Genomic DNA, 142935 nt, shown 5'->3' with positions numbered 1-142935 from the left:
CTTTCGGCAGGCGTGGCCTCGTTCATTCGGGCTTCGATTGGCTCGCCTGATCCCGCAGGAGTCGCGGCGACGCGGGCTTGCTCAGCGCGGTGGATGCGATTGATGAGTGGCTGCTTCTGCCTTTCTCTCTCCACACTTTTTTTTAGCCATAGCTATGGTTACCACGTCTCTCTCCGCCTCCCTCCACCTACCAAGAAGGCGGCTTCCCATTGGCTGTCTGTCACCAAGGTTGTTAGTCATTGGCCGCTGGTGAGACCGGGCGCTCCCCCTTTCCCTGTCTCCCGGGTCTCTTGAGGAGCCCAGGAAGAAGGCTCCGCTGGTGCCGCCGGGTCAGGGACTGCCGGGACCAGGCTGCGGCAGTCGTTAGCGGGTCATGTCGGCCGCCCAGGGATGGGACAGGAACCGCCGGAGGGGAGGAGGAGCGGCCGGCGGTGGCGGCGGAGGTAGCGGGGCCGGCGGGGGCAGTGGGGGCAGCGGGGGTCGGGGGACTGGCCAGCTCAACCGCTTCGTGCAACTCTCCGGGCGGCCGCACCTGCCAGGTGAGTTGTGGGACTGGGTCGTGACAGCTTGCGGGTGCGGCGGGAAGGTGACTGCTGCCTTGTCTTTTCTCCCTGGCTTTCTTTTCCTTGGGAGAAGGAAAGGGAGGCCCCACGCATAGCAAAGAGACTGGGAATCAAAGAAAAGGAAAGGTGTCTTTGAGGTCAGGGAGGGAACCGGAGCACAACGAAGAAAAGTATTTTTGCTCTGTTGAAAGCTTTCTGCGGACAGTTATGCTTCCTTCCAAAAGAGAGACCCACTGTCTCGTTGACATTCCCAAATGTTTCGCTTACTCGCTTCCCAGTCTCTTCCCTTTCCGCAGTTCGATCTTGTGGAAGAAAGACTTTGGCGCCTAGCCGTGGAAAATGATGTCAAAAAGAGTGTTAAATTAAGGGAAAAAGACGGAAGAGCATTACAAGGAGTGACTTTGTCACACACACACACACACACACACACACACACACTACAGAAAAGCACCCATGTAAGAGTTAGGTATTCTGAAACGGAAGAAAGGAGTATGTGTGTGTATGGGGTGTGGGGGGGTTGTTGTCTAGGGAGCGTATGGGAAAGAACCAAGAGGATTAGGGAAAACTAGTTGAATTCTTAATATTTTGGAATGTCCAGTGATAGAACGAATAATAGTGTGTAGATTTTAAAGGAGGAAAACGACAATCAAGACTATACATAGTGACAAAATTTTGCTTTGTCTATGCCATAAGAACAACTGAGAATTGGAAAAATGTACCCAATGTAATAATTTCTCATTCTGGCCTGCAGCACCCTACCTTTGAATTGAAACGTTTAAAAAAAAACAAAACCAGATCAAGTTATTACATGTATGTAGATAGGTTTAAAGAGGTATATTTGTAAGTGAATATTCAGGATAATAGTAGGAAGTTAGGGAATTAAATAAGCACAAAACGTCAAATGTTATATTGGGCAAGCTTATTTTTACCATGAAGAGAACTGTTAGGAATAATGTTGTCTTTAATCATTCACCATATTTTTTGTGAATCATGTTGAAGTTTATTATATCTATGATGTGTTTCTTTTGCTGATGGGTTTTGAGAACATGGTGGTTTTTCAGTTGTTTGTTACTGTGCCTTGTACTTCGGTGTAGTCAAAAATTATTTGACTAATTCGAAGATAACAAAGGGAATTTCACACATTTCAAGAGACAGTTGCCTATGTTTGTGATAGTGTTATTGATGTGTGCTAGAAATGTACATTATTCCATTTCTCTGTGCAATTAAAATTAAATTGACGCACTTGTTAATAGTCAAATATATAATATACCAGGAGTTGAACTTGAAGTGATGTATCAGATTGGGCATCCAGAATTGCCACATATGTAATTTTTAACATGGAAAAGAAAAAAGGAGAAATCTTTTTACTTATTTCAAATTAATAACAAAACCTGGATTTTGAGCGTTTTAGCTTAGAAGATCAATATCTTCTCAGGGCAAGGACTATTACCAGTTTGCCCTCTACTACTGCAATCTGTAGTTCTACAGTCATGGATTAATTATTATACAGTTTATTTAAAGTGGGCATCAGGTCTCTTAGAACATGGTTGGTGCACTTCCTCACTGCCACCACCTGAGGGCAGTGGAAGCCATGATTTCAGATAAGGCCTTAGGTGTGGAGCTATTTCTGCATTCCCTTAGCACACAAGGCCAAGAACAGCTATTTGTCCAGAGGTAAAGATAAAACGTGCCTAAACTGTGAAAATTAGTGAAGTGGGGTCATCAGTCTCTTCTTTCTGCTTGCTTTACCCTAGCTGACACCTCATTCCTCCTTCCCTATGGCCGTTTTTTCTTCATTCTCAAAATTGGGAAATACCTGATCTCTCAATATATACTTTGAAATTCTTTCATACTAATACTTTATTCTCCAAGGTATTACATTTTCAACCTTCTTATTTTTTCTTTGTATTCTATTTTGAGGTATTTCTAAGCATTTTAGGTGGTGGGGAAGAGTAGGAATGTCTAGGCCTGTTTTATGGCCGACGCTGGAGGTATATAGCTTTTTGCTTTAAGTTACTGTAGGTAACTTTCAGTCTCCTTTAATTTTTAGTCCCATTTTCCATTTCTCATCCTTTTCTACCAAGACTTCTACGCATTGGAAGAACCCATTTTCTTCCTTTCTGCATCTTTACCCTATATCCAGCTCTCCAGGAAACAAAACAACATGGTCTTCCTGGAGTGTACTAACTCCTTTTCAGTGATAACATCTTTATGCATCGAATTATGCAAACCTGAAACTTGGGTACCCTTGCTAAGATTTTCTTTTCCCTTGCATTTCAGGTGTAATTTCTCAAGTGCCATGTTGCCGTCATCCTTCATTTTAAGTCTCCCACAGTAGATTTCTAAGCAATCTCCCTGCTTCTACTCTTGCCTTCCAATTCATACAGCACACCAGTATCTTGAGAGGGATAAATATATATACATATTTATACACATACATACATACATACATACATATTATTTATGTGTATATACAGTTATACACATACGAATACATCACACTCATATACATGTATAATTGAAAATTCCAAGTATGTTTGCGTTATGTATAAGATGCTGGTGTCTAGTGAATTTGATCAATTCATTTGAAGGTTTAGTTCCTATAGCCCCACTAACTGGACAAGCAGATAAAAATAAAATCAAATTTTTTAACACGTAAAGTTGTGTAGACGCTGCATCCATTGTGGAAGCACAAATAATATTTTGTGAAACTGAGCACCCTCCTTGCCTTTCTGCTCCTATATAAAATACGGTGGTGATTATGTATTTGCCCCATAGACTAGGAAATTCATAGCTTCTTAGTCCTGGATAATTAAAAATCTCTATGTACTCAGAAAAGAACAGGGAGCAGTGCTTTTTGTAGAATAGTATGCAGAGAGTGAGGAAGCTCAGGAGCAAGGAAATCATGGGGCACTTGAATCCATGTTCCTATTATAATTTAATTGTGTGAGTTTGATTAAATGAAATATATTAGTTGAGAAAACAGTTAAAACATCATGGCCAACATAAGAACTGGAATACTAGCAAAGAGGAGGAAAAATATAACAATTTGTAAAGCTGTGAAATATAATAATACCGAAGTAATAAGTAATGTATAAGATTCAAATGGTACAAAATAACATATGGTAAAAGGCAAGTTTTCTTTCTACATTCGACCTTAGCTAATTGGCTTCCTTCCCTAGAAATAAGCAATGATAAATTTCCTGTGTATTTTCCGGAATGGGTGTGCGCACACACACACACACACACACACACACACACTGGTCTAGGTAGAAAGACTAAGATTTCTTTGTTTGGATGGGCATTTAAAATATTAACAGTCTTGCCAATACAGATAGTGATACAATGAATGTGCCTGTATGTATAGAATTTTGCACATTAGTCTTAGTCTGTCTTTTTTAGTTGTAGATGGACGCGATACCTTTATTTTATGTATTTCTTTATTTTTATGTGGTGCTGAGGATGGAACCCAGTGCCTTATACTTGCTAGGCAAGTGCTCTACCACTGAGCTACAACCCCAGCCCTGAGTCTATCTTTAGGATAAATTCCTAGAAGTACAATTGCTGGGTCAGAAGAGAGTACTTTGATAAGATACCATCAAATTGCCCTCCATAGAGGTTGTGCCAGTTTGTGTTCCACAGTCAGTTTTAAGAACATTGGTGGCTTCCTTGTTCCCTTGATAATGGAGTGGTTGTTGAACCTTTTCTTTCTTTCTTCTTCCTTTTTTTTTTTTTTAATAAACCAGTTTAATAGTTTTCTTATCCATCTTTTCAATGAGTATAAAAGCCATATTTGCCTTTATTTATAATGTCTCTTTATATTTTTTTGTCCATTTTTCTTTTTTTTGTTTTAAGTGGAAATTTTACTTATTGATGGATTGAAATGAGGTCTTGCTGTGTTGCCCAGGCTGGTCTTCAACTCATGGGCTCAGGTGATCTTCTGCCTTAGCTTCCTGAATAGTTGGTACTGCAACCATGTGCCACCATGCCCAGCTTTCTGTTCATTTTTTTTTTTTTTCTGAAATGCTTTCTGTTGTTTACAGGAACTCTTAGGTTTTAAGGAAATTAATTCTTCTTAGTTTTTAATATGTGTTGCAGATATTTTACATGAGTTTTTCATTTGTCTTTTAACCCTGTTTGTGTATGTTTTCAGCAGAAACTTGAGAATGTAATTAAATTTATCAATGTTTTTCACTTTTTAAAGTGTTGCATCATAAGAAAGATCTTCCCCATTCCAATATTATTTCTAAAAATTAAAATGAATATTCTTGTTTTTTCTCAGATATCTACCCTGTTATCACAGTATCCTATATTAAATGATCTCACTTTTTCCTACTCATTTGAAATCTTGTCTATAGGGAGACTTTATTCCTATTATTGAACTTTATTCTACTTCTCAGAGTTCTAGTTCTAGAAGTTTTTCTTATTTTCCTTTTTTTTTTTTTTTTTTTTTTTTTTGCCGTGCTGGGGATTGAATAGTTTTTCTTATTTTCCAGTAAAACTTAGACTTAGGTAATCATGCCCCCCGCATCCTGATTTTTCTTTTTTTCCTTGAGATGGTGTCTCACTATGTTGCTCAGGCTGGACTGGTGTTGTTCTTGGGCTTAAATAATCTTCCTGCCTTAGCTTCCTAAGTACTGGAACCACAGGCATAAGTCTACACCTGGTTACTCTGTGGATATTTTGTTGATAGTGCATTATGTTTATAGATTGATTCAGAAATAGTTAATATTGTTTTGAGGTTCAAGTTCAGGGACAGGGTATATGTTCATTTCTTTCTCTTCAAGTCTTCTTTTGCATCCCTTAATAACTTTTTTTTTTAATGAGGCATCTTGTTAGGTTGCCCAGGCTGGTCTGAAACCCCCGGACTCAAGTGTTCCTTTTGCTTCAGCCTCCCGAGTGCTGGGAGTACAGCCATGTGCCACTATCCCTCTTTCCTCAGTAACATTTAAGGTTTTGTGAGTTTTCCTCCACATATTTATACATGTATTCTTTGATACTTGATCATTTTTGTTCTTCTTATTTGTTTTTTTGTCTTTTTTTTTTTTTTTTTTTTGGTACTTGGCATTGAATTTAGGGGTGCTGCAGCCCCAAGCTACCCTCCCAGCACTTGTGTGTGTGTGTGTGTGTGTGTGTGGGGGAGAGAGAGAGAGAGAGAGAGAGAGAGAGAGAGAGAGAGAGAGAGAGAGAGAGAGAGAGAGAGAGTGTTGCTGAGGATGGCCTTGAACTAGGGATCCTCAGGTCTGTGGAATCACTGGGATTACAGGCATGGTACCACACCCAGCCTTTTCCTTGTTGTTATTGTGAGTGGAATTTCTACTTCTGTTACCGTTTATATGATTCTTGGAATATGGGAAAGCTACCAATTTCTTTTTTTATCTTTTTTTTCAAGGCTACCAATGTCTGAGTATTAATTTTATACTGTTGGAATTCTGATATTATGTGTAACGGTTTCCGAGCTGTTTTTCTAAATAAAAACAATGGCAGTTAAATAATCATATCATATCAAATAATAATTAATCTTTCCAGTTTTTATATTTATTTCCTTCTTTTGTCAAATTGATTTGGCTATTTCATTTCAAAAATATTAAATAAGATACTAGTAGACTTTTTTTCCTGACTTCTGTAGGATGCTTTTACTGCTTTCATGTTAAGATTAGATCTAGATCTACCTTTGAATTGAAGTGCTTGTATTTTTATCATGTTAAAAGTATTCAACCGGGGGCTAGGGACATAGCTCAGGTGGTAGAGTGATTGCTTAGCATGCACAAGAACGTGGGTTCAATCCCCAGCACCACCACAAAAAAAAAAAAAAAAAAGTATTCAACCGTTATTTTATTTTATTTATTTATTTATTTTTGCGGTGCTGGAGATTGAACCCAGGACCTTGTGCTTATGAGGCAAGCACTCTACTGACTGAGCTATCTCCCCAGCCCCCCAACCGTTATTTAAAAGTTTTCTTTTTTTTAAATGGAATTTTTCCAATGCCTTTTCACAATTTATGGGAATTATTGTGTAATTTTTTTCCTTTTTTTTTTGCATTGAATTGTTCTAAGGGATTTATTGTTACTGAACTATATCCTTGCATTCCTGAATGAACTGCATTGTCACAGTGTATTACTATTTTAAATGTGCTGCTGGGTTCCCTTTGCTAAACTGAGAAATTTTACGTCACTCCTTGTAACCTAAATTGCTATTTTTAGTTTTCTTTTATTTTTGTTGGATTATGCTGTTTTCATGGAAATTATTTCAGAGCTTTCTTTTTCTGTGTTTTTTCACCCCCTCTCTGGTTAAATGTTTTTAAAGTTAAAGGTTTGGTTAAAGTCCCTTTGTAATCGTTTGACCCTTGTGTTTTTTGTGGGAGGCAGTAGTAGCTGTTGGATAATTATATCTACTTCTATGATAATTTAGCTGCTTACAATTTTTAAGTTTGGGAGAGTCTTTGATAATTCATAGTATCCTAGAAAATTATCCATTTCATCCAAATTTTCAAAACTGTGTGAAGTTGAGCAAGGTATTCTTTTATGATTTTAAAAAAATTGCAGGGCTGGGGTTGTGGCTCAGTGGGAGAGCACTTGCCTAGCATGTGTGAGGCACTGGTTTGATTCTCAGCACTGCATGTAAATAAAAAATAAAGGTTCACTGACAACTAAAAAAAAAATTTCATATGTCTGTGATTATTATTATCACTTCTTATTTTACATATGTGAGGCTTGACCTTTTTATAATCAGATTTTAGATTTTTAAAATTTGGTTCTATTTTTTCTCTTAGTAACACTTTTCTTTCATTGTTTTAAATCCTTCCTTTAGTTTTTTATAGGTTTATTTTGTGGTGGTTTTCCTTTGTGGTACTAGGGATCTAACCAGGGTCTCATGCATACGAGGCAAGTACTCTACCACCAAACTGTGTCCCCAGTCCTCATAGTGGTTTTTGATTTGTGTTTTTCTTGTGGCTAATGATATTAAGCATCTTGATATTAACCACTTGCTGGCTGTTTGTAAGTGTGGATGATTTCCTTGTTGGAAAAATGTCCATTCAGATCCTGTGCCAATTTTTAATTAGGTTGTTTTGTTGTTACAAGAGTTCTTTATATATTCAGGTACAGGTCCCTTGTCATGTATATAATTTGTAAATATTTTCTTCCATTCTGCGGTTCTTTTTCTTAATTGTGTCCTTTGAAGCACAAAGGAGTTTAATTTTGATGAAGTCTAGTATAGCATTGCATTTTTTTGTTGCTCATATTTTTGGTGTCCTAGGAGTCCTTTGCCAAATACAAGGTCACAAAGACTTATCCGTATGTTTTTCTCTAAGAGTTTTATAGTTTTGCTGTTACATTTATGTCTTTGATCCATTTTGAATTAGCTTTTATATTTGGCATGATGTGTAAGGTTATCCCAATTGCCTATCTAATTGTTCCAGCAAAAGATCTTCTTTCTTTTCCCTTCTAATGGTCTTGCCACCCTTGTGAAAAATCAGTTGACCTTAAAAGCATGAGTTTACTTCTGGACTCTTGATTGTATTCCATTGTTCTATATGTGTACTTGTGTGCCTGTACCATGCTGCCTCAATTATTATTGCTTTGTAGTAAGTTTTAAAATTAGGAATTATGAATCTTACTATTTTATTCTTCTTTTAAAGCATCATTTTAGCTATTATGAGTACTTTGAATTCCCCATAAATTTAAGAATCATCTTGTTATATTATACAAAGAAATCAGTTGAGTTCCTGATAGGAATTGCATTGGATCTTTAGATCTATTTGGAAAATATTGCCATTTTGATCATGAACATGAGATATTTCTCCATTTATGAAGATATTCTTTAATTTCTTTCAACAGCATTTTCTATTTTCAGAGTCTGTTGATATTTTGCTTGCTTTTTTCAATCTTACTGTCCATGTCCCTTACTATTTTCAAAAGTGTATGCACTTCTTTTGTGTTACTTCCAATAAAGATTTCATTTCTGTATTGATTGAATTTTTCTCTTTCTTTTCCTTTCTGCTCTCTGACTGCTTATATTCACCACCACCACCACCCCTTTTTTTTTTCTTTTGGCAGGGAAGCCTGGGAATGAACCCAGTTGTGTCTTACCTCTGAGCTGCACCCCCAAACCCCTTTTATTTTGAGACAGGATCTCACTAAGTTGCTTAGGGTCTCATTAAGTTGCTGAGACTGGCCTCGAACTTGTGATCCTCCTTCCTTAGCCTGGGTCTCTGGGATTACAGGCATGCCTAATTTCTTTCTCTTGTCTATCTTCCTTGTGTTAGAATCTCTTACTAACTCTTGAGGTGTTATTAATTTTGGTAAAGCTTACTGTCTCCCACTTCCTACCACCACTACTATAAAAGGAATATAAACTCATTACTAAATCTGAAAAATATAGAAAAACTGAAACCAGGGGAAATTATCCATAGTATATCAACATGTTGATATTTTATTTTCCTTTAATTCTTTATTAGTGAATTACTGAATACCATATAAATAATTGCATATCACAATAGGAGCTTGAGATTCTCTTAAAACTGTTCAATACATAACGAGGCTTGTTTATGTTTTCTGTTATTTTATTGATGGAATCTTTCTCCTCAAGTTTTCAGTATGTATGATCTTTTGTTTTTTCTTCTAGTTGATAACCTATTTTACTTCTCTCTTCATAGACAAGCTTTCAGACAGAACAGACTTTGTCGGTTGCTTTAATTTCTTTGATATCTTCTCTTCAACAAAGAAGATCATAGGCTTACTTGAAGTCTCATCTTTCCACTCAGGTGCTCTTCTTTAATCCAGTAGATGCCTCTTGTCTTCATCCCAACCAATTTCTCTAGAATTTGATTTTATCTACTTCCTTTTCTGGACCCTGGGATCACACTGTAATTAGACAAAATTCCCACTTATAAAGAGCTCTTAGGTATCTTTTTGTTAATTGTGTGGGTTTAATTTAATTATATTAATTATTATTATTATTGTTATTATTATTTTGGTACTGGGGATTGAACCCGGGAGTGCTCAACCTTTGAACCATATCCCCAGCCCTTTTTATTTTTATTTTGACACAGGATCTCATTAAGTTGCTGAGGGCCTCACTATGTTAAACTTGTGATCCTCCTGCCTCAGCCTCCTGAGCTGCTGGGATTACAGTCTTGCATCACTGCTCCTAGCTGCTGCTTCTTTTTTTTTTAACTTAAAAAAATTTTTTTTAAGTTGTAGATGAACACAGTACCTTTATTTATTTGTGTGGTGCTGAGGATCAAACCCAGTGCCCCACACATGCCAGGCAAGCGCTCTACCACTGAGCCACAACCCCAACCCTGCACCTAGCTTCTTAGTTATCTTTTTATCTCTTCAACTTCCCATTCATTTTCCTTTATCTGCCTCTTCATAATGGAATCCAACAGTGTATCTGTTTCATTTGTTTGTTTTTCCTTCTTACTCTTTTATTTTCCCTGAATGATATCATTAATATCCTGATAATGCCCAAATATGTTTCCAACTCATATTTCTCTTCTGGCTTGTTGGCCAATGAATGGCCACTACATATTTCCACCAAAAGACTGATAAGTACTTAAATCCAGTATGTCCAGAAAACAATTTTGTGTTTCCTGTCAAACCTGTTCTTCCTCTGCTTCTTATTCCTGACTAATGTTTTAATGGCTACATCATCAATTTAGTGAGTCAAACCAGAAACCTGGGAATCATATTAGATTCCTTTCTTTTACTCACGTCTTATCCAGCTTAGTCAAAAAGATTTGTTGATTTTTTCCTCCTTTCCCTAACTCTTTTCTTTGTCCCTTTCTATCTTTCCAACCTTATCATTTATGTTTTTGTTTCCTGCCGTACTGGGGATTGAGCCCAGGATCTTGCACATACTAGACAAGCACTTACCACTGAGCTACATCCCCAGTCCTTTTATTTTACCTGGAGACAGGATCTAGCTATTTCCAAGGTTGGCCTCAAACTTGGAATTCTTCCAAGTAGTTGGAGTTACAGGTGTGCCACTATAACTGGCTTATGTCTTTCATTTTATATTTCATCTACATAGAAGAATTTGCAATTAGAGTGCCATCCTCCTAATTGTCTTCCAAGATTCACCCACAAGTCCTTTCAATTTATACAGCATATTTTGTCATTTCTCTTTTAATACAAGTAGTTTATTGAGTAGTTACTGAAGCTCTATTTTGAGGTATTTTATAAGCATTAACTTATTTAATCCTCATTATTTTGTGAAGTAAATAACTTTTACCTTTTTATGAAGAGAAAACTGAGACTTAGAGAAGCTCCCTAACTTGCTCAAACTTAGCTCTGTAGCTAATAGATGTCAGATTTAGGATTCACACCCAGTCCACTAGACGTTAAAGCCCATGCTAGGAGCTGGGGAGTAGCTTAGTGGTAGAGCACTTGCCTAGCATGCACAAGGCCCTGGGTTCAATTCCTGCCACTGCAAAAAGAAAAAGAAAGAAAGAAAACCCACAGTATTCTGCCTCTTCTTTAGGCCTTCACTTTGTTTTGTTTATAAAAAGGATCATAGTATGGAGCTGGGGCTATAGCTCAGTTGGTAGAGTGCTTGCCTTGAAGCACAAGACCCTGGGTTCAATCCCTAGCACCACAAAAAGATTACGGTACTTACCCTGAATTACAATTATTTTTGGGGGGCTTATCTGCTTACTAGTTATATGTTCTTTAAAGCAAAAAATAATGTCTTCCTTTCTGTGAATACCACATAACTTGTGGCAAACTTTTATTAAATATTAATTGGATGAGTTAGTAATTGTTAATGTCTACAGTTATCCTTGAAAGAGAATGCAGCTTAAGTTATTTTACATTACATAAATCTATTTTATTTCTTACCTTGGAATTTAGTACATACAGTGTTTACATGGCTTTTCCAAATACTCTCAAAATTTTTGAAGTGCAATTTTAGGGACTGAGGGTATTACTCAATGGTAGAACTTGTGCTTAGAGTGTGTGAGGCCCTGAGTTCAATCTCTAGCACTAAGAAAAGTAAAAGTACAATTTTATGTTGCATATTATCATAAATTGTTGTGCCATCCTTCCATCTTGCCTTGATTTTATTTCCTCCTGCTTTTTCAGAAAATTTACATTATAATTACTTTCTTGTTCAATATTTTCAACCTCTTTCTCTCCACTGAATTTTTCCTGTAGCATTTGAGCTTGCTTGAGTTTTTCCTCCTCTGATCTCTTTTGTACAGCCAAATTCATGAAAGCATTGCCTAGAATTGCTGTCTTCATTTGTCATACCCTCTGCATTACTTGTGTGTGTCACAGATAACTTATGTGTGTCAAATCAAGTGGATGTTTTAATATCTCCATCTGACTTGATCTCTTTTTACTATGTAACATCCTTTCCCCCTGGCTTCCCTGGTATCAGGTCTGGTTTTCTTTTTATATGTCTGACCTCACATCCTTGGTCTTCTTTTAGCTCTTGCTCTTCTACAAGACTTTTATGCATTAAGAGTTCTCAGATCTTGGACCTATGTCCCTACTATTCTCTTTACAGCTTATTTGAGGTGTTCTCTTCCAAATCCATAATTTAAAATTTCATTCATATACCATGTCCCTTTTAAAATTCTGCCAAAATCTCTCTTAAGTGCCATGTACTTATACCCCTTGTGTTCAGTTGGTCTGAAACTGAAATTTGTGATCTTTCTTTATTGTAATATTTATTGTGATATTTATTGTCATATTTCTTTATTGTAAAGGTGTGTGGTCCATTGATATCTCTCTTGCTTTTCTTGATCCAGGGCCTTGTACTTGCAAGGCAAGTACTCTACCAACTGAGCTATATCCCCAGCCCTGATTTACATTTTTAAAAACTTCCTCTGGCTGCTAGATGGTGAATGGATTGTAGCAAATGATGAAGATGAAGCATGGAGGCCATTTAGGAGACTTGTGGGATTCTAAAAAGATGGTGGTGGTTTGGACTAAGATACAATGTATAGGTGGTGAGAAGTGGTTGAATATGAAATATATTTTGAAAGTAACATTAGCAGAATTTTCCGTGAAATATGAATGAGAAGAATCACAATGACTCCCAAGGTTTGTCTTGAGCAATTAGATGGGTGATAGTGTCCTTATATGAGATGGCAATGACTGAATAGAACAGGATTATGGGAGTAAGTCAAGATTTTTGTTTTAGTTTTGTTAAGCTTGAGATGCCTACTTGACCTCCAAGTAGAGGATACCAGTAGCAATTTTCATATAACCCAGACTCAAGGGAAATGTGGAAGCTTGAATATAAAATCTGATATTATTAGCATCCAGATGATATTTTAAACTGTTGGACTGGATGAGATCATCAAGGGTGATTTTTTAAAAATTATGCATAAAACTATAACTCTTGAAATTGAGAAGGACATGAGAAGCAAGCAAAAGACTTCAGTAAGACAGGAGAAAGGCCCAGACTCCTTGGTTTCATAGATGCTGAGAGAAGAAAGTATTTCAGGAAAGATGGAGAAGTCACTTTGTCAGATATGCCTGAAAACTTGAGGAAGATAAAGTTCTAAAATGGTGGACTCTATTACTAATAGGTCAGTACTGTAGGTTATTACTGTAGGCTTTTATAGATTTACTCAGATACATTAACTATTTATAGCATAGGAAAATATATTCAGATTTTCAAAATGACAACTGACAAAATAATTTTGAATTTAGAAATGCAGCCTAATTTTTTTTTTTTTTTTTTTTTTTTTTTTTGCAGTGCTGGGGATCGAACCCAGGGCCTTGTGCATGCAAGGCAAGCACTCTACTGACTGAGCTATCTCCCCAGCCCCCAGCCTAATTTTTAATAGCCTGTATACCTTGTTTTTGTTGGCGTTGGGAATTGAACCCAGGCTTCATGCATGCCAAGCAAGTGCTTTACTACTGAGCCACATCCCCAGCTCTTTTAAATTTTTATTTTGAGACAGGGTCTTGCTAAATTGCCCAGGCTGACCTCCTGCATGCCTGGCCTCCCTCTTCTTTTTTTTTTTTTTTTTTTTTTTTTTAATTTTTTTGGTACCAGGGCATTTTGAACCCAAAGGCATTAACCTCTGAGCAACATCCCCAGCCCTTTTTATTTTTTACTTTGAGACAGGGTCTTGCTAAGATGCTTAAGGATTTGCTAAGTTGCTGAGGCAGACTTTGAACTTGCTTCTCCTGCCTCAGCCTCCTGGGCCGCTGGTATTCCAGATGTGTGCCTCTGTGCCCAGCCTCCTTCATCTATTTTTAAGGCCACCTCCCCTCCTTTTAAAAAATGACTTTAGTGGTTTTAAAACCTTAGTATCTTTAGTCTTTACCTTGTACACTGGGCAACTTGTAAAACTTAAAGGTAATGTTCTTTTAAATATGTAAATATGACTTCCTGTTATTGAATTCATCCTGTTTACCCCCTAAAATTTTTTTCATCAGTTTTTTAAAACTGAAAGACATTATGTAAACATGGTAAAATCATATAGTATGTAAGGGGGGATGTGTCTGTTCCATCTGAGATCCCTTGTTCTCTAGTCTTTGTCCCCAGAAGTATCATCTGTTAGAGTTTCTGGTCTATCTTTACAAAACTATAATTTATATATGTATTCATATGCATGTGTTACCTTTATTTTTAAACAAATTAGAGTACCTTAGGTATTCTTTCTATATCGTTTTTTTAAACTTAAAAATGTATTTTGGGAATTGTTCTGCATTAGCACATTTATAATTATCTCATTCTTCATGGCTGAAAGTATTGTGTTATATGGATGTACTATAATTTACCAGCCACTCAGTTGATAGATATTTAGATTATTTCTTGTTTCTGCTATTTAAAAATATCACTGCAATGCATGGTGATAAATACTGACAACTTGCCCTTTAATATCTGTGTTTTAAAAGTGTATTTCAGATTATAGAACTTTAAAACATATTTATCCCTTTGTTTTACTCAACTTTCTCATCCAGCTTGTCTTTTAGTTCTTATGTTTGTGTGGTTCTAAAGTCCTTGTACAGTAGTTGCACTCTGCTGCCTTCTTCTCTGTTCCCTTTTCTTTTTTCTTATTCTTTTCTTTTCTTTTTTGATGCCTGGGATTGAACAGGGCCCTTTACCACTGAGCTACATGCCCAGTCTTTCTTTTGTTTTGAAATAAGTTCTCATTAAGTTGATGGGAGTCTCACCAAGTTGTTAAGGCTGGCCTTGAACTTAGAAACAGGGTCTTGCTGAGTTGCTTAGGGCCTTACTCAGTTGTTGAGGCTGGCTTTGAACTCAGGATCTTCCTGCCTCAGCCTCCCCAGTAACTGGGATTACAGGTATAGACTACTGAGCCCAGCTTCTTTCCTTTTGTATTCTCTATTCCTCTTTAAATTTGCTTCAGGCTTTATCTAAGATATGAACATCGAATTGTCTGTAAGACTACAGAGTAAAGAAAGAGAAGCATGAGATTATAATAATCTTTGGAGTTGAATGATGCTATTTCTTGAGTTGTTTCCCTTTTTACACACAGTAGCTCCTTGCCATATGGTTTCATTAACAAACTGTCAGCTCAATTAATTTGAACCAGATGTGTAATTGATCAAATGCTAACCACAAATATCTTGGTGTCACATAAAACAAATTACTTAAAAACATGTACAAACTTGAATATGAAATTTCGAATGTATATACTGAACTTGATATGTTAGAGTGAGAGAAAGTATATTTAGCTTTTACACACACACATATGAAACATAGAAAATAATTCAGGAATGTAGCTTATTAAAATTACATTAAAAATGTGGGGGGTTCCAGGTATGGTGGCACACAACCTGCAATCTTAGTGACCTGAGAGTTAGAGCCCAGAGGACTGAAGTTTGAAGCCAGCTTTGTAACTTAGTGATACTCTGTCTCAAAAAATAAAATGGGTTGGAGATGTGGCTCAGTGGTTAAGCACCACTGGGTTCAATACCCTGTACCAAAAACAAAAAAATCTTTTTGGAGTTGCTGGAAATGGTGGAAAAAATTTTTTGGACATAAATTGTGATTTTAAGTCAAACTTGCCTGTGAATTTATAGAAAAAACACTTAAATGCTGCAATGTAAGTATGAAATGTTATCTTTTGAAATTCTTACTTGAGAGTAAATGATAGATATTTCTTTTTCTTCTTCTCCTTCTCCTCCTTCTCCTCCTTCTCCTTCGTCTTCTCCTTCTTCTTCTTCTCCTTCTCCTCCTTCTCCTTCTCCTTCTTTCTTCTTTCTTCTTCTTCTTTTTGTAGTGGGTGGGAATAGAGTGTTAATATGTTGCCCAGACTGACCTAGAACGTAAGATCCTCCTGCCTCAACCTCCTGTGTAGCTAGGATTACAGGTATAGGCCACTGCACCCAGCTGAAAAAATAGTATTACCTGAATGTAATACTCCATTTAGATGACTTCCTAGAAATCACGTCTAGTTTGGTGGTTTTCATATATTTTTTTCTTTTTTGCAGTACTGGGGATTGAACCCAGGTCACTGTACCACTGACCTACATCTACAGTCCTTTTTATTCATTTATTCTTTGAGGGTTTCACTGAGTTGCCCAGATTGACTTCCTCGCTGAAGTAGCTGGAATTACAGTTGTGTATTATAGTGCACGGCATCATATTTGACATATTTTTAGTTTTACATTGAAGATATTCTGACTCTTTGCTTTTTTCATAACAGAATTATTATGAATTCTGCTTATTTTTCAATAATTACACCTTTTAAAGTTTTTAAAATATCAGAAGTTAAAAATTTGTTTTTGGGCTGTGGAGATAGCTCAGCTGGTAAAGTGCTTGCTTCGCCAAGCACAAGGCCCTGGGTTCAATCCTCAGCACCCAAAAAAAAAAAAAAAAAAAAAAATTGCTATTAAATAGTGACTATTTCATTGCTTTTCACAGGATTTAATCCTGGACAAGTTCTCATTGCCTTTGGTCAGGTCTAGGGTATTCTCTTGTAAAGTATTGCATTTCCCAGCAGAAAATGGTGACCTGAAAGAAGAGAAAGTGAGTTCATAAAGAACATTTGTGACTTCACTTTCAACATTAGTTACTTTTCTAGTTTCAATTTTAATAGCTGCATAAGTAATAAATAATACTTTTAGATACAATCATTTATCAGTTGGAATTTGCAGATTTTCTTCTACTTAGTAGTTGCACTTGCAGAAATAGGGAGTTGGATCCAGTGACTCTAGAGAGGTAGGCATGTCTGCTATTCTTTAAAGGAGGGAGGTTGCAAAATTTTGGTTCAAAAGACATTGTCATAATATATAAATTTAAAAATCTGGATTTCCTATTTAGTATTCTACACCTATACTCACTGAGCACCTAGTCTTTTTTTCAAGGTTGTTTTCAGAGAGAAAGGTGATCCTCTGGATACTCAAGTACCCAGAAGCAACAAAAGACCAGATAATGTATTCTGAACCCCTGAGTGGGTTATTAGTATAAGTTTTTGTTTCCATATGAGTACCAAATATATAGTCATTACTAAAGAGACTGGCTAATTTTCTAGCAGGTTTACTCTGTACTCATTTTATTTTTTTATATGAAGTTTTGCTGGAGATAAAAAGGTAAGAAAATCAGAGACTGGGGATGTAGCTCAGTGGTAGAGCATATGCTTATTATGTATAGGGCTCGAGGACTGAAAACAACCCAAACCAAAATGGATTCTATGGCTAAAGTCTATATTTCAAGGTAAGCACATTTTCACAGATGCATAGAGAGTACAAATGCAGGCAGATGTTTTATTTTAAAATCTTACAAATACAGTAAAAAATGTTTTAGAATAAACGGTTATCTTTTATTTTCCCCTTTTCTAAAACTTTTTTGAGTCATAAAGTGTTAAAATTGTAAAAGACCTTAGAAGTAATTTTGTCAGATCTTCCATCCAGTGTGATAAATCTTTCTATAAAAGCCCTAATCTTTTTTTTAACTTCTATTTTAAAGAGGTTTACTTATTTCAACCTTTAAGAATAACAGCTACCCACTATTTTGTAGAGAGGGCTGTCAGATTTTTTGTAGGCTCTAATTATTACAAAGGGTTGCCCTAAATTCAACTCTAACTTATATATGTTCCTCCTCATTGTATTTTCTGATGTATAATGAAATGTCTATTCCTACTTCCACAATAACACTGAGAGTCTAAATTCTCTTATTACTACTACTACTACTACTACTACTACTACTACTTTGTACCAGGGATTGAACCCAGGGACACTTAACCACTAAGCCACATCCCTAGCCCTGTTTAGATTTTGAGACAGGGTCTTGATGAGTTGCTGAGGCTGGCCTTGATCTTGCAATCCTCCTGCCTCAGCCTCCCAAGCTGGTAGGATTACTGGTGTGAGCCACTGTGCCATCTTTTTGTTTTTTTAAACCTGAGGTCTGTCAGTTCAAAGAGTTCAATGAGTTCAGTGAGTTCATGATGTTCTTCATAAACTCATTGTAGCATATGTAAAAATTTGTGAATATATATGCATTTTTCTACAAAGAGAGACAATGATAGATGTATATATGTGATATATATATATGTGTGTTTTTTTCCCCCAGTTTCAACAGAACCTAATACTACCCTCCCAAAAGTTAATATGCCAGTCCTATGGGGTGGACCTGGCAAACTGTTTTTTGTTTTTATTTTATTTATTATTTAAAATAAGCTCTCAACAAGTTAGCTAATCTCATGTCTTAGAAACATTGCAAATAGGTAGTTATAAGGATCTTGGCATATTTGTGATTCCTTTAAGGATTGTAGAATTTTTAGAGCTGTGGCGACTATCTAGTACACATATGATTCATGAACCATATACAGTTAATTCTTCCTAACAAAAGATTAAACTGGGCCAAAGGGTGGAGTTTTTATTTCAAAATGTATTTCAAAGCCTTGGCAGTCATTCATAAACATTAAGAATGTGATGACACTATTTTAAATCAGAGTGCTCTGAGGAATTTAATGTTTATTAGATTCAGATTTAATATTTTAATCTAGCACAGGTTTATGAATTATAATACTTTCTGATTAATATATATATAAATATGTAAAGGTTCAGCTTATTTCTACAGAAGAGTCTAGCTGAGAATTCAGGCATTTGTAGAGATGAGTAGTTTCAATATCACATCTGCCTGTGCCTCTTCGCTCCCCCAAAGACAAAAACTCCTCAACTAATGAGACTAATTTTTTAGTAAAGGGATATTTGAATAACAAATATAAATCAAAATGATAAAGAATAATTTAAGATTCAAAGATATCTCTCAATATGCTATGATTGCTTCATATGTGTAGAAGGAAAGAAGTCCTATGACAGGCCTACATTTTTCCACAAAAATCAAGTAGTGTTGGAGGAGGCGAGAGAATGAAGTGAAGAAAGCAAGACTGCAGCATAGCAGGGGAAAGGTTCAGTCAGCTGTGACTGAGAATGTTCATGAACAACAGAGATAACAAGCAACAGAGAAAGGGAGAACCAGCAGTTTCCATTCGTTTATCCATTTATTCCTCTCTTAATAAAATTATTTGAGGTAGTTTATAAATAGATGCATAAAATAGAATGTTTAAAATAAATATCTATAGTGTGTGGCTAAAGATAGAAGAGAGAGCATGTCTGATGGGGCAAATAAATAGTCACTTTGCCTTAGTAACTTCTGAAAGTTCTATTTCCTGTGTTTGTGTTAGGGAAGTACCAGAGAAGAGAGTTAGTAGTCAACAGCTATTCACATCCTAGCTAGAAGATTTATAAAGGCATTAGAATGCATGTTCAAGCTACCACGACAGTTGTTCTTAATCCATTTCTTAACTCCTAAAAACCCAAGGGATGGGGAATATTACCATTATTCTATTAGTTACAATGATTTATTATGGTTTTGGTTTTTAATGAGGCAGTGATATAGTATAATGGGGATAATACTAGAATTTTAGAAGGGAAGAGCAACTTCTTTGGGGTGTTGAGACTACACCTTTATTATTGAGACTCTCTGCCTTAACATATATATATATATATATATTCATTCATTCATTCATTTAACAAGTATTAAGTGCCTCTATTAGACATATCTTTTCAGTGCCCCAAATTGCATTGACTAAGAGTGTTATTGTATAGTAGTTAAGAGTTCAAAGTGCATGGGTTTGAATTCCAAATTTTTCATTTGCTACTTAAGTGTGCAAAATGTTTTAATCTCATTGTGCCTTAGTTTCCTAACAGTGTCTTTCTCATAAAACTAACAGTACTTCTAACAGTACTATAAAGGTATGCACTTGAGACTAATCAAATCAGAACACAGGGCGATTTAGCTTTATAATTTGTATTTTAGTTTGCACTTTTTTTGGGTAGGATTTTGTTTTAAAAAGGACTTTAGATGGAACTGTGGCCTCCTAAGGAAGACTCTACATGAAAGAAGCTCAACCCATATCTTAGTAAATAAGATATGGGTTCAGATTTTCTTGTGTTGAAAGGTGAAAGGTAGAAATTTAAAAATGAGTATATGTGTTAGGCATAGATACTCAATAAATGTTGATTCTTCTAAAATTCATTTATTCATTTATGCTATTTATTTAACAAGTGGGTCATGCTTACCCAAAATCTGCCATTATAAAATTTAAAAAAGATGCCTCTTCTCAGTAGACATTGTCCCATGGGTACATTGGGGAGTAAAGTGAAGGCTGGATTTTAGCCCCACTTAGACACTTAGCCTGGAGCTCTTATACAGGGAGCAATCAGTGCAACTCTGCAGAATTCTGAATATGTTCTTAATTTACTTCCCTTTTGAAATTCTTTATAGATGCTGGATTGTGTAGTCATACCACATGGCTAGCCTCCTAAGTGAGAATTCTTTGATCATGTTCTCTATCAATAGTTCAGTTATCATAATGTTTGTTTTAGATAAATCATTTTAAATGTAATCTATCTTATATCCACATCATTGCCTTTTAAATTCATTTTGGTTTTTATACGTTTTATTTTAAGATAATATAGGTTCTCATGAAGTTTTAAGAAATAATACTGAGAGATCCTTATATCCTTTATCCAGTTTCCCGGAATAATATCATCTTGTTAACATTATACATTAACTCAACTAGTAAATTGACATTGATACAGTCTACTGACCTAACTCAGATTTCATCAGTTTTACGTGCATGTCTTTGTGTGTGTTTGTGTTGAGTTCTGTACATTTTTTTCCTGTGTATTTGTGTGATCACCACATAGAGCAGTTCCATCACAAGGCTCCCTCGTGTTATCCTTTTATAGCCATAGCCACTTCTCTTGGCAAACTCTTGGTGACTATTGATCTTGTTCTCCGTCTGTATAATTATGTTATTTCAACGATGTTATATAAATAAAATCATGTGTAACCTTTTCATATTGACTTTTTTTCATTCAGTGTAATTTGCTTAAGAGCCATCCAAGTTGTTCAGATATCAGTAGTTTATAGAGTTAACACAGTTTGCTTAACCATTCATTCATGGAAGGTTGTTGGGGCTCTTTTCATGTTTTGGCTATTAGGAATAATGCTGTTGTGAACATTTGTATGCAGATTTTTGTGTGAACATAAATTTTCACTTCTCTGGGATAAGCCCAAGTGTGTAATCCCCGAATTGTGTGGTAAGCACACATTTAGTTTTGTAGGAAACTGCCATACCCTTTTTCAGAGTAGCTATATGCCATGTTATGTTTCTACCAGCAATGTTAACCCATCGGTTTCTTTTTGCTCACCAACATTTAATGTTACCACTATTAAAATTTTACCCATTCTGATGAATATATGGTACCTAATTAGTTCTGATGAAACTGTATTTGGCAAAAAGTAATTTTTCTGGTTTTTTAAACTCAGAATTAGCTGACTTTTGCATGTACCTTCATGGCCCTATAGAATGAGACATTTAGTGACTCAGGTCAATTGATTTAGAAATTGGCCCTCAATAGTGTAGTCCTTTTGAATACTAGCATCACTATCATCCATAAACCATATTCATTTTCACATTATTGTGTCCAAAGACACTGTTTTGTTTTGCATATAATAGGCACTCAATATACATTTATAGAATGAATTTATATTGAGGAATGGATAGACTCATCTGTGAACATAGCAGTTACTATAAGGATGTAATGAAGTCCAGCTATGTAGGAGGATGGTTACCAGATCAACCAGTTACAGGATTTTAGAAACTGAGAGAATGGGCCTTATAAGGCAAAAAGAAATAAAAATTTTTCCTTCTCTGTGTAGAGGCACCATTTACTTAGATCTTCAATTTCTCTGAGCAAGATTTTATAATTTTCAGTCAGGTGCAGTGGGGCATACCTTTAATCCCAGTGACTTTGGGAGGCTGAGGCAGGAGGATTGCAGGTTCAAGGCCAACCTCAGCAACTAAGCAAGCCTCTAAGCAACTCAGGGAGACCCTGTCTCAAAAAAAAAAAAAAAAAAAAAAGATAAAAAGGGATGTGGCTCAGTGGTTAAGTGCCCCTGGGTTCAATCCCTGGTACAAAAAAAAAAAAGATTTTGTAATTTTCAGTGTAGAGATCTTACACATTATTTGTTAAATTTATTCATAGGCATGATACTTTTTACTATTTGTAGCTTTTGATGGTATAAATAACACTTTAAAATTTTCATTTCATAATTATTTGTTGATAGTTTAGAGGAATATACTTTTATCTTTGGATATTAACTTTGTATCCAGAAACCTTCTAAATTTACTTCTTGGTTCTAATTGTAGATTCTTTTGGATTTTCTATTTAAGAAATGATGTCATCTGTAAATAATAATTTTACTTCCTTCTTTCTAATCTTTAGTCTTTCTATTTTTTTCCTTTTCTTGCCTTATAACCCTAGCCTGAATTTTCAGTACTCTTTTTGGAGAGAAGTGAACATTCTTGCCTGATTTCTGATCTCCAGTTATGAAAGTGTTCAGTATTTACTTTATAATGTCTGCTATAGGTTAATGATGTTTTTTCACCAGGTTGAAGAAATTTTTTTCTTAGTTTACTTAGTATTGAATTTTATCAGAAGCATTTTCTGTATCCATTGAGATTATCATATGGTTTTTCTCCTTATTCTCTTAATGCGTTGAATTACGTTGATTAATTTTTGAGTGTTAAATCAGTCTTACATTCTTGGAATAAATTTTATTTGCTCATGACATACTAACCTTTTTATGTAACTTCACTTTGATCTACTAATATTTTGTTTAGAATTTTTGTGCAAATGTTTATAAAGGATATTGACCTATAATTTTTAATGTTCTTATATCAGGGATATACTAGTCTCGTAAATGACTTTATTTATTCCTTGAAAATGTTTGTGTAAGATATGTATTGTATCTTCCTTAAATACTTTGAAGAGCTCACCACTGAAATGTTTTACACAATTCTAAAATTTATGTTTTTCTGGGTCTGGGGTTGTGACTCAGTGGTGGAGCACTTGTCTGGCACGTGTGAAGCACTGGGTTCAATCCTTGGCATCACATAAAAATAAATAAATAAAACAAAGGTGTCCATCTACAACTAAAAAAATTAAATAAAAATTAAAAAAATAAAATTTGTATTTTTCTACTAAAGCCTGTATCATCACTATCTACATTCTTTTCTGAATGCAAAGTCTTTAACATTCTTCTGCTTTCCCTTCTCAAAACCCCTCTTTATAATCCTACAATTATTTCTATTGATATCATCTGAATCAGAGTTTTGAATTTTAATACAAAGTTTTTTCTTTCTCCCTGCTCCACCTTATCTGTGCTTATTTAGACTTGAAGGTTTTTCTGCTTACTCTTTTCTTGTGCCTTGTTATTCTTGGATTATTTTTTTTATTTCATACATATCTGTATATCTATACCTGTATATCTATATATCTATATCTGTCCATATAGATATAGATATCTTTGAACTCTCCCAACCCCCACCATAGTACTGGGGACTGAACCTAGGAGCCTTCAGCCTCTGAACTACATCCCCAGCCCTTTATTATATTTTAAGACAAGTTCTCACTAAGTTACCCAGCCTGGTCTTGAACTTGTGATCCTTCTGCCTTAGTGCTCCCCGCCAACCCCGCCATGTAGTTGGGGTTACAAGTGTGTACCATTGTGTAATTTTTGAGTAATTCTGAGGGAAACAAACTTCTGTGTCCTTGCACATCCAAAATGTCTTTTTCTCCTATTGGTGAACAAGAGTTTGGGTAGGTTTAGAATTCTGGATTTAAAAGTATATCTCGTTGTCCCAGGATCATTTGTTGAAAAGATGATTAATTCCCCAATGAATAATCTTGTCACCCTTGTCAAAAAACAATAGATAAGTTGGGCATGATGGCCACACCTGTAATCTCAGCGGCTCAGGAAGCTGAGGCAGGAGGATTGCAAATTCAGAGCCAGCCTCAGCAATTTAGCAAGGCCCTAAGCAATTAAGTGAGATCCTGTCTCAAAATAAAAAGGGCTGGGGATGTAGCTCAGTGGTTAAGCACCCCTGGGTTGAAACCTCAGTAACAAACAAACAAACAAACCTCCCAAAAAAACAGTGAACTACGCCCGGTGCCCGTGGCACTCACCTGTAATTCCAGTGACTTGAGAGACTGAGGCAGAAATATTGCAAGTTTGAGGCCAGCTTGAGCAATTTAGTGAGCCCCTGTCTCTAAATAAAATACATAAAAGGGCTGAGGATGTGGTTCAGTGGTTGAATACCCCTGAGTTCAATCCCTAGTACCAAAAAAAAAAGCACTTGGAAATTTTGATAGAGTGTTCTGTTCTCTTTGGTATCTTTACTTTTTAAATACTTTCTACTTTTTCACATTTGGATTTTGGGTTTACACTCACTCATCCTTATTGGAGAGCCCTTGTTAGCCCTCCTGTGAATGTCACATCTATCTATTGTAATCAGTCCCCACTGATTGTAGGAATGGATGAGAGGGCACACTGAATATCTGATGAGATGAAGGGTACCAACTGCCAGTCTTCTTTAGCATAGCTGTCCTTTTTTCTGCCTAATTGTTAATATTCACATAGGGCTCTGTTCTGTCTCTGATCCAAGTGTTCATACTCCTTGTTCTTACCCGGAGAGTACTCCTGTTGTCTGTTGCTACTGTTCCCATCTGGGAGCAAATACCTCTATTCTACATCTCTTGGCTCAAACAGGTAAATGGTGGGAAGGGTTAATCTGCTGTGTAACTTCTGTGTTACCCTCAACTAGTTGTGCTGTAAATTTTGTAAATTGTTTCAATTTTTCCTGCCTTTTCCTACCTCTTCCGCCTCTGGGCTTAGTTTACCCTGGGACTTCTACCACTTGTCCTAACCTTTTACTCTGGGTGTGTCGGACTATAGTTTCCTCCTTTGGTCTGATTCTATCAGCTTTTCATCTTTTAGTGATTCCTCCTAGTATTAGTCTACCAAGGGCATTTCTTGCTTTCTTTTGATTATGGATTTTTTAAATGACTTTTGTGTTATTTATGAGATTGGGGGAAGCTGAGTTTGCTTGCATGTGCTCAATTACCATTTTGATCCACTCACTGACTCTGTATGTTGTCTTTATGGTGAAGTAAACTTACTAAAAGAAGAAAAACAATTTAAAAACTAGAAAAAAATAAAATATTCATGAAATCATTGAAGAAATTGTGTTTTTCATTTTGATGAAGATTGCAAGCAATAACTAATGAAGATTGGCAGTTTGAAACTAAGAATGAAGACATTAATGAACAAAAAGTTCAGACTAGGAATATATATGAAATTGAAAAGATGTGTTTCTGAAAAAATAAAAAAAAGAGTAAACACATGGTGTTAGTGCTATCCTGCTCTTTGTTGGTTTACCTTTTTTCCTGCTCTTTGAGAAAGAAAAAATGTGGGTTTCAAAGTCAGTGTACACCTTGCCTGAATAACCTGCATAGAGTCAACATTAGCCCTTGACCATGACAGTTATGTTGGTTGTGAGAGAGAAATATGCCAAAAATGTTTGAAAGAAGCTCAGAAAACATTTTTAAAAAGGATCTTTTTTTTCTTTGCAGTGCTGGAGACTGAACTTAGGGTCTTGCACGTGCTGGGCAAGAGTTCTACCACTGAGCTACACCCCAGCCCAAAAAAGGATCTTTGATTACAGCTTTGGTTCAGTAATTTTCAGTGCTATTTCCTCAGTGGTATTCTAAAGTAGTTTTAGATTTCAAATGGCATATAAAGTAATATGTTATAAAGTTTTCAGATAACACATAAGAGGGTGATTATCCCAACCCAATCATAACCACTATTAACTCTTTTGTATGTTTCTTTCCAGTATTTTTTATCATACTTTAAAAAAATTAAGTAGTATGGTACTGTTTTTCTCTTAGTCCAAAGTAATGTCTATTCAGTGAGAGAGCTTAGAAAATAAAGACCAGCACAAAAGGGAAAAAAATCAAAATCACTCATAATAAACCTCCCAAGGATAAACTACAATTAAAATTTGATGTATATCCTTCCAGTATTTTTTCGTGAATATATACACTTTTTTCTTTACTAAAATATCATACTCCAATACAATATTACAACTTGTTCATTGCAATGTACTGTGAATGTTTTGTCATGTTAATAAATAGAAATATAAACTATTTTTAAGTGTTGTGTAGAATATGAACATATTTAAGTATGTTTACTTAGCATACTTACTTAACCATTTCCCTATCATTGGACATTGAAAGTGTTTCTAATTTTTTTACCATTATAAGTAATACCTAGTTAATATCTTTGTCCATACATCTTTCCATGCATCTATGATTGTTTCTTTAGGAATAGATTCCTAGAAGTGGAATAGCTGGGTCAAAGGGTATGTACATTTTAACACTTTTGATACATGAAAATGTCAAATTTTAAGCTGATTACTTGTTATAATCTGTCTTGTTTTGCTATCTAATTGTTTTATGTGTGTCTTGTCTCCCTGATTAGAATATAAGCTTCATGAGGGTAAGGGAAGTTTCTTATGCATCTTATATATCTTTTGGCAGTATGGCTTCCAGTGTTGGATTCAGAAGCCATCAACATATATCTTATTGATTGAAAGCAGTGATTTTTCAGACTTTTGGATGTCATAAACCTATAAATCAAAACATTTATTTATTTATTTTAGAGTAGACATAACCTTGCAAGTATTCTATTTTTCTAAGAAAGGGTATTAAAAAATAAAACCAATTACCATTTTCTATCACCATCATCCCATAAAATAAAGAATATGTAATAAGAAAAATTTTCTAATCTTTGAAAAATGGATAGGCCTTTGAAGCAACATTTTTGCTTTTTGAAAAACGTACTCCCTTATCCATATTTTCTCATTTTGAGTTGGGATGGGGATCTTGATCTTAGCCTAGCAGTAGACTCTAGTTCCAATTTGGGAACCATTGATTTAAAGATTTAGAGAATTAAAAGATAAACCCTTTGTAAGATAAATAAATCTCCCCTTTACCTACAAGTCCATTTCTCCACAATATTAGGGGCATGAATGTAGGTAGTGTCATTTCATTACACAGAATTTGTGTATCTCCATGTATAAGTTCTTTAGTAAGCAAACTAAACTTCACTGATGGACATTGGAATATATTTTCAGTTGCCAAAAATAAAGACTGTTCTTTTTCTAGGGAATTTGAGACAGGGTAAGTGTGGTATAGTACAAGAAGGCAGGTTTTAGACTTGGAATGCCTAGGCTTGAGTCATGACTCTGACATTTGTTCACTTAATTTTCCTTTGACTTTCTTACTTATAAAATGATGATAAGGGCTGGGGAGATAGCTCAGTTGGTAGAGTGCTTGCCTTGTAAGAACAAGGCTCTGGGTTCGATCCCCAGCACCATAAAAACAAAAACAAAAACAAAAAATGATGATAATATCTTGTTCAGAGTGTTTTTGTAGTTCCTGTTACTTATTTGACTGTAATTAATTATTTGCTTGCACATCTGCCTTCCTCACCAGAGCCTGAGCTCTTAAGGGTAGGGGTCATATCCATCTTTTGCAACCCTAGGTCATAGCACAGGGATCTAGGCATAGCAGGTGCTTGATAAAATGACTGTTGAATCAGTGCAGGATTGTTGTGAGAATTATATGAGGAAATATGTGTGAAAGTTCTTTGTAAGCTTTATACACTATACAAACATTAATTGTTTTTATTGTCAATAAGAGCTATCTTTGGGAGCTCTCAAAACTTTAGGAAGAGAGAAAATAATCTCATTTAATAGTTTCATAAGTGTGTTACATTTTTTTCTATTTTATAAGAAAACAAGTTTTAATTGGGGTTAATAAGGAGCTAATGTGTTTCCTGGGAAGGCAGATGAACTTCCTCCCACCCCCTGGAAATGCCAAGAGAGTAAACATTTGTTCTATTTGGTTGCTATCATATAATTTCAATTATAAGATCATCTTACTTCATACTTAAAAGATGGTGACCTTTGATTTAAAACTAATAAAAGAAGGGTACCAAACCTTAAGAACAGGAGCCTGGGTTATGTCTAGTTAGTATGGGGTAGGGCTCCTTTTTTGACATTCACTGACCTAAGAAAAATGTGTCATTTCTAATCTGTTTGCAAAGCTTCTGGTAAATTTTTGCCACAAGATGGCATTGGTGATTATTGAGTGCACATGTTATTGAACCAATCCCCCAGAAAGGTGCACACAGTTGTTTATATTCTTATGGGGATAAAAGTTTAAAATTTTCATCACTGCTTATGTATTAATTTAATTTTGACTTCCAAATCAGAGTTAAATGCTACTTTGCATCACTTTCTTTCTGTATTCAAGTATTGTTTTGTTTCCTGTTCTGTCTTTATAACTACAGTAACTGTATTATTTGCCATGTGTTGTATGTGTCTGACTTATTGCTGATAATTGTGGTAACAGGTAAGAAGAAAATACGATGGGACCCAGTTAGGAGGCGCTTCATTCAGTCCTGTCCCATCATAAGGATCCCTAACAGGTTTTTGAGAGGTGGGTGATAACTAGCAAGAGATCTGTGCTTCATATGGGTTAAAGGGGACTCTGAATGAATTTTCCTAACTCAAAACTGTTTTTTTTTTAATTGTCTTTAATAGCTAAATTTGAAGTAAGAAAAGTCTAGAATTTAGTTTTAACATGTGCTTCATATTGTCCACTGTTGGAACTGTAATTATAAGTTTTGGGAAGTTAGAATCTTGTAATGTATATTAGGTGGTAGAAATAAATCATCTCACTGATATCAGTGGTACTCCACTGTAACTATATTAGAACTTTGAGTAAATAATTCATAAAATATGAATGTGGGAACAATTTTCAAGATATGATTCCAATGAAAAAATAAAGATTAATTTATGTGATAGTATAAAACAAAAAATCTCTTATTAAATGCCATCAATAAAAAGATAAAAAGGGAAATATTTGTAAAATGGTTAATATCATGAGTATATAAAGAACTCTTATAAATCAATAGGTTAAAAGCAAAGCCCACAAGAAAAATAGGTAAAGGGATGTGAATAATTAATTAGTAAAGAAGAAATGCATATATATATAAAGCAAATATTTATTTTCACTGTTGTAAACATGATGACTAAAAAACTAAGATATTTTCATTTGCTTGGGTTGGCATACACTAATTTAAGGTAAGCATATGGGAAACAAAGCTCAGATGGGAGAAAGTATAAATTTTATGTAACCTTTCTGGATTCAATTTGGCCAAATGTATCAGAAACCTTAAAAATGTTTATACCCTTTGACATGCAATTCTTACTTTTACAAATGTCATATTCCTTCTGCTTTTTATTTTTTCCACCAAAATGTATCCATAGTGAAAAAAGAAAATTTCAGAAGAGGATTGAAAACTCAGGTTCACACTATTTTTCTAGATATATTGTCAGACAAGCATGGTTAATGTTGTAACTTAGACTTCATTAAATTATTTATAAACCAGTGTATCTAATTTTAACTGAAGAGATTAAAACAAAAATTGAATTAAAAATCCTGCTATAGATGTTTGTATATCTGGTGCCTAACCTGTTTTTAGTAGCCAAGCTCTAGAACAAGAAAAGATAAAACCAGACCTAAATAGGTCAAGATAAGATAATTAGTATAGTATACCACCTTTTAGAATAAAATAATGTTATTGATAAAAATTAAGAGGTAATTTTAGTAGCATGTGGCAGAAAAACCTTTGTATACATGTGGCCAAGTAGGTGTCTAATTCTATAATATTTTTTCTTTTTTCTATTTATAAATTAGAATACTAATTTATTGATTCGCAATGAGAAATCTAACTTGGGATGAATGAAGCATAGATTAAGCTTTATTACTTAAATATAATTATGTTATTTAATTTTATTATAATTAGTTATGCTTAGTAAATATAAGCATACTTAGTTTAATTAGGATAGAGAATTCAGTACAATAATATAAAAATATAAACATGAAAAAAGGAAATAGTGAAATCACTGGTTATATCTGGATGGTGGGATTTTATTTTGCATAGCTCTGTTTTTTCAATTTTTTAATCATAGAAAAAAAGATTGCACAGGTAAGTTTCATATCATTGGTTATTTATAAGCCCTAAAATGCAGACAATGACTGAGAAAGCTGGTCTTAGACAGTTCTGAGAAGAGTGAGGAGGTAGGAAATGGAGTATTACCGGATGTCAGGATCCTCAAGGACCTCCTTTAAATCAGTGACCTTGTCTTAGTTCTCACCTTTGACCTGTTTGTAGTGTTTGATGCTGTGGACCACCTGCACCCTCTTAAAATTTTCTCTTCTTTTGGGTTGCATTGCTGTACGATCCTAGATGTTTTCTTCTCCCTTTTGGTTATTCATTCTGTTTCCTTCACTAGCTTCTTTCTTCCTACCCACTAAAGGTGGGCATTGCCCGTGTTCTGTCCTCTCCATTATCTCCTTTGGTTGTCTCGTCAAATTCCTTAGGTTTAACTATCTTCATTTGTTCATTTGCTCATTCTTTCATTCTTTCTCAGTTGCTTCCTGTAAGTCAGGCACTGTCCTAGCTTGATGATGTAGACCATAGAGAATCAGGTAAAAAGACAATTACAAAGGAATTTGAGCATAATTCTTTGTGATAAGCATCCCAGTGAGGCATTGTGGCATAAGGGCACCCAGAAGAGGTTCTTGGCTCAGCTTCTGGGGAGTAGGGAGAGAAAGGAGTGGCCCTCAGGATGACTTTTCAGAAGGGATGTGCTTAAAGACTGGATGTTAACAAGGGAGGTTGGAATGTTCTAAACCACTGGGACCAACAAGTTGCTTGAGTAAAGGCATTTAGGCAAAACCAGGCATGATGCTTTCAGAGATCTGTGGGAAATTTAGCACACTGGGAAAGAGGTGGGCAGAAGTTGGAGAGGGCCTGATCAAGTGGACACCAGTCAAGGAAAGTTTTCAGGATCAGATTTGGTTTTTTAGCCACACAAGAGGTTTAATTGAAAGACCAGTTACAAAATTGTCACAGTTATCAAGGTGAGAAATGACAGAGCGTGATTTAAGGTAGTTATAGTAGGAATGGAGGCTAGGGGATCCATTTCAAATATGAGGGTGCTGAATTAGATGAGATTTGGTGACTAATTGAAGAAGAGGAGGGAAGAATCAAAAATGCCTTCCAGCTTTCTGCGTGGACCATAGTGCTCTTCCCTAGGTGTTATGTAGAGAGGGAGGGTTTAGAAAACAGATGGTAAATTCAGTTTCATCTCTGCAAACTAATAGTAGTTCATTATTTAAACCTTTAGCCTAAAAGTTTTTTGTTTTTCCTAGAAAAACCTCTTTGTTAGGCCCATTTCCATTTTGATTCTCTAACACTCAGTCTAACAATTATTTCCAGGGAAACTTCCTTGGCAGGCCTGTCTCCTCTTTGTTCTTTTGGTACCCTGTGTACCTACCTGTGTTAACACTCATCTCATGGAATTATAGTTGTTTCTTGTCTGTGCCTTCCATTAGACTGTAAGCTCTACAAGGGCAGGGACAGTGGGATAGTGCCTCTCATTTCTTTATTTCTAGTTTGTAGCACAGTGCATGTGTGTTTGAGTTAAGTTGAATTATTTAAAAGGCTGCTGTCAGGGAAAGAATGGGTCTAAAATTTTAGTATGTTCTCAGCTTCACTCTGGTGGTTGTGACAGTGAACTAATGGATTGTTGAGAACATGAAAATACTATTGTTTTTCATTAGATTTTTTTTCTTTTCAACTTACCTACACCTTGGAAATAGCCACTTTGAAGCCTCTCATTTTGGGAATCCCTTACATTACCCCTTTTGGTGATTGAAAAGTTTCATTTGGCATGTTTCTGTCACTAGTTTTCTTCACTAGATCCTACATCTTCTCAAAAGATATCTCTGTCCACTAAAAGTGAAAACAGTTCTGATGTAGTAAAGACAGTGGGTTTCTGTCATGAAATAATGAACTGAAAGTACCCATTTACCTTCTCAGCTACTTCTCAGCTCTCACTAAAATTGGCAAAACAAATATAAGACAATGAATAAATCATAATTGTATTAAACAGCAAAAAACGGGGGGCTTTAAAGCCAGATTATCTCTGTCTGAATCCAGGCTCTGCTATTTGCCATTTGTGTGATCTTGGGCAAGTTGCTTATTTTTTTTTTCAATTGCCTCAGTTTCCTTATCTATAAAATTAGGGTGATGATAGATGACAATAGTTTATATATACTAAAATTATTATGAAAATCAAGAGAGATAATATGTGTAAAATACATGGAGTTTTTTACATTTAGCAAATGCAGAATTAATGTTAGCTGCTATCATTACTGTTGTTATAATACCAGGAATTTTAAGAAATTTCAGTGTAATCAAAAGCAATTAGAATTATATTAATTGGTAAACCAGCACCAAATAAGTTGCAATCCAGAATAGGTCTCCTGCCGCATGATGGAAGTCAGAGAATCTCTTAGTAGGTCTCTTTCCCCAAACTCTAAACGTAAAGTCAACTAGTTTAGGAAGAGGGAGCAGGTTTGGAGAAGATGAAACATCAGGGTAAATGAACTGCCTATAAAACAGCTGCTTCTCCTGCTTCCTCTCTCCCTTCTTTCCTATAAAGAGCTCTTAGGGATGACACTGGTTCCCGAGATGAAGAATAAGAGGTTCCCGAGATGAAGAATAAGAACAACTTTTCAAGCAAAGAAGGGGGTTTACCTTGAGATGGGTTGGGGCAGGCCTTCTAAGCAGGAGCTAGAAAAAGAATGAGTAGGTAATGAACTTCCACCATAGATTGGGTGAGAAGGGTGGAATGGGAGGAAGAAAGGAAAGAGTGCTCCATCAAGGATTGACCTGTGGTATTTACATTAAAGGACCCTATAATCAAAATGCAATACTTTATTTTGGCTGCTTTCTTTTTCTTTGCTTCTAAATGGAAACCTGTCTGTCCTTGTACTACTTACCTGCAGAGATCCACAGGCAAAAATTCCATTTGCATGTTTTAGAGACAGATTAACATAGCTGTTGAGAAAAATGCTGATTTCTTACAAGTACTAACCAATGTAGTCCTTCATTTATTAAAATATGAATAGGTGATCAAGACCCACCAGAACATTGGAGGAAAACTAGATTTGGAAGAGGGTGGCTAAGATGAACAAATACAACTGCCTGAAGTACTGTGCTAATGTGATAGCAGAATGGAACTTTAGGAAATTCAAATCACAAAAGATATCCTCACAGAGCCAAGAAGTGAATTGGATCCATAAATAAAAAGTCATCTGTCATAGATAAGAAGTAAAAACTGGATGCACTCATGTGTGCCTATGGTCCTAGCTACTTGGAAGACTGAGGCAGGAGGATCACTAGAGCCCCATAGTTCAAGGCCTGGCTGAGCAACATAGTCCTCACCTCAAACAAAATAGAACAAATTAGTTAAATAATAGTTAGGCTTAGGGCTGGGGATATAGCTCAGTTGGTAGAGTGCTTGCCTCATAAGCAGGAGGCCCTGGGTTCAATCCCTAGCACCGCAAAAAAAAAAAAAAAAAGAAAAATAGGCTTAAGTCTGTCTACTTTCATGAAATTAAAAGAAATATGCAGACCATAACAGAACGACATAAGGAAAATTCATGCTTTAAGAATAGATCTAAGTGATATGGATTCATTTCATAACAAATGGAAAGATCAGACTCTTGAAGGGAGAAAATACAGAAAAAATATTTTCCAATACTAAAGAAAGATTCTGAGTTTTCAAATATGAGGGTTGTACCAAGGTCCAATCTGGAAAATGCAAGAACAAACCAACAAAAAGCACCTTTCTGTGTTACTGAACTAGTTCTGATTCCAGAGGTAGAAAACAAGTTACACAGAAAGATTATCAGACTGGCATTGGTTTTCTTACCTTCAGTATCAACTACTAAAAACATAAGTTCCTTAGGTGTTCTAGTGGAAGTTATTTAGGAGATAAATTCTGTACCTAGAGTCACTAATGTTTAAGTATGGGTCAGAGTGGTCAAAGTAAATAAGAACTCTGAAAGTTTATGACCTAAACCCATTTGGCCAAAAAATATTTGAAGAGGTACTCTTCAATAGTAAAGTGAAAAAAAAAATTGGATGTAAGTAGCAATAGTGTGCAAATAGTGTACAATTTAGAATCGCATCTGAATAAAGAAACCATGAAGCGTAGTACAATAAAAAAATGTCTAAGAATATAGAGGAATAATGTAAGGCTGTGTGTGTGTGTGTGTGTGTGTTGTATGTATGACATTTTATAACTAAAACAAATTTGGAGTATTAGTGCTAAAGATCTTACACTTTTTTTTTTTTTGGTAGGGGTACCAGGGATTGAACTCAGAGGCACTAAACCACTGAGCCGCATCCCCAGCCCTATTTTGTATTTTATTTAGAGACAGGATCTCATTGAGTTGCTTAGCGCGTTGCTGTTACTGAGGCTGGCTTTGAACTCTCGATCCTCCTTCCTCAGCCTTCCAAACCTCTGGGATTATAAGTATGTGCCACCGCGCCTGACACTTTTTTGGTTTTAAAATATACTAGTGTAAGATCTACTTATTAGGGGCTAGGGATATAGCCAGTTGGTAGATTGCTTGCCTCGCTTGCCTTGTATGCACAAGGCCCTGGATTCAATCCCCAGCACAACACACACACACAAGATCTACTCATTAAAATTTCAAATAATATGGAAATAGGGTGAAAGCATCCTTATTGCAAGTATGTGTGTATATATGTGTGTGTGTGTGTGTGTGGGTGTGTGTGTATAATGAGCTTGTACAAATTAATTTAAAAAACTGTCTCAGTAGAAGAATATCTGAGATTTGAGCAGTCAACTCCCAAAAGGAAAAATGTAAATGGCCAATAAAAAGACTGCAATGACAATACCAAGTGTTAGCATGGTATAGAACAGCAGGAATTCTCATGTTACTGGTGGGTGTATAAATTGGTACAACCATTTTGAAAACATTTTGACCTTTTCAAGTAAAACAGATTTCCATTAAGACTCAGAAATTCCATTTCTAGATTTATAGCTAACAAAAATGTGGGCCTGTGTACCTGAAAACATGTACAAAAATGTTTTATAGCAACATTATAAGCCACAAAATTGAAATCATTCAAATGTCCATTCACAAAACTTAGACTGAAAAAGTAAATTGTAATAGATATTCATATAAAGAAATAATATTTGCAGTGGAAATGAACAGACCACCTATACTATTTCCAACATTGATGAATCTCAAAAACAATTATGGACTGGGCATGGTGGTACTCACCTATAATTCCAGCAACTCAGGAGACTGAGGCAGGAGGATTAAAAATTTCAGGCCAGCCCCAGCAACTTAGTGAGATCCCACTTCAAAATAAGAAAAAAAAGGTCCAGGAATGTAGCTCGGTAAAGCATCCCTGGTTTCAATCCCCAGTACCCAATCCCCCAAAAACCCCATAATTATGAGTTTAAAAACCACAAAAAAAAAAAATACATATTCTATCATTCTGTTCAAATACACTTCAAAACAAGGCCAAAATAAAAAGTATTTTTTAGGGATGCATACCTAGGTTTAATAAAGCTATAAAGAGCTTGACATAGTGATATATGCCTATAATTCCAGCTACTCAAGCCGCTGAAGAAGATTGCAAGTTCAGGGCCTGTCTTAGCAACTTAGTAAGATCCTGTATCAAAGTGGAAGACAAAAGGGGTTGGGGATGTAGTTTAGTGGTAGAATGCCCCTAGGTTCAATCACCAGTACCCCATCAACCACATAACATACAACAACAACAACAACAAAAAGTTTTATGATAAAAATCACCTTTAAAAGTTACCTCTAGAAGTGAAGGTGGTCAGTCAGAGGATGTCGTGATCCAGAAGGACAGGCAAGGGACTTCCAGGTGCTGTCAGTGTTCCATCTTGATTTCAAGGATGTTTACATGTTCCCTTTTTAGTTATTTGTTGAACTCTACATTTGTATTTATATGTTATTCTATTTCTTGACCTAAGTGATGGTTACATGTTCCTTTTTAAATAATGTTAAATTCTACATTTGTACTTATGTACATTCCTATGCATGTGTTATATATAGTTCACGATAATAAGGAGATAAATAATAAAAGCAAGGTCCTTTTTCTGTTCACACAATTTACTCCCCTTTTCAGAGGTAACCACCATTATTAGGCAGGTTTCTTTGCAGACATGGTTTCTTCTTAAGTTAATAGAAAAATAAAAATTATGTTTTCCAGAAAGCAGTTAAGTATGTGTATAAGATATCAAGGATACACTTAAATAAAAAGAAAATAAATAAAAATCAAATGGCGGGCTGGGGTTATGGCTCAGTGGTAGAGCACTTGCCTAGCATTTGTGAAGCACTGGATTCAATTTTCAGCACCACATATAAATAAATGAATAAAATAAAGGTCCATCAACAGCTGAAAACATTTTTAAAAAATCAGATGGAGTTTATCTGTGCAATATATTTAGTTTACTACTTTAAGTTAAAGGAAAAAGTGTGATTTTTCTGAAATCAAAAAGCATTTAATAAAGTTTGATCTTCTGGGTTCATTGTTGAAATAAAGCTAGGCCCTTATTATGCACTCTCCTATATGTTAATATTTCAATACAAATTTTATTTTTTACTTTATTTTATTTATATATGTATATATTTTTAGTTGTAGACACAATACCTTTTATTTATTTATTTACTATTAGGTGGTGCTGAGGATCAAACCCAATGCCTCACATGTGCTAGGCAAGTGCTCTACCACCAAGCTACAACCACAGCCCCAAGTTTTATTTTTTAAGTAACAACACCCTTGGTCTGGCATGGCGGAACACACCTGTAATCTAACTACTGGGGAGACTGAGGCAGGAGGATCACAAGTTCAAGACCAGCCTCAGCAATGTGAGATCCTGTCTCAAAACAAAAAGAAGTGGGGGTGTAACTCAGTGGTAAAGTGCCTCTAGATTCAATTCAATCCCATGTATATGAGTGTGTGTGTGTGTGTAAATTAATTTATAAATTGATAATTATAAATTTTATGTATAAATTAATTATACATATAAATATAAATTGATAAAAAGTGCTGGGGATATAGTTCAGTGATAGACCTCTTGCCACAGCATACATGAGGTCCTGGGTTCAATCCCCAGTACTGCAGATACTAACAACAGTGAAAAACCAAACATACCCTTTTCTTTTCTTTTTTTGTGGTGTTGGGGATTGAACCCAGGGCCTTATGCTTGCGAGGCAAGCACTCTACCAACTGAGCTATATCCTCAGCCCAAACATACCCTTTTCTGAAAAGGAAAAAAAAATTGTAGTCATGTGGGGATTGAAAAAAAATTATTTTATTGGTAATGTGTTTATAAGAAACCAATAGCCAACATCATATCTAATAGTGAAACCTACCAGTATCTTCTTTTAAAAAAAGAGACAAAGATGCCCACTTTCAGCCCTGGTCTGGAGGTTTCAGCTAAAATAACAGAAGAAACCAAAAGGGGTGGCAGGGAGGGAAAGGAAAAAAGTACATATATTAGAAAGAAAGGACTGAAAATTGTGATTAATAGTAATCTGATCTGATTGTCTACCTATAAAGTTTGAGATAATTAATGATTGCTACTAGAGTTCAGAAAATAAAAAATCTCAATTTATGGTAATTTACAAAGTACTTAGAAATAAAAAAACAGGAAGAAAACAATGAGTCTATACTGATGAATGTCAAAACAGGCAAGAATAAATTGTTCAAGATTATGTTCCTTTATGAATTGCCCCAAATAAAATCCCCCAGGGACTTTTTTTTGGTTTAATTTTTAGTTCATAAAAATTACAAGAATTTCAAAATGGAAGAAAGATCAGTGGAGTAGAGAGAAAGGTGGTGGAGGGGGAGGGATACTGAACAGGATATGGGAAGAAGAGTGGAATGAATCTGACCTAACTTGCCTATGTGTGTAAATGAATATACCAGCGAATCTCACCATTATGTATACCTACTAGTCACTAATTAAAAAAATAAATAAATAAATAGCAGAAGGATCAGTAGAGAGAAGGGAATGGGGCAGGAGGGGGGGAAGAAGTACTAGGGACTGAATTAGAGCAAATTATATTCCATGCTTTTATAATTATGTCAAAATCCTAATGTTATATATAACTAAAAATAACCAATAAAAAAACTAAGAATCATAAAATTTTCTGTACCCTTCACCCAGACTTCCCAAATGTTAACATTTTATCTCATTTGCTTTATCCTGACTCTTCTTCTTTCCCCCTATACATAATACATATGAACAAACATAGACTATATGTATTGTTTTTCTGTTTCAACTATTCGAAAGTAAGTTGCAATTTCTCAGGCTTTGTGTGTGTGTGTGTGTGTGTGTGTGTGTGTGTGTGTGTGTGTTAGTGGGGGTTGAACCCAGGATCTCAAGCATGCTAGGCAAGCATTCTACCACTGAGCTGTATCTCCAGTCTTTTCTATTTTTCTTTTTCTTTCTTTTTTTTTTGAGATAGGTTCTTGATAACTTCCCCAAATGGCCTCAAACTTGCCATAGTCCTGCCTCACCCCATTAAGGAGCTAGGATTACAGGTGTTGACCCTGTACTTGGCTCAGTCTTAGTGTTTTTTGACATTGATATTTTTTAACAGTTATAGAATAGTCTATAGACTGGTTATGGAATGTCCCTTAGTTTGGGCTGATCTGATGTTTTATCATGATTACATTCACCTCATGCATTTTGGGCAGGACTACCACTGAAGCAATACTGTGTTCATCTCATTGCAGGTGATGTTGATTGATTTGCCCCATTACTGCTGATGTTAACTTTGATCACCTGGATAAGATGCTGTCTGCCCAAGTCACATTTTATAGATTTATCAAATTATGAAATTCATTGCATGAGTAAATAGAGAAAATAGCCAAGAAGTTTTTGAAAAAAGTGACTAGAGGAAATTTTGTCCTACTCAATATTGAAAGATACTTCAAAGCTATAATAATTAGAACAGTAGTTTAATGCTGTAGGAATAGATAAACGGACAATGAAACTGAATGGAACCCAAAAACCCACGTATATATGCAATTAGTAAAGGTGCACCCTGCAGTGTGACAGCTATCTCAAGTATGCTTTGCTCAGCACTTGAAACTAATTCATGTCAACACTACGGCTGTCAAAGCAAGTTTCTTTTATTGCTGCTGTCATAGACAATAAGATAACCATATCCTAAGAAGCCAAGAGCTCTTTGCATAGGCATCTCATACTGGATATGGAGCCCTGTGGTAGGAGATGCTTATGTAACCAACAAGTAACATCGTGGGCTAGCATGAATGGATTGCTTTGGCCTTGAGCTGCTTGGGCTATGGGAGCATTAAAAGGTTCTGCCTACTGATTGAGGGCAGGAGTCAGCTAGACCAGGCTTTCAGGTGTACAATGGAGGAAACGTCTTTCCTTGCAGAGAGAATGGTGACCTTTGTATTTGGAAAGAAGTGACATATTATTTATCCTTTAGGCTGTTTTGTACTTATAACTAGTTAATGCTTTTAGAATAAAGATCATTTTTTTAAAGTAACCTCAGCACAAATGTTCAATGGCACATCTGAAGGTGGTTATATCTTTTAAGTGACAGAATTATTAAGCAATAAGTGTTATATGCTACTTTATCTGTATGCTTCTACATTTTAGATTGTTGCATTATACTTATATATATGTTTATATATAATTTAGATTATATATACATATATTCTTAAAGAGCAGTAAATTTTTTTTTTTTTTTTTTTTTTTTTTGGCAGTACTGGGGAATCGAACCCAGGGCCTTGTGCTTGCAAGGCAAGCATTCTACCAACTGAGCAATCTCCCCAGCCCCAAGAGCAGTAAATTTTGTGTCCATGCTGATTAGACTTAAATATTGGGAATTTTCTAATTCTACTCTACAACATGTCAATTCATATATGATAGGGGTGGCATCTCTAGTGAATATAGTAGAGAAGACTATCCTTAAATGGTTTGTTGACAATAGCCTATCCATTTTTTGGATAGGGCTCTACCTCATATGATACTAAAATATATGTTCTGAGTATATTTAAATTCTGAATATAAAATCAAAACTATGAAATAAATAACTAGAAATAAGTAACTATTTTATAATGGTGCATATGTAAGTAAGATATTAAAGCAAGGAATCCATAAAAACTGAGAGATTCAATTACACAGAACCTCTGTATGTTAAGATACTATAAACAAAATTAAAAGATAAGAAGTAAGCTGGAAGAAAAAAAATAATTTCTTAAAACCTGTGAAAAGTTGACCTAATAAAAAAAGTGGGTGAAAGATGCGATCTGGCAGTTCCTAAAAGAAGAATATGAGCCAGGTGCGGTGGCACATGCCTGTAATCCCAGCAGCTTGGGAGACTAAGGCAGGAGGATCATGAGTTCAAAGCCAGCCTCTGCAAAAGTGAGGCACCAAGCAACTCAGACCCTGTGTCTAAATAAAATACAAAATAGGCCTGGAGATGTGGCTCAGTGATTTAGCACCCCTGAGTTCAATCCCTGGTACCCCCCAGAAAAAAGAAGAAATATAAACGGGCCAATAAACATGTGAACTAGTAAGATCAGGGAAAATGCAAATTAACCATGCATCAATTTGTACTCATCAGATGGCACAAATGAAAAGGTTAAAGAGGGCATGAATAAATAGACATTTCCATACACATTGCTGGGAGTATAAATTGGTCATCTTTTTAGAGAGTGATGTGACTCTATAACAGTATTGTGTATGTAACAACTTCAAATGACTATTCCCTTGATCCAGAAATTCGACTTCCAGAAATAGTCATACATTTGCATATGAATATATTGAGAAAGCTTTGTTACAATATTTGTAATAATGGAAACATTGAGAACAACCTAATCATCTGTCACATTATCTCAGACAGCTAGCCTCATTCTGCTTCTCGGCTAGAAATTAAAACCTATTTCTCTGGCTACCTTAAGCTTCTGCTTATTCCCTGGGGTTAAGAGGAGTTTGTGCGATTTGAAAGAGAAGATGACTCAGATAACCCAGCAACCCTGCAGCTTGGTCTCCTCTAGCCAGTGAATTTACCTCTGCAACCTTGGTTGGTATTACATGCCTGTAATCCCAGCAACTCAGGAGGCTGAGGCAGGAGGATAGAAAGTTCCAGGCCAGCTTCAGCAACTTAATGACAACCCTGTCTTAAAACGAAAAATAAAAAGGCTAGGGATGTAGCTCAGTGGTAAAGCATCCCTGAGTTCAATTCCCAGTCATCCCGCCCTGGCTCCCACAAATGTTTATCTCTGTGTATAGATTGTTTTTCTTTTCATTTTGTTGGTGCTGGGGATGGAACCCAGGGCCTCACACATTCCATGCAAGTACTCTACCACTAAACCATATCCCCAGCACATCCCCCAGCAGTCCCCTGGATTGAACCCAGGGGTGCTCTACCCAGCCTTTTCATATTTTTATTTTGAAACAGGGTCTAAGTTGCTGAAGCTGGCTTTAAACCTGGTGATCCTCCTGCCTCAGCCTCATGAGTCACTGCCACCACACAGGGTTCCAGCCCCATGTTTTTTACTTCTACATTTTCTAATAGGCGTTCCCAAACCACATAACCCAATTGTATGGGTGATTTTATTAGCAGCAAGGTAGTTTTTAAGAGGGCAATTTGTACCTGGAGAATTTGGGAGAGCATTCAAAGAGCTATTTTAAGACTCTAAAACCCAGTTTCATTTTTGTCAATGTTGAGGAGCTTATGCTATATTCCATATAATGAAAATTAATGCTTAGTATCCATGGTATTCACTCAAATTCCCCTGATTTATTAAAAATGAAGTGGCTCTCTAATATGTTAATCACTGTTGGGCTATAAATATAAGAAAGAAATCTAGTTCCTGACTAGAGAGGAAGAGGAGTGAATTACTTCTGTACTCCCAGCTATGAAACTCCTTGACAGGATGTTTGATATTTATCAAACATAGATCAGATGCTCTTTACCCAGTAATTTAATTTGCATAGATCATGAAATTATTAACAGAAGCCAATCATTGAGTTATACTAGTATTGCGTGGTAGAAATATTATGTGGGTCAAAAAATTTAAAGTTTTGTAAGTAGCCTCCTTAACAGTTAAAAAAAAATATTGATTTTAATATTTTTATTTAACCCAGTATTATTTGAAATATTATTTCAACATGCAATCAACATAAAAACTGAAATTTTATATTCCTTTTGGGGTTTTTGAAATCCAGTGGGCATAACATATGTCTCAGTTTGGACTAGCCACATTTCAAGTGTCCAATAGCCATTTGTGGCCAGTGGCTATGGCATTGAACAATGAAGGGACAGACTGTAAGCTCCATAGGACAGAGATAGTAATTGGCTTATCATCGTATCCCCAGCAGTTGGCACAGTAACATAGTACATAGCTGATGTCCAATAATATTTTTGACTCAGTGAATGAACATAAAATCATCTTCTCATTGACTTAACATGTAATCTACGTGACCGAGTTGTATTTGTCATGGAAATAGTTGGTAGTAAACTTAGAACAGCTTTCTTGCTGTATGGTCATTTAGAGAGAAATCTAGAATATGTTGTATTTCTTTTCATATTTGCCCAAAAATAGCTTTAAAAATTACCTACTGGCTGCAGATAATCCAACAAATAACAGAGTTCTTTGAGTTCCTGTCTGTGTAATTTGTCTTGATATTAGTTCTTGGAAGCATTGGTATCTTATTTTTTCTGTGGTACTGGGTATTGAACTCAGGGTCTTATGTATGCTAGGCAAACACTTTACCACTGAACTACATCCCCAGCCTATTTTAAATTTTTATTTTGAGACAGGGTCTCACTAAATTGCCGAAGCTGGCCTCAAACTTGCCATCCTCTTGCCTCAGCCTCCCGAGTAGCTAGGATTATAGGCATGTGCCATCATACCTGATTTGCATTTGTGTCTTGAGAAGACCATTTTATAATCCAATACCTATCCCCTAGATCATATATTTCTTTCTCCCTCTTTCTCTACCTCCCTCCTTCCCACCCTTCCTTTCTTCCTCTCTTCCTTTTAGGTTTGGTGCAGGAGATTGACCCCAGAGCCTCACACATACTAAGCACATACTCTACCACTGAGCCACACTTCCAGTCCCATCATCTGTCTCTTAAGTATAATAGTATCAAAGTCCACAGAGAATGGGACAGTTTTGATGATCCCTGTCACTTTTGACCAGAATTGAAGTCAAACTTTGGACTCTTAATACATCTCCAACTGTTTCAGGTGTTGTGGGTGATACAGGATAATTATTACACATGATCTTTGCCCCTTAAGCTTATACTCTCTTTGGAGAGGAAAAACAAGCTAAATTAAATGAGTAGAGTAGAATTAAATGCAAATTAGTTGATTCCCAACTTTGTTCAGTGTTTTCTTGTGCCCTAGGCTTGGTTATAGAAAGGTGAATACAAATACATTCCTCTTCCCTCAAGTAGTTTGCAGGCTCTAAGAAAGATACATATTTAAACCAATAAACATTTTTAACATAAATAAAATCTGTGAGGTACAGTAATAATATTCCCACATATAGATGAGGATGCTGAGATGAGGAGGTCAGTGACTTGCTTAAGGTAGCAGATAGAAAGAACCTGGATTCAAACCTGGATATTATGGGGGTACTTGCTGTTTTTTCCACACCACATTCTATTTCCAGAGCCCTAGAAAGAGAAACTGAGTTCTTCATTTAAGGTAAATCGACTCATTTGTAAATATATCAACTGATTTTAGTTTGCTGAATATTATATTAATGTGTTTACGTAGTTATGGTACAGTCATCTTCTTAATAGTATACATCTACCTTAGAATATGAAGAGTATGATCCCAAACCAGAAGCACCCATGGTCTTAATGAGAAAGGATGCATGGGGTATTTGGAACCATTTTACCTACTAGGGTCTGAAGGGTCAGGCCAAGTATAAGGGAAGGACTTGGCTTCCCAAGAAGAGGGGCTGACTTAATGAAGTGGTGGAGAGAGAGAGAGAGAGAGAGAGAGAGAGAGAGAGAGAGAGAGAGAGAGAGAAAGAGAAGATAGGCTAGTGGGGGAAGGATTTTAAAATTGTAGGCCAAGGGACTTAGTCTTTGAGCAGTAAGGAACCATCAGAGACTCTCAAACAGGACTGGCGTGGACCAGAGTGACTCAGCTGATTCACTGTTGTTTTGATTTTTAGTTGCTCTAGATTTGTGCAAAACTTCTTTTTAGTTCTTGTTTAAAAGCATACCCTTGAAAGTGAGATTTTAATTTTAAAAAATAATGTAAGGCCTGTATTAGGTTGCAAATAAATGTTCATTGGTATAACATATTTATCAAATGTCTAACATTGCCCTAAATATTAATTAACGTTATACTAGACTCTATTACTAACATGTGAAAGTAGATTAATCTTTAGGATAACAGATAGCTATAGTAGTGTCTTGTTCCATCCCATATATGTTTAAGGATCTTTGGTTCTATAGGTATGTAAGGGTTTATGTGGACTGATATAAAAAATTGTAAGGATAATAGTAATAATATAAAGTTTCATTTTTTTTAAACTCTAAAATAACCTTGAGGTACATTTTAGTGAACTAGTTGATATAATTTAAACCTCAGAGAGCTTTCAAATATAAATTATAGAATAGCTTTACTTAGTCATAAAAATATTATTTGAGATACACGTAAGGATATTCTTTGTTAAATATCTGGCATTGTATTTAAAATTTTTCTTTGATCCCTTGAAATCCAGTTTTCTTTTAAAGTGTATAAATATATATTATAGAAAAATCATAGGTTTTATGTGTGTGTATTTTTATTTATACATGACTCATTCACATTTGTGGTTATATTTTTATAATTCTCTAATAGTCACGGTTTAGTTTGCCTGTGTTGTTTTTTTTTTTTCTCTAAGGAAATAAGAAAATTTATCCTGTCAGTTTTTTAATTATTAAGCCTCATTTTCTTCTTTTCTTGAAAATTCCAAGTTGTCAGCCATTTTCTTGAGTTCATCATGTTCTGCAACCTTCCTTGGGAAAAATCTTTTTACAGTTACCAAAATTTTTTAAAAGTAGTCATGTGAAATAAAAATGGAGACTAGCTCCTTTAAATCTTAAGTAGTATGTGTGAATGTGTAAAATAACCTAAACAAATGAAAAGTACATCCATGTTATAAATCTTACCTGATTCCCTTTTAAAGCTCAAATGGTTGTTATCCAATTTTGTGTTTTTTTATCTGGAGGGCCACTTGTGGAAAACTGTCTTCTTCTCTCCTAGGCCACAGACCTCCACCAGCACGCAGTGGACATCGTTGTGTGGCAGATAACACCAATCTATATGTGTTTGGAGGTTATAACCCAGACTATGATGAATCAGGAGGGCCAGATAATGAAGACTATCCTCTCTTCAGGGAGCTGTGGAGGTATCATTTTGCAACAGGAGTATGGCACCAGATGGGCACAGATGGCTACATGCCCCGGGAATTGGCATCTATGTCACGTGAGTGCAAACAGTTCTGAATTTTTAATTTATGAAATATCCAAGAGGCTAGGTTCAATATCCACATGTTCCTTGTTAATAATGTATAACATTGTAATATGTTAAACCTTGTTTAATGGGAATTTTACTTGGTAATAATATAGCATGGTGATTCAGGATTACTTAAGTCCTGAGTTTGAATCCAACTGTATATATCATTTTACTGCCAGATGTTTTAGCTTTAATTTCCTTACCTGTGAAATTGGATTAATAATATCTCAAAGGGTTTAATAAAAAGCATCATAATATGCTAGGCAAAATGTTTTCAGAGATCAGTAAATGGGGTTATAAAGAGAATTAATAACTATTGAAATACTTAACACACATTATCTGTTTACTCCTCACAACATTCCTCTGATGCAGTTACTGTAGTGATTTCCATTTGCATACATGAAGAAATTGAGACTTTAGAGAGTCCCTAAGGGCTAAGAGTGTAGGTTCTAGAGCCAGACCGCCTGGGATTAAATCCTAACTTGGCAAGGTTCTTTTTAGGAAATCCTCAGCAAGTTATTTAAGCTGCTCTTTACCTCTGTATTATCATCTATAAAAATGGGGAAGATAATAATAGTTCCTGCCTTGTAAAGTTGCTATGAAAATAAAGTTAAGTTGGGAGGTTAAATAGCTTCTGAAGGTCACTGCCAACTCTTGCTGGCTCTAGAGCCTGGGCTGTTGACCACTACAGTGTATCAGTTTAAAAATTGCTTTAAAAAAAGGCACTGAAATAATACAGTGGTACTATTTTGAGAGACAGAGAAAACATGCATGAGAGAAAAAGAAAAGGGGGAAGTAGGGGAGAGAATATGTGTGTGTGCTGGGGGGCAGGGGTGGCAGGAACAGAAGAGAGAGAGTTCCCTGCAGGATATTGGTATTTGATAAGGGATTAAAATGTCAGAAGCCACAATTTAAATGTAGAGATCATTCCTCTGACACACACTGAATGATCCTGTAATCCCTTCATCCCAAGTGCCCTGGGGTTTATGATATTTTATTTTCCTCTACTTCATTGCATACTTGAACCGTTTTGAGCAGCAGTGGCATCTGTAGTTCATAGAACTCAGCATTGCTTATACTTGGTATTTAATGGATTACATAAATATGTATTGATCTTGTGTTGTACTCCTAATGTATGATACAGTCCACACAGTATGAATCATACCTTTTTCTGCAGAGCTTTATAGTAGTGAGATGTTAGCTTGCTAATGAGATATAGCCAATGGTTGGGCTATCTTATGAGATCACTACATTTTTAGTTTTTTAGCTGTTTTGAGTTTATGTGGGAACATATTGCAGGTAGCCAGTACATAAATGGAATTTCTACTTCTTTCCCAGTTGTACTGCATGGAAACAACCTGTTAGTGTTTGGAGGTACGGGCATTCCATTTGGTGAGAGCAACGGCAATGATGTCCATGTCTGTAATGTGAAGTACAAGAGATGGGCTTTACTCAGCTGTCGGGGGAAGAAACCCAGTCGTATATACGGACAGGTACCAATCTGTGGCCAGATATGGTGGTTGTATTTGTTCACATTTTTCTAGCAGTGTCAGGATATTTATATTCCTACTTTTTTTTGGGGGGGGGGGTTGGTCATTGGGGATTGAACCTGGGGTGCTCTACCACTAAGCTACATAGTCCTTTTTTGTTTTGTTTTGTTTTTAATTTTAAATTTTGAGACAGGGTCTTGCTAAGTTGTTGAGGCTGACCTTGAACTTGCAATCCTTCTGCTTCAGACTCCTGAGTTTATGAGATTACAGGCATGCACCAACATGCTGCTTGACTTTTTTAAAAAATGGAGAATGGGTTTAGGGTGATGAATATTTGATTTTTCAGTTCTGAGGTGAAGCTATAATTTTGCCATTTCCCTCTTTTTTCCTCCACTCTTTGTTTCTAATCCAGTTTAGGGGCCATCATCCAGGCCTGTTTGAAAGTTTCTTTAAGTGTTAAAACCTCACCTCTACCTCCACACCAAATGAGAGGCTGGGCTTTAGTATGGTCTGCATCCTGTCATTTTTAGAGTGATAGGAGAGAAAGCTCTTCATAGAATCCTAAGTAGTAGAATAGATGATCCCTGCACTCGGTTAAAAGGCTTTTACATTATGTGCAGGTTAGTTTAGGTTCCAGTGCTACAACCTTAGATTTGCAAAGGTATATGCAGAAAGATAGGGAGCTGCCCATCATACACTAGAGACTCGTTGAGAATAATGGACTTAGTTTAAAATACCAAGGTTTTTGAATTGACTAGCTGGCACTGGTACTGATAAACAGCTTGTGAACTTTAACTTTGAAAGGGGCACATACTGGACCATACTCTGAATCCTACCACAGTGATAACAATAGCTGAATTTATATTGAAGAAGAGATTGATGGAAGCTAATATGTTCCTGAGGCTGCCAGCTCTAGTCTTCCTACCTTTAGAATTCTCATGGCTTATTTTCATATCTCCTGTTGCTTCTTGAGAGCATTTTCTTCAGACTGCTTAGAAAGAGAAGCAGCTTTGAGTGGAAATGCTCATGTCCATGATCTACATTCTTGACTAGGACCTCTTAAGAATCATCTACTCTTTGCCTTTCTAGGTAGAATTCACAAAACTTTGCCTTTTTAAAGGTAATCTCCAGGTTCTAAAAACATTCCCTAGGTTCTCAAAAATCTTTAATCCTTGGAGGGTCTGATATTTTATTTTTTATTATTTTGAGACAAGGTGTCTTGCTGTGTTGCCCAGGCTGGCCTGTATTTCTTAAGCTCAAGCAATCATCCTGCCTCAGCCTTCTAAGTAGCTGGGACTATAGACATGTACCACCAGACCCAGCTTTAGGGTCCAATATGTATTTTTTAATTAATTTTTTAAATTTGTTTTAATTAGTTATATATGACAGTAGAATGCACTTTGATACATCATATATAATGGAGTGTAATTTCTCATTCTTCTCGTTATATATGATATAGAATCCCACCAGTCCCCTGGTAGGGTAATAATGTTTCATTCATCCTACTACCCTTCCTATCCCCATATCCCCTCCCCTCTCTTCACTCACTTCTGCCTAATCTAAAGTAACTCTATTCTTCCCTAGCCTCCCCACCCCATTGTGAATTAGCATTCACATATCAGAGAAAACATTCGACTTTTGGTTTTTTGGGATTTGCTTGTTTTGCTGAGCATGATACTCTCCAGCTCCATCCATTTACCAGCAAATGCCATCATTTCATTCTTCTTTAAGACTGAATAATATTCCATTGGGTATATATACCACATTTTTTTTATCCATTCATCCGTTGAAGGGCCCCTAGGTTGGTTCCATAATTTAGCTATTGTGACTTGAGCTGCTATAAACATTGATGTGACTGTATCACTGTAATATGCTGATTTTAGGTCCTTTGGTGTAAACTGAGAAGTGGGATAACTGGGTCAAATAGTGGTTCCATTCCAAGTTTTATGAGGAATCTCCACACTGCTTTTCATAGTGGTTGTACCAATATGCAGTCCCAACAGCAATGTACCTTTTCCCCCACATCTTTACCAACATTTATTGCTATTTGTATTCTTGATAATTGCCTTTCTGACTGGAGTAAAATGAAATCTTAGAGTAGTTTTGATTTGCATTTCTCTAATTGCTAAAGATGTTGAACATTTTTTCATATATTTGTTGATGGATTGTGTTTCTTCTTTTGTGAAGAAGTAGTGTCTGTTCAGTTCCTTAGCCCAAATATAGATTGTTTTTTTTTTTTTTTTTTTTTTGGTGTTAAGTTTTTTGAGTTCTTTACATATTCTGGAGATTAATGCTGTATCTGAAGTGTATCTGGTAAAGATTTTCTCCCATTCTGTAGACTCTTTCTTCACATTATTGATTATTTCCTTTGCTGAGAAGAAACTTTTTAGTTTGAATCAGTCCCACTTATTGATTCTTTATTTTACTTCTTGTACTTTAGGAGTCTTGTTAAGGAAGTCAGATTCTAAGCTGACTTAGTGAAGATTTGGGCTTACTTTTTCTTCTAGTGGGTGCAGGGTCTCTGGTCTAGTGCCTAAGTCTTTGATCCACTTTGAGTTGAGTTTCGTGCAGGGTGAGAGATAGGGGTTTAATTTCATTTTGTTACGTGTGGGTTTCCAATTTTCCTAGCATCATTTATTGAAGAGGCTATCCTTTCTCCAGTGAATATTTTTGGCACCTTTGTCTAGTATGAAATAACTGTGTATATCTCTGTGTTTTCTATTTTGTACCATTGGTCTACATGTCTGTTTTGGTGCCAATACCATGCCTTTTTTGTTACTGTGACTCAATGGTATAGTTTAAGTTCTAGTATTGTGATGCCTCCTGCTTCATTCTTCTTGCTAAGGGTTGCTTTTGCTATTCTGGGTATTTTATTTTTCCAAATGAATTTCATGATTGCTTTTTCTCGTTCTATGAAGAATGTTATTGGAATTTTAATTGGAATTGCATTCAATCTATGTAATGCTTTTGGTAGTATGGCCATTTTGACGATATTAATTCTGCCTATTCAGGAGCATGGGAGGTCTTTCTATCTTCTAAGGTCTTCTTTCTTTCTTTAGTGTTCTGTAATTTTCATCATAGAGGTCTTTTACTTCTTTTGTTAGATTAATTCCCAAGTATTTTTTTTAGGCTATTGTGAATGGGGTTGTTTTCCTAATTTCTCCTTTAGTAGATTTTGTCACTGATGTATAGGAACGTGTTTGATTTATGGGTGTTGATTTTATAACCTGCTATTTTATTGAATTCATTTATGAGTTTTAGAAGTTTTCTGGTAGAGGATCTGATACTTTTTTTTTTTTTTTTTTTTTTTTTTTTTTTGGGTGCTGGGGATCGAACCCAGGGCCTTGTGCTTGCAAGGCACGCACTCTACTGACTGAGCTATCTCCCCAGCCCCGGATCTGATACTTTTAATGGTTAAAAAGTACAAGAGAATTTCATAAAACCTGATTTGGGGGCATTTAACAAGTTTACATTCTATAATCAAGTGTTAACAAGTCATTCTTGTTTATCTTTCCTTCTTACCTAGGCAATGGCCATCATCAATGGCTCCCTTTATGTCTTTGGAGGGACAACTGGCTATATTTACAGCACAGACCTGCACAAGTTAGATCTCAATACCAGAGAGTGGACACAACTGAAACCAAACAACCTGTCCTGTGACTTGCCAGAAGAGAGGTAAGCTTCTAATATTAAAGCATACTAAAATTGGATCTCTTTCAGAATATTGGTAATGTGAAGAAAATTCATTAACCATGATTACAATAGCTAATTGGCTGTTAAATCCTAGTCAGTAGTAAAGAAAGGTATTCTGGTGAGAAAATAAGATTTCTCCCTGAACTATAGAATTTATTCATGTTATTTCCTCTTAAACTTTTTAGTCTCTCTGTAATACTTTAAAGAAGAAACCCATGGTAACAATTACAACTAAAGTTCATATTGGCGATCAATGAATGTTGATTAGATGGATGGATAGATGGGTGGATGGGTGAAAAAGATGTTTTGAGTGGTGTGTTAAACATTCCAACATCACATTGTTCTCTATAGTCACTTTCCACTAGCAGTCCTAGATCTTTCACTTTCCATTCTTAATAGTAGTTGTCTTTTCTTAGAATTAAATTCCTTTTAAAACTTCAAATTATTTCCCCTTGGGTTTAAAAGCAAAGACAGCAAGTAATTTTTTTATTCAATCTTTAATCCAATGTCTCATCTTACCTTTAAACAAAATGACTGTAGGTGCTAAGGATTCACCTATAGTCTTTATCTTTTTGTGGTATATTAGTGGTCGGATTATTACAGAACTACTGCAAGAAGACTTGGGAGACAGCCCATTCCTGAAATGATTTCAGTGAAATTTAGTTTATCTGCACTAGGTTCTTTAGGGAAAGAAGAAAAGAGATTTCAAAGTATTTTTACATGGTTGCCTTCTTTGAATCATTTCATGGACATATTATAAATTATTTCAGCTTTTAGCTAGACTGCCTGGATAAAAGTCCAGTTCTATATAGCATAGTTTTCTGCCAAATAAGTGCTATAATTTGAAAATTCACAGTCTAGGGTCTCTAATTAAATATAGGTAAATCACTTTTTTTTTTTTTTAACTTTATTTTGTTTAGTTTTGTATGAGGTGCTGAGGATCAAACCCAGTGCCTCATGCATGCTAAGCAAACGCTCCACCACTAAGCCACAATCCTAGCCCAAGGTAGATCACTTTTTAAAACTCTATAAAAAGATCGAAAACATAGGTCTCAAACTTTAGAGACCTATAGTGGTAGAGTGCTTGCCTAGCATATATAAGACCCTGAGTTCAGTCCCCAGCACTGCAAAAAGAAAACTGTAATGATTTCCCCCTTATGCAAAGTTATCATAAAAAGGTGATAGAAAATACAAATAAGCAAAATGAAAAAAATAAAATCTAAACTCAGAGATAACTAGGATTAACATTTTAGATTATATCCTTATAGTCATTTTCTGTGTATATTTGTATATCTGCATATTTTTAATGAGATTATGGCCTTTCTACTTTGGTGTAACTGCTTTGTTTTTTAGTTAATATCACGAAAAGAGGTTCTCAATATATCAATCATCTGCAGTGCGTACATTCTTATTGATTGTAAATTAACTCATTTCTGTGTAAATCATTTAATCAATTCTCACTATGTTTAAACACTTAGGTTATTTCCAATAATTTTTATTATAAATAATGATGCAATAAAAATATTATAGCTAAACCTTAAGTAGATCATTTTTCACTTAATTGTAAATTTTTTGGTACCTTTTCAGATACAGACATGAAATTGCTCATGATGGGCAGAGGATTTACATCTTGGGAGGTGGTACTTCCTGGACAGCTTATTCTTTGAACAAGGTACATTTTTTAAAAAAAAGAAAAAAAAGGGATAGGTAGAAGAGTAGGCAGAGGCATGTATTTTACTAAGCAAAATAATTCTGTACTTTAGGTATTTTAATTTTCAAGCCCCTTCCTTATCAACACCTGCTTTGCAGTAGATGCTTTTTATAATATAAGGCTGAACTCTGCCCCTAATAGACTGACAATTGCATTGGTCACATACTGAAAGTATATTATGAAAATTATCCCCTCATGATGAGGAAGGTGACTAGAAGGAAAGTAAAGTAGCTTGAATGGGACAACAAATTAGAATCAGAATCAGGATTCTCAGAATGTCATATCCCTGTCATCATCAGTGCTAAGAAGAATAGGCATTTTTAGGGATGCACATGACTAATTTTAGAAAGCTGAGTTCTGAAGCGCTTTTATTCACCCATCCCTGTGGCATTTCTAAAATGTCATGGTTACATATCCCAAGGGAAGTCTTGATTGGGCAATAGAGTTCCTAGTATGCTTTGAAACATTAATGAACTTTTCAAGTTTTGTCAAAGCTGTATTCCTATATTTCCTTACCAGTGCTTGCTTTAAAATGATGCACATTCACTGTAGCAAATGTGGAAGTTAAGAGCAGAGAGCACACAGAAGAAAATCAAGTATTACATGCACTTCTGCTTTTCGTTCTAACTTTTTCGTAAATTTAAAAAATTGGTAGTATATATGTGCTTAATTTTCAACTGCCCTATCTAATTTAATATGGAAAGATCAGAAGCTGGGTGTGGTGGCACATGCCAGTAATCCCAGTTACTAGGAAAACTGAGTCAGGAGGATCCCAAGTTCAAGGCTACCCTGCGCAATTTAGCAAGACCCTATCTCAAAATAAAAAATAAAAGGTGGTGGGAATGTAGCTCAGTGGTAAAGTACCCTGGGTTTAATCTTCAATACTACAGGGGGGAAAAAAAAAAAAGGAAAGATTAAAGAAAAGCAAAGGAAAAGAAGGGTTTTTTTCCAACCAAGAATGTTTGCCCAGGCTGATGTTAAAAATTCAGTTTTCTATATGGGAAATTACCTGTTCCTTGTACTCAGTTTTTCTAAAACTCCTCTAAAAAATAATGTCAATTTTTTTTAAGATTCATTTTCAGGTTAATTAAAATTACAGTTATTTATCTGTGTATATGTTCTTCCCCTCACCCCAAGATCCACGCTTACAACCTTGAAACCAATGCATGGGAGGAAATTGCAACAAAACCCCATGAAAAAATAGGTAAATGAAAAATATTGATTCATTTAACAAATGTATTTTATACTTTTACTTGTTTTTTTGGGGGGGATAATTTTCTTGAGTGACATCTGTTGAACTGGTATTAGAAATCACTTCTTCCTTAACACAGTTATTCTTCCTTAGCAAATGAGCAAGGAGAATTTTAACAGGGGTTATTGAATTCTGTGGCAGAAGCGGGAAACATAGGTGGGAAGAGAAATCAAGATCTCCCTGTATCTTCATGGGTAAAAGGGCTGGGAAAAGCCACTAGTAACCCCTGCACCCCAGTTTGTTCCCCTGGTACCTTAGCATTGTGCTTCTGTAATGAGATAAGTCTGATGCTTTTGAAATAAGGAAGGTTGGGAGGACTAGTCAATGTTTGCTTAATGCAACAAAGGAATCGTTTTGAGTTACTTACAATCCGTCTTTCACCGTGTCGTATCAACGTCATTCCTTGTCTTTCTGGAAGTAATGGAATTTCTGTTTTTACGTGTGTTTGGCAGGTTTTCCAGCAGCCCGAAGATGTCACAGTTGTGTTCAAATAAAAAATGGTAAGGATTCTAAGTAACATTTTGATTCCATTTCTGTAATTGTATCTACTGAGAATAACTTATTTCCTAATGATAATTTCTCAAAAGAGGTTCATAACTTTGGGAAGAATCTATTTCTGATAGTTTAAACTGAAAGGGAAAACTAGAGAGTTACGCCTCTTAGCAATTGTTTGTTATATTGTAAACTAGTGTCTGGATTCCTTCAGTTATCAGAGAACTCAAAAACTGGCAATAAATAAGCTTTTATTGTGTACCTAGTCTTCTAGCACCTGACCTCAATAGATGTCTATGGTTAAGGTTTGTAACACAAATAACGGTGATTGTGTATACAGTGGAGACCTCAGTGGACATTGTATTAAAATGATAGTAACTCCTTCAGAGTATTATTTCATAAAGTTTAGCCTGTTTTCTGACTAATGTCAAATAGAACTCAGTTCATTCTTTGGCCATATGACAACAAAGGCATTGTATGGCTTCAGAAAGCAGTAGCAGCTTCTTTATCTGAGTGTGATAATGACTCTTCTTCGGATACTTCCTGTCTTTTCATTTACGGTTTATTTTATTCTTTGATATACCTCCTCAAGTGCTTCCCCTTCCTGCCCCGCAGGTGTGTATAAATGAGCTCCATGGACTATATCTTTTCAGCAGCCTCGTTCAGATTTAACCAGGATTATTCTACCATCTCTAGTACAGAGGGGCTTTTTATTATCTGTGCTTTTTGAATAGGATTTATAGATACTAGCATTGTTCAGCTTTGCCTCTCTGAGAATGGAGCTATACTTAAACGTTTTCCCTGAATCCTAACCAAAAAAGTTTGTGATGTATTTGGTAGTTTAATTAATTATTGACTTAAACTTGATTTAAACCTGAAATAAGATATTTATTCATTTGATTCTTTGAAGCCAAGCACCATACAAATGGAATTCAGCCTTAGTTCTGGGCATTTAGTCAGAATGTTCACATAGCTTTTATTACAAGTTGACTGATTAGTTTGAACTAACTGATTTTACAAAACAAAAATAAAATTCCACGTTTTCTTTTGGGAAAATTGTGTTCCTGACAAAGAGCTGCACAGATCAAATGGAGTGTCAGAATATCTTCTTTCAACTAAAGAAAACCTAGAAGAATTTCTTTTGTGTCCCCAAGCTGCACATTGCAGTGAGTGCTTCTCAGGTTAAATGTCCACATGGAAACTGGGCACCGCAGCGCTCACCTTAATCCCAGTGATTACAGAGGCTGAGTGAAGAAGATTGCAAGTTCCAGGCCAGGCTCAGCAACTTAGAGATACTCACAACAACTTTGTGAGACCCTGTCTCAAAAATTAAAAAGGACTAGGGATAGGGCTCAGTGGTAAATCGCCCCTGAGTTAATCCCCAGTATGAGAAAGGGAGATCTACATGGAGGATATTAGTCTCTATGGACAAATAAATATATGTTCTTTCCAGGGCATTATATAAAAGAAGAACTTGCAGCTGGTGGTCTGCAGATGTGTTTTGTTTGACTCCTATATGCGTTTTAAAATTTTTTTGAATTAGTGGCCAATACTTAAAATGCTTCATTAAAAAAAAAAGTCCAGATTTTCTGCTTCTCTTGAAAAAATGGAAGACCTGGCAGTTACTCACCTGAATCCCTCCACATGTCGCTGATATGCTGGAGCTTCATAGCTGGCTCTCTTTTAAAGCATGAGCACTCCTGTTTATTTTCCTGAGATTTCCTATCATTTATTTCCCCTGGACCCCCTTGCCTGGAACCTAGAGGTATTTGAATTTGAAAGGCCTGACATGAAACCTCCTAAGAAGCTTTAGCCCCAGTGAAGATCCCAACAGTGTCTCAATTCTGTTGAAGGACAAACCAGCCAAACCAGCATATGATAGACCACACAGCTGAAGTCGTCTCTCTTCTGGTGCAATCCACTTAACTGTCAGCCAGCCTGTGATCTATTATAAATCATGCTGTAGCTTTGGCTCTTTTCCTTTGTGTGATCTTGGCTTCTCTTTTTTGATAGATGTGTTTATTTGTGGGGGCTATAATGGAGAAGTGATCCTGGGAGATATCTGGAAGTTGAATCTGCAAACTTTTCAATGGGTGAAGCTTCCTGCTACCATGCCAGAACCAGTTTATTTTCACTGTGCAGCTGTTACACCGGTAAGTTTTTATTTTTGTATCTTCCTTACATAGTTGAACATGATAAGGAAATCTTTTAGAAAAAAAGATTCTGATATTGGCAAACCTTGGATTAAGAATGTGTTTTTAAAACGTCCTTTTGAAGCTAACCCTTCCTCTGAGAAAAGGGGAGGAAAATACCAACATACCCAAGTTTAAATAAACAACATAAATGTAAAAAAAAAAACACTACATGTGGCATTTTAGGCCCTGACAGTGGTATCAAAGGTGTTTCCTGGGAGGATAAAATAACTTTATCCTCTGACACCATGTTATTGAAGATATTACTGCAAAGACCTTTATTTTCATTTTTGAACTCCCAACATATAGCACTTTGGGTACTTAATATTAGTCAAAATTTAATGTTAGTTAATGGACAGTAAAGTTGTTTATTGTTGAAGTAAAACACACACGCACACACACACACACACACACCTGTAGTTTTTCTCTTAGTAACCCATTCATTTTTAAACTGCCTGAATTTCTGCATATGCTGGGATTAATGAGAAATTCTTTCCATTTCTTTTTTTTTTTTTTTTTTTCTCCTTAGACCCTTGGGATTAAACCCAGGGCCTCTTACATGCTAGGCAAGTACTCTATCATAGAGCTACATGCCCAGCCTGAGAAATTCTATTTCATCTCATCTGGATTCAATCTGCTATGGTTTATTTGTTTTGTTATTTTTTTTCTTGCTGAATCTTCAGCATTGGTATCTATTTCTCTTCCGTTTGAATATGTCCTCTTTTGACTGCCATTTGTTCATAGGCTGGTTGCATGTACATTCATGGAGGAGTGGTGAACATCCACGAAAACAAACGGACTGGGTCATTGTTTAAGATCTGGCTGGTGGTACCTAGCCTGCTGGAACTGGCATGGGAGAAGCTGCTCGCGGCCTTCCCCAACCTAGCAAACCTCTCCCGAACACAGCTTCTGCACCTTGGACTAACACAGGGACTCATCGAGCGCTTGAAATGAGGATATCTGGACTGTTCATTGATGCTGGAAATGTTAATTTAAAGAGACTCCTTTATTTATGGGCAGTGTAGGATGTGCTACAAAGAGAATTGGTTACCCTGATCAAGGCCTTATTCAGAAAATACATCAGATGCCTTTCTGTAAATTGGTTTTTAAGTTTATGGACATCTCACTTTTCCATGTGCTTTCTTCTTTGCTTCTCTTCCTCCTGCCCCAATACACACCCACATACTCACATACTTTCTCTTTTTTTGATGGAGTTGAGGGAAAGTCTGAAAATACTTTAATAATGTTATTGATCAAGATAAGATAGAAGTTTTTTAAAAGGAATTTTGAGCATAATGACCACGTCAACCAATGCTCTACAGATTAAAACATCACCAATAAAAACAAAAATAAAAATGTAGCAACAGCAACAAAAAGTAGTTTGGGGGATAGATTGAGAAAACTAACCTTGAGAATCTTGAAGGTTATTCTTAAACCAGGATGTTTAACTTGGTATTTTCAAGGTGTGTCTGAGTAGTTGGATTGCATGGCAGCAGTGGTTGGCCTCTTGCTGCATGGACACCTAAGCTTAACCTTTGACTTTGGAGGAAAGTTAAGCAGCTCAGCAACTCCTGGTTAGTGATATCTTTTCTCATCCTACGGTGCCAGCAGTTGTTGGAGTTGGTTTGTCCAGGAGACTTATGTGTGAGTCATGGTCTTTGTTGTTGCTCTTAGAAATTATGGCACCAGGAATATTTTAAACTGAGAAATCTAAAGTTGTCCAAGTTCTTTCTGGGCAGTTTTGAAATTCTCCTGTGCTTATCTCTCTGACTTCTTCATGGGAAGTAATGTGTGGGGTAAATGCCACAGGACAGGAGAGCAGGCAGAGAATGCCATCAGATTTGATAACTTGGCTTCTGCTCGGAATGATGGCCTTTGACTGTCACACTGGCCATTTCCTTTTCAAAACTTGCTTCTTTTCTAATCTCTGGACCATGTACCTGCCATTTTCTTCGGCAGTTGGTCCTCAATTTTCCCCGAAGCTTGATGCCTCCTTTTCTGTCTGCTTTAATGTGCATGGTGCTGAAATTGTAATAATTGGATAAATGGTCTTGAGGGAAAAGCCACAGGTCATCCTTCCTGAAACCCAAGTATCATTTAAACATTAGCACAAGGAAGGAATGAAACTGAGTATCATTTGCTTTTTTGTGTGTGAAATTTTAGTTCTGACTTGCTTTGTTAATTTTAAAAAGAAAAATGACCTGAGTTTTCACTTGTTTTGCCATCAGGCTGCTAGAGAGGTTGAGCAGTCACTTGCCATGAGCATTTGGATGTGCACAGGTGTACTCAAGGTGCTGAGGGCACGCAAGAAGGCACAGCGCTGACCCTCCCACAGTCCCCTCACAGAGGAGATTCATGTGGGAGATCTGGGACACATTTTTCTTTAAGTGCCTCTTTTTCACCTAGCTTTTAAAGTGATTCTTTTTTTTTTTTTTTTTTTTTTTTTTTTTTTTTTCTCCCTTTTACCCCAGAAGGGATCTCTTTAGCTTATGTGTGGATTAAAAATCACCTTTGACTTATGGCTAAAAAGTTACCATCTAGTGTTCAGTTCTGGGAAAGAGAAAACTGTGGCCTCTAGACTTGGACTCCTAACTTCTAGGCCTTATTATATCCCATCCATGTGAGGATTGAGGGAGAGGCAGGAAAAGGAACAGTTCCTCTTGGGGTCCCCTACTCCCACCTCTTGCCATTCCCAATCAGTGAGGCTTGCTCCTCAGAGGAGCTCTCTCCAGAACTTTGCTGCATGACTTCAACTTGCCTCTGGGCATTTGGTGGGATTACATCCGAAACTAACCAAGTCATGCTGTCTAGGGTGGCAGAAGAATTTTTGCCATTGATTTATATGGGGACCAAAGATTGAATGCTTAGCCTCTATGCTTAGATTTCCCTGGTCTTTGGAACATTAGCAGGTCTCTGGCTTTGCTGCACCAGAAAGCTGGAGAGAGAGGGCATCTGAGTCAATCCACACTTGCCAGCATCCTTTTAAAGCCTTCTGAGGACAGTCTTCTTTGAGGTAGATTTTGGAGGCCTGACATTGAAGACCTTGTGTGTGACATTTTCTTGAAAGAGCACATCCTTGGTCTACAGTGTCTTCTTTCAACATAACACTAGTGAAAATTATGTAGTATGACCAGCTCTGAGTGCTATTCACATGCACAAGTTCTGAATGCCAAATGAGACTGTGTGTATGATGATTTAAATGTAGATGACTGGACTTTTATATAAGGGTCACCAGGCATTTTAGTATACCTATAACCAGCACTTAGAATTCCCGCTGCCATTACTTGATGTGGGAAAGGTTATGCCTGATGCTCCTCTGCCTCTTTGAGGTATTCCCAGTCAGCTTCTGACAGTCCTGGAAGTTGAAGTGCAATATATAGAAACACATATGGATATATACAGATTATATAGAGGATGTGACTATAAAGCAGCTACACTACTTTTTTGTATTTGTCTTGGGAAAGCCAGCTCATTGCTTTAGAGTAAAATTATGCCTAGAATTTTTGATGTGATCAGCTGGCTTGAGCTAAATCTTGGTAAAGCTGGATTTTCAAGTCCATATTTTCTTACTCCAGGTCATAGAGACATATTGTTCCCTGGGTTTGTTAGAGTTGAGAATTTTTTCCCCCAGTCACCTCTGTACACTCTCTTACATTTGCATGTCTTGCCCAGGAACAAGGAAGTCACTGGAAAGGTGTTTCCTACATGGAGAATCAAAACCTAATATTTGGCACTAACAGTTCTCCCATGTATACACAATTTATCTGGGAATGTAATACCTTATTAAATGATGAAAATTACGATTTCTTCATTTAATAAAGTATTTTCCACACCCTGGAGAAATGACAGACTGATAAAGGTTAGAATGAAATGTTAACTGTTCTTCAGGGGCCAAATGAAACCCTTTCCATTGACAGATTCTTCCTTTTTCAGGGTCCTAATGACCATGATGTAAAAATTTGCTCTATACCATTCCTGTCCATTACATAACTAGATTTAAAAGTATAATAATAAACATATTAACATTTCTAAGCAAAAGGTATATTGACAGTGACCTTTGGTTACCCACAGTAGCAAGAGTAAAGCACAGATAATTGAAATCCATAGATAATAATCAGTGTTTTAACTTTTCTATCAAACAGTCGGTTCATTGTTATTTCTTCTCCCTCCCTGTCCCTGTGCCACAAGCACCTCCTTTTCAATGGAGTGAGTAGTTAGAAAACGAAAAGGAAGACTCCCAGAGGGGCTGGCAAGCAGTGAACACAGAGCAGCCTGATTAGCTCCAGTCGGTCAGTCTGACAACTGCTGAACACAGAGGAGAGCCGCAGGTGCAGTCCTGAGCTTAGCTGTCGCTCTTCAGCATGATCTCCTGCCCTGAGTTCTAGGCTGTCTCTCTTAAACTACCAAAGAACTCAGCACCTGTGGGAAGGAAAAAGCTGTGTATGACACAGGAAATTCCATCATTTGAATACATTTGACCCTTGACAAGTCCTTGCTTTTTTGTTTGTTTTTGTTTTCCTTTGGAGATTCCTTCTCCAGTTATATGGCCTGATTGCCTGGCATTTAGGAAAGGTTGGACTATCCTTTCCAGCTATGTTGGTCTTTATATCCTATAAAACCAGTTTATTTTTATGTGGTCTTACAGATGTTTAGAAAGTAGCACAGGTTACGACTTGTTTATCTGCCAGCATTCTGATGTAGCACAAAAAGCCATTTTTCTTTTTTTTTTAATCTTGTCCCATTTTTCTGGCATTGAGCTCCAGGGTAGAAGAGGGTTTATGGTCTTATGACCATAAGTTTCAAAAACTGGTCACCGTTAGTTTAAATTGCTTTGGTTCTTCAAATACCTTGGAACTCTAGGAGCATTGGCAGGGCCTGCAGTAGGCTCAGTAGAGTTCTGGAACCTCCATATGTTACCACCAGATTATACCCAGCAATGACATTTCCCTTCTAACGTCGTGAAATTTGGTGGAAAGTGACCTCTTCCCTTGTCTGGTGTTATAAACAGAAGTTCTGAGTTGTGCTTCAAAAGTGGTACCATCTTTTTGGTGTAATTTTCATGTTTTAAATTTTTAATTTTTGAGAAGTTTTTTAAAGGCCCTGCTTAGACAGTGTACAGGGTGAGTCAGAGACAGTTTTCAGAGGAAAAAGCCAGTTTCACCAAGTGGTAGTAATTGCTCTTTTACTAGTTACACATATAGAGTACAAAGGAGGTATCAGGAAACACACTTGACTCTCTCTAAAGCCACCTCCTGGTACAGTCTGTGCAGGGAGAGCACAGACATCTCCCGGTAAAGATACCTGCCAGGGACAAGTCACTGAAGAACCCAGGCAAGAAAGGGAAGCCTGTTTCTGAAACTGTCTCTGAGGGGTGAGCCTAGGCTGAGCTCTTCCTTGCAGGGTATGCTTAGGCCACACACAATGCTTGCCTTACTTTAACGCTTTTGCCACAGTCCTGTTAAATAGTGTGGAAGTCCTTTTGCAGTCTGGTGTGCATGCCATATGACCAGGACAGCTTTTCCACCTTCCCTGGTTTCCTACAATCAAGTGGGAAATATAGTGAATTTACCCTGAAATGTCCAATCTGTATTTATGTACCTTGTCAGTGTTTTGCTGTTGGTTTTCTAAAACAATCTGATCAATAAATCTTATCCAAATCTATTTGTTTCAAGGCCACCTTGATTGTCTGACAGTCGTCGTACGTATATGGACTCACCTGTTTGACATAAGCACCAGTCCCCCCCATTTCCATCACCACCTTTACCATCTCCCTGTAGGTCAGCCTTTTTCTGTAATATCTGAGAGTCATCCGCCCCCTGGGGGGTCCTTCTGTTTATCATCTGGAATTCCTGGACATGCAGTAGTTCCCTCAGTAGAAAGCTGCTCCCTCCACAGGACCTCAGCAAGGGAACTGCTGCCAGGCAGGCCATACTCCCTTTTGCTGCTCCATCCTATATTTTCCAAATGACTACTGGGCAAGTTTGTGTGGGTGCATCTAGAGTTTTCTGAAGGGTTGGAGAAGCTACAGGGAATTTGAAAGGAAAATGTGAATCTGTATATACAGAGCCATAGGACTTTACAATCCAAGGGAAAAGCCACCATAGGAGGAGAGCCCTGTGCAGGGGGTCTTTGGGGGATGAAACCATAGTTCCTACCTCTGACCTTAGTTTTCCAGATCCTTCCATCTCTAAAACTTCTGCTTTGTGACACTTCACCCTCTAACCCTTCTCCCAGCAATATGTCTCCCCAAATCTGCTAAGTGCAGAGTAGGGGAGGACATTCCAAGTCTGGTCACTTTTAAGGTCTCCCTTCTGGACTTGCACATGTACCTCTTACTTTTCAGTGTTTCCATTGGCTAAAATATGAATCTACATACCTTCCAAAGACAAATAAACTTAAATACTACAATGTAAATCTACAAGGAAAAAGAAAAACAATTTCTACCCATTCACCCTCCTTACAGTTAATATTTGACATGTATCATGAGTAGTCTTTTTTTTTCTCTTACCTCTTCAAAAGTGTACTCCCCTCAGACCTAACAGAAATAAAAAGTGAGCCCCACTATATCTTTAGAATTTCAAGCAGTCAGAGCTTTGAAATGAACTCTTGTTTGCTTCTGACTGGGTTCTTAGATGGTCATCTAGCCCCATCTTGGCCTAGGGGAAGGAGTTTCAGTGGCTTAGTTGGGTGGTTTTTTCTCTTCCAGTTATATTTATGGTTCTCGTTTGTCAGAATGCTGTTAGCTATCATGATTGAACACATTCACCTGTAGCTAATCTTCCTCAGTTGTTGCTTGAGGGGAGAGGTCATTGGCAAAACCACCCAGTTTCTATACTACCTTCAGATGAAAGGCCTAGTTAGGTTCCAGACCAATAGTACTTTCTGTAATGAAGGAAATGTTCAGTATCTGCACTGTCCACTAGGGTGGTGCCCAATAGCCATCTGTGGCTACTGTGGCTGAGAAACTGAATTTTAAATATGATAATTTTAATTTATTTAAATGTAAATAACCACATATGGCCACTTATTAGGGCAGTTCTAGAAAGAGATGACCCAGGGATTGGGAGACCAGGGCTCTGCTCTTGGCCCAGTTCATAACAGTCCTGTTTTGTATGCAATTCATTTTTCTTTGGGCCTTGGTTTACTCATTGGTCTAAGAGGAGGTTGGCTAGATAATCTCCCAGATCCCTTTCAGTTAAATATTCTGCCATTAGGATGCTTGACCAAAGGTCTATGCACAACATGAGACCTGGACTAGAGTTACTTCTGCACCTTGATTTGATACCAGGATAGCTGGTCCCACTGTGACGCTTGGAGGCCTACTGCACCAGCCAGGCAGTTCCTTAGTGAGTGCCACAGTCTGAATCCCCACTCCTGAGGTGTGGGATCTGAGAATGAGTGCTACAGATGGAGTAGGAAGTAGGACAAGGCCAGCTGCCAGGCCCACCGTGACCCGCTGTTTCCAAACTGTGATGCGTGGTTGTTAAAATTACAGATTCCTGGGCCCGAATCCCAAAGGTTCAGTTTAGTAGATGTGTTGTTTAAACACACTCAGTTGGTTTCGATTCATCTGGCTTAAGACACTTGGGAATCCTGACCCACAGCTGAGCTGCCTGGCTAGTGCTGGGTGAGATGAGACCTTTGTTACCTTGTTACTATCATAATCGTCTAGCATGGAACTCTAGAGCCAAGAATGAACATTACCAGCCCTTGCCCTGTCAGAACTCAGTAGCAAGATGATAGACTGACCACTTGTTTCTCTCTTCCCCTTCTTGGAGAACCAATGAAATGGCCTTAGTTTCCTCCTAAAATGGAGCTAATAATAATATCCTATCTCTTGACATTCTTGTATGACTTAAATGAGTAGCTGTGTACACATTATATGATTATTGACCTATTGCTCTTGGTAGCTGATGAAAGTGAAATATTTACTATAAAGTAGAAAATTAACCAATAAATGAACTAAACATATGAGGATGAGGAGGGGAGGTGGTGACATAGAGGAGTTGAATCCTCCACTCCACAGCAGAAGGTGATACCTAGAATGTCTCAATTTGAAGCAATGAGCAGGACATGGTGGCACAAGCCTTATAATCCCATCGACTTGGGAGGCTGAGGCAGGAGGATTGCAAGTTTGAGGCTAGCTAGGAAACTTAGTGAGATGCTGTCTCAAATTTTTTTTAATTTTTAAAAAAAGGGCTAGGAGTGTAATTAGTGGAAGCTGTCACTGGGTTAAGTCCCTGGTACTTCAAAAAAGAAAGAGAGAGAGAGAGAGAGAAATAAAGAAATGAAAAAGAAAGAAAGATTAGCTCTATACAGTATTGTGAATGGGGGTTTCTTCTAAGTAAGACTGTTTCAGATTGGGTGGTTCAGAGAGTATTAGTTTCTCATTATTCAGATTCAGCTTGGCTGGCATTTGAGAATCCTTGACTTAACAGCCAGTCCTGGAGGTTAGGGAGAGGGAAGGGACTTTTAAAAATTAAAAATTAGGGGCACCATGGCACAAGCCTGTAATTCCAGTGACTCGGGAGGCTGAGGCAGGAGAATCACAAGTTCGGGGCCAGCCCCAACACCTCAGCTAAAGCCTGTCTCAAAATTAAAAAGCAAATGGGCTGGGGATTTAGCTTAGCGATAGAGCGCACCTGGGTTAAATCTTTAGCAGTGGTGCATGCCTGTGATCCCAGCGGCTCAGGAGGCTGAGGCAGGAGGATCTCGAGTTCAAAGCCAACCTCAGTGACTTATCGAGGCACTAAGCAACTCAGTGAGACCCTGTCTCTAAATAAAATATAAAAAGGACTGAGGATGTGGCTCAGTGGTCAAGTGCCCCTGGGTTTAATCCCTGGTACCAAAAATAAAAAAAGAAAAAAAATCACAGCCTATCAAGTGTGGTTCTATCCTGTTGCCCAAAGTCTGTTCCCTACCATCCTGTCCATTCATAAAGTCAAGTAAGAACAAAGGTGGGGTTTTTGTCCTCCTTTGATACATTCCACAGCCAGGTGAGAGGATGTGGGAAATTCCTGAGCACACCCAGCCGGTGTGCTCCTACAGGACTTAGGGTTCGGCCATGCAGCCTTGAATGCAAAGGTGAGACAGCTCAACTGGAGGGTCTCGGCAGCCCTACAGGAAGGAAGGGCAAGGCCTCTTCAGTCAAAGGGCAGCAAGCACCCTGCCCAGCTCCAGCATCAGGGAAGAGAGAAGGCTTGAGATGACCGGGCACTCTGGCCACTTACTATTTTGGGACCCCACACCAGGCCAGGAGCTTTAGAACAGTATTGCAAATGGCATCTGTCAAGAGAGAAAGCAGCTGTCATTCAGTTTGTCACCTCAGAGGCCAGAGACAGGTCAGTTTATCCTTCTTAAACCTAAAGCCTCTTGGCTGCTGGAGCTGAGGAGGCTCTCACCGTGACTGCCAAGGCTGTGTCCCCCAATCTCCCCAACCCCTTGTAAGGAAGCAGACTTGCCTACTGCACAACCCCAAAGAAATATATTCAGACCAGGCATCTGCGGTACCTGGAGTTTGTTTTTTTGTGGGTTTTGTGTTTGTGGTTTTTGGTACTGGGGATTGAACCCTCCTGCACTTTACCACTGAGCTACATCCCAACCCCCAACCCTTTTTTCTTAAAAAAAATTTTTTTTTTTTTTTTTTTTTGCGGTACTGGGGGATGGAACTCAGGGCCTTGTGCTTGTAAGGCAAGCACTCTACCAGCTGAGCTATCTCCCCAGCCCTTTTCTTAAAAATTTGAGACAGGGTCTTGCTCAGTTGCTGAGGCTGAGGCTGAAGACTGGCCTCAATTTTGCAAATCTCCTGCCTCAGTTTTTGAGTCTCTGGGATTACAGGGGGTCAGCACCATGCCCAGCATGCATCTGGCTCTTATGTATCACCAGAACCAGAACATCTTCCTAAAGACGGCCAAGATCAGAATATGGTTCAGGATGTCAGCATCTATCCCTTGCTCACCTGCACTACCCACAAAGATATGAATCCCTAAGAAAGATGACCATAAGGCTGCTTAGAGCTGCCTGCACAATGGCGTGTGTCAGGCCTAGATCGCCAATTTTCCATCTGCTCTGTACCCCACCACACCTGCAAACTCTGCCATGGTAGCCCAGCATTTTTTTTCTCAGCTAACCTATACAGGAACGTAAGCCTGGTGATCCTAGCCCCATTTCACAGACTGGTAGGCCAAGGCTAGCCAAGGTAAATGGTTTGCCAAGGCAGTTCCCTGGCCCTCAGAGCCCAGAGAAAGGATGCCCAGTCCGTGATCCTGCAAAAGCACATTCCCAAGAACTCTGATCCTCCCAGCACCCTCCCTCGGCCCAGTGGCTGATGATCCTGGATCGCCACCAACGGGTCTCTCAAAATGGGACATTTTTCCCCGGGTGGGTGGAGCTCGGGGCGGAGCATCCTAGCAGCACGGCGAAGCCCCGGATGACCGGGGGAGGCTGCGCTGCAAGCGGGCCCGGGAGTCCGCAAAGAGCTACCTTGTCCACAGCCGCCCGCCTGCCCCGATCCCTGCCGACTGGGGCAGGACGCCCGCCGCGCACAACGCTGGGGAGCAAAGTCGTGGTTTTCAGGTCGCAACAAGATGGCCTCGTGTTCTCGCTAAGGCGTCTCCAAAAAGCCTTCCCGGGTGGCTTCTCTGCCGCCCCCTAGCGAGCAGCGCAGCCCGGCGGCGCTCCACCAGGAGGTGGCCCTCGCCAAGCAGTGGCGCTGGTTTGGGCCACCGCTAATTGAGCACAGGATACCGCCCTGCACCGGGCGGGGTTGGATGCACCCGGGACACCGCGCTGCCTTCAGGGAGCTTCCATCGGGAGGAGGCGAGGAGACTGACCGGGAGATGTACGGTGTAGAAAGTTCGCGAAAGCCTCCAAGGACCGACCCAGCGTGCTTGGGGGCGGGGGCTAGAAAGTGGCACCTACACCAATTTCCAGACACAATACCCTGCTTCTAGTGCCTTCGGGAAGTGGGAGGAAGCCAGGTGCCAGATGCCAGAAGCCCAGGAAAGGGCGTGGGAAGTGAGGAAGGCGAGGCCAGCGGGCAGCTCGGGAAGAGCGGGCCAAGTGGTCGCCTCTCCTAACAGCCACACCCCTCTGGTGCCACAGGGAGCGTGCCCGCAGGAGGCAGGCCCTCTACTCGCAGACACAGCAGTGGTCTTGGCCACTTCAGGCCTGGGCACCCGGGGCGCACGGGCTTTCAGCTCCTGTCACCCCACCCTGAGCAGGGCCCCTTGTGTCGTGACAACCTTCAGGACACAGCCACCCGCAACCTGGGGCAGCTCCTCTAGAGGCTGCCCAGATGCCTAGCCCTGGCAGGAAGTGAGACAAGGACCCTACGTGGAAATGGGGCAGGGGCGTGCGTCACCGAGTCTCGGACCCTCCCCATTAAAGCTGCTCAGGGCCCAGAGCCACTCTCCGGCGCCTGCGCAGCCCCCACGCCAGACTGCAGAGGGCGGCTCCCAGCGCGGGAGGGGGAGCCGCTCCGAACCGGAATGATCTGGTTTAGGGCTGGCTGTCTCCCTCCTCCTCTTTCCCGCCCACTCCTTCTCCCGCGACAGGCTGATTTCTGCCGCAGTCCCTGACCAAGGTAAACAGGCGGGTGGGGGAGGAAAGAACGCCCTGTTTCCATGGCAACCCAGAGGGCGGTCGACATGGCTCTCGGATGTGTGAGTGTGACTTCGGAGGGAAGAAAAAGACTCACTGGAAAAGCCCTTGCCATGCTCGTGGTGGAAGTCATTCAGGAACACTACGTGGACCTGGTGTTGGAGGGAGGGGGCCTTTGGGCACCCTTAGTGGAGTGGCATATGAGCTGGGGCCTGGGGACAGAGTGCGATTGCATCAAAAACTCAATCATGAACCCAGGAAACAGAAAACAGATACCATAGCTCCCAGGCCTTCCCACGCCCACCTGACTGCCCTTTTCCCAAAGCCCTTCCATGGGTTAACTCAGCCAAGGGGCAGCCACAGAGCTGGGATCAAAAGCCCCAGGGACACAAGCCTGTACAAGATTCTGTGTGAAACAGAGATTCCTAGTTTCCCAACTGGGGCGAGCTGGGAGGACACTACTCCCTTAGGAGCCCCTGGCTGGCCCTGTCTTCCTCCTGCTCCCCTGGAGCCTGACACCTCAGTGTGGGATCAATGGCTGCAGCAAGAGTGGAGCCTTAGGGAACAACAGAGTAACTCCTGCTTGGAAATGTGGGTGTGGGTCACAGGGTTACTCCCTACCGCTCCTGAAGGCCAAGGACTGTCCCCATGTCACTCTCCAGTAGTGGAATTAAGTCCCGACTGATCAAAGCCCTTCTCTCAGGAGCAAACTGAGGGGGTCAGAAACCTCTCTAGGCTTCCTGTCAGATTCCGCTGGAACTCATTCCACTCCTGGGGTGTGAGTGGCTGGCTTTAACCTTCAGCTCTCGCCTGTGTTTGAGGGAGGGCACTATGGGTGGGTAAGCCTCCCGCCCCAGCAAAGCTGAGTGAACCTGGGTAGCTTCAGCTCCTGAAGCAGCAGCAGACACTGGCAGGAAGCTGGATCCTTCTAGCTCAGTTTCCCCAGGCTAGACAACAAATCCTTCTGGCGGTGAGGCTTCTAGGTCCAGGAAAACCAGGCCTTAGGCCTCCTCTCTTATGAGACCTCAATTGCTTGTGGTCTACCCCGGAGATATCTTCAGGATAGGACTGAGGGCAAGGATGAGAACAAGGCAGAGGGACCTGCTTTTCCTTGCAAAATTCCAGAAATGCCACTTCTTCTCAGCTCTCTCCATGGCCTGCAGATTCTGAACTTCCTTAACCTTGACACCTGCCTCTGTCCCTTGGCTCATGCCAGCCACAAAGGTCTCCCTGCTGCTCCTTAGTCAGGCACTCTCCCTCTTGGGTCCTTGACTCTGCCTAGAATGCTGTCCTCCATACCTACACCATCAGTTCTTTATTCAAATGTCATCTCAGTAAGGCAGAGCCATGGCTGGGTACCACCAGTTAGGCCACCAGACCTTGGTGCCTTTATTTCAAAGTGCATCTATACCCTCCCCTCCCCTAGCCCAGTCCTCTTCCCTTCTCCCTTCGTGATCATCTTGTTCATTGTCTGACTCCCTCTATAAAATGGAAGTGCTGTGAGGACAGGAACTGCTTTCCTGTTCTGCTGTCATGTTCCCCAGAGCCACATATATGCTCTTGGATGGATGGATGATGTGTTAGTCAGCTTTTCCTTACTGTGACCAAAATACCTGACAAGAACAACTTGGAGGAGAAAAAGATTATTTTGAGCAGACAGTTTCAGAGATTTAGTCCATAGGGGGCTGACTCCATTGCTTTGGGACCAAGGTGGGGCAGAACATCATGATGGAAGGGCCTGGCAAGGAGCACTGCTCACCGCATGGCAGCTGGGAAGCAGAGAAAAGAAGGGGCGGCAGGGCACGCCCCCAGTGACCCCCTCCTCCACCCGTGCCCCACCTGCCTACAGTTACCACCCAGTCAGTCCATTCAGACCAGGACTGATCCGAGCCCAGGTCTCAACCATTACACCTCCAAACCTTCCTGCAGTAACAGGAGCTTCGGAGGGACACTTAACATCCAAACTGTAGCACATAAATGGACCATAGGTTCAGTCAGTTGTGTCCTCCAAACAGTGAGACTTGCACTGCTGCCTTAAGACAGGCTGCAGAGTGACAACATGCTTCTGATGAGGCACACACAGGCTTGCACAGGGGTTACTACTAACTAAATAAGCAGCAAAGTGGCTTTAACAACAAGACTAAAAGTAGATGCTGCTACTTCTACCAAGCTTGGTAGCTCCAGCCAGACTCGAGTCCTATGCAGCAGTGTCTCTAGCACAACTGGAGTGCCAGGGCCCTGCCCATTGGGTACAGCAGGGAAGACAATAGCTCAGGTGTGCTCCTGCCCCATGCCAAGGACTTTTGGGGATTGTGCCCAGTTAGTGGTGGTAAAGACCCATCCCTGTGCATTGGATAGAGATGCAGGGGTGAGGGAGGAGGGGAAGGGACCACCTCTCAGAACCACCCTGGCTCTGCTCTCAGGCCTTGACATGTGCAACCAGGGACTGCACGTGCCCCTCTGTTTCTTGAGGCTCCCGCCTAACCAGTAACAGCAAGTTCTAATAGTTCCTTCAGTTGAAACTTCCACTTGGAGCATGAGTCACCTTCAATTTCCTGCCTGCCTGCTTCTTCCCTGATTGACCTGATAAATCCAGGATAGCTTTTATTGCTTTTGGCAAAAAACTGCCATTAAGATTTACAGAGCCCGAAGCTGGTAGAGTGTAATCTTCAGAGTAATTTACACAGTAAGTTTCAAAAGATGAAAAGTTAGCATTTCAGAGGTAATTTCATAAAAGGATTATCAGATTAATCACTATGTCAATTTAATAGTGGTGTCTAAAATAATTAATTAGCTTTCTTGAAGTCAGCAATGCAAAAATGGACTTAGAAGGAATACAAATGGCTGTGCCAGACGTAAGTATGTTTTGGGCAACAGATCTTGAAAAAACTCTTGCTGGAATTACCTCCTTGGCAGAGGGTCTGGCGTGGGTGCACTGGCACAGGATACCTCGGTGTGTGACTGCAGGAGGCTTGTCCCTGCTGCTGAGGGAAGGCTGACCTGCCACATGTTGAATTGTCCTGCGACACCTGGAAATTGTGTCTAACCAAGTTGAGCGGCGTGTTGACAGGTTGCTGTGATGGAAGGTCCAGGTGTGAATTGCATCTGGCTTGTGAAATTACCTGTGAGTGTTCCAAGATGGAATACAGCCAGCGCTGCCTGTGCTAGTTATAAACGTCTCCTCAAGGTTCCATGGCTGCCACGTGTCCGGCAAGGTGTGTCCTTAGTGGTGTGGCGGGCTGAATGGCGTCCCTTCCAAAACAGAAACCATAGCACCTTGTTTGGAAATGGGGTTTCTACAAAGATAATCAAATTAAAATTAAGTCATTAGGATGAGCCCTAATCCAATATGACTGGTGTCCTTACAAAATCGGTAAATTTGGACACGCACTCACACACACAGGCACAGCAATATGCAAACACGAAGGCAGAGTCCTGGTATCGTCTACAACAGATGAACATCAGAGGTTGCCAGCAGAACTAACCCCGCTGACACCTCAATTTGAACTTCAAACTTCCAGAATTATGGGAGAATAAAAGTCTGTCATTTAAGCCACCCAGTTTTTATAGCTCTAGGGACTATACAGTGGGGCATCATGGAATGTCAATACTTGGGAGGTGGCGTTTTGATGTTTTTTTTGTATTTCTTTAATAAAACTTTTTAATTAAAAAAATTAATCACAGACTTTATATAAAGATATGACAGTTCTGGGTGGGAGGTACAAGTGTTCTCTATGCTCTTCTCTAGGTTTTCTTTTAAAGAATTAACTCAAAAAAGAGCTTCCTACTAGGGTTGCGGAACTCATAGGCTCTGAGCCTGGAGCTTGGGGGGCCATGTGACCTCTGCTTGGGGACAGCCTGCCCTGAGGAGAACAAGCCAGCTGGGCCCAGCTGGTCAGGTGCATGGAGCCACTACAAGACAACCTCTTTGACTTTGAACAATATGTGGGTTTGGATCTCAGTAGTTCTGTTAGGATGGGTTCTTCTGGACCTGGCCTTCTTCCTCTGTAATATGAGAAAATCCTCTCTGAAAAGGTTGTGAAGATCAGGCACAAGATTAAAAAAGAGGTACCAGAAAAGTGGCCAAAGGTTGTCTGGTGAGACGTTCCTAGGACCACGGAGCCACGTTTAAGAGCCTGTGGAATGTGTGGTTCCGGCCACACGAGTCGCCCCGCACACTCACGTCTTGAGCTATGGCTGCCCAGGATCGCTGCGCACCTTCAGGGAAATGTTCTTCCTTGCCACCTCGCACCTCAGATGGGCCTCTCCAGCCTGAGTGGGCCAGAGTGCTACCCAGGGCGATAGTGGCCAGTTCCTCCAGAAGGGACCATTGGCCTAGAGGCCTTGGTACTCAGCCAGTGCCAGGGGGCAGTTTCCACAGCTTGTGAAGAGCCTGGCGTGGGGCAGCGGGATGAAAGGGGAGCCAGCCAAGTGGCTCAAGTCTGCAAGAGTACCCTGTAGTGTGGAGACGGACCTCAAACTACTTCCTCAACAGCCCTTTTGAGGAAGCAGAGCCCAAGCTGCCTCCTCACGGTGCTCCCAAGCCTGGCTCCAGTTTCCATCCTGCCTCCCAAAGATTCTCCATTCTCTCTCTCTCTCTCTCTCTCTCTCTCTCTCTCTCTCTCTCTCTCTTTTTTTTTTTTTTTTTTTCTGTTTTTCCTGGTGACAACAGTTAGGACAGGGTCTAGTCCACCATTGCCGGAGGAGCATGTGTGGGGATCTTCACTCCCAGGTCTAGACGTTCGGCTCCCTCTCTGTGGCTCCTAGAGAAGGGGGAGGCCAGCTTGCGTCCCTGGAGTGCTAACTGTGGACCAGGGGGCAGCTGGCCTCTTCATCTTTCACGGATTTAGCTTCCGGTTCTCCCCCTTGAGAATTGGGTGGCTGCAGGAAGAGCGCTGGTAAATCCTAGACTGCGGCTTGAAGGAAGAATGAGATGAACATTCTTGTTTAGAAAGTAATTTCCTTCCTCCGTGTAGACTTTCCCATATTGTTCCACTAGGGACCTTCTGTGAGGGCCTAGAAATGCCAACACTTCCTAAAGAGACCGTGTTGGAATTTTTGACCTGGAATAAGAAACTGAAGGGGGCTGGCTTAGGGTGGGGACTGCGGGATGCCGGAAGCCAGTGACATTTTAGATATAAGTTGTTCAGAGACCTACATTTTCTTCATTTTTGTGAAGGCGGATCCTGAGTGGTGTCCTCCTTCACTGCCCCCCCCAAGTAGGAACGCAGCCCCACGTGGAGTGTTCATTCCACACCCACTCCGCAAGGTCACTTTGTAAGGGCCAGCTGGTGGCTTCCTTGTTACTGCAAAGTGATTTAATTCTTTAATGTTCTACAGATTAAAGTCCTTCTTACATTTCAAAAGGCCAGATGGGAGCCAAATAATATGGCCTGTTTTGTTTTTCAGCTCTGAAGATGGAACCCAGGGTCTCACACATGCTCTACCTCTGAGCAACACCCCCAGCTCCAATATGGCCCTTTTGGTTTTCTTAAGACCATAAATGGGATAGGACCGCGATGGCAAAGATGACTGCTAGGTGCCCTGGGATTTGTTGCCCAGAGGGCTTGGTAAGCCCTGAATTACTTTCATACTCGTCCCTACAGGGAGTGTTGTCAGTCCCTATTTTCCAGAAAATCCCCCCCCCCCAGAAGATTCTTGTAATGATTTCTGCAGGACTTTGCACTTTACAGGCTTCAATTAAACTCTGACTTAACATGGGGGCAGCGGGTGAAAGGCTTGTGGAGACATTTGATCCTGAAAGCCCCCAAGACCTCTTGTTCCCACCAGGGGCTGCCTGGCATTGAAGAGATGCTGTCCCTCTCCCAGATCCTGCTCTCGAGGTCTCACGGTGAGGTGCAGCACCAGGGTCTCTCCCTGCAGAAGGGTGCCCACTGCTGCTGGGCTGGAAGAGGAAGCAGTGGGGTAAGGGCTGGGAGGGCTGAGCACTGAAACCAGGCAAGGTGACCAGGCTCATGAGCCCTATCCACCTGCCTAGCAGATGTAGGCAGGGTGCCACCTGCCACTGGCCTCAGCTGTGTTTTCTTTTGTTCTGGATCTGCCAGAAGGAGCCTGGTCCTCATCCTCACATGGGGAGGGCAGGTGGGCCAGTCACCCCAGGCAGGGGTGGGTGCCGAACAGGCAGCTAAAGGTATGTGGTCATTGCAAGAGGGGTCCCTCCACGCATGGCTCTAAGGGTCCTCAAGACCCTCTCTAACTTGTCACCATTTTATTTCAGCAAGTAGCTTAGCACAGGCTGTGGGCAGAGCTCCCACATCAGGGGCTGGGGGTGTGGCACGGTGCTGCTGCATGTGCTTAGCACACACGAGGCCTGGCCCAGCACACGTGCATACACACACACACACACACACATACACACACACACACACGAACCCACATTAGATGCTGGGGAGCAAAAAGGAAACGAGCCAGGGGTGGTGATGCATGCCTGTAATCCCAGCAGCTTGGGAGGCTGAGGCAGGAGGATCTCGAGTTCAAAGCCAGCCTCAGCAAAAGTGAGGTGCTAAGCAGCTCAGTGAGACCCTGTCTCTAAATAAAATACAAAATAGGGCTGGGGATGTGGCTCAGTGGCCAAGTGCCCCTGAGTTCAATCTCCAGTACCCACCTACCTCACACAAAAAAGGAAGGAAACAAGAAAAAACAGGAAATGGGTTTACTCTCAAGGATATAAAATGATGAAACAAATCTACTCACAAAATGGTGCAATGTGATGGGGGCTAATCAGAGGAGATGTTAAAAGTTCAAGAACATATGCACACAAGGATGCCAGTGACCCATGGAAATGATTGCTGCGAAGTGTGAAGGTGGACCCACCCCTGAAAACACACACCAGCAAGTAGTGAGCCCCGCAGAGCAGGCAGGGGACTGTATGAACCAGCTGCAGCCATGGCGCTCCGGCTGCGTATGCTGGAGAGCTACTCGGGATCCTGTGGAAAGGTGCAGGTAGCACGCCAACCCTAGAGGTTCTGTCAGTGAACCAAGTTAGGGTGAGCCTGCACTTTACAGGCCCACAGATGGCTTCTGCTCTAAGCCACACTTTGAGACCACAATCAGGAACTCAGACCAAGGCCTTTCCCCAGAGCAGTCCCAGGGGGTGAAATAAATGGGGAGAGTCCCCGTGGTGTGACTCCTACTACCAGGCAGCACCCTCCACAGCTCAGTACCACACACGCATACTTCCTACTGCACATACCACACCCTCACAACCCACTACGCATACCACAAACTCTCTGTGCCCCCCCACTCCACACACACCTCATACCACAAACCAGACACACACACACACACACACACACACACACACACACACCTCACACACCATACATATCACACACTTACTCCCACACCCCTCCATGCCCTCCACAAACCACATACGTACCACACAAACTGTACCCACATACCCCAAATCTATCAGGAGCCATTCACCCCTGGCTTTCAGTGAATCTGTGACTCGAGGCAGGCCAAGTTTGCCACGCACGCCATGACCAGCAAGGAGACTAGGATCCTGACCATGACTCACTCGGCACGTCTTTGCCATTAGAGGCAAACTGCGTCATTGCCTCCCACTGGCTCAGGCTGCGCAGAAGAGTGAAGGCCCCTGGCTATTGTTCCTTTACCAGCTCTGCTGTTAAAGGGCCTCGTACCTCAGCACTGAGATTTATTGATCTCATTTTGCAGACAGAGAAAATGGATACAGGGGAGGAAAGTGATCAGCCAAAGGTGAAAGCAGCCAGGGCCCTGAGCAGATTAAGTGTTCAATAAATCCGCAGACTGACACGGAAGGCAGCGAAAGGCTGCGAAGTGCCAGTGCAGGAGGCCAGATCCCCCCTGCAGTGTCGGGGAAAGAAGGGGAGTGCAGCCGCCATGGCTCCTCCCCTTCTGGGGCTAGCTGAGGAGAAGGCTGACCTCCAGCTTCCCCACCCCACTCCCCGCTCCTGTTTCTGGCAGGAGAGGGCAAATATAAGTGACCACCATACGGACACAAAAAACTTCCTGGTCCTTTGGGGCTGTTGGCACAACTGGAAAGGCTACACCTGGCATGTGGCACCTGAGTAATTGCCCACATCCAAAGGGTAGCTCAGAAGAGCTAGCAGCAGCTTGCCTGAAGAGCCACAAGGGTCAGGACAGCATGACCACTGTGGCCCTCCCTCCCTCTCCCTACCCAGGTCTAGCGGGTCAACTTGGCCTGCGGAGAGGGTAGAATCAGGAGCAGAAGCTCCCCCCAATATGCCGGCAGGTCTCCTACCGCTCCAGGGGAGTGCTGGGTGTTCCAGGGGCCCTTTGTGGCAGGATTCATCACTACCACTGTGGGCCTCTCTGTCCATGGCCATCCTGTCTCCACTCCCACGCTTTCAGGGACCTTTGACTAGAATTCAGTGAAATGTCAACCTGGGTTTCGCGTGGGTGAGGAAGAGAGGGCAGTCAGCTCTGGAATACACCGGCCAGGAGTTCAGCCGCAGGATGAAGGGACCCGGCCACCTTTGAACCACTGCAGCTCTTGGCCCATGATAGGGAATGAAAACCAGCTGAGCTCCTTTTGCCCACAACTCACCATGTCATGGAAAACTAGTGACCTAAATGTCATCAGAGAGGCAGCATGGCTGTGCTGGGGGAGCCAAGGTTGCTTTCGGCTTCCCTGGCCAGGGCCACAGAGTTAGAGCTCCTCTGTATGAGTCACCAGAGTGCCTTTTCCCTCCAGGGGGAGGACTACCCTGTCCTACTATCTGGTTTCTGTCCTGCCAGATTCTCCCTGGGGCAGTAGTAGGGCCTGGGTCTTGCCCTCCTTGGGGCTGCCTCAGGTGGAAGCGGAGCTGAGGGAACGGTGGCTGCTCCTGCTGCCCTCACAGCTCGAAGCACCTTCAGTATATGGAGGTGGGCAGGGTAGTGGGGAGCAGCTTGGCCCGCTAGCTCAGAGTCTCATCAGAGCCAGGAGAGGCAAGCAAGGGCCAGGGGCAGAGCTCCCGGGCGACTCTGAATTCAAGCCAGGAGCAGGTGGCCATGAGAAGCCAGGTTCCAGGCTCATCCTCTGCAGGCCCCACGGGAGCCCCGGCCCCTTTCTGGTACCAGCTGTGCAGCTTGGCATGGAGCCACTCCCAGGAGGGCGCACAGTGCATGGGGCTGCCAGGGGACTGGATGCGTGACTCACTCCCCGCTTGCTAATCACTCCCTTCTCCTTCGCCGCACTTCTCCACAACCTGCCTGCCCCTGGAGGAAAGCGTGCCCATCTGACACCTCGCCCGCCTGCCCCTGGCTCCCTGTGGCACATTCATCTGTCCTCATCGCTGTGTCTGCTCTATACTCACCCCAGGCCCCAGTCTGCCCGCTCCTGCTCCTGCCTCCTCCAGGATGAAGGTCTGTTGCCTGCCCCCAGCCCCGTCCCGGTTAGCTGTGCACCCAGAAGGCAGGCTGTCCAGCCAGGAAGGCCCCTGCAGCCTCTCCAGTCACCTCGAGGGAGGGAAGGCTGCAAGCCTGGAGGTGTTCAAGGGGAGCAAGGATCAGTACAGTGGTCAACTCTTCTTTCTCAGCCACCATGAGGTCTTCCCATGACTTTCCCTCAAGGGAGGCAAGGACCCGACAGCCTCTGGTCTCTACTTTGACCAGAAGCTGAAAGAACAGTCTAACCCAAGGAAGCAGTGGGAGGTCCTGGGAGTCAGACAAGGCTGGTGACCTGGCACCACAGAGTGGGCAAGATGGGGAAGGGAAAGGAGAGGAGGAAACAGTGCAGCAGGTTGGTTGGTTCCTCTGATGCCAGCGCCAAGCCGGGCTTGCGGCACTCCAGGTCGTCTGTAAAATGACAGTCCAACTGCTTGATCTTTAAGACCACTTCTAAGTTTTCCTGAGCTATGACAAGATGCAAAACATCTCACCTAAAAGCTGAAGCAGCCAGAAAAGCCAACACTACCTGCATGTGTTATAAGAATGAGCAATGTCTCTTTTGTTGGGACAGACAGAACTGGCTACCCAATCCTGCAACCTGCCTCACAGGACCCTGCCCTAGGAAGGGCCTGTGTTTGGTTTAATGCTGTGCTGTAGCTGTCTTAAAATTCTAGAACAGAGGGCCTTTGTTTTATTTTTGCTCTGAGTCCTACAAAGTATATAGCCAATATGGCTGAAACACTTAGAACATTGGTTAAAGGAATTTAACCAATTCCTTTGAGTTAAAGGAATTTTTGGTTCTGGATTATTGTTTTCAGTACCCAGGTAAGGGAGAAAAGGTGAGTCAATTAAGGAAGGGCTTAATGAGACTGACATTTTTCATGGGGACTGATGAGTCTGACATCCACAGCACACTGTCCCTGGAGTCAGCATAACCAAGGCTCTGTGGCACATTTGGATATGTCCCACAATGGCAGAGTCATGACATCCATCCTCTTCTAGTGCTAGGATTATGAGCCAGAGATAATGATGGTCACAGAGAACAAACAACTGACTTCCCAGACTCCCTTGCAGCTAGGTATGTCCATGTGATGATGCGCTGACCAATGGGATGTGTGCAGAACTGTCTGCCTCCATTCAAACTTCCTTCACAAACCCCTGGAGTATATCCTTTCTGCTAGGTTTTTTTTTTTTTTTTTTTTTTTCTATTTTTGATATGGAGGTTGAACCCGGAGGGCTTTACCACTGAGTTATACCCTAAACCCTTTTCCTTTTTTATTTTTTGAGACAGGGTCTTGCTAAATTGATGAGGTTGACCTTGAACTTATGATCCTTCTGCCTTAGCCTTCTGAGCCACTGTGCCCAGATGGTTGTAATTTTGATCAATAACATAGCAGGAAAATGTTAAACCCTTGAACTAAAGGAGTTAAATTTGTTGTATAATTTCACAGTAAAAATTTGTGGAGTTGCCTGTGTGTGTGTGTGTGTGGTCCTGGGTATTGAACCCACGGCACTCTACCACTGAACTATATCCCCAGCCCTTTCAATTTTGAGACAAAATTAGTTGACCAAGATGGCTTTGAATTTGTGATCCTCCTGCCTCAGCCTCCCGAATTGCTGGGATTACAAGTATCCATCATTGTGTCTGTCTACATAGTTAATGTTCAGTTCCTCTGACAGGAAGATGAAGTCAGGGTTCCATCTCTACAGGGGATGTTAGTTAGGGCAGCAGATAATAAGTTGAACCTGGGCTGGGGAGATAGCTTAGTCAGTAGAGTGCTTGCCTTATAAGCACAAGGTCCTGAGTTCGATCCCAAAACAAAATAAGTTGAATCTTCCGTATGTACAATGAAGAGCTGAGCAGGGCGAGGTGAAGGCATGTGACATGCCATGAAAAGGTATGCAGACGTGATATTCCGTCAGGTCTTTTTTTCCCCTTCTGCTTGCTTGGCAAGTGCCCTACCACTGAATCACACTCGAAGCACAGATTTTTCTTTTTCTGTTTTTAAGTGTTTAAAGCTTCGTAATTCTTTTACTTGGGTTTTTTTTTTTTTTTTTTTTATCTCTATTAATTATCTTCTTAATGAAGATAGGAAAGGAGTTGGTACAGCCAGCCAAGGAAGAACATTCTGAGGGTGACATTCAAGGTGTTCTGCCTAAGGTAGGATCTTCTACTTAAGATTCAGATTTCTATTTCCAACAGTCCTCATGTGGATGTTCCACTACCAGTCAAGGTCACCATGGTTAACATCTCTCTTCCGCTCCACACCTGTTGCTTCCTCACTGCTGTTATCTGTGCCACCATCTTCCCAATCACTGGGACTGAAACCTCAAGTCATGTGCACTGATTGTGATCATTCTTCCTCTAATGCGCTCTTGTCCTTTTTGCCATCTCAGGAAGCCAGGTCCTGGATGACTACAGTGGCCTCCTCAAAGAAAGAACCCCTCCCCACCCCCACCTTCAGCTGCTCTAGATCTTGTCCTCTGTAGGACTGCAGGCAGAGCCATCCTCCTTCAGCACTGCTTTAATTCTCTGCTCCGCAAGCTTCAGGGTATCTCCCAATAACAATTGCCATCCTTACTGTAGCACCTCAGAACCCACTTTCCATTCAGTCCCATCATCCCATGTTACTCTAAGCCAGCTCTGGTTGGTTTCTCCATAGTTTCCTGGAGACATCTCTTCCTTTCCCGTCTTCACATCTTGACTCCTGCTTCTCCTTCTACTGAAATCCAGATGCCACCTCCTGCATGAAATCTCTCCCATTAGCTTCTCACTTAGCAGAACTTTCTCTTCTTTTGATCTATGAAGTTTTATTTGTACCACTTTTTTTTTCTAGAATTTTTTTTTTCAATTTTAAAAGCAACATTACATTGAAAAGTACTTTAGGGAAAAAAAAAAAAAAACCCTGAAAAAAGAAAAAACAATCATCCATATTCCCACTTCAACAAGTGAGTTCACATTTGGATATTCTCTTCTAGTCCTTGGCGATATGCATGCATATTTTTACATAATTGTTATCACAGCAGACACACAACTTTGATTTGTTTTCATTTCTATCCAACATTTCTCCCATCAGTCTACATAGTCTTTCAAAGTTGTAGGAGGTTTATTTTTTTAAAGATCAAAATAAAAAGTCTATTAGTGTTTCATTATGTTGTCTCAAGCTTGTTTCTCATAGAATTGTGTAATATTTTAAAAACAATTTTTCTTAGTTGTAAATGGACACATTTTCTTTTTTCCCCGTATTTATTTTTATGTGGTGCTGAGGTTTGAACCCAGTGCCTCACACATGCAAGGCAAGCACTCTACCACTGGGCTACAGCCCCAGCCCTGTGTACTATGATTTATTAAATCATTTTATCACTGGGCATTAGGATGGATTGAATTAAGTTCTTACACACTAGAAGCTATTTGAGGGAAAGAAGGGTATCTTACATTCTTTTTGTATTCCTAGCACCTGGCAAAGTACTTCAATCAGTATTTATTAGATAGATGGATAATGAATACACATAATTAACACCTTTAGGCATAACTTTTTTCTATCGAATCTTTTCATAGAATAAATTTTTCTTGGATCAATGAATTAAAGAATACAAATATATGTTTTTTGCATTTCACATTATGACACTGTATTTTCTAAAACCAGCCACATATATGTGTATGTATCTCCCATGCTACTGTGTGTGTCACAAGGCATTTCTCTATTGAGTAGTGGTGGTGGTGATAGGAGTTTATGCTTCCTCCCCTTAAAATCAGGCAGTTCTTTGTAGCTGCCTTGATTGACAGAAGCAGAAGAAACACTGTGGAACTTCTAAGGATATTATTAGCTCCTCCCTCCCGTTCCTTTTTCTCTTTCTTAGGACATTTGCTCTGGGAACCCAGTTGGCATGTTATGAGGAAGCCCAAGACACACATGGAGGCCAAGGTGGTTTATATCCTGTTAAGACACTCAAAAATAGAGTAGTGACTGCCAGATACTGAATATAGGAGCCTTAAGATGATTTACTCTTCTAGCCAAAGACATTGTGCAGCAGAGAGGAGCCAACCCCCTTTGTAGCCTGTCTGAATTCCTGACCCATGGGAAGATACTCTATGGCTATTTTATTGTTGTTTTGGGATAATCTGTTATGGAGCTGGAGTAACTGGAACACACATGTAGTTTCACATTACATTCCTGAAGGGTTGTACTGGTTTGCATTGCCTACAGAAGATGGATGTGGCAGATTCACCACAACCTCATTCATCACCTTGGTTTCTCTGGGGACACTTCTCTCTCCAGGTCTCATCTTTACTTCTAAACTGTCAGTTCCTTGAGGGGATACATCACTGCATTCTTGCTTACAGTCCTTGGTGGAGTTCAGAGTTGGCAGTTGGTACGTGTTGTACATTTGTTCAAAGCATAGGTATATGACAGTAAGCATTTTTGAGACTGTCCTGACCAGGGGACCCAGGCTACAACTGGATTGGACTGAGGCTATCTTGGTCTCCTAATCACAGAGAGCACATACCAGATAAATAGCTAAAAATCAACAACAAAAACAACAACAAAAAACCCAAAAATAACACCCTCTAGTCCAATTAGATACATACTTGGAGGGAATTCTCCAGTGTTTCAAGAAAAAGAATCAGGGTATCCTGGCCTGGGTCAGAACAGTCATTAGGCACTGCATCTCAACCCAATCCAGCTCTCACTGACAGGGCTTGTAAGATGTCACCAATTTTGCATCCTGCAAAGAAACTACCAGTAGATATGTCTCAAAATGCCTTTTTCTTTCCAGTCATTTATAGATCCTTTTTAAAAAAATTACTTTATTTACTTTTATGTGGTGTTAAGGATTGCCTCACACATGCCAGGCAAGCACTCTACCACTGAGCCACAACCCCAGCCACAGTTATAGACCCTTTACTTCTGAATCAATTTCAATATAGCCTCATCAACAGGAGGGCACGGAACTGGAGTGGGCCCTTTGGCTTTCCCGTCCACAAGTTTAGATCCAACTGCCAACTGTCAGCTCCTGGCTTCTTTTCTCTTCACCCTTCTACCTACCAGCCAGGAAACTCTCTATGGTCTTCAGGAGAGAAGGCACAGTCACCAAAATTCCAGTTCAAGAAAAGGAAAGGGCTGCTTTTCAAGTGAATTGTTTACTTAGTCCAGTAATTAACTCAACAAATACTTACTAAGCACCTTGCATGTACTTACCCTCAAAGGCCTCAAGGAACCCTCAGTCTGGCAGGAGTTGCGGTTGCAGAGACCTGCAGTTTTCTTCTGAGAAGAAAACTCAGTGCTCCAACACCACACCTGCCAGGGGAGGGGCATCAGCAATGCCTGTACATCTTCACCAACACGAACTACTGGGAGTGGGCGAGTGGGTAAATAAAGATGGTGGGGGAGTAGTGACTTCCTCAGAAACAGCAAGCAGTTTAAATGAAAGATGATTTTTCTATCCACACAGAAAATATCTAGTAACTTACTTAAGAGACATCATATTGTAGGAAGTGGATTTGCCTCCAAGTTTGACCCAAGCCACTTGGCCTAAGCGGAGTCTAACCACTACTTTAAGGTCCTTACTCCAGGAATTTGTAAGACGGGTATAAAAAGAGCATGAAGAACTCACGCAGTACACTGAACTGACAGCAGAACATTGAACTGAATTTATTTTTAAGGGTGGTCAGCTAACTTGCGAGGGAAGCCTTATAACACCTCCAGCCACAGGTTTCAGGGCTGATGATTTCAGTATCTCTTACAGGAGGTAGTAGGACTCCTCTAGTCGCAGGCTATCCTGCCACGACACCCCTCCCTGTCAGAAACACAGGGGCCTTTCTTCAGAGCTGGAGTTCAGTAAGCTGGTGCCTATATTCTGGGCCAAAACCATCACAGGGCTGCCTGATTCCAGTCTACACGCCATGTGTTTGAGGAAGAGTCACGCCCGGCTGCTGCTCCTGGAAAAACAAGTTTTGCCCCCACTAGAACAGCTTGTCACCTTCTGACTTTCCTCCTATGGGATGCAGTTCATGAAAGCTGAGTCTGATTCTGAGTTGTTATTTTTTCCTTCTAGTTTAGAAGTGGGATAGGAAGGAGGCATTTTCTTGGTATACCAGAAAGCCCAGCCTTCAGGACACAAGGGTGGTTTTGTCTGTGACTGGCCAAGTCTGAGGTGGGGAGGCAGAGAGGGAGCAGGAGGGAGACACAGCTGGGTTGAGCCAACTCATGAAGGTCTTCATCCTAGCATGATCCAAGAATGAGAGTGGCTTTTTAACGTGAAAGGGGCCATTTCCTAGATTTACGTTGATTTGTTATTTTTGAAAAACTTTTTAGTCATTTTCTTCACCTGCTTTTAGGCAGTCATTTATTATTTTCACATTTGCTTCCCAATTATCTCTGAGATATGAAGAGTATCTCTATCTCAGAATCAGAAATTCCCATGTGAAAGATTAGTTGCCTTGCCCCAATTAGTGACAGAATTTGGTCCCTACATCTGTCCATGCTGGCCAGTAGCTCTTCCAGGCACAATAATTTAGGAATAAGTACTTTGGTTTGGGGGGTAGGAAATGATTTACTTCTATCTTAAAATTTCATCTACAGCAGTGTCTAGTACAGTTTGCATGTGGACAGTTAAGAAATACCTTTGGGATCACTGCTGTCCTCTGTGATGCACCTCTTCTTCCTAACCCTGTCAGAGTGCCCTTTCTGTGGAAGTCATAATCTGTCCCACCCCAGGTCACTGAAGCTCATTCAATGTGGAAATTAAATGACTGATGACTGTCCAGGGATCGAATGAGGGAGGGGGCAAAGGGCTGATGCCTAAAATCCTGTAAACACGGCAGAAAGCTGCTGGCAGAACCAGTGGCTTAGGCAGTGTAGCTGGGGACCAAGAATAGCAGGTGCTGGCTGTGTAAACCACTCTCATTCTAGTGGGCAGACAAGACCCTTTATGAATCCTTTCCAGAAGCCTTCCTCCCAGAGCCTGCTTATGCTCCAACACTTCTTGCCCCAGCTCACAGTCCAGGGCAGCAGTGATTAGAGACAGCTAGAGGGATGGGCAGGCCAGAGGCCTCTCCTGGGTCCTCACAGCAATCCCTGTAGTACCTGGAACGATGTACTGCTTGTGAATAGGTGCAGGGACCTCACCCCCATCAATGAGGCAGACATGGCTCAGTGGCATCAATGACCTAACACTTTACTTTCCAAGCAGTGCTGCTGCTTCTCCTGGCCAGGCTGGGAATGCTTCCTTCTCCTCAGGCCTTGCCTCACCACAAAAGGAAAGCTAGCAGGCTTGGCTGGCTTAAAAGGTGTACTTCAGAAGGGAGGATGTCCACCTTTTTCCAAAGGTAGGTTTAGCCATCAAGTATTCCTGGACAGCAGCATTTACAGCTCCAACTAGTAAAATCTCTGTTCTGTATGAGGAGACATCATCTGAGGCCTACTGTTGCACTAAAAGTCATTTTCAAGTCCATTCATATGGCTGCTGAGTGCCAAAGAAGGGGCACAGATTCTGCCCTTGGGGAGAATGCCTGCCAGCTGGTGTGGTTAGGACAAGGTCCAAACAGCAGTTTAATCAGAGTGAGTCTCGAGGCAGGGGGAGAGTGTGCAATGGGAGGGGCACCCCCAGAGAATTGACGAGGATGAGGAGGAGGGAGCAGGCAGAGAACCCAGCAAACAGGAGCAGCCTGCACTGGCTGGAGCCAAGGATGTGGTTGCTGAAGGCCAGTTTGGGGCCAGATTGTGGAGGGCTTTAAATGTCAAGCTAAGGAATTTATCAGGGGAATGAAATGATCAAACAGGTGTTTCAGGAAGATAAATTTGAAGAGAATGTGTAGGATGAATTGGAAAATCTGGAAGCATGGCAACAATTAGGAGGCTGTGAGATTAATTAGGCTGTTGCAGTAGTCCTGTGTGAGTTGATAAGGGTGTAAATGAGCAGAGTGGTGGCAGAAATGGAAAGGGACAGCTGCAAGAGACATTGTTAAGAAAGAATGGATGAGGTTTGCTGCCTGATTGGATTGGGGACCCAGGGAGCTCAAGGAATCAAAGATGACACCAGAGTTTTGAGCATGGGCAACTGGTAGTACAAAGAGCAGAGAAAGGGAGGATAGACGAGGGAGCTAGTTTTAGCAGATGTGATATCAGTTTCAGATGTAGGGGGTCTACAGGATCCCCAGTTGGAAATGTCTGACAGGTAAGTAGAAATGTAACACCAGAGCTCAGGAGAGATGTGGAGCTTGGTGAGGAACTCGGGAATCAGGTAGAGAAGTGATAAATGAAGCTGTGGAATGAATGAGATCGCTAAGGAAAAGCATATATAGTGAAACACAGGACCAAAGACTGCCCTTTGAGCAATCCCCATGTGTAAATGATTTATATTACGAGGCTAAGTTTAGAAAATGTCCCCTTACATGCTACACATTTTCACCATCAAAATATCAGTTTAAGTATGTATGAGCTTGAGAAAGCAAAGCAACATAGTATTTTTATGGCTCAGTAGGAACTGAATTATAAATGAAGTATGCTCTAGAACAAATGTGGTTTTAAGTAAAGGCTGGTACTAACAGAGGAAGAGAAAGATAAATGACATGGTGCACATAATCTAGATTAGATCTGATATCACAAGGAATCAAGGAATAAAAACTTATGGGCTGGGGAGATAGCTCAATGGTAAAGCACTTGCCCAGCGTGCCTAAGGCCTTGGGTTCAATCCCTGTCACCACATAAAAAGACAAAAATAAAACAAAAAAGAACAACAATAAAATGTTAAAAAAAAAAAAAAAACAAAAACAAAACTGTGACATACATTCTAGAAATAACATTTGTTTAGAGATATTAGTAGACATTGACTCATTTTAACACAAGGACCAAAAACATTTGCTGTCTTTGGGGCTGAGGCTGTAGTTCAGGAGGACAGTTGTGTGTTTAGCATGCATGAAGCCCTGGATTCAATCCTCAGCGGCAGCAACAACCAAAAAAAAGAAAAAGAAAAAGAAAGAAAAGTATAAACTGGCTCAAACATTTGCAAAGAAAAGTTAATGTAAGAAAGCTATACCTAGAGTCTGGCCACACTGCACTTAGTAGGCAGACAAAACACCTTTTTTTAAAGTGTGTATCTCTAGTCTTATGTATTATTAAGATTTTTTTCCCTGGGGCTGCAGTTGTGGCTCAGTGGTAGAACACTCGCCTGGAATGCATGAGGCACTGGATTCGATCCTCAGCGCCACAAAAAATTAAATAAAGGTATTATGTCCACCTACAACTAAAAAAAATACCCATTTAAGAAATTTTTTTCCTGACTGCTTTTAATAAAGTATACACTACTGTAGTTTTACACAACTGTATAGATTAATAGCATAGCAGCTGTTATTCCAGGACATCCTCAATAACTTTTGAAACCACAGATTTAAATTTTAACATGTCCTTGTATTTAATATGCTTAACTGATATTTTCCTTTAAGATGTCATACCAAATATATTTAACACATTAAAAACACTTAAAATCTCCTTTCTTTTGGACATCAACTTTAAAAAAAAACAGGAGTAACTTTCTGAAAAACAATTTACAAATTATACATATATAATACTTTAGAAGATACTGGTTTTGGCCACTTTCAGGTTTGTAGAAGGGTGAAGGAAGCAGCAGTCTCTAAGAAAATGTCAATCAAGAAAAGTACATGCCAGTGCCGGCAACACCATATACACACAGAAAAGAAAGATGGAGAGTCAAGCAAAACTTAAAGCTCGGTATCTTCTCATTCTGGATATTTTGAAAATACTGTACCTAAAAGCCTTAAGTGAACAGGCTATCACTATAATCTTAAAGAAGAGAACTTTAAAAATAGCAAAATATTATGAAACAGTAAAACTGAGTTGCTAAAACCAAAGCAGTCAACAGTTTTCTTGATGTCTCAAACTCTAACTAAAATCCAAATAGTTTAATTCTACCAACTAAATTTAATCTTAGTGCTGACATTTTAAAATGCCAATACTGTCAAGCCTCTTTTAATAATATTTTAAAAATATACATGGACTAATCAAACATAACTTAGAAGCTAATTTCATTTCTTTGAAAATGGGCTTTAGATGCATACTTGCAGAACACTGGGAAAAAAGATAAAACAAACTAAATTAGCAATTTTCTTTTTTAAGTACTTATTCTACTACTAAATAACATAACTGAAAACATTTCCATGGTGGGAGAATGAGGTGGATCATTCTTATTACAAAGAAAAAGGGCTCGTAAATGTATTTAATTAAGGGAACTGCACTACTTGTGTTAACAAAAATCCAAAAGGTTGCAGTTTTATAGCCAATTAAAATTTCTGAAATACAATATCAAAGGTAATGCTTCTTAGAGTAGAAGATACAGAGCATATTTTCACAAGGAAGTTTCACAATAGCTAATTTTTTGTTAAATCTAAGGAATCTGTAACATATACACATATGTATCTTATTTCAGGAGAGGCAGTGACTCAAAGATGCTTAGATTCAACTTGCGCTGGTTGAATAAAATTAAAGTCCAAATGTTTGGAATTAAATAACCAACTACTCGCCAAAAATCCATAAGATATTCACACCAGATAGACCAAGATTAACTCTCCTATAAAAAGAAAAAAAACAAAACAGAACCAGTTTTAGTAGAACTACTTGCCAAGCATTTGAGGTCTTTTACTAACGACAAAAACAAGAATCCTTATAAGGAATATATGTTTAATTGATGACATTTAAAGCTATACTGCAATGAACCATGTTACGCATGGTTTATCAGGTGAATTCTAGTAATAGTAATTACTTTCTTAACTGTGCTTAAAACCCAAGTTTAGAATAAATAAGACTTATGGAGCGTTGAAAATTAATTTTTCAGTGGACTCTGAGAACTATTACACCAGATAATAAAGAGAGCAAACAAAATAACTTTAGTAAATAAGATTAAAGAGTCAATTAAATTTTAAAAAGTGGAGGCTAGAGAGATAGTAGGCCTCTTAGAGAATTTTATTTGCTTGACTTGAATTAGGAATTTACTAATTATTAGGGAGGAATGCTTTGGTAAGTTTGCATATTGTATATTATTAATAGATCTTAAACTAAACCATATTTCATAGGATGAAAAGACAACTACTCTAGGGAGTGATATAAATGTATTCAAAGTATGAGGCGAATAGAAAAGGACTACAAAAGAGACAAATTATTCATCTAACAGAAATCAACAGAGAATGTCTAAAACTGAAGACCCAAGAAAGGGCTGTATAGCTCTATTATCTGGAATGATGAGAGTCATGAACTTTTAGTCCTACATGACTTTTAAAATTATGAAAATGTATTAAATTGATAAAATTAAAAACATAGCTATATTACCAAAAATTACTCTTCAAGCAGGGCATGGTGGGGCACACCTGTAATCCAAACTACTTAGGAAGCTGAGGTAGAAGGATTGCAAGTTTGAGGCCACCCTGTCTCAAAATAAAAATTAACAGAGAACTGAAGATTTAGCTCGGTGGTAGAGCAATACTGAGTTCAAGTCCCAGTACCAATAAATAAATAAATTATATCAAAATTAAAAATTGGCTTAGGATTGTAGCTCAGTGGTAAAGCAAGCACCCCTGGGTTCAATCCCTAGTCTCCCCAGCCCGACTCCACTGGCTAAAAAAAAGGATTGAGGATGTAAGCTCACTAGCAGTACACCCCTGGCTTCAATCTCCAGTACAGCAAAACAAAACAAAACAAAATAAAAAAAAATCCTCCAAAACAGGTATTTGTCAACTGTGATGCCCTACTTTTTCATAACCTCACTGATAATGTGGGAAATTAAACTTCATTTGCTAGGAAAAATGTTCTAATTCAGGCTTGATTTTTTTATGAAGTCAAGCATCTTTTGGTGGTTGTTAGGCATTTGCACAACATTTTTCTATAAAAATGTCTGATACTGTTGCCTATTTTTCTATATTTTAAGTTTCTACTTAATTATATGCATTCTTTATATGTGATGGCTATTAACTTGAGTTTGCTATAGGTATCACAGTATAATGCCTTGTCTCAGGTTGTCATTTAGCACTGAACTTTATTTATGGGGTCTTTTGCTGAACAGAACATTTAAGTCATGGTACAGTTGTTTTTTTTTCCTTTTGGAAGTAAAATATTTATCTGTTTCCAGTAAAAGCACAAATATTTGGCACTGAACTGATAATGTATTTGGATCAATCTGCAGTTTTAGAGTCATGATTCAAAATAGACTTTATTTGAGCTATTCAGTTTCCTTTAAGTTATAGGATGGTAGTTTTTAACTATTTAAATGATTTAGAAAGTATAATAAAAGATTTGTAAATCACATTTAAAAGGTTGTTCATTTCAAAGTTTTTTCCTCTTGGTTAAAAAAACCCCAATAAATTAACAACAGCCAGGCACAGTGGCACACGTTTATAATCCCAGCAGCTAGGGAAGCTGAGGCAGGATGATTGTGAGTTCAAAGCCAGTCTTGGCAACTTAGCAAGGTCTTAATAAGCAACTTAGTGAGATCCTGTCTCAAAATAAAATATAAAAAGGGTTGGGGATGTGGCTCACTGGCTAAGTACCCCTGGGTTCAATCCATGGTACCCAAAAATATAAAAAATAAACACATAAGTTTTAGCCTAAAATGTCTTATTTTACACATATAAGCTGCTCATTAAGATGAACACTTGCAAGCTGGGCATGGTGGTACATGCCTAGAATACCAAGCACCAAGCAAAGAGGTTTCCAGGTTCAAGGCCAGCCTGGGCAACTTTGTAAGTCCCGATCTCAAAATAAAAAATAAAAGGGGCTAAGGATGTAACTCAGGGACAGAGAATCCCTGGGTTCAGTCTCAAAGCAAACACAAAAACCAAAAATTATATGAATTCTTTTTAGTCTTTGAGTAAATTATTGCTCCCCTAAGAACTTTTAAAGTTTCTTTCATTTTTATGTATGTGATATATGGTATCTGGTACTCAACACAAACTTAATGCTATCATTATAAATCATTTATCCGGGCTGGGGTTGTGGCTCAGTGGCAGAGTGCTTGCCTAGTATGTGTGAGGCACTGGGTTCCATTCTCAGCACCACATATAAGTAAGTAAATAAAATGAAGGTCCATCAACAACTAATAAAAACATAAAATAAATAAATAAATCATTTATCCATCAAAGTATCAATTTGGATCTATGGAAAGAAAAACAAATTTTAAATTAAAACCAAAAATTCAGCTGGGTATGGTGGTGCATGCCTGTAATCCCAGCTCCTTGAAAGGTTGAATCAAAAAGATTCTAAGTTGGAGGTTAGCTGGGCGCTTTCAGAGACCCTGTCTCAAAATGACAAAAGCGCTGAGCATGAAGCTTAGCGGTGGAACATCTGCCTTGCATGCACAAGGCCCTGGGTTCAATCTCTGGTGCTGCAACAGGAGAAAAAAAAAAAAAGACCTAACATTCAGGCTGGGATGTAGCTCAGAGGCAGAAAGCCTGCCTAACCTGCTCTCGAGGCCCTGGGTGTACTGGGTCTAATGCCTAGAACTGAAAGAAAAACAAAAACCCCTCAAAACTCAACAACAACAAAAAATTTTTTGTTTCAAAAAATGTTTTAATGGGTTCAATCCCCAGCACTGCAAAAAAAAAAAAGTTTCAAAATTAATTCACTTCAAAATAACCTTTTAGAAACTAATATATTTGTAGCAAATTCCATATTCCACCCAGTATACATGTATACACATATTTGTAACTAAATATTTCCAGAAATCTTAAAAATATGTATTTACTGACATGGACATTTCCAAGATATACCATAAGAAGAAAAATCAGGTCACAGCTGGGCACGGTGTCTCATTCCTGTAATCCAAACTGCTCAGGAGGCTGAGGCAGGAGGATCTAAAGTTCAAGGACAGACTGGGCAACTTAGACTCAGTCTCGAAATAAAAAATAAAAAGCGATGGGGGTGTAGATCAGAGAGAAAGGGTCACAGAGTATTAAGTTTGGATATAATACATTTTAAGGAAAGTGAAACAAAAAGACAAAACAAACCCATTTCCAGAAAGCAGTCTGAAAGAGGAAATTCAACACTGTTAACACGAGGTACCTTGTAACAGGTGGAGAGAAAGAGGCTGAGAGAGGAGTATTTTCACTTTCTAGTTTGTACACTGCTGTACTGTTTAAATATTTCTCTACTGAGGATGTATTATAAATTAAAAAAATAAAGAATGGCCAGGCATGGTGGCCCATAATCCCAGCTGCCAAGAGGGGTTTTATTAAAAAATAAAATAAAAAGGGCTGGGAATGTGGTTCAGTGGTTAAATGCTCTTTGATCCCTGGTACCAAAAAAATAATAATAAAAATGAAAAAGAATGAAGAGCTGTATTAGTTTAGGTGCCCCACAAAAGTGATTTTCCCATTTAATCTTATACTAAAAATATATATGATGAAAGAAGATGATAAATGTTTATATTTGTTTATAAATTTACATATCTGTTTTACTCTTTTGCATCTAATATATTTAAGGACAAGAGCTTTGCTTTCTCTAGAGTATTGTTGTTCAACAGAAATGCAATATGATGTAAGCTTCAAATACAGGCCACATAAATAATCTGAAATTCTCTAGTAGAAACCTAAGTAAGAAGAAATTCTTATTACTGTGGTAGTGGGAACTGAACCCACTAAGTTCTTGCATGCTAGGGAAGGGCGCTATCACTGAGCTGTATCCCCAGCTCTTTTTACTTTATTTTGGGTCGGGGTATTGCTAAGTTGTCCAGGTTGGCCCCAAACTTGTAATCCTTCTGCCTCAGCCTCCTAACTGGAATTATAGGCATCTACTTCTGTACCTGGCATAATTTTAAAACTAGATTTCATTTAACTCAATATATCCAAAATTGTATTTTAGTATTTAATCAATATTCAAAATCATTAAGATGACACTTTTTTTGGTAGTCTTTGAAATTGGGTACACGTTTTACACTTGAGGGCATCTCAATCCAAATTAGCTATGTTCCAAGTACTCAATGGCATGTGTGGCTGGTGGCTACTCTACTGAACAGTGTAGTTCTGGAACATAAGAAATCTCTAAATTATGACAGGATGCCTAAACAAAATCTTTTCAACAGAGGCATGCCTACCAAAAGTGGAGTTGGCCCAATACCTTTTACTTGGGAGCCCTTTCCTTTACATTTCACCAGCCTTAGATAGTATGGCAGAGTTAGGCCCAGAATCCAGGTCTTCAGACTCAATCTTTGGACTCTGGGATCAGGCATTACCTATTGCTTGAGCAGGGGTCCACTTATTTCAAATACTGTCGGACATACTAAAATTCTGAATCATTAAAATGACAATACCACAACTGTAATACTATGTGAGCTCCATTTCAAGTTAAAAACTTCAGCAGACTGGTTTGTCTATCCCAGTTAACAATATTTTGGAATGGGTACCAACTTAGTCTCTCTGCAAGTAAAAACATTTTACAGAATACTTGGTGTCTGAGATAAAATGGCTTGGAAATAATGGACTTCCAAGTTTTTTTTTTTTGTTTTTTTTTTTAGTTTTCAAGTGGTAAGAGCCTAATTCTACCTCCTAACCCCTATACTGGGGAATGAACCCCGGGGTGCTTTACCACAGAGCTACATCCTTCAGCTCTTTAAATTTTTATTTTTTAATGTTTTAAATTCTGAGACAGGATCTCACTAAGTTGCCCACTTTGGCCTTGAAACTGTGAATCTCCTGCCTTAGCCTCCTTAATAGTCACTGTGCTGGCTATGAGCCTGATTTTTATCTATCTCAGAGCTGCTCCTCTAGGGGACACAAGTTAAAGCCAATGATGTGGTCCAGTTCATCAATTAAGAAATGGAGGTTCTCAGGAGTTAATGGACTTGCCCAATATGGGTGAGTCTGTGAATGACAGGGCTGAGCTAGTACCAGAAGCTGCACTGAAGGTTCAGGCCACTAATCATTTGTTATGTGATGTTGCCTTCTGCAGAATCTTAACATAAGAAGAAGAACAGTAAATAAATTAAGTACTTATGTTTTAAATACCTACCCAAGCATTCCTGACTCTTTGGTCTTTATGATGTAGAGGAACATCAACAAGGTATGAAACATATTATTTCTGCCCTAGAACCAAAACAAAAAAGACGAAATTTAAATTAATCTAAAAAGATTGGTAAGAAAAATGCAGATCTTATCAATTTGTATTCTACCACTCAGAATTTCACATAATTCAGATTTTCCTTCCTTCATTAAACAAAATGTTTAGACTTTGTGAGAGGAAATGGGAATATTTGCGGCAAGTTAAGACAGAAAGAGGGCTGGAGATATAGCTCAGTTCATAGAGTGCTTGCCTCGAATGCACAAGGCCCTGGGCTCAATCCCCAGCACCAACACACACATACACACACACACAAAAGAAGGACTCACATAATTTAGAAGCTTTAATGTCAAGTAGGAAAAGCAGACAGAAAATGAAGAGATACAACAGAGTGTGAGGAATGTTATGAGGGCTGCAGGATGCCACAGAACACTAGAAGGCATCTACCCTAGACTGGCAAGGCAGAGAACAGAATACCTCCCTGAGGGAACCATGTGAAAGCTGAGACCTGACACACAAACAAAAAATTGACATTTTGGAGGTCTCATGCATGAGAACAGCACTAAGAAAGGCCTGGAAAAGAGTTATTCTGAAGTTGGTGCCCCTGAACGCTACACACAAAAAGTGCTCTATGCCCCAAACTAAAATGTTAACAAGTGTTAGAATTTAAAAAGCTCTCAGTCATTCTTCTAAACACACTGTATCACTGGGTGCAGTGTTGCACTACCATACTCCCAGTGGTTCAGGAGGCTGAGGCAGGAGGATGGCGAATTTAAAGCCACCTCAGCAAAAGTGAGGTGCTAAGCAACTCAGTGAGAACCTATCTCTAAATCAAATACAAAATAGGGCTGGGGATGTGGCTCAGAGGTCAAGTGCCCCTGAGTTCAATCCCCCGTACTCGCCCAAGAAAAACCAAACACTGCATCATGCCTTAGTATGCAAGTCACATGCTAAATATAAATTTATTTTATCTACAAAGGGACTACTAGACTGTTCGCTAGCTCTAAAATCAAACTATTAATTTGTAAGTTGTTGATCTATAAAAATAGCTAATTTATATTTTCAATTTACAGATTTACCTGCTACCCTGATTCAGGCTGTTTTTATTCAAGTAACTGAGGATGTGTGATTTTTTTTTTTTTTTTTTCTCAAGTACTGAGGATTTAACCCACTGAGCCACATCCTCAGACTTTTTTTTGGTACCAGGGATTGAAACTGAGCCACATTCCTAGCCCTATTTTGTATTATATTTAGAGACAGGGTCTCACTGAGTTGCTTAGTGCCTCACTGTTGTGGGGCTGGTTTTGAACTTGTGATCCTCCTGCCTCAGACTCCTGACTCGCTGGCATTATAGGCATGCGCCACCATGACTGGCTGAAGCTTTTTATAGCCATTAAATAGTATTTCTATGGAACAGAAAATTATGATATAAAGTTCATTTTTAAAAGTAGGATATGATTATAAACAATATGATTTTAACCCATAGAAAATACACTAAAAGATCAAAATGAAAGTTTCTAAAAGGTAGTATACTAAAATGGTAACTATAGTTGCCTCTGAATAATTTTTCTTTCTTCTTCTATTTTTCTGTGCTGCTGGGATTTGAACCTGGAGCCTCATGCATGCCAGGCAAACACTCTACCATTGAGCCACATCCCCAGCCCACATACTACCTTTATAGTCAAAAGAAGAGAATAATAGAAGAAACACATTTCCTCTAATTTAAAACACTTACTATTCTACAAACAAGAAGTTCTAATTTTAAAACATTATCAATATAAGTCACCCATGACATTCTCTAACATGGACTTCTCTACATATAGAAATACCTTTGGAAGGTTGTAGACATGACGCTGGTAGATTAGCTCGTAATGTGGAGGGTTGATAGCACTCTGATAAATGCAAAAAACATTCTCATTTGTAACATCTGTAAAGAAAATGTTACATTAAAAAACTAACCACTAGACATACTTCATGTGAAAATCTCAACACATTCTTTTTAAATTTTTATTTATTTTTTATTTTTATAGGCTGCATTTTGATTCATTGTACACAAATGGGGTTCAACACATTCTTTTAGTAGAGGTTTATACCTGGTTTATTTGGTGTCTGAACAAAGTGCTGAGAAGTAAATGTTTTTCCATCAGGATACTTGGGATGTGGAGGTAATCTGGAATCAAGGTAGGTGCAAAATACATGCATGATGATCTGAAGATGAGAAAAAAATTGTTCAAAGTTAACATGAAGTCTAGTACAGATATATCCCTTAAAGTTTTCCCTCAAGAGAGAATTAACAAAAATTGTTTGAAGCTATGCTTAAGATGAAATTTATAAAATGGAAAGATAAAAAAAAAAAACATATAAGGAATTAGCTAATAATGGAATCATTTCCTCTTTAATCATACACTATGTTTAAGAAGAGAGGCAAGGCTTTGTTCAACTAATCCACTAAAAATTTAAAATATAAAAACATTTACAGGGGGGTGGGAGGGGGGCAAGAATGGAGGAAGGAGGGACTGTATAGAGGGAAAAGAGGGGTGGGAGGGGTGGGGGGAAGGAAAAAAATAACAGAATGAATCCAAAACTATTACCCTATGTATATGTATGATTACACAAATGGTATGCCTCTACTTCATGTACAGAGAAACAAGATGTATCCCATTTGTTTAAAATAAAAAAAAAGAAATATACAAGATAATATTCCTTGCTACATTAAGATATGAAAAATAAAAATTCTTTCCCTACCACAATATCCAATATAGAACAGTTTATAAAAATGAAAAATACTTAAATATTATAAAAACTAAAAAAAAAAAAAAAAAAAAAAATCAACACATAATTTTACATAGAGGATGATTACAGTATGATTAAAAACATTAAAAAGTAGCACCACCTAAGTAAATGGGGAAAAAAATGTACAAAAGTATTAACTGGTTGGGTTGAGACACTGATCCTACTACAAGTCATTAATTCTTAGTTTCAAAATTATTTTTAGTATCTACTTTTACAATGGAAAGACAAAACTACAAGTCTAGTAACAAAAATATTAAGCTGAAAAAAAAAAAAAATTCAACTAAGGACTTACAGCAGAGTCAGTGGGCAGGTCTGTATCCCATTTTCGTCCTTTGAAGTCTCCACCTCTGTTCCATCGAAATGAGCTCATACAGCCTCCCTGAGAAAGTTCTGTGAAACAAAGACAAAATTAAAAAAGGTAAAGAGGATGGAGATATAACTTAATGGTACAGTGCTTTTCTAGCACACCCAACACTTAAAAACAATAAATAAAATTAAAAAGCTAAAGACATGCGAAAAAAAAAGACAAAGAAAAAAAACAAAGGCTAAAGGATTACAATAAGGAAAGCATATCATCTTAAAAACCTGATTAAAACATCCAAAATAAACAGACTATAAAAGATCAAATTAAACATCACTGTGAAGAATCAGCTAAATCTAAAATGTGGTTATAAGACTCCTGTTCTAAATTGAACAAAAGTCATTGAACAACTGGGAAATCTGAATATGGACTTTGGATGGTTTTGTAGAACTGTGTTTTTAAGGTGTGATAACTGTATTGTAACTATATAAAAGTATGTTCTTTTATCTATTTATTTTTTGTGATGCTGGGAATGAACCAAGGGCCTTACACATGATAGGTAAGTGCTCTACCATGAAGCTACATAACAGCCCTGAAAACTTTTTCTTATTTTTAGCAAAATGCATGCTGAAAATGTAAATGTAATGATGTCCACAATGTTATTTCCAATAGTTTAGAAAAAAGGAAAGTGTATGCAGGTGAGAAAGATAATCAAATGTGGCAAAATGTTTCAAATGCTCAATCTTGGTGGTAGTGTTCATTACATTCTTTTAAACTTCTTTGTATATTTGATATGTCATACTGTATATACACATGTATATTTAACTTATATGTATATATGTGTGTCTGTATGACTATATACACAATGTTTTTGGATATACAAATACCCTGCCATCTATGAGGCAATCTTGCCAGAAAATTTGAACCTGAGTTGACAGGAACTACAGAAAACAGAGGGTCATGTTAAATTATACCACAGATATGTTCAACAAAACCCAGACCATGGAAAACTCTACAGGGCAAACAATCTAGTCTTCCAACAAAATACCACAAAGAGGGGGCGGGGAAAGGATGAACAGGAACCCTAAAGTTTAAAAAAAAACTTTATCTGAACTTATATAGACTGGGTATTTCATGAAATAAAGGAAATGTTAAAAACATTAGGTGTGATAACTATGTTGTAGTGAGGTATAGCTGTGTGGTTTTTTTTTTTTTTTTTTAATTTAAAACAATTTTTATAATACAAGGGGATTGAACCCAGGGGCACTTTACCACTGAACTACACGCCCATCCCTTCTTATTTTTATTCTGAGACAGGACCTTGCTAACAAGTTGCCCAGGCTGGCCTTGCACTTGTGATCCTTCTGCTTAGTTTCTGGAGTAACTGGGAGTAAGGCTGTGCCACCATGCCTGACTGAACGGTGGTATTTCGAAAGTCTTCATCTTTTAGAGATACATTAGGAAATATTTATAGATAAACTGGTAATGATATATAGGATTTGCTTCGAATAATACAGAAGGTAGAAAGCAGATGGGGGGAAATGTATGGGTAAGGTAAAAGTTGCCCAGAGACTTGCGGATCATGTTAGGGTGGGGTGACGCACACAAAAGAGTTGTGCAGATTACTCTATCTAGTTTTGTATGTTTGAAATTCTCCTTGTGTGAAAAGTTCTTAGAAAGTCATGAAAAATGCTTATTTTCCTGAACTCCAATTCAAACCTATGGGAAAGGGAAAATACTACAACATTTTCAATTTAGGATTTATGATAAATATGAATAATGGAATGCTATTTTTAGTACTTGTTTTAGGGATGAGAACTTAACAAAGTTTATTCAAATTACAAAGAATTCATAAGGAGAGTATGTGTGAATGTCAGAATAGCTGAATTTCCTGATTCCAAGTCAGTCCTCCTCAGAGATGACATCTCTCTTAAATCATAATACAACAAAAACATGGAAGCAACAAATTAAACAGGAATGATAAAAATTAAGAAAAACAAAAGGTCAGATGTTGATATTATATAAAGAATGCTGTAATGACATCCATTTTTGATATCTAAGAGTAAAGAATAAGTGAAATATTCACTTAGCCCCATTTAGCTTATATTTAAGATTCCTTACAAAATAAAACTATTAACACATTCGAGGTTTTTATTTTGACACTTCTTAGCACATAAAATAAAGGATCTAAGAGTTGTTCAGGTATAAACCTTCATTAAGCCTTAATTAAACGTATATTCAAAAATATAAGTAAATGGTTACACTTAATGTTTTCCAAAAAATGTCTCATTTTATTCATTTATAAAATTCCAATGTCATGAAAAAGCTGTCATTTTTTTCCCCTTCAAGTCAATAGTTACCTTTGATTCTCTCAAACAAGTATTCCTGATTTGGTGTTAGGTCTAGATACTGCACAATTGTATTAAGAGTTGGAATGAGAGGGGCTTTGACCAGGGCAGCCTGTTTCAAGCTGGTAATACTGGCCTCTGTTAAAAACAAAACACAAAGAACACACATTATTCTTCAGGAGAGTCTCTAAAAGTATCCAAAATGCTCTTCCTCATGTGTTCAAAGAGCTGGTTCCTCACTGCTTTCAGGTCTTCACACAGTCAATAATGTCTACCATGGCATTCTATCTCAGATTTTGTAAAAAAAACAACAGTAATAATATCCTCCTGTGCTTTTTTCCTTCTTAGCACTAACCTCTTCATTTTTATTGTCTGTCTCATCTAATATAGAAAGCTTAAAGAAGGCAGGGATTTGGGTCATTTTTTTCACAGTTGTATCCCTAATACATATGACTACCAAGTACACAGCAGGTACTCAAAAGATGTTTAAAGAATAAATAAAAGTAATAATAATTTATCTTAATTTGCATTATGCATTTTACAACTTATCATTTCAGGCAAGAAGACCTGGCTCTGCGAAGGAAGTACATGAAATCCATTTTCACAAATCTATAAACAAGTAATACATAGAAGACTTTCATGGCATATGTATAAAAAGATGCATGACAGCTTTAAAAATAAACTGAATTGGAAGTTGCCCATTATGCCAGGATAAGCAGAGACTTTTTATGATTATGATTTTTTTTAAATCATGAAAGACAACTAAGAAAAGAAATTAAAAATACTCATATTTGGGCTCAGTGGTAAGAGTGCTTGCCTGGCATGTGTGAGGTACTGGGTTTGATTCTCAGCACCACTTATAAATAAATAAAATAAAGGTCCATTGACAACTAAAAAAAATTTTTAAAAAATACTCATTTGTTAAACAACTCTACTTTGAAAAAATTATCTTAAGAAAATGATTTCAAATATACACAAAGATTTAGGTAAAAGGAAATTCGCTACAGTATTACTAGTAACAGTAAAACTCACCTAAATTTTAGAAAACAGAGATCTGCTAAATACAATTGATAACAATTATAAATAAGAAAGACAGTCGAGCTATAAAAATAATACTGGAGAATATTTAACAAAATGGAAAAAGGGGGTGGGGGGCAAGTGACAAACAATATGATCTCAATTTAATTAAAAATATATACATATGTACTATATACACATTTTTCAGTTTCTAAAGATGTACTTTTCACATTTCTTAAATTATGATACAATTAAATTATATAGATAATGTAGTTCCTTTGAACATAATAATTGGTTGTGATTTATAACTGATAGTGGTTAGCTCTGGAAGCCAACTTACACTCTTCATTGTCTATCTGTACTTTCCAAATCTACAATGAACATATAATAGCTTTTGTAGTCATAAACCAAAGTAATTTTATTTATTTTTTTAAATTAAAAAAATAGAGGAGTTTTATTAAATTCCTCAAATTACTACTCCCTGTTTTTCTTCTTGGTGGAAGTTTTTAATCAACTACTCATTCATAATTTGACCAAAAAAAGACATATTTTGTAAATGTATCACAGACACATGGAAAAGAACCCTACTTTTTGTAGAGGACTTAAAGTAATTTTATTTTTTAACAAGCACATCATAGTGGTAACATGTTGTGATACATATCTTTATAGCTCATAAAGAAGGCTCAAGTGGGACCTGGTGGTGCACACCTGTGAACCTAGCAGCAGTTCAGGAGGCTGAAGCAGGAAGCTTGATAGTTCAAAGCCAGCCTCAGCAACTTAGTGAGGCTCCGAGCAACTCAGCAAGATCCTGTCACTAAATAAAATATAAAAAAGGGCTGTTGATATGGCTCAGTGGTTAAGCGCTCCTGGTTCAATCCTCAGAATCAAAATGAAACAAAACAAAAAAACTCAAAAAGGACTAAGCACAGATTCATTAACATTACCAAGACCAAGAAATTTTCCATTCTGGTCTTAAGAATCAGAGAGGTTTGATCCCAAATCAATGCTCTGTGTACTGGGTAATTTATTTAACCTCTCTGGGTCTCAGTAGCCTCATCCAGAAAATGGGACAATATCAGCTTCCAAGCAATATAAGTGCTGTTTTAATTACATATGAAATATTTGGATACTGAATAAATACTTCAGGGATGCACATTTCTATTTTTAGTTAAAAGAATAAAGATTGAATAAAAGATGTCCAGTATAAATGAGTACTAATGCATAATCCTAACTACTTATTATATTTCAAAGAGAAATTTAATCTATAGAAGGAATTGGCCAAAAAACTCATTTTTCATTTTGAAATCGAATTACTCAACTGTAAATAAGTTGTAATATATATGTTTCAGACAAATTACATCATATAATACCTTACTTTGTTATCGATTTATTTATTTATTGGGGACTGGATCCAGGGATGTTTTACTGCTGAGCTACATCTCCAGCCCTTTTTATTTTTTATTGAGACAGGGTCTTTCTACATTGCTGAGGCTGTCCTTAAACTGATAATCCTCCTAACTGAGCCCTCTGAGTCACTGGGATTATAAGTGTGTGCTATTATACCCAGATAGTTTTTTTTTTTTTTCTTTTTTGGAACTGGGAATTGAACCCAGGAGTGCTTTACTACTGAGCTACATTCCTGGTCACTTTTTATTTTGAGACAGGGTCTCACTAAATTGCTTAGGACCTCGCTAAGTTGTTGAGGTTGGTCTTGAATTTGCCACCCTCCTGCCTCAGCCTCCCGAGCTGCTGGGATTACAGGCATGCACCACAGTGCTCAGCCTACTTTTATTTTTAAGTAGTGATTTAAAATTACTTTCTTTACAGCATGTTGTATTTAATATGAGCAAAGGGTCAGGTGTATAGATTAATAATGCACACAACTCAATAAAAAGACAACCCAGTTTAAAAATTAATAAAGGATCTGAAAGACTAGCACATGAGATGATGTTCTATATCACTAGAAAACTTATGTCCACATAAACACTTGCACAGGACTGTTCACAGCACCATTATTCATAGTAGGCAAAGTGGAAACCATCCAGACACCTATCAACTAATGAATGGATAAGTAAAATGTGTAAGATGCATTTTCAATATCATTTGGCCACATGAAGAAATGAAGTACTGATAAATACAACCACATTTATGAATACCGAGAACATATGTGAAAGAAACCAGTCACAAAGAACCACACACTGAATGATACCATTTAAATGAAATATCCCAAACAGGCCTACCCATAGACAGAAAAATGAACTGATACTTACTGATACTTGCATAGGGCTAGAGGAAATGTACAAAAATGGGAGTGACTGCTACTGGGGGATGGGGTTTCTTTTTTGGGTAATGAAACATTCTAAAAACTGATAGGGTTGATAGTTGTACAACCCAAACCTCTGGATTGCACATTTAAAATGGGCTAACTGTATGGTAAGTAAATTATACAAAGCTGTTACATTTTAAAAAATCATATATTAATAGACATTTAGTATTCTTCACCTGAAGATAAGAAAGGAAGTTTTTAATAGGTCATTATAAGAAGGTATTTTCCACTTGGCTGATTTATTGAAAGTAAATCAAATGCTGAACTCTACTGCACATACCTCCTATTTGTAGCTCTGGACAACCCATACGTCTCATCTGGGTGCTGACAGACTCAATCTCTTGAACAAGTGGCACTAATATTGTCTCATTGATCCACTAAGAAGAAATAAGGTATAGGTTTTTTTATACATAATTCCAAAGTATTTCTCCAATAATTATTTTCATTTTTACAAGCAACCCTAAAATTTTTTTATTATCTTGTACTTGAACATTAACAGAACCATAGAGTACAGTGAAAGAGAATGGAAGTAGCTGCCACCTTAAGTCTATAGAAAGTTAAGCAAACATGCAAATGGAATGCAAATTGTTATATTCTTAAATCATACATGTCTGTTTTATTTTTTCCTCTGAAGAAAATATAAAACTTTCAGCTAAATTTTTCTTAGTATTTTCTATTATTATTATTCTCATCTAAGAGTATAATATTCAGTTTATATTTCTAGGGTAATTATTCACATATTAATGTAGAGTTTATATTAATTTGCAATCTGTAAGATAATTTTTCAAATAACTGATTAATGGTATACAGGCTCAACCCAATTCCTTAAACGCACAGAAAAACTGGGATTCATTATATTTGAAACCAGTTTGTGAATATTATAATATTACTTAGAGACTGTGATTTTTAAATTCCATTTTCCATAGCTAGTATCACACTCATTCTGATATGTGAAAAAACTCTCCCAAGAAACTTCCTGTTTGGTATATTTGTGTTTTTGTTTTGTGTGTGTCTGTAGCAACTGTAACCACCAATTCTGTTTCCATGCTTTTTTTAACCATAAAATGAAAGGATGAAAAAATATTTCAGACAAAATACAGGCATACAATTCCTTATACTCACCTGAATTTTTAAAAACCTCTGAAAATGGAAAGTTCTTTTATAAAGACTTAGCAAGCAAAATGTGAGACAGTGACAAGACTTGAACTGAGTGCACACTAAGCTATTTATAGACTTTATTCCACTTATTTTGCCTATCCATATACTTTGCTGCAGATATATAAATGTAGTTGACTATGGGGTGCTAACCAGACTCTTAATAGTGTTGTTACAATTACTCAAGCTGGCTTTTAACTTGTGATGTTCCTGCCCCAGTCTTCCAAGCAGCTGGGATTACAGGCATGCACCATGATTCCTGGCACCCCCATACTGCTTTAAAAAAAAAAAAAAATACTGAGAACTCAGGATTTCAGTATGCTATAGCCTAAGGAATTCAGATAAGGAATTGTTTGCAAGCAGGTAAAACTCTTAACAAGACTTTTTATTTTAAATATATTAGCATTTTTAGGTTAGTTTATTTTTTATTTTATTTGTTTTGGTATTAGGGATTGAACCCAGGGGCGCTTAACCAGTAAGTCCTTTTTTTTATTTTGTTTAGAGTCAGGGCCTCACTGAGTTGCTCAGGGCCTCGCTGAGTTGCTAAGGATAGCTTTGAACTAGCGATCCTCCTGCCTCAGCCTCCCAAGTCACTGGGATTACAGGCATGTGCCATCATGCCCAGCTTTAGATTAGTTTATAATTAGAAGTACAACAGCATACAGCTCCAGAACAGCATTTCATCCATTCATTCTTCTAACATTTACTACATGCCATCTACTTGCCAGCTGGTCTTTGGCTGGAACAAAATGATCTAAGATGTCTGGAAGAGGGATATAGCCCTTATTCCTCCACCATCAAATTCTGAGTAGTTCTGGCAATTTTTATTCATTTAACTATTGTTTAAAAAACAGGCTTGGTATGGTGGCACATGCCTGTAATCTCAGCAGCTCGGAAGGCTGAGGTGCTAAGCAGCTCAGTAAGACCCTGACTCTAAATAAAACACAAATTATGGCTAGGGATGTGGTTCAGTGGCCGAGTGCCCTTGAGTTCAATCCCCAGTACCACCCCCCCCCCAAAAAAATGTTGTCCAGGCTTATCATTCAAAAAAGCAAGTTATTATTATGTTTATCTCTCCCTCTTGATACCCTATTTAAGTAAGTGAATAAAAACTGAGTACAAGTGATTTTGATATAGTGCTAGAAGATGCAGAACAAATGGATGACTGTTTAAAGATGCAGCAGCTGCCACCCTGCTACAGAATGTTGGTGGAGCTACCTGTAGTGAAGGAGGGGTTAATGTGCCCACAGAACCTGGAACATACAAGTGCTACAGAGTTGGGCAAAAAGGCAGGGTTGAAAGCACATAAGCTAATCACCTCTGGATGTGGAAGAATTGACTTCCAGGTCAAAGATTAGAGGGTTCTTCTCTAGAGAAATCAATGAAATTATATGTTCTGAATTATCTTCAAGGATACATCATCTAATTGTTCAAGTTTTCTGAGGACAAGGCTCCTCTCAATTGTTTCCCTCACAATTCTAGGTACATAGTAGACTGAGTTCTCTGGAAAATACAACTGAAAAATTGGGAAAGGGAAGAGGATCCTAATGGTTAAACATACTATATTTTTATCTTCTCTAAATGCACTGATTTACTAAATATGGAGGGAAAAACGATCTCATGTAAATGGACAGACACCATAAGGTGAATGTCATATTTATTCTTATGTATGTACCAATCATATTATACTTTTAGTAACAATTAATGTTAACATTCTAATAGCTAACTCTGAAGTCTAAGAACACATTTTGCACATTAAGAGACAAATATGTCTTAACAGAAACGTCAGAACTTACATTTCTAAACTTAGCTGTCCACGAATCCATGTGATCAAGAAGTTGTCTATTCATAGTCACTCTTGCCCAAACCTATTAAAAATATATTTAAAATGAACAATCAGTGAAGAAAAAAAACTTGCCAAAAATCATCCTTCAAAAGTGCCTGAAGTTTAGGAAAAAATCTCAAAAAACATCAATATTCATTTAATTAATATTCCATAGTTTTAAAATTATTCTCTCAAGACTATTGTTCATGCACAGCTATATCTTTAAAAGTTCCTTACATTATTAAGTTTAAAGAACATTTTTCTTGCTTTTAAGGACAAAATAAAAATCCCATGTTTGTTACTAAACTGATAAAGTTACAGAATGCCAAATGTTCTAATCCAAATATATTTTAAAAGCAAGAGTCTGGTATATGTTAAGTACAATTAGATACCTGAGAGGCTTTCTATGATATAAGTAAAAAAATATTTTAGGCAGAGCCTTAATGTCAACTATGTGTCACAAAGAGTAAAATGTACAACATAATTTAGTTTTCAGTACACAAAGTAAAACAGAAGCCTTTCCTCTGTTTAATGAGTGCCAGACTTATAGTTCTATCTAGTAAAGTGGAGATTAAAGAAAAAAATGATCCAGGAGTAGATGACTTTCTAGCGATCTGAAAATCATAAATATTGTCATTTTTATTTTCCATTTACCTCTTCTGCAGCTTGTTTAGAACTGAGATCAGCTTCATCTTTGTTTGCACATGGGGCCTGAGACCTACAGGCAAGCTGATACTGAAACTTCTTTAAAGTTTGTGCATAATCCCCCATAGAACGACTATAGTTCCAGAAAGTAGGGCTGGTAGAAGGAGAGGTAGAATCTGGGCTTCCTACAATAATGAATTGAAACCATTTCAGTTTGTTACCATTTTTACATCTAGCTGTTACCCCCCAAACACTGGGTAGTCAGGTAGCCAGGCAATGACAAAGAATCAGAAGTCAAAACCCCTCATGAAGCATCTATTTTCCTCCCTTCCCCAACATTAACTTCTCTTTAGAAAGCATGCATTTCTCATGTTAAAAATTAAAAAGAACATTTTCTGAATAGTATTAACTTAAGAGCCATAAAAATTATAAGTGGTTGACAGTGTTTATATCTGTTATAAAATTAAGCTTGTTCTATTTGGTAAAACTTTTAAATGATTCAGTGAGAAACAAATTTCTCCAGCAAATAAACAGGCTAATAAGCTCTTTGCCTGATTTTAGAAGCACCTGCTGAATGGAAGGACTACAACTTTCTATTAATAGACTACTCTCTGAGCTATGGGCTGACCTTACTCATTGTTGCACTAACTGTGTTTTATTTACTATTCCTGTGTTGATTAAAAGACTATCTGCAGCCAGGCGTGGTGGAGCATGGCTATAATCCCAGCAACTCAGGAGGCTGAGGCAGAAGGATCTCGAGTTCAAAGCCAGCCTCAGCAGATTAGTGAGGCACTCAGCAACTCAGCAAGATCCTGTCTCTAAACAAAATATAAAAAAGGACTGGGGATGTGGCCCAGTTTAAGCATCCATGGATTCAATCCCCAGTACCAAAAAAAAAAAAAAAAAAGAAAAAAGAAAAAAGAAAAGAAAAAGGACTATCTGCAGATTATGCTTCTAAATTTATAACAAAATTTATACATTTACTTATAGGAAGAGTAAAAAAAATTTACATTTAGAAATCATCTACTCCTACAGAGGCTTATTTATACAGAGTACTCATCACACTTGAGGGTTACAATTTGTCTGTCTTCTCAAAGAGAATCTGAGTTCCCTGAGGGCAGGGAGTAATTTTTCTCCGAGCACCTAGTATAGTGACTGAAAAAATAAGCAAGTTTCCAGTGACAATTATTCTTAGAAGGGTTTTTTTTTTTTTTTTTTTTAGTTTAACAGATATCAAAAACATCAATTAAGACTTTATACCCACACACAAAAATCACAAATAGAAACTTTTTTTTGCCTTAGACAAAGTTTTAAAAGAAGTGACTATGAAATATTAAAATTGGTTTTCCTGTGATGTTTATAGGTACAAAGATGAGAAAACATGAAAGAGAAATATGGCAATATTTCAATTCACCAAACCTTGAAGGTTAGCCAGTCTTGTGCCATGGTGAATATAGTATGTTTTATGCTAGCATAAAAATTTAGTTATGTAAAGAAACATCATACTTCATGTGAAGCTAATTTCCAAGTAGGAAACAGAAAAGGAGGGTAAGAAATATGGTCATGATACAGCATAAAAAGTTATCCTGTTTTAATTAATCATTTTGACTAGTAACTTTAAAAATGATAAACTTTCTGTGACCTTGAAGGGCTAGGTTTGTAGCTCAATGGTAGAGCACTTGTCTAGCATGTGCAAGACTCTTGGCTCAATCCCCAATACCATACAAATATATACACACACACATTTGAACTTCCATCTAGCCTAGTACATTAGGCAAAGTACTAATAAAACTACGGAAAATGAAGGCTTTCTTACCAAAACAAACTGAAATCACACAAATCACTGGGGAACAAGCCTCCAAGCAAAATAGGCAAAAAGACAAAAGTGTCAGTATTTAACCTCCAAGAATTTTTGAGATAGAAAAAGAAACTGAAAACAAAACAAAATAAGATCTCTATAAAAATCAGACATATTTAAAAAGAACCAAATGAAACTGAAAAATGAAAAACAAACAAAAACAAAAACAAGACTGACTGAACTTTAAAATTCAATGATGAAGTGCAGGCCTTATAGCCTATCTCATGGATTGCCTGCCTCACATGCTCGAGGCCCAGGTTCGAGTCCCCAGCACTGTGGGATTTCGGAAATAAAATTCAATGATGAGTGCCTGTAATGCTGGGAGGGAAGTTGAGGCAGGAGGATCTCGAGTTCAAAGCCAGTCTCAGGAACTTAGTGAGATCCTGCCTCAAAACAAAAAATAAAAAGGGATAGGGATGTAGCTCAGTAGTTTAGAGCCCCTAGGTTCAATTCCCAGTCAAAAAAAAAAAAAAAAAAAAAAAAAAATTCAGTGAGTTAAAATACAGAGAGCTAAAGAGCTGCCCAAGAGGCCAAAGTGATTAAAACACGTAAAGTAGGCTGAGGGGTAAAACAGAGTTGTTTCTTAGAGAATCGCCCAACTAGTTCAAGTAAAAGACATGAAAATACAGAAATTATAATATTCCATTTTCCAGCCACCACTGCATTAACCCACGGAGGCACGCTCATCAATGGATGCGACAGTCACTTGGGGAAAAGGGTGCTGCAAAGCAGGAGATAAAAGGATTCAATTTTATATCACCAACAAAGGGACAAAATGGTATCTTGTATCTCCTGATGGGAAACCCTAAAATATATGTCATCACCTAAGCTGTATTCCCACCAGAAAATATTTAACCTGAATCTAATAATGAAAAAATGATTAGAAAAATACAAATTTGCAAAACAAGAGCATGACCTCTTCAAAATGCTAATGTCATAGAAGACAAACATACAACTCCAAAACAAACATGCAAATTTCTAAAATTAAAGAAGACAAATGGGATGGGCATGGTGGTGCACGTCTATAATACCATGGACCCGGGAGGCTGAGGCAGGAAGATTATGTGTTTAAAGCCAGTTTCAGCAACTTAGCAAGACCTGTCTCAAAAAAATAAAAAATAAAAAGGAGTGGGAATGTGGCTCAGTGGTTAAAAATCCGCCCCCAGCCCTGTTCAATCCTTGGTTAAGAAAAAAAAGAAAAAAAAAGATAAAAGAAGCATGACAACTAAATGTAATGTAATCCTTCATTTGATACTGCATCAGTAAAAGAAAAAGTTACAAAAGTCATTATTAAGTCAAGTGGATTAATATATCTATGAATAACAGAAGTATTTCAAGTACAATAATCATATTGTACTTATAAAGAAAAACATCCTTGCTCTTAGAAGATGCATGTGATATATTGAGGGATGAAGTGGTGTGGGGCCCACAACTTTTTTTCAAATGCTTTAGCAGAAAAGAGAATGTGTGCACACATGAGTGAGGGACAGTAGAGCACCTAGTTTCTCATTACTGGAGAAAGGAGTTACAGATATGGAAAGAGAGAGACTAGGAAAAACCCATTGTAGCTGAATTGGAATTGAGATGTAAATATGAACTATTTTCTAGCTGTATGCTCTAAGGACCTAGAGTATTAATACCTCAGTAACAACAGTGGTAACACCCAGAACCTGGTTATTAACTTCTAAATATGCTTCACTAAATGAATTAGGACTCTTGGGGTAAAGAGACTAATTCCAGAACCAGCCAGCAAAAGTACAGGATAAGTCTAGAATATTCTGCAATGCTAGAAAGTATCTGAGGGGAAAAAGTGCTCAAAGAATGTCATGTCAAAAAAGTATAGAAGTCAAGTTTAAGAGGATCCCACTAGCCAAATCTGGGACAATGCAACTATCAAAATAAATGACCTAACTGGGGAGAAGAAAAAGCTTTATTTTTTCTTTTGAGAGTAGAATGCTATTTTGTAAGTAGAATGCCAACAAATAAAGGTCATAACACACAGTAGTGTCAATGTACTTACTATCACTGAATTGTACACTTAAAATAGTTAAGTCTTATGTAAATTTTACAATAAAAAATGTGAAAGCTAGAGATAGAAGGATGCAATGAGACAGTCTCTGTAACAACCAATATAGTAAAATTTAATTTAGAAAAGAATCTTAAAAGTACAGGTATAGACTTAGATATACCAGGAAAATATTAACCAAAAGAAATTAGTATAGCTGTGTTAATGTCAGACAAAACAGATTTCAAGGCAAAGATAAAAATAAAGGGTATAATTCACCAGAATATTAACTATTCTGAATTTATAAGCACTTAACATAATCTCATATATTTAGCAATCTGACAGAATTATGAAGAAATATTTTATTGAAGAAAATCAGTGGGATTGAACTCAGAGGCACTTGACCACTGAACTACATCTCCAGACCTATTTTGTATTTTATTTAGAGACAGGGTCTTACTGAGAAAATCAGTGGAAGGTCTTGATATACTTTATATATATATATATATACATATATATATATATATATTTTTTTTTTAACTTGTAGATGGACACAATACCTTTATTTTATTTATTTTTATGTGGTGCTGAGGATTGAGCCCAGTGTCTCACATATGCTAGGCAAGTGCTCTTCCACTGAGCCTTGATATATTTTCTTTAAATAATAGATAAAGCAGATAAAAATTAGAAACATAAAAAGTTTAAGAATATCATCAAGAACCTTAACCAATAAATAAATATGGAGACCAAAATTAAGAGATTATGCATTCTTTTGAATTTAGCAAAAAAAATTTATAAAAAATGACACACTACCACATAGTAACTTAAAAGCAGGTCTAAAAGAAAGAGAAAAAAAGAAAGAAAGAAAACCCACAGACAAAAAGGAAAAAGAAAACTCCCAGACATTAATAGATATAGATCAGAATCTCTAGCCACAGTACAATTAACTTAGGGGGAAATGAAGATAATCAGGCCTCTTCAGGCTTGAAAATTAAAAGTGACACCAATAACACTTGCAAACAACAACAGCACTTCTAAATAAACTTCTGTGGGCTGAGGAAAAAATAAAAATGAAGTCAGAAAATATTTAAAAATCACAAACATGTGTAGAGGTTGTTTTGTGTTACACCCTGTATCATTTTCAGTAGATTTGAAATACTTCAAAATTTAAAAAAAAAGCATGTATCAAAAGTAATAAGATAATATTGATTTGTTTCTTTGACATTTGTGGCATTCTCAGGCAGAATTAAATTAAAACTCCCTAGAGAGATTTCAAGCGACACAAAGAGCCATGGTCCAATAATTTGGCTTTCTCACGATGGCTGTGCTTTAGCACCTAATGTGCTTTCTGTGAAAGTTCCTGAGGGGGAAAAATCATTACTCAGTTCAATAATCTAATTTGGTTTCAAATAATTGACTTTGTAATAATCAAATCCACCACAAATAGATTAAGATTTGCTAACTTTCCCTCCCTAGGAAAACTACATAAGCTTTAGGAAAATACTAAAAGACAAATTTTAAAATGTTCTGAAAAAGAGCAGCATTTTTAGAGTCAATACATGCTTTCTCCTCAACCTGCCCTGCCATATCAGCTTTCCAAAGATTACCTCAAAAGAGACAACTATTATTTGAATAAGTTTTGCTACAGACTGCTTTAAAACATTATTTTATAACCTCAACTTTATTACATTTATTTATTTAGCAAGTACTGGGGACTAAACTCAGGACCCTGCACATGCTACGAAAGCCCCCTATTACTAAGCTACATCCTCAGCATCTCCAACCCCAGTGTTTTTTTGTTTTGTTTTAATTTTGAGACAAGTTCTCACTAAGCTGCCCATGCTAGCTTCCAACTTGTGAGCCTCCTGCCTCAAAATCTAGCCTCCTGGGTATCTGGATTACGGGTATGTGCCAATAAGCACTGGCCTAGTCTCAGCTTTAACCAGAAATTTTAACTTACATTATATAAAAAGGCTTTCAATCTTACTATACATAAAAGGTTCAAGACTTCTCAGTTCAATTATATTTTAACTTCTTAAAATCTGATGGGAGTTAATTCTAATGCATAAAAATACAAAATGTGTTTGTCTCTTAAACTTCACTTATATTAATAAAAGAGACAAAATACACGTAGAGGTATTAAAATAATGAAAATAATAAGGATTATGTAAAATGACAACAAAAAATATTTCCATTAGATAGAAATAAACTGTGTACCTAGCTTAACTCTATGCTGCTTCTCTTCTTCACTTCGAAGAAAAGTGTCCAAAGTGCGCAGGTCTGTCATGTAGTCCTCTTTGTCAGTAGGTGAGTTATAGACAGTGGGTGAAGAACGGTAGCGAGATCTCAAGCCGCTGCTCTCCACTGCGCCAACAGTGGTAGGGTATGGAGAAGAAGGAGAGGGACTAAAGCTCGCCAACTATACAAAATAGAAGAAGTCAAGTTTATTTTTCTTAATTTAAATTTATTTTTGTTATTTCTTTTTTATTTATTTACACTGTGGTTTCAACCCAGGGGCACTTTATCAGTGAGCTATATCCCAATCCCTTTCTGTTTTCTATGCTGACACAGGGTCTCACAAAGTTGCCAAGGTTGGCCTTAGAGCCTCCCAAGTCTCTTGGAGTTATAGGCATGCACCACCACACGTGGTTTATTTTTAACTTTTGTTTATTTTTAACTTTTAAAAAGTAACACACCCGTACAATGGTCAAAATCTAGAACACTGACAACACCAAATGATGGTGAGGTTGTGGATCAATAGGGACTCTCATTCATTGCTGGTGGGAATGTAAAATGGTACAGCCACTTTGCAACAGTTGAGTGGTTTCTTATAAAAGCTAAACATCCTCTTACCATACCATCTAGTAATTGTACTCTTTGGTATTTACTCGAAACTTATGCCCACACAAAAAACCTGCATATGGATATTTTAGCAGCTTTATTCATAATTGCCAAAACTTGGAAGCAACACAGATGTCTTTCAGAAGGTGAATGAGTGAAATGGGTATATTATTCAAGAAACAAGCTATCAAGTTATGAAGATATGGAGGAAACTTAAATACATATTCCTAAGTGAAAGAAGTCACTCTGAAAGGTTACACATGTTTAAGTTCAAGTATAAAACATTCTGGAAAAGGCAGATTATGGAGGAAGTAAAAAGATCAGTGGTTACAAGAAATTTGGAGGGAAAGAGGGATGAATAAGTGGACTACAGGGGATTTTTTTCTCTATGACATTATAATGGTGGATATATGTTATTATGTATTTGTCCAAACCCACAGAATGTGTCAATTAATGTAGGTTCATTAGCTGTAATAAATGCGCCACTCTAATGGAGTATATTTATAAGAAGAGTTATAGGACAGCTCTACCTTCCTCTCAATTTTGCTCTAAACACAAAACTGCTCTAAAAACAGTTTATTAGAAAAAGTAATATGGGTATTTAGAAAAATTTTATGAAGAAAATAGATACTATCTATAAACTCACTACCCAGAGATAATTTAATCCTTTTTCACATTTTGTCTATTTTGAAATCTTTAAAATGTACATAGCTATTTCAATGTATTTGCATTTACATAATTAAGACAATACTATTTAGCTTTATATACTTTTAAAAAAAAGTTATCTATTTCCTGTATCTCTTAAAAATATTATTTGTACTACCATATATTTTAATATACAAATATAATTTGTTTTTACATTCTCTTATTCTGTACATTTGGATTGTCTGCAAGTTTTGGCTACTATAAATAGTATTAATATTGAACACTGTTATACATACATCTTTGCTTGAATTTCTGATGATTTTCTTTAGGATAGATTTCTGAAACTGAACTTATTTGGCTGAGGCATATAAACTTTTAAAAAATACATATTCCCGGGCTGGGGTTGTGGCTCAGTGGCAGAGTGCTTGCCTGGCATATGTGAGACACTGGGTTCGATTCTCAGCACCACATATAAATAAATGAATAAAATAAAGGTCTATAAACACCTAAATAAAATATTAAAAAAATACATATTCCCATCTATTAAATGAAAATATTACACTAAATCATGTTCCTATCAGAGACTAATAGACAGAAATACCTATTTCACTATATGTTCATCAGAAGTACTACTTTAGTTTACTTGATATACAAGAATATTTTGTTTTAAATGTACATTTAATTAGCACTTCTCATCCTCATGAAGTTAAACACTATAAATACAATTACTGGTCATCTGTATAACTTGTTAACTGCTTAAACATATTGACAATTTTTTCTATTGTGTTTCATGATCAATTCATATTAGTTTAGAATAAATTACAGATCTTATAACTGTTTAACACTGTTTGAAAATAAAAATGTTAATCCTCCTTTACACTGATTTCTCTTATTTTATGTTAACATATCAATTCCCTATATATACTAAGATTATATCTGGGGCACTATTTTTTTTTTTAATTTTTTATTTGTTCTCTTTAGATATACGTAACCGTCGAGCGTATTTTGATATATTCTACATACATGGAGTATAACTTTCCATTCTTGAGGTTGTACCTGATGTAGAGTTACACTGGTCTGTATTCATATATGAACACAGAAAAAGTTATATCCGATTTATTCTACTATCTTTCCTATTCCCATCCTGCCTCCCTTCCCTTCAATCCCTTCTGTCTAATCAGATGAAATTCTATTCCCCTCTCCTCCTGCAACTTATTGGGTACTATTGTATTAACTGGTCTATTAATTGGTCAAGAGTCATATTTTACTTAAAAGAGTAAAACAGATGTTATAGCTTTAACATCTACTGGGATATACCCTAACTCTTACTCAAAACTTTCTTAGCTCCCAGAGGAGCATGGTAACACATGCCTATGATCCTAGTGACTCAGGAGGATTGCATCTTCCAGGCCAACCTCAGCAACTGTGAGGCCCTCAACCACTTAGTGACACCCTGTCTCAAAACAGAAAGAACTGGGAATATAGCTTAGTGAAGCACTGAGTTCCATCCCCAATACAAAATAAAAAAACAAAACAAAAACCCCAAATAAAATCTTTCATGGTTCATTTTTTTCTATATTAATGTTCTCTCTTCACTTAGTATTTTTTATATTTCACAGTAATATACACGTTTTCATATAGACCATATATATTTCTACAGCTCAATCTTAGAATGTTAGGTTTTTACAATTAGGATAGGAATTCTGAAATCCCCTTGGATCTAACTAAATAATGCTTTACATGATTATAAGCTACTGATTTTAGATATTTACCTTATATCCAGCTACTTAATGGAAGGTTTTGTTGTTGCTGTTTTGGTGCTGAGCACTGTTTAACACTGAGCCACATCTTTAGTTCTTTTTATTTTGTATTTTGAGATAGGGTTTCACTAAGTTGCTGAGGTTGGCCTTGAAATTGCAATCATCCTGCCTCAGTCTCCCGAGTTGCTGGGATTACAGGTGTACACCACCACATCGGTTGTTAACCAAAGTATTTAATATTCAAATGGATGTTTTTAGAAAATAATTTTCAAAAATTTACTTTTTGGTTGGAGGTGTAGCTCACTGGTAGAGTGCTTGCCATCAGGTGCAAGGCCCTGGGTTTAATGCCCAGCACTACAAAAATAAATAAATAAATATATAAAGAAAAGAAAAATTTAGTTTTTTGTGGACTCTTGAACAGAGCATACTAACAGATTTCTTGCTCTGGTAGAATAAACCTCCTGGTCATTGATTATCCTTTATTTTATTTTAGGAAAAAAATCAGCATCTTAATATTCTGTGAATATTAATGGTTATTTAATTCATGATTTTCACTTATATTCATAAGTAAAATTGTCCTGTTGTATTTTTTGAGCTTTTTAGGTGTTATTACAGTCCACAAAGTGAACAGAAAATACAAAGTGTCAGAAAATAGTTTGTCTAATTCCATGGACATTTCAAAAGAAAGATGCAGTATTCAATATATTTAACAACGTGGTATTATGAAACTTTGTTCAAATATTTGTTTCCTTATTTGTGGCACACTTTATTGGACATAAATTGACAATGCCAAAATCTTCCACTATAATTGTTTATTAATTTCTCTTCATATTTCTGCTTTATATTTTATGATGCTATATTATTCAACATATAAGGATTGTGGCTATTATATCTTCATGATGTATCATTTCCTTCATCAATTTAAATGACCTTTTGTCCAGTATAATATGTTCTCCCTTAAAGTTATAATGTGAAGAATCTTAATTCATATTTTTTTATATCTAATTTGTAAACGGAAAAATGTACAAGACAGAAAAGATGACTGCAAAAGATCATGTAGGAAAAGTGAGCAAGAAAAGACTGGTTCTTTAAAAATAAACATTGTACTTGATTATTTTGGTAGTAGACCTCACTATCACTTCTTTTGTACAGATAAAATATAAGCTGCAATTTGCCTGATTTTGAAGCAATGTTTGACATTTTTTTGTTAACTCTTTTAATATGGACAATCTACAGAGAAAGTGCTATATAAAGAACCAAAGAGAGACATATTATAGGAACAGAATGGCCCAGAAAAAGATCGTATAATATGTAAGATTACACTATAATATAAATGAGGACTAACAAGTCAGTCATAATGTATGATACTGGGGCTACATAAATTTTAGCAAAAACAAAAATAAAATCCTCATCTGTATGTTTGTGTGCATGTTTGTGTTTATGTGTGGGTACTGGGGCCTGAACCTTGTAGCACAGCACATTACCACTGAACTATATTTCAGATCTTTATTTTGAGATGGGTCTTGCTAAGTTGCAGAGGCTGCCCTCAAACTTGTGATCCTCCTGCCTCAGCCTCCTCCAGTCATTGGGTTTACATGTACACCATGCGATACCCAGGAAAAACATCACCTTACATCACAGAAAGGGGGAAAAAAAAATCAATTCACAAAGGAAATTTCTAAATTTAGGACAGAATAAACCACAATAAGACAAACAGATTTGACTATTAAAATTTAAAAACTTCTATATGTATATTTTCAAAAATCCCATAATTAAAATACCAACTTAAGAGGGAAAAAAAGCCTGAGGATACAGACCCAAAAGACAAGTGGGTAAAGAATGAGAACTTCTGGATATAGTTCAGTGGCTTTGCAAGAAATTCACAGTAAACTACAATAGACTATTCTCATTTTTTTTTTTTTATCAGCAGAGATTTATAAAAAATTGATTAACCTGATAATCAAAGGTATGATAAAATGAATACTCTTAAACATTTCTGTGACAATATAAACTGGTACAATTCTTTTGGGTAGTCACCTATCCCCTTCAAATTATCAGGAACTTCACAGATATTTAGTGCAAATTAATAATAGTTTTTGTGGTACCTAGGGTCTTGTGTACGCTAGGTAAGCACTCTACCACTGAGCTACACCGCAAGTTCTCTCTAAGATGTTGTTAAAAATCTTTTGATTAGGTATCAGGATTAAATCCAGGGGTGCTTTACCACTGAGTACATCCCCAGTCCTTTTTATCTTAATTTGAGATAGGCTCTTGCTAAAGTTGAAGCTTGCAATCCTCCTGCCTCGACTTCCCAAGTAGTTGGGATTACAGGCATGTGTCACCACGCTTGGTGGGACTAGATGATTTTCAATGTACCTCCCAATTCTAAAATAATGTGACTGACCAAGAGAAAAGTGTCATTACCTTATTGTAAGTGCTGACAGGCGAGAAGGTCACTCCAGGGCTGTAAGAACCACTGCCACCAGAGGACAGACCTTGCAGTTGAGGGCTATATCCAGTCATACAGCTGGTGGTAAACTTGGGACTGGTACTAGGTGAACGAGATGGGCTATAACTCAATACACTTTGACCCTGAATTGAAGGGGAAGGCGGAGAGGGAGGGATTTGGGGGCATGCCAGATCATGGGGAGGAGTAGTCTGTACAACTAGAAGGAGAAGAAAAAAAAATTTTATACACATGCATGTGCATATGCTCACAGACACTGATACACAAACACATAAACATGTATGTATTTTAAAAATTTTTTTAATGAAGACAGATTTAAGGAACTCGGACCTTTTTTCAGGAAGAAAAGAAAGCGACATAAGAACTTGGTTTTTAAATTATATAAAATATTATTACTAAAGGACACAAAAATTAGTTTTTTACCATTTCCAGAGTTCAAAATAAGATATTGGTTTCAATGTAAGAACCAGTCATTTGATTTTAATTGAACAATTATCCGTAAGGTTGCTAAATGCTAGTTCCATTCAATTTATAGAAAGAGGAATAACAACGGTTGGTCTTAAGACAAGTTTACTACAGATCTGCTTAACAGGTTAACCAGAAGGCCTGATAAGTCCCTTCTAGCTCTGAGTCTATGAAAAGGTAAAATTAAATTAAAAAAGATTTATTTCTAACCTTATCCTCACCTCTGCAAGAGATATAAAACACTCACCACCTGTTTTCAGTCCTAAAAGTGTTTGCTGTCCAGGGCTAACTACAAGACTGGTTGGTGCCACAGTATATTTGAAGTATCTCCAAAAATCAAATAAGGCATTAAGGCTGAAGAGAGATGCAAGGGCAAGCTCTGGAAGAGAACAACAATTTATTTAAAAAAGGAGGGGGTATATGTCAGGATGGGGGACAAAAACCCTCCATATTTTAGCAAATTAACAACAAAATTGAAAACTACCTGATAACAGTTATCATTTAATGAATATCTATTAGGTGTACAGAATTTATCAATGAGTTTCAAACTATCACTAATCCTTATAATCTTGTGTAAGAAATAGCTTTACCCTCCTTCTAATCATGAATCGAGGGTCACAGAGAGGCCAAATGACTTTTTTTTCCTTCTTCTTGGTATGGGGATTGAATCCAGGGTGTTTAACCACTAAGCCACATCCATAGCGCTTTTTTTATATTTTATTTTGAGAGAGTGTCTCTCTAAGTTGCTGAGGCTGGCTTCGAACTTGCAATTCTCCTGCTTCAGCCTCTGGAGCTGCTGGGATTATAGGCATGTGCCACTATGCCCAGTCCAAATGACTTTTATAAGACTATACATCTAGACAGTGAGCCATGATTCTAACTCAGGTCTATAGATTCCAAATCCTTTGCTCTTTCACTTAACATACCAGCTCTCATGGCAGATTGTAGACTAATGTGTGCAGATTATGGGATTTATTTTAACATCTTACAAGGGATTCTTTACACTCAAGGATTATGGAAAAGCAGACAAAAGAAGAGGAAAGAGTGAGGAAACTGAGGAAAGCATCCACGGAATAGAAATGTGGGCTAATCTTTTAAATGTGGAGAGAGCATTTCAGGAAAGTAACAAATACAAATCTCAACATTCCCGAACTTAATTTTTCTTCACAAAACTCATAATTACCTGAAATTGTATTGTTCATTAATTTGATTATTTACTAGAATGTTTCTTCCATAAGACGGCTTTACCTTGTTCCTTTCCTGCTATACTCCCAGTCTGGGGAACACAGTAAACAATCAGTATTTGTTGAATGAAGGAATGAATACTATATCTGAATTAAACCACAAACAAGTTGTTCATTGATAGTAAACTTCAATTACAGTGAAAATTACTTACCAATATACCAGAGGGGCCAGTAAGTCACATTATAATATGAACTAATCAATTTTCCAGTCCTGAAAATATCAGAAAGTGTTTTCAATTAAAAAAACAACAATGAAAATCAAAACACATACAAAAAAACCATGGAACCAACCACTGGCTGCTTAAATTTTCAACTTTTTTGGCTGATTAACTTACATTTCGGTATATATCATTCCAGCCACTGATACATTTAGGAGTCCCCAGGCTAAAACCACTTTTCTGGCTTCTGTTTCTTTTCTCATCTTGATGGTTCTGTCAATAAGGGAAGCACTAGGGCTTGCCTCTCCTTGCATCTATTCAAAGCAAAATCACAGGAATTAAATAAAAAGAAACAATTTCTCCATGTAAGAAATAAAACTTTTCTGTCCTTCATGAAGAAAAATTGTTTTTTCCTTCATCTCTAAAAATATCTAACCAAAATTTTTTTCCATTCTGAAATAAGTGTATGCAAAGGGAACCCTAAATTATATCTTCTTTGGCACCACAGAGAAATCAAAAGAGAACTGGCTGGTTATTTCAGAAAACAATTCGATGCTTTCAATTAATAAAAATGTCTTTTTGTTGTTGTAATTTAGGGGTTGGTTATTATGTCTACAAACATTCCACCTTTTGTCTTTGGAGTATGTCACAAAGACTAGACCAAAAGTTAATTTAAAAAACTCAAAATACCCAAATTTGGGGAGAAAAGAGTCCATGGATCACGTAAATCATGATGAAGATCTTCCTTCTGCATTGTAACGCAGAAGTCGTCACTATGTCCCACCTTAAATAACCCTGCTCTGGGACTTCTACAAGCCAAGGATCTTCATTTTGTGTGCTGATAAAGTTCAAGGAATTACATATGAGACAGCGGGTATCTATGGTGTGAAAGGAATAAGAGGAAAAGGAGGGGAAACTGTGCAATCAGTTTTGGTTCACATGGAGATTTATCTTTCCTTTTTTTGCTAAACTCAATCTTACAGGTAAGTGGAAAACGTGTTCCTGCTACGGAGTCGTATCCCATACAGTATATTACAGTACCCGCCATTGACACCGCATCACAACTCCCCAGTGCAGAGTGCTTCCCTCCCAGGCTCCCTCAGTACAAACTTTAGTCACCCCTAATGTTTCTTTCCTCCCTTTCACTAAAAGTGGTGGGACGCCTAGCCACATCTTCCCTGGCTGAAACCCGTGCAGATCAGTAAACGCGGAACTCCTAAAGCCCGCGTGGACTCCACGTCCAGGAAGCACAAAGACGACCCCGAGAACGCACCATGTTCTTCAGCCGGAAGTCGCGAACTCGCGCCACTCCCAACTGCACATGCGCGAAGCTAAGCGCTAAGGCCGAAGCAGCGGGCGGGTAAAGCTACAGTTACCGGAAGAACTGGGCCGTCTCTTCTCGCGAGAAGGAGGGTCGGGGCGGAGGGACCGGGCTCCTGTGTTACCAGGGAAACGGCTCGGATTTGTAGTTCTCACTAACTGCAGGGAGAAAACTGAGCAGCAGAATTCAGACCAGATTCTGAACCCGCAGTAAAAAGTAATAACTATAACAAGATGAATTTTTATGTATTAATATAATTTTAGCTTCCTTAGGGCTTTTTTGTACTCACATTTGTAAGATTTAGTAGGATGGGTAATTTGCAGGATAGAGTGTGCATGATGTGTCTGGACACCATGAGCAATGACAAAGCATTTCTGTTCCTTGTGTTAAAATATATATATATATATATATAATTTCCCCTAATTGTTTTGGTTCGACGTAAATTCTTAAATATTCGTATATGAGAGAAATGAGAGTGCAACAGTAACAAGAAACTTCAAAATTTGTTTTATTGAAGTTAATGATTAGAGTTTTTTTTTTTTTTTTTTTAAACACCTATTTCCCTGAAAATTCTTTTGAAGGAACTTATGATTATGAGGGAAAGGTTCATCAAGGAATAGTTGAGTTTGGTTCTATTTAACAAATACAAATAGTATGCTACTGAGCTAGGCGTGAACTATAAAAAAGAACTCCTTGGTTACTGTCTCAGAGGTGCAGTGAAGGCCAAGTGAGGTGAATGTAGTGGGCCCTAAGGAGGCACATCCAGCTCAGCTCTGGCCCAGGTCTGAGTTGGGTCCCAGATCTCCTGGAGATCATGATGCTGGCCAGAGAGCCAATGGCCCAGATGCTCAGAGCTGGGACTCATTGGGCATATTCATTGTGTCCGTCAATGAAAACATTAAGCCAGGGTCTTGATAAACCAGTGGGTTGTTATATCATGTTCTTCTAGTAACTAAACTTTTTCCTAAAATGATTCCAAGTTTAAATAGAAGAAAATGAAGTTTACTGTATTGCAAATGAAAATCTGCAGGTATGCTATGCTTAAAGATCCAACAGATTTTTTAAAGTGAGATTTTAAAATCATTTTAAATTGTTTTTACAGTAATATTGTTTGACTCTACTTGTGGATTTAGACATGAAGTAACTTGAAAATTGTTCAAGGGGTTCAATTCAATGTACAGTCAAAATTAGAATATCAGCTTCCTACCACTTCCATGTCCAACTCTACTAAAAAATAGTATACATTTGATATAATTTTTAACAGACACATTTTATTTCCCCATCTTAATGTAATCTATAGGCTATTGTGCATTTATTCAAGGCTTAAAAAAGAACACTACCAATCAAATTTGATAGACATTTGCCATTATGTATTTGAGCTACCATAACAAAATATTACAGACCATGAGTGCCTCTTCAAACAAACAAAAATTGCAGACAGGGTAGCTTAAGCAACGGACATTTATTTCTTCCAACGGGGAGGTTGGAAGTCCATGACACGGTGCCAGCGGGGTGGATTTCTCTTGAGACCTGTCTGGTTGGTTTATAGATAGTCACCTTACCGTGCGTCCTTTTTTTTTTTTTTTTTTTAATAAAAACACTAGTAACTAGTAGTATTAGATTAGGGTTTCACTCTTATGACCCCTCTTAACCTTTGCTACCTCTTTAAAGGTCTTCTCTCCAAATATAGTCAAATGGGGGAGAAGGGAGGACTTCAACATTTGAATTTTGGGGAACACAACTCTGTGAAACATTAGAATTGTGTATATTAATTTATAATGGTATGATATACATAAGAGACTGATACAGATGGTACCTTAGACACGTAGATTTAAAGATATGAAAATGTATACAAAAAATTTCAGGGGGAAAAAGATTGAGGCCAAACAAACTATATTGAAGTCTGGGGAAAAATACCATAAACTTTAGTAGAAGTAATTTGGATAAATCTTCTAAAAACTTAGAAATACAAGAAGCACTTGGCAATTCCTGTAATAGTTCCTTAAATGTATGTCATAATGGGTTGCCAGGGAAATTGTCATATTGTCACTTCATTTCATGAAGTGAAATAGTTCCCAGTCATCTTCATCCCTTTGAGCATGTTTTATTTTCTAAGCAAGAATTCATCATGGGAGACCTTTTTTCCTTATTTTGGGAGGTAGATCCTCCCCCCATACCTTTAAGTTTTACCATTCCAAATCAGGATTATGAATGCCAGAAGGATGAATCTTGTGGGGCAATAGGGAACTTCCTGCTTTGGTATTTTGTCATTATATTGGTCCTGATGTTCTTCTCTCGGGCTTCTGTTTGGGTAGGATATCATTTTTTCATTTTAAATAATATTTTTAGTGTATACTAGGGGATTTTTCATAAATTACTTTGCTGAAACTACTTTTTAAAATTTATTTTTTAATTATTAAAATAATTCAAGGTCATTTTAGAGAATCCAAAAATATTAAAAAGAATGGAGGAGAAACTTTAAAACTATTTCACAGAGATAACCACTGTTAACATTTTTGAGTACATCATTCTAGGTTATTTTTCTTCTTTTTTTCTGTCCCAGTATATCTCTGAATGTTTCCTCTTACATGGCTGGCATTATATTGTATGTATTTTCATATCCTGCTTTTTAAACTTAATAATATACTGTAAGCACTTCCAAAAGTTATATTCACTCGGCACTTTTAATGATTACTTAATTTTCTGTCTTGTGGTTACATCATAGATATTCTTCAATTTTGTGATATTTAGGTTATTTGTCACTTATCTATATGCTAAGTAATGCTGGGATAAACTTATGTCCTGGTTAATGACTTCCAAATTCTTTTTGTAGCCATTTCATTCTAGTCAAAGATAAAAAAAAAAGTTAGTCATATTGATAAAAACACATGCAGGATTTAGGGGATTTTAGAATGAGGCAATACACTTTCTACATAGGATAAGATGCAGAACTAAACTAAACAAAACTAAAGTCACCACTCTTGATCACTTATCAGCAGAAGAAAATCCCATGCTCTTAGGAATGACATAGGCACTTTATCAGGACTGTGAAGCCCCAAAATATTATGAGCAACCAAGCTCTTATAAATTGCTGACATGGAATCCTTGCTGGCCATTAATGCCAGGTTGATGATTAATCAAACTACCATCCTTGAGCATTATGGCCAGAGCCCTGGTCTGGCAGTGGTCAGCTAGACTGAGTGCTATATCAGCTCTGGATAGAGAGGAGGTTTGCTATGTCTGTGCCAGCCAGATTCCATTATAATAATCAAAGATTCTTCCCCTACCATATCCCAGCCAAGAAGAAGTTTCATCTAAAGTCTAAATGCTTCTTTAAGGTAAATACTTTGCCAAAAGGAGATTTAGAATAGTGATAGTTTATATGTGTCTTAGATTCCCCAGCTAAGTATATTGAATTTGTCTGGCCTGGCAAGAAAAGCTACTTTAGAAAATTAACAAAAAATTGAAATTGATCATTGGCAATTTCATCATGAAGACCACTTAAGAGGTCTCAGCTATTCCTCTGCTCCCTTGCTTGCATCAGCTCTTTGGAGACTCTGAACCCTGAGCTTCAAGGACTCAAGGGAGTATGTGGTCCAGGCTCTGTTTGCAGGCAAACAAGGGATCATTATCCACCTCCTTTTTTAGTTGATAAGGCCCACAGAAATTAAGGGACTTGTCCAATGTCACACAAGTGATTAGTGACAGAGTGACAGAGGGGACTAGACCTAGATTTCCTGCCATATTATTTGTTTACTTCAAAGCATAGTTTGAAATGTTGAATTAAGTCTATTCAGTGTTGATTAAAACCTTAATTATCTTAGAGGTTTTGTCTTTCATTTTGTATCCTTTGTGGCAGCTACAATTGGCGGGACTGCTTCTCCTGAAGGGTCCCAGATTTGAAATCTGAGAACCATATGAGAGCTAGTCAAGAAGACTGGAATTTTTCCTTCACTTTGAACTTCTTCATTTCTCTGCTAAACTATGAGACTTTATTTACAAACCTTGAAGTAATGGTAATAGTGCGATGGAAATGTGGTGGTAATTATCCTCCAACATGAAGCACGCTGTTTTCCTCTGGATTTCCCACTTTTTAAGATGCACTTACTCTTTTGCTTTCAGAGACTATCAACACTCTATTTAACTTATATAGTTGTTTAGGGTTTATTCAGATTGCTAGTGCTGGTATTTTTCTGGAGAATATTAATCTGAAATCCTCATTTTGCCTGTATGAAACTGAGCTTAGGAGGTGTTAAGTGGTTTGGTAAGATCACAGACTGGGTTAGTGGCAGAAAGACAGAGCACAGCCCACATTTTCTACTCTGCCCTCAGGGCAGGCACTGCTGCTGTCTTCACTCACTAAGTCACACACAAAGATAATTAATAAAATGCTTTTTGTAACCACAGTCCGTATGATTCCACTTAGCTTAATGCAAAATCTTTCTTTTAATTTTGTGGTTATATTTTGATTTGACATCAAATGTGGAAGCTTTCTGTAGAAATGAGAGAAAACCAATAAGTGTTTTCAAACACCTTCCTCCCTCCATTACAAAAGTACACATTAGAGAAAATGTGAAGATTACTGGAAAATAGACAAATCACTCCAGATTATGTAGAAATAACCAACTATTAACTTTTAGGCTTATAAATTTCCAATTTTTAAATAATTTTCTCTATGCATATCGAATTTAAAATATTTATGGAACTCTAAACCATTTTTTAAAAAGGTGTCTTCAAAGAGGACTCCACTGTCAAGATTTTCAGAGAATGGTTACTGTTACCTCCAAAACAAAGATATACCTTGTTAGGTACCAAGAAAGCACTGGGCCAAGGATCTTAGATTGCAGTTACAAATATCCAAGTATGACACTTTTTAAACCCAAAAGAAGTTTGACTTTCTGCATAAATTCATTCTTCCCCTTATTGTAGAAAATTTGAAAAAAATGGAAAAAAGTTGCTGTCTTACCACCTAAAAGCCAACCCCTTATATCCATATGTTCCTTAAAATCTCTTTTCATATTTTTCTCAAACTTGTGATCATATTGTTATATACAATTTTGCATCTTGAGTTTTAGCTCCACATCAAAACATTTATCTCGTTATGACATACTTTTATTATAATGTTTTACAACTAAATTTTATATGATCATACCATAATTTAATTAGCCATTATCTACTTTTGAATTTTGAATTTTATATCATCCTAATTATCCTATCATGAATATTTCTGTGTAAAAAGCTCTCTTTCTTTGGGGGCTTATTTCCTGGTGATAGGTTCCTTGAGAAAGAATCGTATGTCAAGTCGTTAATGAATATTTCTAAAGTTTTTGATACATTCTGAAAGTTGTTTTGTATTTGTGTCTTTTGAAAAATCATTTTCAGCATCAGAAAGTGGGACACTAATCTGAAATATGGGACAAATATATTTATAGGGTCTTGGGGCAGAATATTTGGAATTGGTCTATTTGAAGAAATCCATTTCTTCTGAATGTCATATTAACAGGTAATAAATTATTGTTGTATCTTGAAGGAAACTTTCTGAAAGATTAGGAGGTATTAAGTCCATGAATTCAGGTAAAGATATTTGTATATGTAAATGTCTCCTATCAGACATTTTATTTAAAAAAATCAATAACTCAACCTGATCAAATGTTCTTTAAAAACATTTTTGAATGAATTGAAGTACTATTGAATCTGTTTTTAAATGAAATTTCTGTGTAATGTAAATGAATATAAGGAAAACTTTATAACCTATAGCTCCTCCTCAGCATTATTTTCTCTCCTGTCTCTGTTCCATTTTGCTTAGATTAGAACCTTTTGGTGGATTATGTTGTCAAAGCATGATCTGCTGAATGGGCAGCAGAAGTAGAATCACAGTTATAGGAACTCAACAAGTACTTATTTAACTGTGCTGAATGTTTAAAAACAGTCATGAACACTATTGCCTTGGGCAATAGTTTTTCTTAACAAGTAAATATTAGTGAAAAACAACTGAAATCACTCTTAACTAATGTATATTTCTGAGACAGATGTCTGAGACTAAAAAGGATGAAGACAGTGGGACAAGTGCTTCAGTAAGTAAAGGTGAGAGCTGGTGTGTGGCTGGTACTAGACTATGATGAGAGGCATGTGCTGAGTGTGGAAAGCAAGCAACAGAGGCGAACAGCTAAAACCATGGCAGGGCCTCTCCACCCAGCAAAGGCCCAGTGGGTGAGCTCCTTGCTTTTCTAGTTCCTAGTTCAGGACAGCTCCGCTGCTTGAGCCAAGCCATCAGAAGCAATGAATTAGTCGTAGGTAGAACACAAGCTCTCCTTTCATTCCTCAGCACTCTCTCTTTACATTAACTTGCCTTTTGTACATTTTGCTGTTAGTGCTAGACAGGAAAGTGAGCTGATGTGCATCTTTTTCAATAACCTATAAGCAGTGGTGTGCTGGTAAAGGTTAACAATTGGCTCTCCCAAAATGTGCATGTTTTTATTGAAAGGATATATATCATACAATCTACACGATTTATAAATAATAAAATATATAATGCCCTTTATGGTAAATTCTGTGTACACCACTGATGCACAGAAAATGGTCTCCTTGAATTTTTTTTTTTTGGTGGTACTAGGGATTGAACTCAGGGGTGCTCTACCTCAGAGCTATACCCCCAGCCCTTTTTATCTTTTATTTTGAGACAGGGTCTTGCTAAGTTGCCCAAACTGGCCTCAAACTTGCAATCCTCCTGCCTCAACCTCCTTAGCCTCTGAGATTACAAGTGTGTGCTACCACCCCCAGCCCTCTTCTTGATTTTTTGCCAGACCCTTACGTTCTGAGCATGACTGCAGTTGAACGGGTGTAGTTTCAGCATGAATGTTGTTTTCCTCAAATGAGAGTGAAACAGATGTTATGTTGGAACTTAACATGGTTGTCTATGATATGAGTGGTTTCTTTGCTGAAATGGCTAATAACTTGAGAATACTGGAAGAACATTTCATTTTGGGGAGCTATTCACAAGGTAGTGGCTGCAGGCATGACTCTGAAATCTGCATTAGTAACATGTTCTCTGTCACGTTCTTAATCTTAGACAATCAACAAAACCATACATCAAACCCTGATCTTTTGTGTTTGCTGATTTTCAGGGTAACCCCATCAAAGCTGGTTTCAAGCTACCAGCATGTCACTGAACATGGAGTTGGGGAGAGATGTGCAGTAGCATACCCTTACACAGCAGATACAACAGATACAACAGCACCCAGATACAACAGACATAAGTGAATAGTTTCAAGATCATACAGCACAGTAAACTGTAGTACAATAATTTGGAAGTGATGGTTATTAAGTAATTATTACCTTTTTTAGTGGCTTGATTTAATTGTAAATTTGTATGGTTTTTAGTAATGACTATGTGTAACTATCTCATGAAATTCCTGAAAATTTATTAACGCTAGTGAGCTGGTTTGAGCCAACACCAGTGCACAACTGCACAAAGAAAATATCCTTAGTTTTTGCTACCCAAATCACCCTCATGTACACACTTGAATCTTTGAGACTTCAAGACAAAGGGGAAAAAGTCCTTCCTTGGAAAAGTTTGGAGACTTTCCCCTTTGTTCTTAATATTCTGGAGTCTGCAAAACTTCAAAAGTGACATATCAAGCATCTGTCTGACCCTCTGGTCTTTGGGAGATGGGGTATGGTACTGGTAAGTGCAGTCAGCTGCCAGCCGTGCACATAACTGAATAAAAGCAGGGACTTGACATTTGGCCCTTACCAGTGAGCCCACACATGCTGTAGGCTTCCTTGGATAATGTGAAGTTACAGTAAACAACCATGTGTCTAACTTGTCCATTTGTTTTTTTGGTTAGCAAGCAAAGAAAATTCTTATAAGCGACAAAGCAGAGATGGTTCCTGGGACTTTACTCAAGTAGTGAAAAAAACCAAACAGTTTCAATTTTCCCCGGTAACTGACTCAGAATTGGCCTTGGTCAATGCCTATCTTGAACAAAGACGAGTCAAGCGCCATTCTCAACTCCATCAGGTGAATCGGACCCAACATGACAGTGACACTACTGAGTGTGACAGTGAAGAATCCAACTCAGGAGCCTCCTCATGGAAGGAGAGTGAAAGTGAGCAGCATCTATTTCCAACCGGTATTAAGAGGAGAAAACTAGCTCAGAGGCAAAGAAATCTGGTGAATTACCAAATCAGAGAAAGGCCCTGCCTCCACTGCAAAGCCATGAGAACCAATGAATGGTTGACACGCCATTTCCTACAGAGCACTTCAGTTTCGGTCACCAGGAAGGGCGATATTGTAGAGGAAAAGGCTTTGCCTGACATTAATCCAAAATTCAAAAAATTTTGAATTTCATCTTTACCTTACTCGAAACCAAGTGAAAGAGATTAATAAAAATGAAAAATCACCAGAGCCCTAGGTGAGGAGACTTTTACAATAAAGTTTCTCTACTATCAACAAAAACATACTTGAAACACAAGAGGTAAAATTTCAGACAATTCTTTTTTTCAAGGAAAGGTCAGTGGATTTGTTTATGGCACCACTGGAACACTGATGTAGTCACTGTGATTTTTCTTTTATTCAAAAGAGCATATAATAGATATTTCATGCCTTGAGTGTGTGTATTTTGCTTATGTCTATAATGCAAATAAGGAAGCTCTTTGGAAATAAATTTATGTTAAGAAACCATTTAAATTTATTCATATCCTTTGGTTATCTGACTGATGGAATGAACTAGAGGAAGTTGGTTGGATTAGAATTGGTCCATCCTCTCTAGGTTTCTGCTTTCAAACAACTCTACTGGAGCTCTGTTTCTACATCTATTTACTAGGGGCTATTGAGGAAGAGGAACTCAGGGGCCTAAAAAAAATAACTGATTCCTAGAGTAGACCAGGGAGTGAAGCAGCATGACTCAAAGGGTAGATGGACCATGGGCTGTCCACAGCTGTTGTCCTGTGGGCATGGTAGGTGCCAAAGAAAACATTTTTCTGATACTTGTTAAAATGGTAATGAAGATTTTATACAGGGCTATGGCAATAAAGGTCAATAGGGAGATAAATCAAGTTCAACTCCTAACACAACAAGGACAAATGGAGACTTATAGTCAAAGGACAGGATGGAGGAGGTCAGTAGATATAAAGAGACCTCAAGGATCAGGGGATTCCTGCTAAACTGACCCAACAGGGTTCTTGGTAAAGGCAGGCCAGACTTGTACCTCAAAAGTAGGAGTTGAAGAACTTGATATTGGGGGATTCCTCCTAAACTAATTTAAAAATGTTCTTGTTAAACTGGGCTGGATCATTTGTGAGGCCCTGGGTTCAATCCCCAATACTTCAAAAGAAAACAAACAGAACACAAACCTGGCTGGGGCAGGCCAAAGAGTCCAGGACCAAAACTGAGGCCTAGTGAAGAATAGGACTCAGAGGAGCCTGACCAAAGTTTAACCTTTGTCAGAAATTAGCTGAAATTCAGCCATGGTTCCTGTGAAGTGGGTGGCCATTCTGGATCTCATTCTTTGATTAGGTGGTAGAACCACAGCTGGATTTTAAAACAAGGCCCCTATCTCAGAGAAGGCTGATGAAGCCAAGATAAAGCAGCAGGAACTGGTTATGGGGCTAGAGTTCAAAGAAAGGCTTACGTCTTGGGGAAGGACATGGGTACTCTATGTGACCAAGATTGCAGCCTAATAACTAAGGACTGAGCCTTTCAAGGGGGAGGGGACAGGAAAAGGACAGGCCAGAGACCAGAGAGCTGGTACTCATTCCTAACAAGAGCAGATTCCTTATCTGATTACAAACATTGGGACTAGGGTGCTAGAAGTCAGGACATGGGGTGACATTTCTAAGCTAGGTTTGTAGAGCTTTTGTCTTACTCAGACTGCCTCAGTTTTGGAGTAGGCTTGAAGGCACAGGTGGGAAGCGGAAACGTCAAGCTTTGATGGGCATGGTGATGCACATCTCTAATTTCAGTCACTCCAGAGGCAGGAGAATCTCAAGTTTGAGGCCAGTATCAGCAACTTAGACCTTCTATAGAAGTTTATTTATTTTTTTTTTTTAAAGTGGATGCTGGGATTATAGCTTAATGGCAGAATACTCTTGAGTTCAATCTCAAGTACTTCCAAAAAAAGAAAACCAAGAGTGCAAGCACTGGCCTTTTTCACAAAGACTTTGTTACCTACTTCGCCCTGCTCCCGGGGCAGAACTCATCATGTTCTCCTCTGTGTACCTGTGTGCTTTGGAAAGCCCTCCAACTCAGCACCCTTAACATTTGGATGAATGTGTTTGTTTGCACATCTCTGTGCCCTATATATTTGTGAATATTTATCCATCCTTAAAAATAGAATCCAGGATTGGTCTCCTTTGTATCTCTGTAGCCTAGCACAGTGCCAGACAACATGGCACATAAATAATGCAGTTCAGTCAGTACCCAAAGGGATCCATGAATTCAAAGGGAAGACCTGGGAAAAAGAGGCAAAATAATCCAAGTGGTGGCATGTATCCACAAACAAGTGAATAATTCCAGTATTTCCAGCTTGATGTGATCAAGATCGATGTGAAAATAAGACCCCAATGAATCGCAAATAAACAAAATAACCAAGTTTAAAAATATAATAGTAAGGGCTGGGGATATAACTCAGTTGGTAGAGTGCTTGCCTTGCAAGCACAAGGCCCTGGGTTCAATCCCCAGCACCACAAAAAAAAAAAGAAAAAAAATATATATTAATATATACTTAAATATATATATATATATATATATATATATATATATATATATATATATATATTAAGTTGCAGAGGCAGAATTTGGACCAAAGTCATCTGGCTTCAGAATCCAGACTCTTAATTACTATGATCTTAATCATTCTTCTCTGAAGACAGAACAGTACTGATTTCCAGGTAAGTTAATCAGCACTTTCTACACAGTCATAAATAAAACCCAAACATATACAACCTCACCAGAGCCTCTCCAAAAAGGAGGACAATGGCCATTTTCAAGATAATAAAATAAGGACTCACTCTCTGGGTGTTCTGCTTATAGACCTAGAATATAAACCAATGAACTGTTACCCAGTCATTTATGCCAAAGGCTGATACTTTTCCTGGTTTCACAGATGGGCCTAGGAAGACCACAGTTGAGGGGTAAGAGATGACTGCCTGTAGGGAGAAGGAATAGGGGTTGGTTCAGTATGGCAGGGTTATAAATTCTATAAATATGCAGGAATTAACCAGGATAATCTGTGAGAACATTAAACCCAAAACAGAGGCTAAATGTCGGTGGGAGGTATCCCAAACCAGAGTGACACTGAATCAAAAGAATGAGACACAATTCACAATAGCTATTGAACCAACCTAGATGCCCTTCAACAGATGAATGAATAAAGAAAATGTAGTATATATACACAATGAAGTATTACTCAACCATTAAGAAGAATGAAGCTATGGTATTTGCCGGTAAATGGATGGAACTGGAGACTACCATGCTGAGAGAGATAATCCAATCCCAAAAAACCCAAGGCTGAATGTTCTCTGATATGTGCATGCTAACAGTAAGTGAAAGAGAGGGAAGAATAGAAGTTCATTATATTAGACAAATGGGAATGAAGGGAAAGAAGGGGCATGGGAATAGGAGACAGTAGAATGAATGGGACATAACTTTGTTATGTTCATATATGAACACATGACCTGTGTAACTCCACATCACGTACAACTACAAGAATGGGAAGTTATACTACATGCACATATATGTCAAAATACACTGTATTGTCATGTATACGTAAAAAGAACAAATTTTTTAAAAAGAATGAGATATGGTAGGATGAGGAACAAAAACATGGCCAGGTGGGTTGGGACTGAATTGATGAGTGAGATACACAACTGGAGAGGTAGGAGCTGGTTCATGAAGCCCAGGCTGCAGACACTGGTCAGGGCTGGATGTTGCCTTTGTGCAGAATCTCAAATGGTGTTTCAGCATGGGGCCACTGGCCTGTTTGACAGTGTCCTTATTAGTCCCTCCTTGCTGGATGGGACAAACTAGATCTTCTCTGGTTTTAAAGGCTGAAACCAGTCACCTGATTGGGTGACTGCATTGAAGGGAGGCATGAGATTCTTGGGCCTGCCTTCATCTTTGACCCATCCAGTCAGATAAGTGTCAGAATTGATCTGTATGACAATGCCCATCTATATCAGGTATCAGGAACTGGGATACAGGGAACTGTGTGAATGTAGGGAAGGGTTCAACTAAGATGGATGCAGTGAAGAAAGAGAGAATACCCATAGGAGGTATTTGTATAGAGGAGGGAATGGGGAACCTGGGAACATGGGCTCCAGGGTAGACAGTCTCAAACTCTGAACAATTTTGGATGGTATGGTTTTGGTGGGAGGAGAGATGAGCTAAGTTAAACCTAAATAAATAGCAACAATAACGACACTGATTCTAAGTAGCACTTAGAGAATGCTAGGCTTATGCCAGGCATACCCAAACCTTTAAAAAAATTTTTTTTTAGTTTCCAGTGGACCTTTATTTTATTCATTTGTATGTGATGCTGAGAATGGAACCCAGTGCCTCACACATGCTAGGCAAGTGCTCTATCACTGAGCCACAGCCCCAGCCCCACAAGCAAGCCTTTTTTTTTTTTTTTTTTTTCTTTGCGGTACTGGGGATCAAACTCAGGGCCTTGTGCTTCTGAGGTAAGCACTCTACCAGCTGAGCTATCTCCCCAGCCCATAAGCAAGCCTTTTAAGAAGATTATTTATCCTTCACAAGCCTGCCAGATAGGTATTATCCCAAAGTGTGGGTGATGAAACTGAGGTGTGGGAAAACCAAATAACATACCCAAGGTTATACTGCTGGTAAATGTTTGGGGAACTGAACTGACCACAATTTTTTTTTCCCCATGATAATACATTATCCATGTTCTTCATGGAGAGCAATTAGATAAAAACTTTAGATACCAAATACCAAACCCAATTCAGATAGACCGCAGAAGGACTGTCAATGGAAAATACAGTCAAGAGAAACTAAGCAGAGATGGGAGCAGTTTGGAAGTGAGCTGGGGAGGTGTACCCTGTTTGGTAGAGAGGCATTATAGCATCCACTTGCCTCATCTGCAGTGGTGGAGCCTGGCTAGCCTAAGAGAAAAGGGGAACATGGAGACTGATCTGGAAGGGTTGATGAGGAGAAAAATGAACTTTGTGCTAAGTGAAATAAGCCAGTCTCCCAAAACCAAAGGCTGAATGTTTTCTCTGATAATTAGAGGATGATATATAATGGGTGGTGGGGGTGTGGAGTGGTAAGAGAAGAATGGAGGAACTTTGGATTGTGAAGAGGGAAATGTGGGGGGAGATAGTGGACTGAGACAGACATCATTACCCTATGTACATGTATGATTACACAAATGGTGTGAATCTACATCATGCACAACCATAGAAATGAAAAGTTGTACCCCATTTGTGTACAATGAATTAAAATGTAGTCTATAAGAATAAAAATAAATAAATCTGTCAATATAACTGCGGATCTGTCCATTTCTCCCTGAAATTCTATCAGGGAAGGTCCATAGGTGAATAAATATGTAGATTAATGATTTTCATCTTGATGGATTGACTCATTTGTTATTATGAAATGACTCACTTTATTCTTGGTAGTATTTTTTTTTTTGGAATTTAATTTGTTTGACATTAATAAAACCAACATTAAAAAAAAAAAAAAAAACTTTGGAATATTAAGAAAGTAGAGGCAATAGAGGCTAGAGCAGTGAGGTAAACAGCCACGGGTTTAAGGGGAGAATGAGGACAGGATCTGGTTTCAGGAAGGGCAGTGAGCCAGCTGCCCTGTGCCGCCCCAGTGCAGGTGCTTACGCAGGCCTTGCACCAACCCGCATACAATAAAGAAAGATAGCAACTATCGCCCTACCCACTACCACACCTTCTGTCATGAAGGAACCTATCACCCAACATTCCAGCTAGCCTCTGGAGTGGTATTTTCAAAATGGTGACCCATTCTAGTGATCTTCCCTTATCTGTGGTTTTCTGGTCCTTGGTCTGAGTTACCCCTGGTCAACCTCAGGTACCAAAACCTAAATATACAGTACAATGTATTTTGAGAGAGACCATACTCACATAACTTTTATTGTAGTATATTGTTGTGATTCTTCTATTTTGTTATTGTCGATTTATTTTAGTGCCTAATTTTTGAATTAAACTTTTTAATAAATATACATGCATAGGAAAATCATAGTATGTACAGGGCTTGGTACTATACTATCTGTGATTTCAGGCATTCTCTGGGGGTCTTAGAATATATTTCCTGTGGATAAGGAGGTCTACCCTAATAGATCACAAAATCAGTTTAGCAGGTTGCGACTAGCCCTTATCAAAAAATAAATAGAAAATAACAATGTTGCACAAATAAGGAGATTGTTTTGTTTTGTTTTTGGAACTGGGGACTTAACACCAGGTACCCTTTACCCACTGAATCACATCCCCAGCCCCCTTTTTTCTTTTTGTTTATTTTGAGAAAGGGTCTCACTAAGTTGCTTAGGGTCTGGGTAATTTGCTGAAGCTAGCCTCAAACTTGTGATCCTTGTGTGCCACAACACCCAGCAAGGGAATTGTTTTTGCTTCACTGCGTGTGCCCTGAGTTGCAATACAAATGTGTTTCTTTATGCTGATAAGTTAAAATACAAAAGTCACTGCAGTAGAGTCATTTTCTTTGGAGATTTTCACCCATTATCCCACTCTACTATTAAATTAGTGAAAGCAATGGTCTCTCTATGCATTCCTGATTGTCATATGCTAGTAGTTAGTAAATCCTTACTCACTCTACAGATGGACCAACTTTCTAGGATAGTGAAAAGCTTGAATTAAATTATATTACTTTAAAAGAACTTCAGGTTTATTATTTTCAAATATAGTAAGTGGAAGCAAGCTAACCAACTGTGGCCTGGTACACAGGGGTGGGTTTTGCCTTGGTGAATAGACAAGAGTAATTTGTAATTGACATTTCAAAGAAGCCTAAGAAACAGGCCAGCCTTTGTTTAAATCATAATTACCCTGTTTGTATGTAAAAGGATACTTCTAAAGCTTTTCAAAACAACTGGTTCTTTTAAGTAGATAATTATTCCCCTTCCAATCTTGTTTATACTATTCAGAACTTCAGTGAACTCTTTTTTTTCCATAGATAGTACAAAGGTTAACTTCAGCCAGCCCTTCCTCAAATTATCACAAATTCCCAATTAGTGAATTCTAAACAGGGTTTCCCTGTAACAATACGCCAAAGACTGGTATGATGTGTTCTTTATTGCATTGAATAGCTTCTGACAGGTTTCCAAGTACCAGGCCACCTGGATATTCTCTATCTGTCAGGAACATGTGGTCACAGAGGTGGATGGGAGGGTAAGGGGGGAAACTCGAATCAGGCACACACTTTCAAGGAGGTGAAGGAAGACAAAAGCGGAAAATGCCCCTCCCTTTTAAAGTATCTATTACATATCAACTGAATATTAAATTACAGTCATTTTTTTGGTGTAAAGAAGAGCTGCATTTAATATCTAAATTTAACAAAACTACAGATGAAAATAGAAATCTGAGCTTTTAAAATAGTAGACTGGTAGTTATTAGAGAAGCCCAGGGAAGTTGACAAGAAAAAGCTGAATTGCATATAAAACTATACTTGTCCTTTTTTGAACAACTTATTCCATTTCCCTTCCTTCCTTCCTTCCTTCCTTCCTTCCTTCCTTCCTTCCTTCCTCCCTCCCTCCCTCCCTCCCTTCCTTCCTTCCTCTCTGTTTCTTTCTGTGCTGGGGATCTGCCCCAGGGCCGTGTGCATGTTAAGCACACATTCTACCACTGAGCTACACCCTCATCTTTGAACAATTTATTCATAAAAAGAAATGCATGAAATACTTTGTTTAAGCAGATATTTTGTAAACCTGGCCAATACCATTTTCCAGTCCTTATCTCTTATCTTCTAAGGTTGGCCTTTTCACAGATGTTTCCTTACACTACCTTATTACAGGGGCCTGCTGTCTATAATCGTCTTTGTTTATTAGGGTCCTCTGTCACCATAAAGTTTCATGTGTTCAAACTCTTGATTTAGCAGTGAGAACATCAGGCGGGGAGCCAACTCTGCTACTAATCAGTATAAATCAAAAGGGGGAAGCAGGGAGATGAAAACCAGGTTCCAGTGGAAGTGTCTACAGCCAGGGTTAGGAAGACTGACTGGCAGGTCCGGGAGTTGAGCAAGAGACAAAAGGGCTTGGAGAAATGCTTCTTAGGGCCTGAGTACTTGTCTCTTTTCTCTGATCGCACCCCTTCATTTACATGGGGTCTGTGTGCCTCCCCTCCCCCACCATGGATTGTTTTACTTTTTTTCATTCTAGCAGATCCTCATTTTAGGCCATTTCCACCCATCTCTTACATGACTTATGAGTTAGGTTCTTACTGCCCTAAGCCAGTCATGGTGGTACCAATTCCCCTTGCCCATGAAAAATATGTCATCTCATTCTGGGAAAGAAAGTTTGCTGGTGGGGGAATTCCTTGAAAAGTTTCTTTAGTTTTAAAAAAGATATGTAGAAGCCAGGCACGGCAGCACACGCCTATAATCCCAACAGCTCGGGAGGCTGAGGCAGGAGGATCATGAGTTCAAAGCCAGCCTCAGCAAAAGCAAGGCACTAAGCAACTCAGTGAGACCCCTGTCTCTAAATAAAATACAAAATAGGGCTGGGGATGTGGCTCAGCGGTTGTGTGCCCCTGAGTTCAATCTCAGATACCCCAAAGGCGGGGGTGGGGGGCATGCAGAGAGAAGAAACAATCTGTCTTTCTTTTTACTAAGTGTCTCCAAGTCTGCACAGGATGGTTGCAATTGTGACAGCTAGCTTGTGCCCTTGAGGGCATTGGTCTGGATGTGATAGAGTGGCACTATGGAAAAGACTAGGTCCCACGGTGCTGAATTAACAACTTCCCTAACCATTATATTTTTGAACTTCTTGTAGACAAGGTCATTCTTCTGTTGTTAAGCATTATCTGTTGGCTTCCCTGTTACCTGCAACTGGCACAGGCTCTTGTGCTCTTGTCCACTGTGATTTCTAGAGCAGGTGCTCTATAGTGCCTAAGTTGTCAAGACATAAAGTATACATACAGTTGTCCTTCTGTTTCCACAGAGGATTGGTCCCAGGATGCCACTGGATACCAAAATCCATGGATGCTCAAGTCCCTTGTATAAAATGGCATAGTCTGCACAATCTTCCCTTATATGTTAAATAATTTCTAGAGTACTTGCAATAATTAGTACAATGTGAAAGCCCTACCCCACTTTACGTTGACCAGGCATTGACTGCAGTAGAACTTTCTTTCAATCTCAGGTCCTTTCTGAGAATTTGAACATTGGACCAAGAAAGAGATCAGTTTCTCTTTGGCTGACTGGACCGATAGTAGGTCTTGGGGTCAGGGGCACATTACCCTTCTGGTAGATTAGGAACCAGAGGAAGCTGGTTGTAAGTGAAAGAAAATCATGAAACAGAAAAGGGCAGAGTTTTGGCGGTTTTCAAATCCTGATTCCAGTTCCTCCCAAAGCTTATCTGTTACCCACTCATAGATGCCATGACACTTCACTAGCAGATTCTAATAATAAATTCCCCCCCTTTTTGTGGGGGGAGGTACCAGGCATTGAACTCAGGGGTACCTGACCACTGAGCCACATCCCCAGCCCTGGTTTGTATTTTACTTAGAGACAGGGTTTCACAGAGTTGCTTAGCGCCTCGCTGTTCCTGAGGCTGGCTTTGCACTTGCGATCCTCCTGCCTCAGCCTCGGGAGCTGCTGGGATTCCAGGCGTAGCCACCGCCGGCTAAATTCCCTTTTTTACTTATGCTAGCTCGATGGTTCTCTATTACTGGAAACCAAAAGAATTCTTTAAGCAGTGGGTGTGATGGTAACTGTTTAACAATCGACTCTGATTGTTAACAGCTCTGATTTTGTAGCACTTGCTGATTTGCATGATATAAATACTCCCACTATTGCTGATCTCAAGCTATCAAAGTGGCATCACTGAATGGGAAGGGAAGCAATGAGCCACTGGCTCTGGCAAACTGATCTGAGCTGGCTGCAGTACACCACAGCCTGAAGAATACAACCCAAAACACTTCCCTCAGTTATGTGGGAAGTTCAGGGACATGCACTGATGACTGCTAAGTTAGGAATTCTGGCATACAAATCTTTTAATTAGTTTCAAATGTGCAGCATCTTAGGGCTTGGGGAGTAAAGGATGTAGGATTAAACTTTTAAATCATATTGAAAAAGTACTTTTTTGATATAATAAAGCTTTTGTGTGAATTGGGTATTGGAAGAGGGTAGAGGGTTTGGGCTGAGGAAGGGAGAGAAGCTGAGAATGTCACTGGGGAGGTTCAGAAGGTGACCACAGTGAAGGCAGGCTCCAGGCCTGGACAAAAAAGAGAGGATCACCTTCCAGGTGAGGAGGGCCGTTCTGGGGTACCTAGTACCCCAGGCAACCTCACCAAAAGAACTAAATAAGGGCATTCAATCATCTCATGTACAATTTCCTAACCTGCTTTGCTCTTGTCTGAAATTTCTTTCAGGAGAAAGAAGCCCTTGATTGCACAGGGATAAGATAAGAAGGTATAAATCAGCTGGGCAAGGTGGCACACACTTGTAATCCCAGCAGCTTGGGAAGCTAAAGCAGGAGGATCGCGAGTTCAAAGCCAGCCTCAGCAAAAGCGAGGCACTAAGCAACTCAGTGAGACCCTGTCTCTAAATAAAATATAAAATAAGGCTGAAGATGTGGCTCAGTGGTCGACTGGCCCTGAGTTCAATTCCCCGTATACTCGCCCTCCCCAAAAAAAGAAGGTATAAAACACAAATCAGAGGTGGAGTAGTATTTTTATTGTGAATGAAGACAAATAATCAGTGAGCAAGAGTCAAGTGGCTGGCTGCAGATCCTTCCCGGCTTTGATGAGAGGAAATTGGAAGGGATGTGGAAAGATGGCATCAGGGCCTTAAGGAGCCCCTCCCTACCAGCCACTGTCACACACCCATTATCTCTGGTGGAAAGCCAGTCACCATAGCTTCAAATGAACTTTTGAAAGGTCAAAGCCCTTTTCAAATTAAAGAAAAACCTCAAAGGTCACCCTGTAACTTTTTCTATGGCTCTCCCAGGAAAGTTGGCTTCCCACAATTCAGACCCCAGCACTAGTACAGATCACATTGTAATATAGTGAATGACAATTCCTCCTCTCACATGCTTGATGTTCAAATGACTAGAGTTTTGGACATTATACACTGACACTGTGGAACTTCCAGAATTTGAATTTCTGTACTTGAACTATTTCAAATGACTGCATTGTTTAGTTTCAACTGCACGAATATCTGTGTGCATTGGGATTTGTACATCTATTTGAATACTTAGTCCTTGACATTTATACATGGAAAAATGAATGTGTTGATGTTAGTGATAAGAAGAATAGACTTATAAACTTAGTTCAGTTGAGACAAAGCTGGAAATCATTAGACATGCTGGAAGGGTGCATTTTAGCTGCAGTCACATATTTGGACTTAAGCCTGTTGACACTATTCATTTGTGGGAGGAAAAAGGACAAAATTCAAGAACACATAAAATGCTGAAAAACATATTCTGAACCCTATATCTGAAAGATGACGTGCACTAATTTCTTATATGAAAATTAATTCCAGGTGGAATAAAAGTGAGAGACACAACAAGAAAAACATAAATATACTAGGGGGAAAAAAGTCCACTAGTAAAAAGTCTCCTAATGTAACTCAGAATTAGGGAAGAGTTTTCCAAGCAATATACAAATAAAATCCAGAAGTCTTAAAGAAAAAGACTGATATTTAGACTGCATAAAAATATTTAAACTTTGGGAGAGAGAGAGAGAGAGATAGAGAGAGAGAGAGAGAGAGAGAGAGAGAGAGAGAGAGAAGAGAGAGGGAGAGGGAGAGAGAGAGAAAAAGAGAGAGAGAGAGAGGGAGAGAAAGAAACAAACATTCAGTAAATACAGGAAAAAGACAAACTGGGAAAATTTCTGGAACACAAAATTAGAGCAAGTCCTAATTTCTCTAACATATTAACAGTTTTAAAAGTAAGATAAAACCAAATAACTTAGTTGAAAAATGGTGAGAATATATGAATAGAAAGTTCATAGACGATGAAGTCCAATTGACCAACAAATATAAAGAGCTCAACTTTGCAAAACAAGAAGTCCAAAAGAAAACAACGAAACACTTTTCATATTTTAAATTGGTATAGGTCCAATTTTATATGACAGCAGCATTAGGAAGATGTGGGAATCAGGCCTTTGGAAAATAATATTGATGGGAAAGAAAATTCCTATCATTTTTTTGGAAGGCAATCTGGAAATATTAAAAATGTTCATACTCTGTGACCAGAAATTTCATTATAAAGAATTTATCTAACAGAAATATCCTGTCAGATGCACAAAATTATAACTGTACACTTAAGGATATTCACTACAGTATTTTCTGTGCTTACATTTCAAGTTTTCCAGAATCTGCTTTTCACAAATGATATTTTTATTGTGCTGTTTTCTGATTAGAAGCATCCAAGCGCATTCTAAGATAGTCAAATAACATTGTTATGTTAAAGTAGAAAGAAAATTCTACGACCCAAGATAATTACCACTAACAATTCCATGCATATTATTTCCAGTCAATTTTTGCACATAAACACATGTAATAATTGGAATGCTTGCTTTCTAAACCTAGGAACCAAACAGATTCAGATAAATATTTCAGATATATTTTTCCTCATCCAAACCCTTGTTATTTGTTATCTGAAACTTAGGAACTGAGCATATGGGGAAAACCAAATATCCTTCACTACCTTAATTCATTACCCAAATTTTAACTCTTGCTGTCTCAACTTGGAAATAGATAATTTTACAATATTTTTTTCTCTTACAAAAATTCAATTGTAACATATGCTATTTTCTTTTTGCTTATAGATATATTTTAGCTATCATTCCCTGTTCATAAAGATCTATATTTTTTTCAGTGATAGTGATTAATCCAGGGTCTTGTACATGCTAGACAAGTGTTCTACCATTGAGTTATAATATCTCTGGTCCCTCATTTCTTACTAATGACTGCCTAGTACTGCATCAAACAATTTGTCCTTATCCAAAATGTTTAGGATCCAAAGTATTTCAGATTTTGGATTTTCTTTTCAGATTTTGGAATATTTGCTTATATGTAATAAGATCTATCTAAGACTAACAGGAAATTTATTTGTTTCATATTCAACTTATATACATGAACTGAAGATAATTTTATACCATACTTTAAATAATTTTGTGCAATGAAACAGTGTCATGGTGTGGAATTTTCCACTTGAGTCATCAAGCTGGTGCTCAAAAAGTTTTGGATTTGGGAACATTTTAGATTTTGGATTTTTGGATAAGAAAGCTCAACCTATATAGTTATAATCATAACTTATTAACTAGTTTCTTATAAACAACATTCATTGGTAAGTTAAGTATACAATATTGACACAGAAAGATGTCCAAATCATATTTTAAAGTTAGAAAGTAAGTTGGGTAGTATGTATAGTCTGTCCAACATTTTGTATTAAAAAAAGAAAAAGAAAAAAGAAAGATAAATTGACTAATATATATTCAGGAAAAAAGTTCTAATGAACTACATACCCAACTGTTAACTACTATCAGAGGTACAAATTCAGTCAGGGAGAAGGACAATAGTAAAAAGATTTTGTGTTTTATTTTTCAGTAATGTTTGTATGTTTTTTATTATATGAATAGTATTTTAGAAGTAGAAAAATAAGCCAGGCACAGTGGCACATGCCTGTAATCCCAGCAGCTTGTGTGGTTGAAGTAGGAGGATCACAAGTTCAAATTCAGCCTCAGCAACTTAGTGAGGCCCTAAGCAACTCAGCAAGACCCTTTCTCTAAATAAAAAATGTAAAAAAGGACTGGGAATGTAACTCAGTGGTTAAGTGCCCCTGGGTCCAATCCCTGGTACCAAAAAAAAAAAAAAAAAAAAAAAAAAAAAAAAGTAAAGAAGTAAGTATAAAACATGTTCATGAATATTGTCAAAGAACAAAATTTCACCAAATTGAGTTTAAGGATTGAATTGGCTTATCTTAGTGATTCATGGATTTGGCAGCATCCTATCTGTGAAATAGGTGCTCCAGGGAGCTGAATAGAGAGGGTGAACTTTATGCGGGGAAAAGCAAAAGGCTAAAGAGAGCAAAAACAAGGAACAAAAAGTGGAATGGTGATTTCAAAGTTACTCTTCTTTCCAGGGTTAAAGCAGTAGGGTCTTAAAGGAAGAATGATCTCGCTGATAAGCGGATGATGACACATAATGGGGGGGGCAAGAATGGAGGAAGGAGGGACTGTATAGAGGGAAAAGGGGTGGAAGGGGTGGGTGGAAGGGAAAAAAAATAACAGAATGA

General features: G+C 38.2%; 3 protein-coding genes and 1 non-coding gene across 7 annotated transcripts; 3 read left to right on the top strand and 1 right to left on the bottom strand.

Moving 5' to 3' along the window:
• The first annotated feature begins 286 nt into the window (after positions 1 to 286).
• Klhdc10 (kelch domain containing 10) lies at positions 287 to 61396 on the top strand. Of its 4 annotated transcripts, none has more exons than XM_047561943.1 (10): positions 287 to 443; positions 28334 to 28420; positions 45171 to 45392; positions 46761 to 46915; positions 50439 to 50587; positions 52193 to 52277; positions 53454 to 53520; positions 54021 to 54068; positions 56074 to 56213; positions 56997 to 61396. In XM_047561943.1, exons 1-10 carry the CDS (start codon positions 374 to 376, stop codon positions 57204 to 57206), a joined length of 1233 nt encoding a protein of 410 aa, XP_047417899.1. In that variant the 5' UTR covers positions 287 to 373; the 3' UTR covers positions 57207 to 61396. The 4 variants fall into 4 exon arrangements, with proteins under 4 accessions (XP_047417899.1, XP_047417897.1, XP_047417900.1 ...); XM_047561941.1 differs by having other exon boundaries at positions 287 to 539; XM_047561944.1 differs by lacking the exon at positions 28334 to 28420.
• Trnam-cau (transfer RNA methionine (anticodon CAU)) lies at positions 33333 to 33406 on the top strand. Its single transcript has one exon. It is a non-coding gene; the product is annotated as a tRNA-Met (tRNA).
• Positions 61397 to 86505: 25109 nt separating the features above from the next.
• On the bottom strand, positions 86506 to 120469 carry Tmem209 (transmembrane protein 209). The gene is made up of 15 exons (XM_047561143.1): positions 120434 to 120469; positions 119338 to 119474; positions 119155 to 119213; positions 118006 to 118137; positions 117251 to 117492; positions 111798 to 111999; positions 105727 to 105902; positions 105044 to 105115; positions 102373 to 102469; positions 98762 to 98887; positions 96393 to 96490; positions 95401 to 95515; positions 95137 to 95234; positions 93260 to 93333; positions 86506 to 87836 (listed from the first exon to the last, which is right to left on the bottom strand). Exons 1-15 carry the CDS (start codon positions 120434 to 120436, stop codon positions 87782 to 87784), a joined length of 1686 nt encoding a protein of 561 aa, XP_047417099.1. The 5' UTR covers positions 120437 to 120469; the 3' UTR covers positions 86506 to 87781.
• Positions 120470 to 122609: 2140 nt separating this feature from the next.
• Ssmem1 (serine rich single-pass membrane protein 1) lies at positions 122610 to 129032 on the top strand. Its single transcript, XM_047562762.1, has 3 exons — positions 122610 to 122792; positions 126511 to 126565; positions 128329 to 129032. The coding sequence occupies exons 1-3, from the start codon at positions 122610 to 122612 to the stop codon at positions 128823 to 128825; spliced, it is 735 nt and encodes a 244-aa protein (XP_047418718.1). The 3' UTR covers positions 128826 to 129032.
• The last annotated feature ends 13903 nt before the right edge of the window (positions 129033 to 142935 follow it).

This window comes from Sciurus carolinensis, chromosome 8 (assembly GCF_902686445.1).
Source record: "Sciurus carolinensis chromosome 8, mSciCar1.2, whole genome shotgun sequence".
Classification (NCBI taxonomy): Eukaryota; Metazoa; Chordata; class Mammalia; order Rodentia; family Sciuridae; genus Sciurus; species Sciurus carolinensis.
The sequence above is the reverse complement of the archived record's forward strand: the minus strand, read 5'-3'. Positions and strand labels throughout refer to the sequence as shown.

What these genes read in the sequence shown, in the direction of transcription:
- Klhdc10 (XM_047561941.1), top strand. Translation starts at nt 374, where the DNA reads ATGTCGGCCGCCCAGGGATGGGACAGGAACCGCCGGAGGGGAGGAGGA. An exon ending in CGGGCGGCCGCACCTGCCAG is followed by an intron (nt 540 to 28,333) that starts GTGAGTTGTGGG and finishes TTGTGGTAACAG; the next exon opens with GTAAGAAGAAAATACGATGG. An exon ending in GGAATTGGCATCTATGTCAC is followed by an intron (nt 45,393 to 46,760) that starts GTGAGTGCAAAC and finishes CTTCTTTCCCAG; the next exon opens with TTGTACTGCATGGAAACAAC.
- Tmem209 (XM_047561143.1), bottom strand. An exon ending in TTTAGGACTGAAAACAGGTG is followed by an intron (nt 117,493 to 118,005) that starts GTGAGTGTTTTA and finishes TTCTCCTTCTAG; the next exon opens with TTGTACAGACTACTCCTCCC. An exon ending in CTGTCAGCACTTACAATAAG is followed by an intron (nt 112,000 to 117,250) that starts GTAATGACACTT and finishes TATTTTGTATAG; the next exon opens with TTGGCGAGCTTTAGTCCCTC.
- Ssmem1 (XM_047562762.1), top strand. Translation starts at nt 122,610, where the DNA reads ATGGGAGACCTTTTTTCCTTATTTTGGGAGGTAGATCCTCCCCCCATA. An exon ending in TCTCTCGGGCTTCTGTTTGG is followed by an intron (nt 122,793 to 126,510) that starts GTAGGATATCAT and finishes TTTCTGAGACAG; the next exon opens with ATGTCTGAGACTAAAAAGGA. An exon ending in AAGTGCTTCAGTAAGTAAAG is followed by an intron (nt 126,566 to 128,328) that starts GTGAGAGCTGGT and finishes TTTTTTGGTTAG; the next exon opens with CAAGCAAAGAAAATTCTTAT.